The sequence below is a fragment of the Rhamphochromis longiceps genome, linkage group LG19, assembly GCF_057381845.1.
Source record: "Rhamphochromis longiceps isolate RC_006_pf linkage group LG19, R_longiceps_female_GT1.1, whole genome shotgun sequence".
Taxonomy (NCBI): Eukaryota; Metazoa; Chordata; class Actinopteri; order Cichliformes; family Cichlidae; genus Rhamphochromis; species Rhamphochromis longiceps.
This window is the reverse complement of record NC_140575.1, coordinates 18,997,919-19,142,097: the sequence shown is the minus strand read 5'-3', so window position 1 is coordinate 19,142,097 and position 144,179 is coordinate 18,997,919. Positions and strand designations below refer to the sequence as shown.

Below are 144,179 nucleotides of genomic sequence, written 5' to 3'. Positions count from 1 at the left end.
TACTCATGCCAATGGGAGTAACAACTGAGCTGTACTTCTTACCAAACTATTTAGGGGCTTCTGAGTAATGAAAGACTTCTAAAAACATGACTTAACACCAAAGCCGTTCCAGTCTGGATGATTTCATCTCAAGATAAATTTTCTTCCAAGAGATGTCACATACCTTAAAAATGGCTGACTTCTTGATTTTTTTTTCAGAAGGCTAAAAAGAAAAGGCCTAAAATTGTTACCTGTTGTGCTACATAGTACAGTTTGAAGTGATCGAGAAGCCATCTCAGTGTATATGATAGGCAGGATAATGATGACGTAACTGGTTAAAATCTGCAGACTGTACATAAAAGATGGATATAGCCACTGAGATGTAACCGACTGGTTTGAGAAGGCAGGTTTTGAAACATCGAGCTGAGGGTGACAAGTAAGGTGTGAACCTGCCTGGCAAACTAAAAGATATTCATATGGTAGCAAACTGTCAATCTCAAGTTAGCACTGTCATAAATCACATCCTCTTGACGATAATGTGATCTAAAATTAATATCACATCGTATTGCATAAGACTTCAAACTTGCAAGCCTGTAGATTCATTTAGCTAATTTTCTCAGACTTTTGTACAATATGATTTTTGTTTACACCCGTACGTTACCCCCTGGGTGGCCATTAAGAAGAATGCTGATTGACCACATTACGGCACTGGATTCATTTTGCAGACCAAGAATATGCATCACACTTTTTAAAAACTTTAACACTTATTTAATATTGTGTACACAGGCCTCAGGGCTACACATGGAAATTGTACATCTTTTCTCTTACTAGATTAGTGTATAGTGGTGATGAAGAATACAACAAAATGTGCTTCTATTTGTGCCATAATTGCTTAAAGATAAAAACCAAACCCGAGCAAATAAAACACCACTTGCTGCAAATGCAGCTCAGAACACTTTTTACCTGCATGTGTAAATTTCAGCTCCTCCTCCTCTTGTTTATTCTGGGCTGTAACAGAAAGCACGCTGCTTCCACTTCTCTTATAACAGCTACTGCTTTCAGGAAACTTCAGTCGTTTTTGTGGGAGAGATAATGTTCACCCCCCCCCGCTGAACTTTTAGCAGCCTCTCAAGAGCCAACTTTGATGGGCCATAAAATCCAATCTGCAAACTGTGACCACTTCAAGGCTCCTGCAGTTAATAGTAAAACTCCTTGTTAATAAAACAGAACTTTTACAATAGTGTTACAGTCTCTCGTTAAGCTTGCTTACATTTGATTTAATCGTTAACGAGCTGGGCAGAGTTTCCAAAGTGGAAATCTAATAGAATCTGCTTCTTAAAAAAAATCTTGTTATTAAAATGACTGTAATGCTTTTGCAGCAGGTGTTTCAGCAAACAGCAACAGAGAAAACATAATACCACAAGAGGAGAACAACTGTCTGCGCAGCTGGGGGAACATGTCAATGTGACCCCCCACCCACACACACACACCATGTTGCCTAAGACTTCAGAGAGAAAACAGAAGCAGGAGTCATTTCTGCTGCAGCTGAGCAGCTACTAACACCAAATAAACTTCTCACTCTCAGCTGATTTATAGCAGCAGCTGCTGCTGAAAGGGAAACTGCCAAAATCTCTCAGCCATATTATTCTCAACTACATTCATATGCAGATTTGGCCGCTTCAGGGGTTTTGGCTGTTTGAGACTCTTTCAACTGCCCACAAAGAAGCAGAAGGAGGAGAGGGGGGGGAGAATCCCCCCAATACTGGAAGGGGGGGGGGGGGGGTAGAAACAGGTTGAGACATGTTCCAAGTGCAAAATGTGAGAAACAGGACCCAGATACCATCTAAATTTTCACCTCTGGCAGATGGTGAGGCTTCTCTCCTTTCTCTGATGCGTCCCAGAAAACAATGAATGCCTGGCCCAAATATGGGAGTATTCTGTGGCCTTTATTGATGCTCCCAACTCTGAAATAATCTGAGAGATTATATCGGCCACTTGTTGGGTGTGTTGGCACTCAGGATGCGTCAGGCCCTTCCACCCCTTTCCTGCACTGAAACAGAGCTGAAAGTGCCACAAGTAGCCTGAATATGTCCCAAATATGACTGCTATGGATTGTGATAAAGCATGTAATGATGATAAAACATACTTTGAGCATTCATTTTCACACAGCACAAATTCATTCACAGTTTAGCTCATCTAAAGTGTCAAGATGACAAAAGGAGAAGCTTTGGTCTTCAAGATCCTTCTAGAAGAAGTGCGTTTCTGCAGGTGATCCTTTGGAAGGACTTCTAACGCTGGGAGCATTGCATGCCAAGAAAAGGTGTCAGTTGGTGGCTTCAGCTCACCATCAACCCCTGCCCAGCTGCCTTGCTGTTCTCATGAGGAGCACAAGTTCAGTCTTATAACCCATGCTGAGCCAGCATGGGTTATTCCCAGTTTTGGGGGGCCCAAATGCAATTAATGAAAAATCCATTTTAATCGATGAAGTTGGATCTTTGGCTGATTCAAGGAAGCTAGAAAACTGCAAATACGGGCCAAACAGTTTGTTTCAGCACTCTTCTTCTCCAGTGTAGGACTTCCCTCCAAGTTCAGATTCAACAAATGGAAACCAAAAGGTCATAAAGCTCTGACAGTCAAAGTAAATGAACAAACAGCATTGCGTGGGGCAAACAAACAAAAAAATTACATGATTGTTGACATATTGTGGTCATTCCATGCTGACGGGGGAAACCACAGAGGTCAGTGGCCCCGGTTTTTTGGTAAAGAAACTGCCACTGTGGCAAGAAAGTAAATGGAACAACAAGTACTGCAGATTTTAAGATCTGAGGTCACAGATTAGGACATCCACACCCACATAATCACTGCTTTAGATACACTGTCACGTTTACAAGTAATAAAATAATTATCCTAATCATTAGGCATGGACAACAGGACGCCAGCAAAGATAATAAGACGGTTTGATGATAATTATTACATGAGTTCTGGTCCTGTAAATTTTAAGATTGGGGGCATGTAAACAGTTAAAGCTAAGTTATCTCTCCTGCTAAGCTTTTTCCCTGCATCAATTTCTCGTGGAAATTTGTTGCTTTATGATTTATAAAGGACTAAAAATAGGCACCGTTTAGTAGTGAATTTATATATTAGTGAAACTGCGCGAGCCAGTCTGACAGCAGCTGGTTAATCAGGCCAGGAGGTTTGTGTCGTAAAAGCTTACAAACCAGCTGGGGCTCAATAAACACTCAAGTGTCCAGTGCCTTCCAGTAAAACTAAACAGGAAGTTATCTTCATGCAGCTGTGAAACACAGAATGAAACGTTTGAATGAAGATGTCCATACCTCCAATATTCTGTCCAAATCCCCCCCGGACAAGCACGGATATTTCTCCAATATTTTGTCCTTCTGGGCATTGTACTGCTTTACAGCCTGGTTCCAGTTGGGCTCCTCTAGCACCTGAAAAATGGCTGCCCCGATGGACAGGTAAAAAATGATGGCAGAGGTCAACAAGGGACCTTTATCTACCATACTTCTGCACAAAGGCTCGGAGAGCGCGCGGGACGGGGGAAAAAGACAGAGGGAGGGGGGCAGATAAGAGCAGGAACCGAAACTATGCAGAGCTCATACTCTGCAAGTTTACCAAAAGTTTCCCAGAAAGACCAGCTGACAGCATCGGGCTCCGGACAGGGAAAGCTTTAAAAAAGCGCTTCAAAAAGCTCGTTGAGCGTGCGCGCGCGTGGAGCTGCAGGAGTAGTAATGTGTCCACGTGCGCAACCAGTGGTAAACTGAGCGCTGAGAGCAGCAGACTGCAAATGAAGAACAACGGGACCGAGCACCGCCCACGAGTGAACCACTCTGAAATCCGCTTCCTTCTTTCCCTGTTTTCTTTTCCTACAGGTGCACTCCTGAACACCGTTTACACATCCAAACCTCTTTAAATCGCAGAAGCTTCAGTCAAAAAGAATGAAAATTTTTAAGAGATCACCAGAGCAGGGGCGTTTCCACGTTTTTTTTCGTCTTTTTTTGTAACAGGGTGGCCAAGAGCAAGGGAGGAAGGGGCCCCACAGGAAATTAGTGTGGAAAATTGGTGTAGAAAAAGTCTGGCTACGATTTTCAGGGTCGCCTGCAGGCCCAGGTCCTCACACAGATGGTTTTATTCAGTGTCAGGTTATTATGTATTTTATTTTATGTATTTAATGTCAATTTCATTGGCATTTCCTGTTTTCATTGTCCTACTTGTGGCAATGCCAATAGATACCTCATACATTGTATTGTGGTAAGCACCAAAACACCTAGAAGATTCAAACCCAGGGCCTTTCTGTTCCGGTTGCTTTGGACTCTGAATGTGGTACAATTCACAGTCGTGAAGTCAGCTTGTTCCGACAGTTATTATAGTAAACTAAGTAAAAGAAAATTGATTCAATTCAATTCAAAATTATGCTAAAAAATAACAATTAACCATTAATTAAAACCACACCGTGCACTTGCAAAACAAGCTAAATAAAATAGAAATAAACAGTTAATGTCTTAGTTTTAGAATTTCTGAATGGGATCAGATTCTTCAGGTTTTACTACATCCATCTACATATGACAGATGCACGCACTTTGCCTTCAAAATAAAAGTCCTCAATTGGTTTCAGCGTTAACATTGAAAAAGAGCCAGAATTCTAAATAATAATGTGTATAAGTAATAATAAGAAGAAGTAAAAGAAAATAGCTCTTTAAACACAGTTAATGTGGCCTTTGTTATAACATTGTTTGGCTCACTATCTATGCCTACATTCCATCCAGTTAAAGATTACTTATTTAATCCATTTATACAGACAGTTTGGTAGGAATTTACATGGATAGAGTGATGTAATTGTCATGACAAGTTCAAGTTAAATAAGCTTTCTGTCACAATACCATAGACTTAAATATACATCCCAAACCTTTATAAAATACAGAAACTGATGAATGATCTCCCCCACAGGCTATCAATTTTGCAAAAGGGCAGTGTTTGAAATAGCTGATTTGTATTCCAGAACATGAATTTCCCATCCTTATTTTTATGCCATCTCCATGTGCACAAAATTTATTTTCCATTTTTTAAGCATTAAAAAAAGTCCGCATTTGGAGAGTGGTTGGGCTAGTGTTGGAGTGAGTTATTTAGCAACCGCAGACCCAACTTTTACACTTCATTTGAATTTTTTTAATCTGTCATTCATTAAAATATGTGACTCCGTTGCTTCATTTTTCAGCTCTGGAGATGCATGCTTGGCTCTAAAATCGAAGCCACAACCCCTAATGTGGGGTTTCTTCTTTCTAGTGTTGGTTATTCAATGTTATTTCTTTGCACCAGGGGCAAGAAAAGCATGAAATTTGTAGACGTCTTAAATGTGGTGTGCTATGGTTTAAAAGTGAGCTTCTCTCCTGCCTCGCTGTAAAACCAGAAGACTCTGGTTTTGGGAGGTTTTTTTTTTTACTGCTGCTACAAAATTACCTTAAATCTGATGCACATTTTTACACCATGACTATGCCTATGTAGGCCTGTTTTGACACGTTTCAAATGTGCAGTCAGTTCTGGTTGAAATAAACTTTCTCAACTACTGAAAACAAAATGGGTCTGAATGCATCTTTGGCATACTGATGGTCTTTATTTGCAATTTTTCCAGGAGGTAACAGGACAGTCACCTCTAGGAAAAAGCGCCAGCACAGCGTAAAGACATAAAACGAGGACTCTGTCTTGCAACATGGAAAATTACTGTTTTGGAGTGAACCTAAATATTTTAAAGAAGGACGCTCTTGTGTATAATTATTTTAAGTGTGTGTTAATGTAAAATGTCAGTGACATTCTTTGACATGATGAAGGTGTTTTTTTCTGCTACTTATTACTATATTTTATTTCTTCGGTATAGAAATCAAACAGGTTAACACTTGCACTGCCAGCCTGCACAAAGCTGTGTAGCCAGCCAGATATTTCCCACACTTTCAAGTGTTATGCCATGAGAAAATGAGCTATGGATAGGTTTGCCAATCGTTTGGTGCAGCTCTGAGTACAACTGTTATGTTAGGAAACTTAATATGTCTCTAAAAATCTTTTTACTTTTTACTGCAGAAAGCAGAGCTCTAAAAACGTGTGTGTGAGTCAAGCAACCTAAAAATAAACTGAGTTTATACCTAACTTGTACTTGCTCGAGCATAAAACCAAACACACTCAAGGAAAAAAAAGCCTAAGGCTAGCAGTACATGACTGATCCTGATGCAATACCTGAAATTCATTCAAGCTGAACTCATATACTCAGTATAAGTTACAAACTTGTAGTGTTTTTACCACAAGCTCGGTAAGATCTGACCATCCCACAAACAGTGTTGATCTTGATTAAGAATTTCAGAGCTGCAGGTCATCCTAGTACGTTTTGAGCCTTCATTACTTAATCACAGTAAGAAACGAGTGCAGGAACTAACCACGTGAAATGTTCAGGGATCAAGGCGACATTTAGTTAGCCATCTCTTTTCAGTGACTTTGAAAAATGTCTTCAGAACTTGATTGATATGATGCAGTCACGTGAAAAACAAAGGACACCCCATGTTTCAAAAGCTTGTAGAACCACCTTTCATAGGAATAAACTGAAATAATCAATTTCTGTTTGGCTTTATAAGTCGCTCCCATCAGTTGGGGGGAATTTTGGCCTACTCTTCTTCTTGCATCAGTTTAATGTGGGCATTTGTTTTTTCACAGCTCTCTTAAGGTCACAACACTTCAGTTGGGTTCAGATCTGGACTATGGGCCATTTCAACACCTTAATTTATTTCTTTGTCAGCCATTCTGTTGTGGATTTGCTGTTGTGCTTGGTGTCATTGGCCCTCTATATACTTTGATATACAGCAGCGTTCGTGGTTGAATTGGTCGACCGAACATGCTCAGGTCAAACAAGCCCAGATCATCACCCTTCCACCATTGTGCTTGCTGACAGTTGGTATAATTTGTTTGTGCTGATATGCTGTGTTTGGTTTTTACCAGACATCTCCACTTTGGTCTTGTTTGTCCAAAGGAGATTTTTCCAGCAGTGTTGTGGTTTGTTTAGATATAACTTAAGCTATGCTGCCATGTTTTTGTGAAGAAAAGAGGCTTGCTCTTGCAAACCTTCCAAACAACTCATACTTGTTCGGTCTGTTTCTAATTGTACTGTCATAAAGTTTAACATTAACACGCTAACTGAGACCTGCAGTCTGAGATGTATTCTTGGGCTGTTTGCAGTTTCTCTGAGTATTGCATGGCTCGACATTATGAATTTGCACATCCTCTTCTGTGGCATTGTGCTAAGATACACCTGAATACGCCAGACCAGAAATCTGCTGATTACTAATTAAGTATATCTGATTGGCAACACCTGGCTGCTGCTCTCTTAGTTCCCCATGCAAGCAGAAAGGGTTTACTTTTTTTTTCACAACTTTGTGCAGATATATGAAAATGTTCTTTTTTTTACAGGGTTACATGTCATAAAAAATGTGAACACCAATTTTGTTTCTCAGCTTCACAGCTGCAAGCTGCATTTCTGAATGTTATAATGCATAAAATATTCTTTTTGGATCAGAAAACATACAAAACATCCAGGGTACCTTAACACCATTAAACTGATGCAGGCATACTACTGCAGCTCTGACATATTCCATGATATTGAACTTTAATTAGAAAAAGTCATAAAATTTTCATGTGACTATCTCCTGTGTTTCTGAAGTTATAAAGGCTCTATACTGTTAAAAAAATACTACAAACACCCATATTTCAGTGGCCTTAATATAATGAAGGTAAAAGCTACTTTACCACAACACCCCAGCTAATTCTAAGGATCTCTCACAGGAGCTTTATTCATATTTTGTTAATTTTACACGAAATAGCCCAGCAGTGATTTTGAAAAGTCTAATTGGTGTAATTTTTTCATCTTTCAACCTTTAAAACAAACTTCAGACTCACATATAATGATAATAAACCCTCCTATCTCTGTCTGATCGCCTGAAACAGAACAGACATACAGATAAGGGTTCCTTTGTTTGATCTTTGCTCCTCTCAGTATCAACAAAGAAAACAGAGAGCATCACTTGAGCAAACATTTAAGAAGTTCATATCTGGACACTGACACATGTTACCTTTTAGCCTTCCAGTGACTGAGTGCGGTCATTAAGTCATTTTTTTCAGCAGTTTCTTTTTCACCTTCACTTCTTTATTTGCATGTCTGCCACATATTGTCCTGATTAACAGTATCTTTCCAAACACCCTGAGGACATACAGTATACAGGCCACACCTGTCAAACAGGTTCAGGTACTCAGTGGCTCATCTTCAGAGACACTTATACTACATAACTGTTTGTGTCTCTAGTGGATTTTTAAAAAAAAAAAAAATTTTATTTTTGAAGTGGTAAAATCTAAAAACCCAAATAAATGAAATGTCTTTATACCTTTGAAGGACATGATGGGAAACCTGCATGTTCTCTATAGAGAGGCAGAGGCAGCACGTTTTCTCATGTACAGTGGGATGCAAAAGTTTGGGCAACCTTGTTAATAGTCATTATTTTCCTGTATAAATCGTTGGTTGTTACAATAAAAAATGTCAGTTAAATATATCATATAGGAGACACACACAGTGATATTTGAGAAGTGAAATGAAGTTTATTGGATTTACAGAAAGCGTGCAAAAATTGTTTAAACAAAATCAGGCAGGTGCATAAATTTGGGCACTGTTGTCATTTTATTGATTCCAAAAGCTTTACAACTAATTATTGGAACTCAAGTTGGCTTGGTAAGCTCAGCGACCCCTGACCTACATACACAGGTGAATCCAATAATGAGAAAGAGTATTTAGGGGGGTCAATTGTAAGTTTCCCTCCTCTTTTAATTTTCTCTGAAGAGTAGCAACACGGGGGTCTCAAAACAACTCTGAAATGACCTGAAGACAAAGATTGTTCACCATCATGGTTTAGAGGGGGGATACAGAAAATGGACTCAAAGATTTAAGCCGTCTGTTTCCACAGTTAGGAACATACTGAGAAAATTGAAGACCACAGGCTCAGTTCAAGTTAAGGCTCGAAGTGGCAGACCAAGAAAAATCTTGGATAGACAGAAGCGACGAATGGTGAGAACAGTCAGAGTCAACCCACAGACCAGCACCAAAGACCTACAACATCATCTTGCAGCAGATGGAGTCACTGTGCATCGTTCAACCATTCGGCGCATATTACACAAGGAGATGCTGTATGCGAGAGTGATGCAGAGGAAGCCTTTTCTCCGCCCACAGCACAAACAGAGCCGCTTGAGGTTTGCTAAAGCACATTTGGACAAGCCAGCTTCATTCTGGAATAAGGTGCTGTGGACTGATGAAACTAAAATTGAGTTATTTGGGCATAACAAGGGGCGTTATGCATGGAGGAAAAAGAACACAGCATTCCAAGAACAACACCTGCTACCTACAGTAAAATATGGTGGTGGTTCCATCATGCTGTGGGGCTGTGTGGCCAGTGCAGGGACTGGGAATCTTGTCAAAGTTGAGGGACACATGGATTCCACTCAGTATCAGCAGATTCTGGAGACCAATGTCCAGGAATCAGTGACAAAGCTGAAGCTGCGCCGGGGCTGGATCTTTCAACAAGACAACGACCAGAAACACTGCTCAAAATCCACTAAGGCATTCATGCAGAGGAACAAGTACAACGTTCTGGAACGGCCATCTCAGTCCCCAGACCTGAATGTTATTGAAAACCTGTGGTGTGAGTTAAAGAGAGCTGTCCATGCTCAGAAGCCATCAAACCTGAATGAACTAGAGATGTTTTGTAAAGAGGAATTGTCCAAAATACAGGAAGGGTTTAGAGGCTGTAATTTCTGCAAAAGGCGGATCTACTAAATATTGATTTCATTTCTTTTTTTGTGGTGCCCAAATTTATGCACCTGCCTGATTTTGTTTAAACAATTATTGCACACTTTCTGTAAATCCAATAAACTTCATTTCACTTCTCAAATATCACTGTGTGTGTCTCCTATATGATATATTTAACTGACATTTTTTATTGTAACAACCAAAACAGGAAAATAATGACTATTAACAAGGTTGCCCAAACTTTTGCATCCCACTGTATTTATGTTTACCCACTCCAGTTAATATTGCAACCTTATAATGGTAGTAATGTTTGTGTATTCCAGTGATCCCAGAAGCTATGCTGTCAAATTGCTATGCTGGCAATTTTCATTTGGGTAGGGTCTCCCATGGCAAATAAATCCTGGGTGAGGGACCAGACCTGTGATGACCAGAAGACCAAGAGACCAGTTCACCTCTCCTGAGACGGGGTTACTGGAGTCCTACCCTGGCATCAGGCCTGGAGTAGGGACTTATCATTTGATCGCTGGGACTTAGCCCATGGCCCCCAGCTAGGCTTAGCCGGAAGGAGCTACACAGTGTGGGTGCTCCATCTACAGGAACTCTAGTGTCAGCAAATCATCACCTGGTGGTGAGTTGGATCAGGTAGCAGGGGTGCAGGTGATTCTGATTCTGATTCCCTGAGAAAAGCTGGGGACATTGAGTCTGAATGGACCATATTCCACACCTCCCATGCTAAGCCTGCTGCACAAAACTGCGGTTACAAAGTTACTGGTGCTTGTTCTGGTGCTAAACCCAGGAGTTGGAATTGATGCTCTCGTGACACAGCAGGAATAGAGTGCTGCTGCGGCTGCTGAGAATATAGTCTATATAGTAGTCAACATATATAATATAGTCTCACTGAGAGGAGTCTGTTGAGGTGGCTGGGAATCACCAGTAAACCTAAGCCTAGTAATTGCTTGTTTGGAAGCTGGAGTACCTGGAGACAACCCACACAGACACAGGGAGAACATGAAAACTCCATACAGAATGGATAGATGGAGGATTCAAACCCAGGATTTCCGTGCTGTGAGGCAACCGCGCTAAACAACGTGCTACTCTGACTCATTAACTCACCTGTTTAAATTGTTTTAAGGCTTAAATTTTAAATCTTTGATGGAAACAGGCATCGTAGCTGCTAGCTGTTTGCCAGTCACTGGCAGTTAATTGGAAAATTAAACTGGACCTGTGCACTGTAATTTTTTTTTTTTTACTGTTGGTCTCTTATTTTACATTCCTGTGCTTTTCACATGGTTGGATTTTCCAGTTTTCCAGTTACTGAGATAAGCTAGCTAGCTTTCCAAGCTAGAGCCCAGCTGTCACAGGATGAAAGACAAGTTAAACCCTGGACAGGTCGCACGAGGTCACAGGAGAACCTCATTTAACACGCTGAACTGTGTCATGTGATCTGTGCGCCTGACAGAGCATCTGCAGATTCAGCTTTTTTTTTTTTTTTTTTAAACGTAATGCTTTTGCACAACTTTCCTGCATACATGGTTGAAACAGTTTCAGTTCAATTCAGTGCAGTTTTATTTATATAGCACTAAATCGCAAAAACACTCAGCTCAAGGTGCTTCAAAGTAGGGAACCTACAACTGACTGCTGCAAAAAACAAACAAAAATTAGAAAAGAGGTTAATGTTGTTTGCACAAATAAAGAAGGTCCAGTCAGGCCGCATTTAATAATTATATAACAATCGTTTCTTTTATTTTTTAAAAATATACACACTTTTATGTTATTTATGTATATCTGGAATAAATTAAGTCTCATTGTGTGTTTCACTGCCTGACTAGTGTTTTCATCAGCAAGTGGCAAGTTTGAGTCTTCCTTGGGTGATTTAGCTTTTGCAAGTTTCTGTCATTGTCCCAGGTTGTTTGTTGTCTTTTTGATGAGTGCATTGAATTTTTTGTTCTGGCTTTGTAATGAATTAGATTGGACATACAAACAGAAATGAACTTCCTCTTTAGGGTGTCTTGACTCTCCCTTAGAAATGTGTTGAGGAGCTTAATCATTCAGGAGAGGCTCAGCGAAGAGCCACGACTCCTCCACACTGAAAGTAGACAGCTGAGAAAATTTAGGCAACTGACCAGGATATCTCCTGAATGTCTCCTAGATGAGGTGTTACAGGATAAGGCTCACAGGAAGATACTTACATCCTGAAAGAGAGATTGTGTTTTTTGGGCTACTGTGTGTCACGGTTCTGAGTCATTTTGACCCAGCATTTTGAGTTTCTTATGTTTTGGTTTATTTTTGAATGATGGATTGTTTTCTGTTTCTCTGGTGCTTTGTTGAGTATTATAATAAATCTATGTTTTAGTTATTCTGATATATTTCTGTATTATGATTAATGTTCTGGTTGTATTTTGTTATTATTGCAGGTTTAGTTCAGTGTCTAGTCTGTCTCACCCTGTCTAGTCCATGTCTTAGTTAAGTGTGTCTTGTTTCCTGTTTTACTTTGAAGGTTCCTGTTCATGTCTGATGTCAGTGTTTCTAGCTTTGTTCCCCCTGTCTCGTTAGGTCTCATTCCTTCCAGCTGTGTTCCCCTTCTGTCTGTAATTCCTTGATGACTTCCTCAGTGTATTTAGTGTTTCTTTGTGTTAGTGTCACGTTGTACCCTCAGAATTGTGTGTGTGTGTGTGTTCTTGTTTCATGCCAGCAATAAAGCTGAGGTTTTCAGTTACAATTCTGTCTCAGAGTCCTGCATTTGGATCCTCATCTCTGCCTGCCCGCACAAAGAGCCCTGTCACTGTGACCCTTTTGGAAGAACTTTCCAAAGCAGTGATTTTGTAAAAAAACAAAACAAAGCATCAACAACATTTAATCATGATTAGAAACAAAAATATAATCTTATCAGTCTTATCACACAAATTGTGTTTTGGAATTTTGGCCATGTGAATGAAACACATCACATATCCATTTGTTAAGGAGTAAACACTGAGTATTTTCACATGCCGTGAGAAAAATAGGGAGAAACAAAGTCCTCTGATATTGACGTCAATACTTATCTCATAAATTAAATCTGATAAATCTTTTGTAAATGTTGCTCGATTGGTCCCTTTTGGCTGCAGTTGTATGAAAGCCAAACATGAACAGATGCTGAAGGCCATCTTGTTGGTTTGTGGTGAAAAGAGCTTTGGGATATGGGGGACTTCCAGATTTTCCGTCAACCCAGATAAGACAAGCAGAAGCGCCACATCAGATAAAACAACATCCACTGTGGGTGAATTAAAACAATGTTTCATTTGGAGGAGACAATCTTTGTAGAGATCTGTTTTGACATTTAAAAAATAAAAATGGTTTCTGTATTTACTGAGAAATGTTAGTTTTAAAGTGCACAATAACAGCTAAAGTACACCATTCAGCTGTTATTTCTTTTCTCTGATCTCTCAAGCTATCGCACAAATAGTCTGTCAGATTTGCAAATAGAAAGTGAAAGAACCTTCTTTGTGGAAGCAAAAATGAAACTTTGAGTTCAAAGTTGGATTAGCTGGCACTGTGTGTACTTCTTCCTCATTGCAAAAATATCCTTTAGGCACAAAGCTCACCCTCCTGTGTAATCAATTCACAGTCAACGGTTATTTCCTTTAAATAGAAGAAAATGAAATACTTTATTCCTAAAGTTGGGATCTTATAGAAGAAGCGATTCAAAAAAACTCAAGTTACTCAATAAGGATCCTAAAAATCATCGTAGGTAAGATGAGAAAATGTTAGAGAGAATATTTAGCTGCACAGTAACCAGTACAGAGGGTGGTTAGCATCTCTTGATTATCCACAGCAGTTACAGTTATTTGGAAGTGCTTTTTGTCACCTGATGGAGGAATCCAAACAGCGTCGATTCAAACAGCAACAACAGTGAATGACGTGGATGCATACCCAAATTTAGTGGCTCAATATTCAGGACATAGAACCTACCTCTTGACAGAATGTCATCTGGGGTCACATCAGTTTTCCACATTTCTTCCTATTGTCCAGGTTAACATCTCTGTCAATGTTCTAAAGCCAGGTACTGTCAGAGGATTGGGAAGTGTGACTGTGTCACATTGCAACGTTACATCGAGGGCATCAAGCGCCACTCATCCTAATCAGCTCACCGAGTTTATTGATATTATTTTTGAAACATCCGCTATGATGATTACTTGAACAGCTCCAGTGCAATGAAACCCTGTCATTTCCTCTTTAGGTCCTCCAGGATTACAGCCCTCACTCAGGAGGCAAAACCGTGAGCACGATCAGCTGGTGTTGCCAACAATGTAATATGACGAAAAAGCACCGGTACACTTGTAAAAATAAACAAAATCGCAACAAGCAAGAAAAACCAGCCTTTTCCAGCAATAAAGTCAAAATTTTAAACTAAACAAGTAGATAACTACAAAAAGAGCTGCTTTAACAGACTGCCACTCAGCATGACACCAAAAAAATGGACTGTGATATTGTTTTATGCTTTTATAAACAGTAGTGACTGAAGGAATGAAATCACAGATACAAGGGAGGTTATTTGAGGTGGTTCAGGCATCTGACTAGAATGGAGGAGGCCCTGTAGCAGACCCAAGACATGCTGGAGAGATTATATCTCTCAGCTGACCTATGAAGACCTTGGTGTCCCTCGGGATGAGCTGGAGGAGGTATCTGGAGGAGGAAGGTTTTCTGCTTAAACTGCTGCCCCCATGAAACCGGGCCTCCGGATAAGCTCCCAGGGTAACTATAGGTGCATGCGTGGATGGATGGAAAATGTCCAGTCCTCCATTCCTTTGGCGTAGTCGCAGTGAGATTCTAGATTTATAAGCTAGTAGTTTAGTGCCAAAACCCCACAGAATAGTTTCTAGTTGTAATAGTTTACTGTGTAAACCTTTAGTCATTTTACTTAACAAAGTAATTTTTAGTGGATAAACCTAAACAAGATGTTGCTTCATTATATTGGCAGCATTTTTGAGCAGTGTAATATCATCTTTTACAGACTGTAACAAATGTAAGAAGATGCATGAGACATATCTGTCAGTGTTCTTCAGGTGCAATAAATGGCATGTCATTAAAATCTTTACTACAAAAGGATGAGAAAAAAGAAATGATATCATCCAAAAACTACCAGTATGGTGTCGGTACCCGTGACTGGGGACAACCACCAAACACAGGAGGAGAGGACAGGGTCAAAATAAAAGCCTACAGTGAGCACAACTACTAACATGACTCAAAACAATCCAACTACACTGACCATCCTAAAATTAACAGCAGTCATTGCTTTCCCTGTAAACAAACAGAGAATTAGTAAGTAAATATAACGTACAAATACAGAAATAAAACATTACAATAAATAAAACATGAACTTATTAAAGTATCTTTGGGTCCAAACCATATAGCGAACCCAGCACAGTCGAGGAACGTGCACGATCTGATATCCTCGTGTTGGTGTTGTTCCCAGATCATCATACTAAATGTTGTTCCAGGATCAACATTGCAAGTGACCAATCAGAATGTTGTGACGTCATACCTTTGCGACTTTGGGAAAAACCGGCGTAAAACAAAAAACTGTACTTAAGCTGCGAGAAACCGCCTCTGTCCGCCGATCAACGGACCCTAACCCTAACTGTAACCCTTTAATAAACAGTAAGCAGAATTGATATTGTCCTTGTAACATTGGAATTTCATAAATGCACGAATGGCTTGGCGCGCAAAAGAATAACGTCACAACAATGTGATTGGTCACTTGCAATGTTGAACCTGGAACAACATTTTCATGATGGTCTGGGAACAACACCAGCACGAGAATATCAGATCATCCCGAGGGGCACATAGCTGAGAGCGCCTATCACCTATTTAACACTTTGTGCCTCACCTCTGATTGGCTAGTCTCCCACTTAACATCCCTGTGCAACAACACTATAACTCATATTCAACAGGCTAACAAGCATCTGCCCTGTTAAACAGTCATTATGCAAGAAGAGCACACTGCTCTGTATCTGTCAGTGACCTGTGATTTTAGAACAGTGAGCAGGAGCAGTTTCTCAGTACCATTAACTTTACTACACACTCAAAAAAATAATTCATTGGATGAACGTAATTTTATCTTGCCACTTATATTCCATCTAAACAAATCGTGTTATATTAATCCATCTTGATTGTGTTGTGTCAACACGATATATGTGTGTAGGTTTAACATAATATTAACATTAACATTCAATTAATTTGACTTTTGTTCAATCAACATGTTTGCACCACGTTAGTCTAATTAAATCTATTTAAATCCATCTTATATTGTTTAAACACTTTAGCACATCAAAAATCAGTCTTGTTACATGAACTAGTAAAATAGTTGTTTGTTACACCAATGATAATCTTGTTGAATGACTGAAATGTAACTTATGTCTGTAGTACATGTTGTATTCATATTAAGTAATGTTCAACCAAAAAAAATCAATGGATTTACAGCAACTTCCAATCCACCCATCTTCTTAGCTTTATCTGGGCTGCGGAAGTGATAGGGCAAGAGGGACAGGGTACATCCTGGACAGGTCGCCAGTCAATCATACAGAGACAAACAATCATTTGCACTTCAACACCTTTGGGCAATTTAGAATAACCAGTTACCCTTACAACTGCATGACTTTTAACTGTGGAGGAAACCAGAGTACGCAGAGAGAACCCACTGCAAACTTCGCCACATTGTGGATTTGAACCCAGGATCTCCTTGCTCTGAGGCAACAGCACGAACCACCATGGCATTAATCTGTCAATACAGACTTAACAAAAGTAGGAAAGCTATGCTTGATGATGCTTTATGTTGTTGTTCTTGACAAGTTAAACCATAAGAAATAGTAACAGCATACACGTGGTGTGGTTGTCTTCCTCTTGTAACCCCACTGATTTTCCTGTGGTTTGACATCTAATGTGATCTTGTGAATTTCGTGAGTCGACCCCCAAAATGAAATTGGGTGGTTGTTGCATGCATAAGATCCAAACTTGTAATTTGAACTAAATAATTCCATGTTTTTATGGTGACCGTAATTAAATCATGTAGGATCTGCATGAAATTCAGCAACTTAATTTGTTCTTGTTGAGATGACATCATACAATCTAGTAAGAGCGGTTAGTTGCCTGGATCCAGCCACTCTTACTAGTTCAAATTACAAGTTTGGATCTTATGCATGTAACAACCACCCAATTTCATTTTTTTGAGTGCAACAAATAATTAAATTTGCAGCTGAAGTATTTTTGTGAGGACATTAAAACAAAATTTAGTTTCCTCTCAATCACTGAAATGTCTGTTTATGGCAGGTTCTTCCTGTTTGTTAATTAATATTGTACGCCAGCCCTTTGTAAAGTGATATTTTTAGCATGTCCGGGTGTATAGAGTGATTTTACCATGTGTAAAGAGTGAGAAACTGCTTCCTACTTTCCCATTGTTTGATGTTTGTCTTGTGTGTTTTCCAAGCTTCTCGATAGGAAGGAAAGCGGCACAATCAGCAAGCTAATTTACCTGGGGTTTGTATGAGTTTCTGTGAATGCACATCGTTACTGTATGTGTTTCCAAACATGAAATAGAGGACAAATGGACAGAAGCTCCCAGGTTTTTCACATAATACTTCTTTAATTAAGTCTTAAACTTTGGGGCTACTAATTTAGCTTATGCTATCACGCTTTCTATATTCAACTGTAAAACAGATGAGTAAAAACTCGTTTTACCAGCTAAGTAGACAGATTTTTAAAAAAGTAACTACTTTAAGACTATTATAAACTACGGCCTTGACTCAGGGCAAGTTGTTACACTCTGTTTACTCCTGCGGTTTCTCTGACTTGTTGCATAACAAGTTAGTTCATCATGCAATTCTGAAGATTCCTCTTCTCGAAGATTCTGGTCCTTTGTAGCAGGACATAGCAGGAGTAGTGCAGTCTAAGTGTTACTATTGCTCCTGCAGATTTTTCTGCAACGTGTTTGCTTGGAAGAAACTCCAATTTGATTTTATTTAAAAGCTATCATAGTTAAATGCGCTCTGTACAAGTTAGCTTTTCATACTAAACATTTTCCAAGCATATGCACTAAATGCACAGAAGCTAAAAGAACACTTTTTACTGTGTTTGTCTGAGAGATTCAAACATTTTGGGAAAAGACCTGAAGCTATGTCTGCTTGGTTTGATTCTATAGAAAAAATAATACTCACAAATATATTAAATGCCCAAAACACTAAAAGCGTTGTTATAAAACAACAATGTTGCACACTGTGCATGGCATACAGCATTATGAAATAACAGTGCAGAGCAGTCTGTGCATGTCTCATCCCTGTTTGGGCTGATGGTAGTGTGGAGAGGGCATTCACATATGTAAGAGAACGCGAACTGCAGTTCACTGCGGGTGTCATTAATAACAACGGTATGTCGAAGTTACACAAAGCTAATTTAAAAATGTGGCAAGAGTGTTTAAATGTTCTCAATGTGAAGGGATATTCATGGAACAAACAGACTGCTTCAGTCGGACTGAAAAATGTGAAGTCCTGCTCATCTAGTTTAACATGGGGTGTTTGATTCTGGACCACACAGTGGGAACATAAGCAGCTGGTAATGAAGTACGCATAGTTTCATAGAGAGAGTTAATGGGAACTTGAGGCCTACAGACACACATTCATTGTTCCTTATGAACATGTAAAGTGTTGCATAACTGTAATTATCATGGCATATGAGAATGCACCGAGCAACAGGTTGGCACAGGCTACTAAATGTCTATAAATAACACACTGAGAATCTCAGCACTTTAGTGGCCTTCATTGCAAAGTGTCACATACAAAAAGGTTAGTTTATATCGAGATGTTTGGTGTCAGTAGGACGGGCGTTAGCTTCCTGTTTATTACTGGGAGGCTTCAGACTGAGATAAAATTAAAGAACAAGCTGTCTCAGTGACGCAAACAACTTCTGAGAGCACCTAGCTGCTGTTTGTACCAAGCAATATCCTGGATCAAAGTGAATCTTATTCTGCCATTTCCTTACTTTTGGTCGTATATACACTGTCGCAGCAGTGGGTGAGCATCTTGCACAAGGTCAAAGTTTCAGATATTTAGCTCATCACTGGTCTGAGGGCTAAACCCACAGAACATGTAATATTTATGTAAATATTGTGACTTCCAGAGGCACACAGATGTCAGAGTGATTTGAATAATTTTAAAAGGCTGTAATGTAATTTAAAAAGGAAGGCAGTAAACAAAAGTAAATGATTTAAAGAAATATTCTAACACTGCCACTGCACAAATGAAAAGGTTTACTTATTCAGCATTTCGTGTCTTTGAAGTTCAAAGGTTGGATTTTCATATTAGACATAAACAAAAACTAAAATGTGTATATATAATATTCATACAGAGAGAGAGAGTGACACTTTAAGAGGGGCAGCGAATCAGACGATAGTTGTCTTTAAGTGAGCCTGACCTTATAAGGGGAGGAGCTAATAGCTTGTTTTGACAGAGGGGCTAAAGACATTAGAATGAAGTCATTCTGTCTGTTCCTCCATTTACACTTTTGTGGTTGTCTCGTTTTGATAAAGCCCATTGTTTTATTGTTTCATTCTCTATAAGTAGAAGTGATGCAGAGGTGCAAAAGGAGATAGGCTTGACTTCTATTTATTATTATTTGTTTGTCACAGGTCTCTAAATTTATTCCCTTTGTCCTTTAATTTCCTGTCAAATGAAGGACAAGAGTTGTGATTACGTATCAGACCACTGAAGGTCAGTGTAGTAAGTATTTACCAGGCTACACTGCAACGAGAAAAGTATATCAAATCACAAATACACTCCATATGAAAACCAGATATAGATAAGGTTCCTGAGAATGCTTTTCAAACACTAGTACTGGGAAAATGTATTTACTGCCCAAAGTTGTAAGCAATCTCCCAAGAGGCTTTAAAAAAGCCAAGCAGAGGTGCTGACTAAACACCACAGGTTGTTTATGTTGCTGTTCACCTCTCATGCACAGGCTTGTCCACGCTGAAGAGAGGAAATGCTCTGGGATGAGTGAAGGCATGCCATTGGCTTGAAGTATAATCTCTAAATTCACCTTTATGAGATTCCTGAAAAAAGGCATGACAGAGATTATGGTTTCCCGTGTATTAGAAGTGCTTAATTCCTGGAAACCAAAACTCAGCTTCCTTTATCGGAGTTCAAAGTTTACTTATATTATCACACAGCTTCATTATGTGTGTTATTTAATAGCCAGATTACATTAGGGTCACCTCTCACCTGCCCCTCCGTAAATCACAACCTTATCATTGTGGAGGGGTTTGTGTAGTCTAGTGATCCCAGGAGCTGTGTTGTTGAGGGCAGTCTGTCCCTGATAAGGTTTCACAAAGGAAATGGTCGCAAGTGGGGTCAAAAGTTTATCATGCACCTTCTGTGCTCTGTGCCCACCACCTGCAGGAACCACCATAGGGATTTCATGTAATTAAATGGCATCACCTCTCACGGGGAATGAGTCTAAACTAATGCATCGGGTTTAGAGGTGATTAGATATAGTCTGAGCCCAAGAGACGGCCACACTCAATGTTTAAACTCTGTCAAAAACTTTGACCAAATCCATTTTACATCCACTGCACCCAAGTGTCTTTTCTTTTTGAAATAATATCATATCAGAAATGGTTCATTTAAATTATTTTGACCCATAAGGAATCACAGCTACAAGAGTAGGCAGCCATTGAAATGTAGGCAATCCAGAGACCCCTCATGTGGGCTTCATTTTGACTAGTTGCCTGTCAAACATTTTGATATAAGTCTTCAAATTTTTGTGGAAAGCATTTTTAAAAACATATCATCCAATGAGTTACCAGAACAGATGACACATCCAGGAGGTCAATGGCTGCTTTTGTTTCTCTACTCCATAGACGTCAAATTGGTGCAGTTTTGCTATTGCAACTATAAAATACTATGTTAATACAAAAATATCATTATAGAAATTTTTACAAGGCTTCAGTTAATATGCCTAAGACCATTTACGATTTTAGACCCCCTGGACTTTAAATATTAAAACATTATGAAAAAAAAAGAAGAAAAATACAGTTTTAAGAGTTGCTTTTTAAAGGTCACTGGTACAAAGCTTTCATTCAGCTGTAACAGCCAGTAATAAAGACAGCAAGAGTTTTATTACAGGCTCATATGACAGCAGTCACAAAACAGTTAGTCTATGTCAGTAGAGGCGCCTTTATAAATCTCTGCCCTTTACTGTGAACATGTGAGCAGCAGCCGGAGGAACGCACCCTGTAAGGATGCATTAATGTCTTAAAAATATTTTATTCACACAGGTCTTATTGAGAGTTATGTGGCATGAGTTCAGTAAGCGACGAGGAGGAATGTGCAGTGGTTTGAGTTAGTAAGCTCATCGGAAAACTTGTGTAAACTTGTGGATGATTCAGTTTGCTTTACCAGAAGCCTTTGCAATGCAGCTTGCACAAATTGTGACATTTTGTGTTAGAAAGGAAGCGGACTCTGTGTCTGCAGACTGGGTGTTCCTTTGAAAGATGTTGCACTGTTGCATTTTAGCATTGTGTCTGAACAAGTTAAAGTTCCAGCAAAATTCATAGTATGATACCCAGTTTTAGCATGTTTCATCACATGGGCTTCATCAGGGTCTAAGACAGGTTATCCAATGGGTATTCTAGGCACTTGCTCAGGGTCCAATCCAGAAAGAAGGAAAAAAACTAAAACTAAACTAAACACACTTTTATTCTCTTAAACTTTAGTTCTTGTAGCCAGATTATTTATTTATTTATTGTTAAAAACATGTTTGTACTTCACCTGCCCCTCTATCCCCACCCCTACTGAGACTAACACTCTCTCCAAACTCAGCTATCTATTACACAATGTTGACAAAATGAATGACACTAACAGAAGAGTGCTCACATGACAGAAGAAAATATACAAAACAATGGGGATGCATAACCTTTATGAAAATTGCCATTTTTTGTTTAGCCAATTCAGAATGAAAACACAGCAGTTGATGTTATAATTGTTGAAACATTATTCGGCAAAATGACACTCAAACTCAGACAGGGAGGAGACAACAACAGGTGTGTGCATGTTATTGGTCATCTTGTTCATGACCCTGAAGTACATGGGCATAAATCAGTTCACACGAGGCTGGATTTAAAAATGAATGTCCACAAACATGAACAAATAGATTACTCCTTTGTAATTATCTTTTGATAGGAGAGTGGACTGTACACGTCTAAATGTTAGCATTCTTTTTTTTTTAATGTAAAACAACTGTAGGAGACCAGAGGACATTACTATGCTTTCACATTGACCTCATTGAAGATGGCCTGAGACCTCGTGGAAAAAGTTCCTGTGGTCTCACCAATCAGAAAAATCATGGACGCTGCATCCTATGGGCTAAAGAGAAGAGGGATTATCAGCTTGTTATCAGCACACGACTCATAGCCAGCATCTGTGATGGTATGCGGGGCCGTAAAGCACATGACAGGGATAGCTTTCACATATGTAAGGGCCCATTAATAGTGAACAATATATAAAGACTTTGGAGTGACGTATGCTGCCAACCAGAGGATTTCTTTATCAGTGAATAACGTGCATTTAATAAAAACTGTGTCATTGTAATTATTTGATGTTTTATGTTAGAAATGAGAGGCTCTGAAGACAGTAGAAGAGGAAAAAAGAAATTCATCCAGTGGTTGAAGTTTTGTGGTAAAACAGTTGTTTCTTAGGCTGAGAAATGTTGGGGTCTTTAAAAAAACACCCACACACACAGGGGCCTAATAGTATGTTTTTAAAATGACTCTTGAGAGACAAACACACATATTGTCACTTTTGAGAGATTGCTGTGGTTATCTTCTCCGCTATTACTATGGATTGCACATCCGGATTTCTCTGATACGCAATTTCTTCCGCAGTCTGTGGCGAGTCAATTACGCACACATAAACACGTCTCTGCTGACAAACACACAGTCTCAGACAAAAGTCGTGTTTTTGTGCGCACGCCGTGTAGTAAGAATGTTGTGTGGGTTATCAGCGAGTGTGTAAACAGATCACTGTTTCAGCTCAGTTAACCCAGAAAAATGTTGACATTTAGGATTGAAGGTCAACACAAGGTCAGCTTTTAAGGAAGACTTTGGGTGCGTGCCAAAGACATTTTTCTGTTTAGTGGTGATACTGGTGTTTAAGGTGACATAAAATGAGCAGACCCAGAAAATAGAGACGTCTTTCTTTCTGGTGCAAACCCAAGATAACAGACTAAAAAAATGTCACTTTTTTCTTTTCTTTTTTTTTTTCAGACATATTAACTTTATGATCTCATGACTTTTCCTATTTTTGGCATCATCAAATTACAGTTTTAACTGGCAGATTCTATATTGGGCACAGTGACCTTATATAACTGCTATTAGTGTCATTATTTGTTATTTTCTGGCAAGTTACTTCATTTATTCCAAAGTGCTACATAAATACGTTCAGTTCTAAGTCAAATATGTTCTAGTTTTGGAAATAGAAAGGCTGTGTGTAGAGTGCCTTATCTTGTTATATTAAAGAAAGTTATCGTCACCAAGTTTCAAACCAGGTTTATGCTCCAATGTTTGTGAAAAGCATTGTCAGATGGGCAATAAAGCACATTATGGCTTTTAAGCCATCATCATGTTAAGCCTGCCTTGATAATTAAGCTGAGTGAGCTTTGCAAGCATATACAGTGTTGTAAATAATTATTCTATCCCATGCTGTATTTGTAAGTTGGCTCATGTACAAATGAACAGTGTAGTTTCATTTTAATGGAGAGAGAGAAAATGTCATCCATGAATCCAGAAAAAAAAAGATCTCCAAGTAATGCTTCATCCCTTTTTTCACACCTTGGGTCATGTGATGATGCACATGATTAATAGTGGGTCAACAAACACCTTTAGAAGGTGGTATACCTGAGACTCTCCACTCTTTGATAAGAGGTGATCATCTTCAAAAAACAAAAACAAGTCCAATCACCTTCTTTTAAGCTCTTAACAATAAAAGGAAGTTCAAAATAATCTCCTTTAACAAAAGGATTAAATCAATAAGATTTGGACCAGTTTGTAGCTTAGCCAGGCGTTATAAATTATACAAATGTTCACCCTCAGTCTCATTCAGTTGGATGAATTTTGTGGCTTGTTTAACTAAGCTTGCTCTGTTTACATGTTGTCTTTTTGGAGCCCGAAGGGTTTATACTAAGACAAGAGACCAGAGTGCAAAGGAAAAGTTGATATCCCAAGAAAGGTAATTGTGGATGAAGACTCACACAGGAAGAATACAAATGATCCTACAAAGACTCAGAAAAAGAAATACAAAGATGTACAAGCATTATAAAGTGTATATACAAAGAATATAGAGAAGACACAGGTGGAAGTAAAGCATAGATGGAAACAATCGACCAAAACATGACATATAAACTATCAAATTAAAACACGGAATATTTCGGATTTTCACTTGTGCATGTATATGTTGTATGTTTACCTTAGTCAGGATGGCTCATTTTAAAGCAGACTATTGATTTTCAATCCAGTTCTTGTGCAATAGAAGCCTTTGATCTCTGTTCTCTTTCCTTAAGAATGGCTTCTTGACAGCCACCCTCCCACTGAGACCATTTCTGATGAGAACAGTAGATGGATCAACTCAAGAGCCAGATGCATCTCTCAGTTCCTGTGTCAGATCTTTGCTGGATTTTTTCCTATTTCTTAAGGTCATGACCTTCAGATACTACTCATCTGGACACACTGAACACGATACCAAGATATGCCAAGTTGGTGTAAAAGTATAAACTGGAATTGTGTTGCCATTCACTGTAGATTAAACTAAGGAAATGTGAATGAATCTGTGTTTTTGCAACAGGCTGGTATTAACAAAAAGCCTAAGCAAAGAAATTTAAAATGAGTTCTTTGATAAGTTTTCTGTCATGTGTAGACACAGCACTGGTTCTGTCTTGAGTTAGGTACTGTTTTCTTGAGTCAGTGAGTCATGGTTAAGTGGCTTACCAAACAAACAAAACGAAAAAAAACATGCCTCAGAAAATGGCCAGGTACAATGACTGGAGTGGAAACCTGGAGAACAATTGATCAAGACCACAAAACTTCAAGAATGTCTGGCTCCTTGGAAGTAAAACATAAAGAATTAAATAGTAAAGGCTTTTACACAGCACAGTGGTGCCAAAAGGTTCACACACAGTAAACTACAGTACAGTAAACACATTTCCTGCTGAGGTAAACAGTTGGAAGTGGACAGACGTGTAGCTTTGGCTCAGTGTGTATGCAGACAGACATGTTTTGACACATGTGCTGTGAACAGGGGAGAAACGGAATACATGTACCAGCGTTACATATTTAAAATACGTAAGGTGAGGTGAACTCTCATGTTTTGGGCAGGTCAACTTGTCCTGGGAACTTTATCTGTCGACTCTGCTCAGATAGTTTCAGTGTGACCTTGCTCAGAGCTCAGTGTTTGTTGGGCCGTCAAAACGCCCGTTTTAATGCCAAACATCCTGCTTTCACAAGTTCTCTTTTGCACGTTTTGTGTATAGCAGGCGCTCTGATATCAGGGTAAAAGCAAAAACACAGATGTGTAGAGGGCTGGGATACACCCAATACAAAAGCCACACTGCAAAATTCAGCCATCAACATGGAAAAAATTATAAAGATGGGAAATATTTCTTAAAATAAAGGAACTCCTCGAAAAACAGAACAGAAAATCTTTTAAATCAAAACCATTTCTCAAAGAAACCTCAGATTAAAAGTATCATGGGGATACAGAAAACAAGATCAATTGATTGGATATAGAAAATTGTTATAAATTATTAGAATTATTTACAGTTGTCTTAAAAATGAGTTCAAAGGTATATCATTGAATATATTTTTGATAACACCCTTTAACTTTTACAATAGCAAAGCACCAACACAGCAATCCAAGTATCAACCTCTGGAGTCTGCAGTTCCTCTAATGGCCACTTGAGGCTGGCTACAAAAATTATTAAATCCTTATAAACTTTCATGTTAACATTTTAGACGTTTGCAGTCAGATTTGGTAGCTTTTCCCCTTTAGATCTATAGATTTTCCACTTATAACAGTTGTTTTTAATCAATTTTATTAAACCTCAAAAGTCAGCATTACTGGTGTGGTGTTTTCAAGTTATGGATGGATGCAAGCACAAGTGGATATAGCACCTACCTATCTGCTTTGATGCTACTGAAGTAGTCTGAGTCCTTAAACCGGACCAGTTGATACCTCTTGGAGTAAATTGAATGCAGTTATCCGATACAAAAATAAGGTTTACTGTACAGTTAACTATACTATTTTTTTATTTTATTTTTTTTTGTGTGTCCCGTTTGGATCTTTAGCCATCAGAATTGTTGTCTTAAGGCCAAGAAAGATGCCAAGCGGATTTATTTTACCAAGTGGATCATCATGGCCTTGCCATATTGGTCCATTTGATTGACCTTTATTATAATTATGAATTTATTTTATTTTCAGTTGCTACAAACGGGACAGACATGACTGGGAGATAGGACAGGGAGAAAGAATGAAAGAAAGAGAGGGAGAGAAAGAAAACCAAAGGGGAGAAAAGACGGTGAGAAGGGGGGGAAGAAAGAAAAAAAAAAAAAACAAAAAAAAAAAACACCTGGGTCACCTGTATGGAGAAAAAAAACAGAAGAGAAAGCAAACAACAAAGAGCAACATAATAAAAAAAACAGCACCATCACAATAAACTAGCTAGCAGTAGATATCAGTAGATACTAAATAATAAACGATATTGTGCAGCACGCAAGATAGACAGCGCACAATGTGCTTTGAGGCAGCAGCCAAGAAAGCTGTAGTCCGCGTCTGTGAATACCCGTGTGTACACCTGTGTGCATACCTGTGTGGATCAGCATGCTTGCATTCCAAAGGTTTCTCCATGTAACGATCTGCTAGGGAGTGTGGGGGGGCCACAGCCCCGTCCTCCAGGGCATGAAGCAGGTATGGAGGAGATCAAAACTCCAGACATCCAGAGGCCCCCAGAACACAAGAGACCAAAGAAGACCAACAGAGGGGCAGCCGCGCCACTGTCCCAGTAAGAGCTGAGGAGAGTCCCAGATGAGGGCTCACTCAGCAGCCGCGGAGCAGAAGCCAGGGGGAGTTGCAGTGACGCGCCCGTGAGCTCCGCCGGCAGCCAGCTGTGCCTGAGTGACCGAACTCCAGGCCGAGAGGCCGGGGGCACCCCACCTCCGAAGTGGCCCGAGCGAGCCCCAGGCTCCAGGCCCCGATAAGCGGCCGCCAAGGAGTGAGCCGGTGTGTACCCAGACGCCCACCCCCAGACACAAAGAACCACCAACGCACCGACACCTGAGGGAGTCCGCCACTGGCAGGGGAAGTGGTGGTGGGTGGAGATAGGCCTCCAAACCTTGGAGGGCCTGAGGTGTCCCCAGAGAGGTGGCGTCTGATACCCAACCTGACATATAGACACAGACATACAGGCACACACAGATACAAACATCCATTCCCACCCTCATGCTCTCATATGCACTTACTCCACACTCAACCAACGTGGAGACAGACATAAAGAGACGCTGTACACACGATCACACTCCCCAAGCGTACTCTACAAACCGGGTCTAGGTACCCTTGCCCCTGGAGGGGGGAACTGCACCCAGACCCAGGTGGTGTTACCCTTTTCCCTGCGGTGGGGAGAGGCAGACCGCCCCGACGCCGCAGCAGCAGGGAGGCCCCACACTCCAGACCGCAGTCGGACGGCCAACTCCTCCTCCTAGCCCCCCCGCTCCAGCAGGTCGCAGAGAATGGGGGTGAGAGAAGACTCCAAACCTCCCTCCACCCGCTCATTGTAGTGTTGATGCATGTGTGTTGTAAGGTGCATTTAAAACCCAGGAGGGCATGGAGCTACCTGCCAAGGAGCAGCAGGTAAGCGCATGGTCCCTCCTGCTAGCCCTCCATGTCTACGTGTATTCAGTTAACTATACTAACATACCACAAACGAGTCAGTGCTCCAGTTGTGGCAAATTAAATCCTAGCATTTTATTACAATTATAAAAAGACTGAACAAGTATGGCTTGTTTGGAGGGGCTACCAGAAGACAACATCTCCTCGCTAGAAAGAACGTGGCAGCATAGCTTAGGTTTGAAAATTTGCAACTGAACAAACTACAAGACTTGTCGAACAGTGTCCTTTGGACAAACCAGACCAAAGTGGAGATGTTAAGTCATCATGGCACAGCACTACATTTTGGCAAAACTCAAACACAAAACACCACAAAAACACCTCAAACCAATTATCAAACACGGTGGAGGAGGGGTGATGATTTAGGCTTGTTTTGCAGCCACATAGGGGAGTCACTCAATTGACCAAAGTATTCTAGACTTAAATGTCCAATATCTAAAGCTTGGCCTAAACTGGGTCATGGAAAGAGCATTGATCCTAAGCTAACCAGAACCTCTACAACAGAGTGGCTGGAAAAAAAACCCCAAGAGGTTGCAATGGTCCAGCCAAAGTCCAGACCTCAAGCTGATTAAAGATGTTAGAACCTCAATAAAAGGAGACAGAGCTAAATTATTAAAAAAACAAAAACAAAAAAACCCCAACAACTATTCGGTCATATAGTGTAAATTCAGAATTAATTTCTCTGACTTGTTCAGTTTACCAGAGGCTATCCTGGTTTGGCTTTATCTTTGCGCTGCAGTTTTTTAGCAGCAGCGCACACTGTTGTTAGCTCCGTTCACCTGATTACAGTAATTGTTAGGATTTGTGTGAAGTGCAGCTTGAGCCGCGTAAGTAAACAAGTAGGCCGGTCGATCAGACAGGTTCAGAAATGCACACAAACAGAGGTTAGGTATTACGTCATAGGTGAGAGGTTAAAGGAGGGTAAGTGTGTCACAGCAAGGCAGATCTGGCAGAGGAGGAGGGGAAGGTAAGGGAAAATAATGCACTTTAGAGGTCGAATATGCATTTTGTCTTCTCATTGGCTCAAAACAGTAAGCTGAGGTCCAATGAGTAGGATGGAGAGAGGGATACGCCTAAGGCAAACATATCAGTTGACTAATATGAGAGCCAGCTTAGGTAGATAAATACTGATCATTGATCATACCTTCAATAAATATCCTCAAACACTTCTGAGTTTATCTTTTATCTGTCACAGTTTTGGAGTTTTACTGCAGCGTTTGCCCTTTGCAGCAGTAAAAGATTTAGCTTTATTACCCAGAGTTATCTGCATCGAGTTCTTTCTCTTTTATCACCATGATTAGAGCAAATGTTCTGCTGGTCAATGACTCATAACCACAGAAAAGTTTAGGCTGGCTGTGGAAGTAGAGCAGATTGTCTACTAATCAGAAAGTTGGTGGTTTGATCCCTAACTGCTCCAGTGTGTGTGCCAAAGTATTCTTGGGCAAGATACTGAACTGATACATGGAAGTGTAATGGCGAATTACATGAGGTTAGCCTTGTCCAGCTCTTCTCATGTAATTCGCCATTACATGAGGAGAGCTGGATAAGACCATAGAAGGACATCAACCCACCAGCAGGACGAGCATCTTTTCCTGTGTGTTAAGAGGAATGACCCACAGATTACTCACATGTATATTTCAGACCAAACTGTTAGAAACAGACTCTATGGATATAGCATGAGGGTCTAGCAAGCTTTAGTGTAGTCTTTCTTCACAGCCCAGCCATTGTGCAGCCTGATTTGCATGTACCTGAGAACACCAGAACCTGTAGGTCTGCTGTTGATGCCCTGTTCTTTTATCCATATACATTTTTTCTTTGGTTTAGGTTAAGCTACCAAAACTGCTCTGTTAAGTTCAGGAAGAGGCCATGATTAAGGGTTGAATTAGATGTTTTCACAATGATTATTAGCCAACATGGCCAGTCTGCAAGTTAACGTTTCCTTGGGCAAGGTACTGAATACCGAGTTGGCACACTGAGCGTTTGTGAAAGTGCTCAGAAATAGATAAAAGTGTTGCATGAATGTGTGTAGGAGACTGGGTGAAAGAGACTTGTAGTAAGAAAGCACTTTGAGTGCTCAAATGAGTAGCAAGGTGTTGTATGGGTACCAATCCAATTCTGCTGAAAGTTGGATGTGTTAACATGGGAGTCTATGGAAACTGACTCACTTTTGGAGCCAGCCTTAAGTGGATATTAAAACGTCTGCAGGTTTGTGACATTCCTCTGCACGTTTAATAAAGAAGTCAAACCTTAGCAGCAGTGTATCCCATTGAGAAATATTCAGGTTCACATTGCTGTCGGTTATAATAACAGTGTCACCTGGTTTTTGCAGCCTGCAGCCTTGTTTGTGCTGTAGGAAGCAATATAAGCAAATGATTTATAAGCTTTAATCACTTACTGTATTATGTGCTTGAGTGTATTTACATAACAGTAAACCCCAAGTTTGCCGTCACATTTACTGTTTAAACAAAGCAGAGGGTCTGAGTGGGGAAAAATGTCTCATGTCTTATATCTGTTCTTTTTAAAATTGGGTTTGGGGTTTTTCAAAACAACATTTCTCAATGAGGTGCCAGAAAAGGCCAAAGAGTACATCAAGCAGGTCACACACAGGAGCACTGAGAGCAAATCTGCATGATGAATAACCCTGGTCTCATGGAAAATCACAAAATAGTCCCGAAATGTGATCTGTTTGTTCATGCACACAAATTTTCCCTTTCTTTGACCAAACCACAACTAACCTCCAATGACCTACCACCTAAAGAGAAGTACTGGGCAGCAGACAGTACTGTGGAAAAAATACCCGTTCTGTTATGGAAGGCTGAAAGTGTCGAAATCAGAACTAATAAAGAAATGAAAACTATTAACTCCACTGCAAATTATGCTAAAATAATTGTGGGCATTCATTAAGTTTACTGAATGGCCATCTTTGAATGACATTCCTCTTATTTACATAGTTAATTAAGAATCAAATGTAGAAAGAAATAAAGAAATAAACAGGTTAACTGCATGTATATGTATGTATGTATAAATAAATAAATAAATAAATAAATAAGAGAAATAAACTGGGGGAAAGAAGCAAATAAGAAGCATTTAAGTGATTTTGATCAAGATGACCAAATGTCATATTTCAGAAATGATTAAATATCTAAAAAAAAAAAAAAAGTCAATTTATTTTTTATGTACATTTATTTGGCATATTTATTTGTGTCAGGGAAATTTTTATCCGTTATATGATTTTGGCTGTTTTGGTCCTCCATACATATATATTATGACGTCAACTGGAACCTGAAAACTAACATGGCATTAAGCAAGCTGAAGTAGCACTCCTGCATAAAAATAAAAGTAGCACGTAGGGTCTGGGCGACACAGATGGGCTGTTACAAATGAAAAATAAAAGGTGAAATGTCTTTTTTTTCTTCTCCAGGCTTTTATCACTTCATTTAGCCTAATTATAACCATGAATTCCTGTGTTTCTGTTATAAGTGTAACAACATAGACAGCTATGTCACAAAAAGCTGTTTAGTAAAGTTGTCTTTAGCATCTGTTTTTGCTACAGGGAGAAAGAATAACTGATAACATCAGGAGATAGGTCAATAATCCCGTCATCTTTGGTCACATGCAGACATCTGGTCCACACAACACAACAAAGGTAAATGATACTGCAGCCAGCTACTATAACTAACACTAAGTATCAGCTATTAATAATTACCACACTTTTAGTGTTCTACAAAAGATTCAGGGCACAGAATACTTTATCTGTGAATGACTCAACAAAATATGACTACCCATAGTCATATAGACAACAAGCCCTAAAGTGATTCTCATTGCAGTTATATTCACCTTAATTTCTCAGGTTTTCTCCCACTGCTAGCTGGATCGTCTGATAGAAAATCAGGAAGTGCTTCCCATCTGAGCCAATCAGAATAAGCAGATTGTCTTTTTGGAATTTCACTGTATAAACTGTATTTCGTTACCCTATATTCATACATGTGCAATGACAATAAAGTTGAATCCTAATCCTAGTCAATGAGGCCATGGCTATTAGGTAAAATTTGACACTTTTTATTGCCGTATTTCTCCAGCTGCTATGTAGATGTTGCCTGAAATTTTTAGGGCCAAAAACGATATTTAAGCTCTGTTAAAAAATTCCACCAAAAGCGCCACTCGCATAGCTCATTGCAATCTAAATCCAAAATCAAATCTTGTCATTGATATAATGAGATTACAATAATTTCAAAAGCAAAACTGAATCAGCTTAATGTTTATGATGTACAGTAATAAAAACAAGCAGCTTTAAGGGTGCAGGGATTGGCCCACTGACCTTCAGGCTGTTAGAGGTGGATACCTCCTGAGCTACAGCTGCCCATGTATGCATCCACCCCTCAGCCTGCTTTCGTGTCAAGAAATTATTTATTCTATTCAAAAGAAATTTAACATAAAAAATAAAACTAAGACATAAACTAGTAAACAAAACTGAAATTGGATAGTTTCAAACAATAAAAGGTAAATGGAAACTAAATAGAGCCAACTTTAACTTCCACTAGTGGGATTGATTGTTTTTCAGGATCATAGCCTGAGCGTGTGTGAAAGTGCTCAGAAATAGATAAAAGTGTTGCATGAATGTGTGTGGGAGACTGGGTGAAAGAGACTTGTAGTAAGAAAGCACTTTGAGTGCTCAAATGAGTAGCAAGGTGTTGTATGGGTACCAATCCAATTCTGCTGAAAGTTGGATGTGTTAACATGGGAGTCTATGGAAACTGACTCACTTTTGGAGCCAGCCTTAAGTGGATATTAAAACGTCTGCAGGTTTGTGACATTCCTCTGCACGTTTAATAAAGAAGTCAAACCTTAGCAGCAGTGTATCCCATTGAGAAATATTCAGGTTCACATTGCTGTCGGTTATAATAACAGTGTCACCTGGTTTTTGCAGCCTGCAGCCTTGTTTGTGCTGTAGGAAGCAATATAAGCAAATGATTTATAAGAGTTAATCACTTACACTGAAGCACATAATACAGTATTTACATAACAGTAAAATCTCAGTCATATAAAATCTGCACAAACCCGAAGTTTGATGTCACATTTACTGTTTAACCAAAGCAGAGGGTCTGAGTGGGGAAAAATAGGTCTCATATTTTGTTTGTTTGTCTCATATGTTGGCTACACATATAGCCAACATTCTGGCCAGTGTTAGCTGACCCTAGCTGACAGATGAATTGCAAACTACTTGTAAATCAAGTAGTTTGTGGGCATCTGATTTTGTTCTTATTCTGCTAGTAACATCACTGAGATGTGTATAATTCCTAAAAAAAAATAATCCCAAAAACACTGTTTGAAATTTTCACTACAGTGACCAGGTGACACACGAACGTGAACCACACCAAGATAACAGGAAGAAGAGTAGATCGTGTCTTCATCTGTGTAACTAGGCAACACAGAACCCCTGAGACTTTTCTCCATTTTATCTGAGCTCATGCTGGATTTTGTGTTTTTCCTTACATGAATAAATGCAATTACAACATAAACCTGACCATAAAGTGATACCATCTGATAATAACATTACATAACAACTGGTTCTCAGATGCGAACATATGTGGGCTGAATTTCAAAAGGCACCAGGACCAGCAATGGAAAGAAAGAAGTAGGACTGGGGACAAAAACTCACTCTGGAAATGAACTTAAACTAATCTCAACTGTATGACAAACACTAAAAATAAAAACTGATGATCTAACATGAAGCTGTCATAACTCTGGCTCCAAGTTTGGGGCCCAACTATTTTTGATTTTTCCTTGCAGAAAAAAAAAACATCACTGCCTCCTCTCCCTCTGGGGGTTTTCTCACTTTCCCTCAGATATTTATCCTTTTTCCATCACCTCCATCCTTCACCTTTAATGCCAACACTTTTCCACGCATTCAGTTTTCCTCTCCACCATCTGTCTTTCTCATTGTCTCCTCCTCAGTGCTGACTTTGTATGTGAACATTAGGATACTGACCGATACTGTATGCTGTGCTATGGCAGCATAGAAAGCATGAAAGGAAGTGAGGAAACCAATGTGTTTTGGTTTGTTTGCCTTTAATTTGACAGTAATTTCCCTCCGCACTTTGTATTTGTTGCTTTGCTTCTGTTTTTAACAGCCAGTTTGTACACTATTGGTACAGCGGCGCCACCTAGTGGACATAGACATAGATGTGACTTGCACCCATACTCATGTTTCGTCTTTCTAATCACTTTTATTTCCATTTAAAATGAAGTGAAGACAAGATGTGAAGGAGAATTTATGAAGAAGTTCAGAGAATCTGACAGTACTTTCAGAAATTTCCTAAATTATACTGACATATGTCCGCTGTGGTGAAGCTACAATACCCTGAAGATAGACTAAAAAACCTTACCGTGCTGTTTCATGCAGGTCCTACAAACATTTCATAATTAAGGTTGCAAATTTACAGAAAAAGGAATAATTTTTCTGAATAGCTGCTCATGTTGTCCATTCATGTTCCTAATGGAAAGGTTATCCAAAGCAACTCCTGCTTTCACAAAGGACTCCTGTTAGTGAAGTCTAAAGTTACTCATGTCTGTAACTAATGCAAACTAAATCATGGTGACCCTTAATTTTACTCTGATTAGCAATCTTAATTTACAGAATTGAATAAAGTAAATCAGTTTTATTCACCTATGGAATGGATTAATCTGTCCAGCTTTAATTATCCCTACTGATATTTCAGGGTAAATTAAACTCAGTGAGGAAACTTCCTAAGACTGACTATCTGAACCTTGCCCAGATCCCAAGAGGTAGACTGAAATGTGACATATCTAAAACTAAATTCATGCAATGAACCATGCCCGTTGCAGGTTTTGCATTTAACAGTAAGGAAGATTATATTTTATTTAAATGCAACTTTCCCATCTCTCTCCCTCAGTAAATAAACACATTAAGGATCTAAAGAAGCTAAAGCTTTTTGTTACATTGTTCCGTTTGTAGTTTTATATTGCCTTTGACCATCCAGGCAGCTGTTAAAACCGATGGTAACTCTTACTTCCTCTTAATTCCACAGTATAGAAATTGACTGCAGCTGCAAAAAACTAACAAACAAACAAAAAGGATTTTATTGTAATTAACAGCATCGATCACTTGTCTGAATGCATTATGAGGCGGTTGTTGGAGGGACTTCTGTTCTAAGAGTAGAATAACTGTGAACCTCAGCAGTTAGAGCAGTCTGGCAGACAATAAGGAAAAGCAGAGCAGGTCCCTTTTAATAAATATTTTTAATTTGGTTTGGAAGTGTTAAAACAATACTTAAGACAAAAACTTTTTACACCTTGACAAATGAAATAAATTTTCCTTCTCTTGCTCTTCTGTAAGGCCAGTTAATTTACTTCACTGTATTTTATAACCTAGGAAATTCCACCACCTCTTAAAATATGCTGAATAATAATAATCCCCAGGCCTCTGTGGGCCACGGAGTCCCTATACCATACAAAGTAGATCATTTTAAAAGACTGTGGCTTTGACTACAGCCAAGCTGGTGCCACGGAGTCGGTAAATGACTTGTGGTCAGCTAATTAAGTATAGGAAACAGGCTGACTGTCCTGTCTACTAGACCACAGACGGACAGAAGTGCTGAGTCCTTCTCTAAACTTTAATCTAAAGGGTTTTAGATTAACAAGAGGCACTTAAACAGTGCGTGAATGCTGCTGTCACATAAACCTGACTCAACAAAAATGAGCCAATAGTTTAGTGGCAGTTACGGAGAAAATGTCTAAAACTGACAAACAATAACTCAGGCACGTATCAAATCACCACAAACAGATGTAGGTAACTCTATAACTAGGTGGACTCAGTAACTGGAGGCTGGGTGATCTCGTCTTCCTCCTCCATCTGTGTCTCTGGGTTTTTATCAGCTGTACCGTCTGCCTCATCCCCCTGTTGATTATCATTCTTTTTGAACTGCTTTTTAAAGTAGTTGTTGAGCCGCTCCAGGATTTCGATTGAGTGGTTGATAACCAGCGCCAGCCAGGCCATGCCAAAGAAGATCCACGAGGCTATGAGGAAGCTGTACCAATTTGGGTAATATTTGTCTGGATTGCTATCTGGAAAGAAGAAAGGATTTGGGGATTTTACAAGATAAAATTCAGTTTGAGTCGAGTATACAAAACAGATGTGATCAGAATGCGATCATTTCTAAAACGTGGCTTATACTTTTTCAAGGTTTTCTCACTGTGCACCACTGAACCACTTTTCCTAAATCACTTCTTAGAAGTCCTCTTCTAACTTCCTCCTAAACGATGTCCCTGGATTCCAGAGAAGAGAATCAACTTGCATAGATGCAAATTTGATAAGCAGGGTGAAAGGTGAGCAAAGCGTGCTCAAGTTTCTAAACGTAAAATGGGACCCAGAGCTTTCACCTATCAGACTCTTCTCCTGTGTATTAAGTTTGGATCCAGAAACTCTACTCAGCTTTAATATTAAACTTAGATTTTTTTTTCAATAAACCTTACAGTTAGAGCCCTAAACCATCCGTCAACTATTCTTTTATAGGCTCAGACTGATGCATGACTTAATGTGATTCACAGAGTTCTTCTTCTCTCACTTGTTTTCATTTCCAATGTGTTTATACACTACTAGGGCATGCCAGTACATTTCTGTTGTTTCTCTTCCCGTTAAAAGGGAAAATTTAGAGTATTCAAGTTGGCTTTATAGTGATAGTTTTTAAAAGCATTAGCTAACTCCTTAGCAAATGATAGTTGAAGTGGTCAGTTGCAATATTGATCCTGGCCCATAATTATTATGTTGATATAGGAACAACACCAACACTGGGATGTTGATGTGTCTCATATCCCCGTGTTGATGTTGTCCCACATCATCCTAATAGTATTTGGGTTACAGTTCACTATTAATACATATACTATATGTATTATCTGTCATCCACTTTGTATTGGTAATTTCTTAGAGTGACTGATTTAGCCAATGAATGAGTTCGAGACTTCCTGTTCTGGACAGCGAATGCAGATGACATTTTTTTAGAACTGGAAAGTATAAAGATACTTTACTGGTTATCCATTCCATTTTTATCTGTGCACAAACAAAGCCTGCTCAAACAGGCTCAAACAGATTAGTCAGTAAAACACGGACTGCAAACAGGAACCCAGAAGCTCCAAGTACCAAAGATCTGGTTCCTTGCCAACAAGAATTCTGAATATACAAGTACAGAATTAATGAAATGATATCTGTGAATGTTGATAAAAATTATGGAGTAACAGTTTTGTTAAAATTATAGGCGGATGTTAGAGACCCAGTGTTGATCAGCAGTGCTGAATGATTTTAAAGTCAGGCCACTCTGACTCTAAAGTTAATATTTACCCTCTGCACACGTTTGCCTATGATTTTACCATCAATGTCAATGTGTTAAAATAGGACCGGAAGAGGCCAAGAGGTGCATACAAATTTCACACTAAATATGAGACCTTAAATTGCGAAATCAGGTATGACTTTCCATTTTTACAGGCAATTTTATCTTGCAGAAACCGAGCAAATGCTGACAAGTCTTACGTAGGACTGCTATTTAAGCTCCCTTAGTCTGCCTGGAGCTGCTGCTCAAGTGCAAGCTGTTTTAGTACTCATCTACACCACAGCACTTCTTTTTTCATGCTGTTTCTTGACTCGATTGGTGTCACATCTGTTCTAAACAAAAAACACAATTCTGCTTTACCTGCCACAAAATCTCCAAAGCCGATGGTGCTGAGGCTGATGAAGCAGTAGTAGATGGCCTCTGCATTTGTCCAGTCCTCTTGCTGCTTGAACACAATCATGGGCATGATGAAGAAAAGAACCGCTCCGCAGATGTAACATACAAAGTGGATGAAAAAGCGGGTACATGTCTGCAGCAAGACATGGGAAAGAGAAGCAGTGTTAGTCATCCTCTACAGAATAATCGCTCCTTTTCAAAAGGTTTATCTAAAATCAGGACATCCTTACTTTTCGACTAGTCTTTTTCTCGAAGAAGTCTGAGATGTTCCTCTCTATGGCTAGGATGTACTTGCCCACTCTGTTGAGAACCACAATGTTGAGTGGTATACCGAAGAGCGCAAAGAACACGCAGAAGATCTGGCCACCTGTAGTGCTGGGACATATGTTCCCATAACCTGAAAAACTTTAAACTGTTACTGTGGTGGAAGGAGAATGGTACTATGGAGGGGTGTACTGCATTGTTTAAAGCAAACCTTTAAAGTTATAGTGTTCAAAATATCACAATTAGATGTCTGTAGATCGCAGTCATATCGCAAGTGCAGGGGGCTACTGTACCTCATAAAGGCATGTTTCTACTGCTATCTTTGTTAAAAAAAAAAAAACAACAACATTTTTTGTGCACACTATATTTGAACATATTTAAATAACACTTACACAAACTAATACAGTCAAATATTTTAAATATTTTTTTGGTATTTTAGGTTTCATTGGTAGTGAGTGCACTCAGATAACAAAGTGACTCTAGACCAGATCTGCCCGGGAGTTTTCTCTAAGTTGTCGGGCCACTTTTTACCTCAGCTGTCAATGCCGGGTGAGATGCTCAACTAGTTACACGATAAGAGGCTATAAAACTTTGCAAAAGGAGTCCAAAATGAGTCAGTAAAGTTAACGTCTGCCCAATGAAAGCGATACTAAAATGGTAAATAAATGGCCTGTATTTGTATAGCGCTTTACTAGTCCCAAAGGACCCCAAAGCGTTTTACACAACCAGTCATCCACCCATTCACACACACATTCACACACTGGTGATGGCAAGCTACATTGTAGCCACAGCCGCCTTGGGGCGCACTGACAGAGGTGAGGCTGCCGGACACTGGCGCCACCGCGCCCTCTGACCACCACCAGTAGGCAACGGGTGAAGTGTCTTGCCCAAGGACACAACGACCGAGACTGTCTGAGCCGGGGTTCGAACCAGCAACCTTCCGATTACAAGACAAGCTGCCAACTCTCCACGATCGACAACTTTTCTGTTGTTAAGTACAGCTGTTAGCTGCAGTGAAGCCGTCTTTGACATAGATCTTACATTGTTGTACTCTGACACTTCATGAATAAACTCTCATACAATGTGACAATGTAATCGATCTGTTTCTCAGAGAGAAAGTGCCTATAATATTAGCAGGAATAACATTAGCTTGCAACCAGTTGTTGTTATTGTTTAGTGGGCTTCTTGTCAGCTGTCTGGAAATCGGACAGTCACATGCTAAATCTGCTGACAATAAGTAACAGCGAGAATTTCAAGAATGAATGCGCACATGTAAGCAGGCTGTCATGTATTAGAGCCCTGGCTTTAGTTCAGGAGATCAGGCTTGAGGTGAGGAGGTAGAGGATGACATTTTACCAAGATATTGGTAGCACTGTCCCTTTCCTTCACATTTTTGCTTCTTTGGTGAAGAGGACCCCTTCACTTTTCTTTATTTTTACTACTTTCTACACTGTAGATACATACTGAAGACATCAACTATATGAAGCAAGATGGAATTATGTATTATGACAAAAGTGATAAAAACTGATAGAAAGATTATATAAAAACTCATATGGCAGGAACCAATAAGCTAAGTAAAGAGGAACCACCGTCCATTATTACTTTAAGAACTGCAGTTGCAAAAACCATAAGCGCTACGATGAAACTGGCTCACATGAGGTTAGCCCCAGGAAAGGAAGACCAAGAGCCACTTCTGAGGATAAATTCATCTGAGTCACCAGCCTCAGAAATCACAAGTTAACAGCACCTCAGATCAGAGCCCAGATAAATGCCACATAGAGTTCCAGTAGCAGACACATCTCTACATCAACTGTTCAGAGACTGTGCAAAACAGGCCTGTATGGTCAAATAGCTGCAAACAAACCACTATTAAGGAAAAGTAAAGAGCAGAAGAGATTTGTCTGGGCCAAGAAACACAAGGAACGGACATAGACCAGTGGACATCTGTGCTTTGGTCTGATGAGTCCAAATTTGAGATATTTGGTTCCACCCGCTGTGTCTTTGTGCGACACAGAAAAGGTGAAGCATGGAGGAGGAGGGGGTGATGGTGTGGGGGTGGTTTGCTGGTAACACTGTTGGGGATTTATTCAAAATAAAAGGCACACTGAACCAGCATGGCTACCACAGCATCCTGGAGCAACATGCCATCCGATATGGTTTGCGTTTAGTTGGACCATCACTCATATTTAAACAGGACAATGACCCCAAAACATCTCTGGGCTGTTTAAGGGCTATTTGACTAAGAAGGAGAGAGATGGAGTGCTGCACCAGATGGCCTGGCTTCCACAGTCACCTGACCTAAACCCAATTGAGATGGTTTGGGATGACATTAACTGCAGAGTGAAGGCAAAAGGGCCAAGAAGTTCTCAGCATCTCTGGAAACTCTTTCAAGGCTGTTGGAAAAGCATTTAAGGTGACTACCTCATGAAACTCATTGAGAGAATGCCAAGAGTGAGCAAAGCAGTAACCAAAGTAAACGGCAACCATTTTGAAGAATCTAAAATATCAAACATGTTTTGAATCTTTTCATACTTTTTTGTTTACTATATAATTCCATATGTGTTCATTCATAGTTTTTAGCCTTCAGTGAGAATCTACAATGGAGATAGTCATGAAAATAAAGGAAAAACATTTAACATTTAAATGAGAATGGGAAGAAAATATATATATGGTTGTTCCCTTCCCTCATAGCTGACCTATAGTTGTGACCACAGTGGCAGCAAACACAGCTGAGCTGGTGAATTTCCAGAAGCCGTCTGCCGTGTAGTTGCTTTTCAAACTCAGGCCCACCTTTGATGTGTCTTTAACAACCTGAAAAACAAATTAACAATAATAGAAGTAATAACTATAATAAAAATAATAATGCCCACATTTTTATCTTGGTTTTCATTAGTTCTTGACCTGACAGGAACATTTCCCATAAGATCTTATGAGTCACAATTACGTAACTGCTTTGCATACTGGTCCACCTTGTTAAAGAGGTATTGAAACACAATGACCTTGCTATCAGACAGAAAGCAGCAGAAGGTAAATCAATAAGAATATAAGTTAAAATTAAGATAAAGTAAAAAAAAAAAAAGATATGAAATGCAATATATATATGTATATATGGCAAGAATGGAATAAAAACATTAGCAACTAAAAACAATCAACAAACCAACTTTACAAGCTGTCTGCATTTGCTTTGACACAATGCAAATCAAAGCAGCTTACATCAACAGGCAGAAGGTTTCAGCCATTTATTACATTGTGATTACCATTTCTACTCTTACATGCAGTATAATATTCATTTTTGAGGACAACTTTCTACCTTTAAATTAAGTTTATGAGTTTCATGGGGAATTGAGTATAGAATGTAAAGCTTCATAAATGAAGTCTGGTCAAATTCACAGGCAAAGCAAGTGCAGCTGGGAATGTCTGAAGGAGCTGCTATTTGCATGTAAGCTTGTTTTCCTTGTCACATGAAAACATGTTTATAACTCAGGCTCATTTTCACCTGTTTTGACCCATTACTGTTGCCAGTCACTTAAATAATTTACTGAAGGTATAAAAGACTGAGCACATAAACATCCTGCACATCTATTTTGAATGTACTTTTTCGAATTACCCTCTTCAAAATGTAGGTAATTCAACTTTCACCACCAGGGGGCAGCGTTTTACCAATGTGTGCTCAGTTTGATGGTACAAACGTTTTAATAGCTCTAATAATATTTTATCATACCTATACAATTTTCCTTACCCATGACAGCAATTGTAAAACATTGCAATTAACTATAGATAACAATGACTTTTATCCATACAGGAGTAAAATAAAAATCAAACAAACAAGCAAACATGAACAAAATATAATTATTACGTATAGTTACAGTGTATTGATTAGTGTAAAATTACCACAAATTACCGTCAAATTATTGTAACAAAAAACATAAAAATGTGTTGAAGTAAATTAACAAATTTATGGTAGGAAACATTTTCAAAGTTCACAAACAACATATATCAATATATACTAAGCCAGTTTAAGCATATATTTAGATCTAATCACTGAATAGTTCCAAAAAGCAAACTGTAATAAATTAGTTCCTTCTGTCAATGTATTCAATGTTCCACAATGGTGGACTGTCGCCATAAAGGAATATAAAAATGCAAAATCATTATGGTTGTGGTTAAGATGTAAATACAGTGGTAGAGAAAGCTGCAGAAAAGGTCTATCAAAACGCGCAATCATAAATTGCAGATATGTATAGAAAGTTTGTTTCATTTCCACATTTTTGTTTCTCACCTGAGCTACGGCCTCCAGGCCAGCTTGGTTGAGACATGGGTATGTGCTAAGGAGCCTTTCTTTTTTTTCACGCAAGTAGCTGACGTCCTTCATTCCGAGGTCTCCCTCCAACTTCCAGAAAACCACCCCACCGATCAGCACATATGCCACATAAACAAAGCCGAGCACAAGAATGGAGGGGATCTGCATCACACTTAACTTTTCCTTTACTCCCATCTTGGCAAATGTCTCAACCTATGCAGCCGGGGACAGACACTGCTCAGGCTTTTCGTGCTGCATTGCAGGCAAATGAACCTCCACCTGTGCTACTGTTTCAATCACACCAGGCCTGCCATGCAAATCCAGAAGGACAAAATAAGAAAAGGCACATGACAAAATCTTAATCTTAGCATTTCAGACCAAGTATGTAGAATTTGCTGATTCATTCTTTTTACCTTAATATTACAGAGAATGGCACAAATGGTAAATGGCCTGCATTTGTATAGCGCTTTACTCAGTCTCTAAGGACCCCAAAGCGCTTTACACTACATTCAGTCATTCACAAATATGATAGTTCAAGGTTGTGTGCTTGTATGGCTGTATTTCAACATGTATTTAATAAAACTACGGCAATTTTACGATTGGGGGGGGGGATTTCAACACCATGCTTTTATTAGAATACATCAAATTTAGCAAAGATACAATAATGGATTTATTTAAATCTACTTAAGCTCTCACAGTGCATTAAAAATACTTTAAAAATTGGACATTGAATTCTGCTTTCCCCCCTGAAAAGTGAAGACGTCATAAAACTGACAAAACTGCAGTTCCTTTAATGGCCTCTTGAAGCTGTCTTCAATCCCCATAGACTCCCATGCTAAATTCTCAGTTCACTTCAATTCAGTTTTATTTATACAGTGCCGCATCACAACAACAAACACCTCAAGGCACTTCAGATTGTAAGGTAGACCCTACAATACAGAGAAAACCCCAACAATCATTTGGCCCCCTATGAGCAAGCACATTGGCAAATGTGGGGAGGAAAATCTCCCTTTTTAACAGGAAGAAACCTCAGTCAGAACCAGACTCAGGGAGGGGCGGCCATTGGCCGCGACTGGTTGGCGTGAGAGTAGGAAGACTGGATAAAAGACATGCTGTGGAAGAGAGCCAGAGATTAATAACAAGTATAATTCAAGGCAGGCAGGTCTGTTAACACATAGTGAGAAAAGTGGCTAAAGAAGAAATACTCAATGCATCATGGAAACCCCCCAGCAGCCTACGCCTATTGCAGCATAACCAAGGGAGGATTCAGGGTCAGCACCTAACTATATGCTTTAGCAAAAAGGAAAGTTTAAACTTTAAGTAACTTTAACTAAAAGTAGAGATAGTGTCTGTCTCCTGAATCCAAACTGGAAGCTGGTTCCATAGAAGAGGGGCCTGAAAACTGAAGGCTCTGCCTCCCATTCTACTTGTTATTACTCTAGGAACAACAGGTAAGCCTGCAGTACAAGAGCTAAATGCTCTAGTGGGGTGATATACCATAAGGTAATTAAGTTAAGATGGGGCCTCTATGTTTAAGACCTTTATGTGAGGAGCAGGACTTTGGATTCAGTCCTACTTATTTCTTTAATATGTGCATTGAAGGACATATCCTGGTCAAAAATGACTCAAAGGTTCCTCACAGTGATACTGGAGGCCAAGGTAATGCCATCCAGTGTAAGCATCTGGTTAGATACCATATTTCTAAGATTTTCAGGGCCAACTAGTTTAACTAATTGGTGTGTGCTCTCTGGCTTCATGGATAGATAAAGTTGGGTGTCATCTGCAAAGCAGTGAAAACGAGAGTTTGATCCCCGGCACGTGTGGTGCGGAGTGAAAAACCCGGTTAGACACATAGACACCAACAGGTTGGTGGTGTACCAGGGGTTTCTGTTTAAGACTACGCTTCCTCCTTGCCGTCAGTCAGCCATCCTGCTTCCCCGGCTGCTCGGACAGTCTGTCGGGGGTCAGCTAGCGGGGCCTACGCTACCTCCTGCCTTAACGGCTACAGGGGCCTGGCTAGCTACGAGTTTTTCAACGGTGCGAAGCCGAGTCTCCAATTCAGTGAACCTGGCCTCCAGAGCTGCAGATAGGCTACATTTATTACAAGTATCGAGGCCGATGATTAACTAAACATCTGACACAATGAGCAGAAGAACAGACAGGTGAAGAGGCCATGCCGCTAACGAGTCGGCTACGAGCTAAGGTAAGCTAGCGAAACCCTAAAGACCAGTGAGTGAATATTGTCAACATTATTTTGCGAGTGAATACACAGAGTGTGCTGCTAATTAAGCACGTGGAAATTACACCGTGAAATAAGAAGTTATCTGTTATCTGTAAGTTTTTTAATTAAATTGCTACACAAAAATACAACTATGTGCTGAAACAGGAAGTGATACTCTACCGTAGAGAGTGACCAAGTGACAGTGCCACCGTGCGTGGAGGGGTGATCATAGCTTATTTCTACGATCGATTCGATTCAGATTCACAAGGTCCCGGTTCAATTCCATTTGAATCGGGGAAATTTTGCCCCAGACAGTCAGAAATATTATAATTCTGATCATTTATCAGGACATATCCATATTTTTATATCTATAAAAAGAAAGCTGACGCTTGCGAGACTTTATCAAAGGTGAATGCATCACATCAGATGTCTTTGTGTCAAAGTAACTGAGCATAAAACACAGAAAAACATGGAGATTTTCCTGGCCTGGCTTTTTTATAGCAGATAACCACCTTAAAATTTTCTGCAGTAACATTACCTGATGCTGCTGAAGTGAAGCAGAGCAAAGTTACAGAGGTTTAATTAGAGACACAACTAATCATTTTGCAATTTCATGTAATTTTAAAAAGTTTGCATTTCTTCAGTATTAAACAGCAGAAATGAGACTTTTTTTGTCGGAAGTGAGTTAAAAAAAAAAGCGTCCGACAGCGCTGTACATAGACTGGTGGGTAATAAGCAAGCGAATAATGCAGAAAACAGAGATTTGACATGGGAAACTGTTCTTGAAGTACACTGAGAGGGAGAGAGAGAGCTGTGCATGAAGTGTGATTTTTATTTATTTATTTATTTTTATCGTGGTGGAAGCAAAACATCAAAAGTAAGAGGGAATTCACGACGATGTTTACAGTGGGATGCAAAAGTTTGGGCAACCTTGTTAATAGTCATTATTTTTCCTGTATAAATAGTTGGTTGTTACAATAAAAAATGTCAGTTAAATATGTCATATAGGAGACACACACAGTGATATTTGAGAAGTGAAATGAAGTTGACTGGATTTACAGAAAGTGTGCAATAATTGTTTAAACAAAATCAGGCAGGTGCATAAATTTGGAAAATAATGACTATTAACAAGGTTGCCCAAACTTATGCATCCCACTGTATGTGAAGCGAAATGTGAAGAGTAGTTTGGATCTTCTTTTGCTGCTGGTTCAATAAATTTTGGCTGGAGAGAGACAAAACCTACAGCTTCAGAATCTAGCGCAAAAAAAGCCAACCTTCTCAAAAAAAGACGTAAACATACATACATACATACATATATATATATATATATATATATATATATATATATATATATATATATATATATATATATATATATATATATATATATATATATATATATATTTATTTATTTATTTTTTTTTTTTCAGTGTTGAATGGATTTATTTTTTTTCTTTTTTCTAATAACCATGTTTTCAACCTGGTACAAAAACCTGTTTGGACATCTATACATATACAAATATATGGGGGTAGTTTATTCTATTATTAGTTTTTTAAATTACAGACTGTTGAATTACAGGTGGCTGAGGGCTCCAGCTGTGTGCTAGTGTTTACGTCAGCTATCTGAAACCAACCTTGTTTTCATTTTACTTCCTTTTGAAGCTTTTTTTTTTTTTTTTTTTTAATTGAAAGTTTTGTAATTATGACAGTCATCTACATGAAGAAAACAAAAACAGCAAAAACAAACAAACAAACAAAAAAACAAACAACAAAAAAACCCAGAAAAACAACCAAACAAACAAACATAATACGCACTGACAATAACATAATGGCACAGTGAAACTCTCAGATCTGCCCGGTCTGGGGGAGCTCCCCTCCACCTCTTTACAGGTCCCATGTCGTCAGGTTTTTGCTACTGTCCACGCAGCACTTTACAGTCCATCCCTGATGATATTCGGAAGGGTATTTCCAGTCTCTTTTATGAGCTACCTTATAAAAAAACGTGACCACGTCCTTAGCAGACCTTCCTTCTTTCAGTAGTTGCGTGAAAATACTTAGTTAAGCTCTTGTTATATAACCCACCACCCCTCATCCCACATTACCACCTTCAACAAATCTCTCCCACTTCCTCCAGTTTTTATGAAATTGGTCCATTTTGAGGTAAAAAAAAAAGTAAGTTTTTCCATTCTATATATTTCCTCCATTATTCCTATCCAATCTTTCTTTGTTGGGGGCTCTTTCTCCAGCCACCTTCTGGTAAGCGCTTTTTTGCCCGCTCCCAACAGGATGTTTATCAAATATTTGTCCTTTAAGGAGGCTGCTGATGGGATATCGCCCAAATACACAGTACAGAAATCCAAGTTTAATTTGAGACCAGTCACCAAGTAAATTGATTCAACCACTTCACTCCAGTATGGTTGGATTATTGGGCATTTCCAAAATATATGAAAATGATCTGCCATGTTTTCCCCACAGTTTCTCCAGCATTGTCCATCTGTCAGTTGACCTTTTTGTTTGTATTTTATTTTGGGTGTTATAAAAAACCTAATAAAATTTTTCCACGTGAATTCCCTCCAGTAACCCAAACTAGTAGTTTCCATCTGTGTCCTGCATATATTTAACAAACTGTCCTCTGATATGTTGATTTTAGCCTCCGTCTCCCATTTAATTTTGATATAATTGGTTGATTGATCCTTAAGTGATTGTAAGTTCTGATAAAGTTTAGCAATCAATTTATTTTTAATCTGACCTTTATAAGCTTCTTTTATAACGGGGACTAGGCCTTCACTATGTTCTTCTGTAGTTTTTATATTACTATTGAAATAGGACCTGACTTGGAGATATCTGAAAAAATCTTGGTTTTCCAAACCGTAGGTGTCTCTTAATTTTTCAAAACTTTGTAATCCTTCTTTTCATAACAATGAGCAAAATGGTCCGATCCCCCTTGTTAACCAAGTTGTATAACGTCTATCTATTTGTGCAGGGATAAATTCCTTATCATGTGTGACCCATCTGAGTTGTTTGAGACCAGCTCCTGATTTAAGACTTTCACATTCATCAAACCATATCTTTAAAGGAGTTTTAGTCCATTCGTTTAAATTATTTTTCTGTTCCAAATATAATTTTTTATCTCCTAGTATTGTCTGTAGTGGTAATTTTAATTTTGTCACATCTAAATATTTTCATTTTGCTTCGTACGACGGATCACACCAATAAATTAAATATCTTAATTGTGCTGCTTTAAAATAACTTTCTAAGTTTGGGAGGGAAAGTCCACCTCTTTCCTTAGGTAGTTGCAATGTTATATACCTAACTCTGGGTTTACGGCCCTTCCATATAAATCCGAAATCATTCTGTTCCATAACGCAAATTGTTTGGCTGGTATGTGTACTGGTATAGATTGAAAAAGGAAAAGCAGTAGCGGAAGTATATTCATTTTGATCAGGTCAATCCTATTATACAGATCAAGTGGCAGTAGGCTCCACCTTTGAATGTTTTCTTTCAATTCCCTTGTAATTGGTGAGTAGTTTAATTCACAGATTTCTGTCAGTGTTTTGGGAATCTTAATACCTAAATATTTAATTATTTTATTTGTATGAATTTAGACAGATTTTTGATCTTTGTTGTGGGTACATAATTGTATGTGATCACCTGTGTTTATTTGAATGTTTATTTTATATCCGGAAAGTTCTCCAAACATTTCCATCTTTGACCATAACTTAGGTAAGCTTCTTTCTGGGTCTGTGAGGGTCAGCAAAACATCATCTGCAAATAAACCCATTTTATATTCCGTATTCCGTATCCATATCCCTTTAATTTGTTCATCCTCCCTAATAGCTTGCGCCAGCGGTTCAATAAATAAAGCAAACAAGGCTGGGCTAAGCGGACATGCCTGCCGACATCCTCTCTGCAAGTCCACTACTCCAGTTAAGCTCCCATTTATTTTTATTCTTGCTGAAGGTAAATAATATAAATTTTTAATCAGTTGAATAAAAGGGTCTCTGAAACCAAACCGCTCCATAACCAAAAATAAGTAAGTGTTGAATGGATTTAAAACAAACTAAAAAGTGGGACAGGTAAAAGCCATCCTTTTTTTTTTTTTTACAGCTCACTTCACCATTTTGATTAATGTGTTTGTCTAAGATAGCCCTCTGCATTCAATTCACCTGAATTTTCCATCACTACACAAATGCAGACATGCTCTCAGAGAAACGCACACACACAAGAGTTAATAAAAAACACAAACGTGTAGCAGAAAACATGATTTCCGCCTGAGTAAACACATTCTCTACTAGATCATCTAAGAATATGTTGAAATAATGTTTACAAAACAAGAAAGGCTCTAATGCTGAGAGTCAGCTCATTATGGCGGCGCCTTTAATTGTTTTATGACTAACACTGAAAAAGTTGATCTTCTTAACTTGTGTTTCTGAAGAATGGCTACTTTTTATTTTGCAAGTCACATACTTACATTTGTTTTGTTTTTTTTAATGGCAGTCAGTTCTTGGAGAACCATTACCAACCAATCACACTGGTGGTACTCCTGAAGATTTCAGAGCTGAAGCTAAGTAGAGCGCTAATAGGAGGGATGTTAACCTATACTGATACCAACACATGGAATAACATGGGCAAAAATGTGAGCTGACCCAGTAGGGACTTGGGAGCTACCATGAGTGCAGTATGAAATATCATGGCATTGTTACCACATTCACACTGCCTCTAGTGTTTTACAGCATGAATGTTCCCTTCAGGTTGGACCCATCAGTGCAGAGTTCTGGAAGAACATCCCAATTATTGTGAGGGAGGAAATGTGACAAAAACATGAACTGTGTGCAAGAACACCTGCACAATCTTAAGATGCCAACTGACTCACTTGTCAGATTTTCCATTAAGTTTTGATTTTGACAAACTGGAGGAGATCACAAAATAAAGGGGGGAAAGGGAAATGAGAAGACTTCTGCAATGAGATCTAAAATCTGTCCAGAGGTGCATGAGAAAATAGTGCTGAATGGGAGATTGGCCACATTTAAATGAAGTCAGGCTTTTGATTTTTTCCCCCTTCTGTCAACCTGTTCTCATAACTTTCTGAGCACACTTTGTATATAATATGTAAAACATTTTGCTCTCAGTGAGAATAATTAGAATTAATTAGAACAGTGTTATTTGTGTGAACTGTTTGCATTTTATGACAGTTCAACGCAAATATTTAAAGCACCGATTGTGTGGCCTGAATGAGGTAGAAGTCATCCTGCTTTGTCTATTTTAGCACAGTCTCGCTAAATATATTTTACGCACTGTATATGGTGCTATCTGCAGTCCATTTTCAGATCTTTGATGTGGCTTCTATTTCACTGGATGGCATGTTCTCTGCCTCCCTTTGTTTCCTGAGGCTCGGGTAAGTCTGGTCCAGCACATGCTCCATTATACTAGCTGCCATGTTGAAGATGAGAGCGAGCCAAGCGAGGCCAAAGATGATCCAAATGCCTGCAACACTGCGGTACAGATAGATGTAGGTCTTTCCAGGGTTGGTACCTGCAAAGACATTACGTCCAAATGCCTTTTACAGTCCACTGGATAGAATCACAAAGGTTAGGTTGACTTCTGTGCTGTTTGTTTGCTCTCTCTACTCACCCACCACATAATCTCCAAAGCCAATGGTGCTCAGGGTAATGAAGGCGAAGTAGAAGCCCTCGCCATATGTCCAGCCTTCCACGTAACTGAACAGCAGAGGGGGGATGACCAGAAACAGGAAAGTGCCAGCGATAAAGAACAAACTCGCTGCAACAGCCTCAAATGCTTGCTGCAAAGGACAAAAGGTTTGATATTATACACAGAGATAAAGGCTATCAGCATGCTGTGGCCTACACATCCAATCAATGCAACAAATGTTGATGTCTTTTTGGCAGCACTTTAGTATTTGATAAACAAATGAACAGAGTAGTTAGAGTATTTCTGTAATCTTTTGTTTAAGCCAGTATTTGCTTTCAGTATCTGAAGCAGGTCCAGAAATGTGATGCTTGGCTTGTAATATCTGCCAATTCACATGGGAGCTGTGTAAGATTAGGTTTTGTCAAAGCTGTTAAAAAAGGTATAGTTTCAGAAGCTAAAAGAAACATTTTTGGTGTTAGAGGTTTTAGCCAGGAGTTTGTTTGTTTTTTTTTAAAGCTTTTCCACTTCAGTGTTCCAAAAGGCGCAAAATCTATAAAAAGATGTGATTGTTTACCAAACTTTAACCCTGTCCCTAGATTGGCCAGCAGTTACCTGGTGAAGGTTAGGAAAATAAGTGGTATGTGAAAGTGTGAGGGCACTTATCACCTGTATTGCTTGTTTACATGGGCTCCCAGCTAGTTTACCAAAGAAACAAAAATGCTGGAAAGTTGGTGAAGTTTCTTTCTATACATGTCATTTTTATGTCGTGGTGACCACTGATGGTGCTGATAAGGTTCTTCACATCAGAATCTCATCAACACTGGACATTTTAACACCTCATTTTTATTCTTTGGCTTTTTCACTAGACTGTACTAGATAATAGGCCAACCTATGTTAGCTTTAAATGTGCTTATAAACAATTTTGATTTGATGTGATCCCTAAAAAAATTTAACTCCATGCTGTAGCTAATGGACATGAAGCGGTACCTTGTGAGGAACAACTGAGACCAGTCCCTTCTCCAGCCTCCCCAGGTGGATAGTGAAACACTTCCCCAGCTGTTTGAAGAAGGCCAGGTTCAGGGGAATCCCACAGAAAGCATAAAACACACAAAACACCTGGCCAGACACAGTGCTTGGGGAGAGGTTTCCATAGCCTGTGAACCAGATAAGGAGCCGTTATTAAGCGGGGCAGGCATTTCCCACAAATGGGAAAACTGAAATGTGAAAGTGCTCACCGATAGTTGTGATGACTGTGCTTGCAAAGAAGAAGGAGCTGCTGAAGTCCCAGTTACTGGGGTTTGTGGAGTTTCCTGAAGGATTTACTCCATTTTTCTTGGCATATAAAATGACCTGTGTGTGCGCGCGCACACACACACACACACACACACACACACACACACACACACACACACACAAATGCAAGCACAGAGATAGTAAAATCAGGATTAAATGTGCCTGAACATTTAATGACTCATGACACTAAAGGGAGCCAGTAATCTCACTGGCAAATATTTTAGATTAGAACACACTAAATGACTCATTAGGTCAGGTTACAGTCAGCTATTATTACCATGTATTTAACATAATGGTGGGGCCAGCAGCTATAATCCTGTATTCACTGTGTCCTGTATCTGACAACAGCAGAATCTATTTTTACATAATTTAACTGATTAATGTCCGTTGAGATGCATTTAAGGCTGCATCTTCTAAAAGAGTTATTGTCATGATGTTAAAAAAGCTTGTAGTGTAATAATTGATTCTCGTGTAACATCACTAGATATGTAGTTCATTGCATTATTAACATTTATGGTGTTGATAGACATTTATCATGGCACTAGATCTGATGCTGAACACATTTTGGTAGAGTCTGATAATGTAAAGATGCAGCACAAACTTAAAATTGGTAGAAAAACTACTCACATATATTAACTCATTCACTGCCATTGACGTCTATAGCCGTCAATGGCAGTGAATGAGTCAATGGGTTTAACTCATTCACTGCCAATGGCTGGCAGTGAATGAGTTAATTAGCCAGGCAAGGAGGCCTGAATTTTTTAAAAACTGCTGACAATCAGTGATCCACTCTCCAGGATCACTGATTGGAGAGTGGTGAGAAAGCATTTGTTATAACCAAGGTTCACTCTCCTCAAATGACCTCACCAGATCTCAATCCAATAAAACGTCTTTGGGATATAGTGGGCTGGAATCTGCATCAACTGTGTGATGCTATCATGTCAACATGCACCAAAATCTCTCGTGACTGTTTCCAGCAACTTGTTGAGTCTATATCACAAAGAAAAAGGGCAAAAGTGGGTCCAACCAGGTGTATGTAATCTAATCTAAAGTCTCCTGCATGTATGTGTACGGCTCAAGAGCTTGGTCTTATTAGCTACATTGTGGATGTGAGGGGTATGGGTGTAGCAAGAAACTGCGTCCATAATCATACAATTGTTCATTCACTTTCTGTTTTTGGAAGCACTACTGACCTCCCAGTACATTCTTAACCATCCAGACCCATCAGGTTGTCTGTGACAGTCTCCTAGGATAAGTAGCCAGGCAAGTAAATTACAGTTTTCTAATCAAAATGAGCACTCAAAGCTACTTACTGTCAAGCCTTCAACTCACATACACACACTTTATTCTATACTCAAGTGCCTTATCTAATGATTTATTATTGCACTGGAAGGAACTCAGGGTTAAGTATCTTGATGACTTCCTGAGCCACAGCCACATCATTTTTAAAACTATGATTTAAAACTATGGAGAAGAAGCATTCATTTTTGGCTTTTTCTCTTTGCTTTTCATTTCAGATTATTTTATGTTAAATTACATATATTTCAGTCTATTTTCTATCTAGAAGGTCTTACATTTTTGTAATGTTGCTCATTTTACATGAGTACCTTTTATCTTTTAATGTAAAGCACTTTGAATTGCCTTGCTGTTGCCTTGCCATCACTGTGTTGGTAAAGTTGGGACTATCAAACACATGCTGACAGTGTAATAAATGCCAGACCTTAACAAAGTACTCCAAGGCGTCTCCATCCAAGCAGGTGTAATTTGCTAAGAAATTCAACTTCTCCATCAGAAAATGGTTTCGATTGTAGTTTTCGGCCTCTCGCTCCAGTATTCGGAAGATGGTGGCTCCAGCCAGCAGGTAGATGAAATGGGACAGAGCCAAAAGAGCCGTCCAGCTCGCTCTGACCCGCACCACGTGAAAGCTCGCCATTGACCTCCCGCCACCAACAGAAAGGATACGATACCAATCAACAAACTTGTTGGAGGAGTTGGTTGTTTTTTTTCTTAGTTCAGAAAGAATTGAAAGACAAACCCTCGTTCAGCGTGAGATTCTTTTTGAAAACAGGCAACGAAAGCGGTTTGCTTAAGGAGAAAGCATTTCTACATCACAGCAGGATGAGGGCAGGCTAATGTTTGGTGAAGCTCTGAGTCGATAGGTTATCAGGTCTCATTCTGCTTGGTCAGAGTCCTGTAAATTTATGGGTTATCTGGGTAATGGCCAAACTTACTTCACCTCCATTAGTGACATCTGGGCACACACATACACTTCCAACTGTTTCCACTAATAAGGGAGCAACATCTTGTCAGCATAACAGAAGTTAATGTTTGACCAGCGGCAGCACAGGCCATCTGATCCCAGCCTGTACACAAGCCCAGACTCACCTACCTCTATAACTTTGGGTTTCCCCACATGCCTATTCCAAGTTTCGGCTCTGACTGTGCTCATTATGATTATTAAGGAGAAACTTAAACAGGATTTAGTTTTTCAGTCACGTAGGTTACAATAATTAAAAAAAATGTCAACACATCAAGAAAACAGCATCAACCATTAGGCATATATGGCTTACACACCCAAAGGTTACCAATTATTTAGAGGCATCTGGAAAAAATTAATCAAACAGATGTCAAATATTTGCTCTGTTTTGGTTTCTGTCATATAAAAAACGGACTGGATGTTACCCAGTGTTTTGTGATTTCCTGTTTTAAAGCCAAGAGTTCAACATTTTTGTCGTCTTGAATTTTGAACTGATATTACATGGTTATGAAGGAGCACCACCCTTTTATCCTCTTTATACTTTACATAACAGTACCATCATTTACAAACTGAACATCATGTTGTATTTCATTGGAATAACACTAGTGACTAAGACCATAATCTCACTAGGAAAGTATACTGATCTTACTCCAAAAATCAAAGCAGGAAAAAATGATGCTTCAGACCATTTTTCTGAGATTTCACTCCAGCAAGTTAAAGGGACTCAGTGGTTTGTACAGTCCTCATGTTCTTATATGCATGCTTGACAACATCAGGGCATGCTCATAATTAAATAGTATTCTGGGGGATCTCCTCCAAGATCTGGACCAGGGCATCTTTGAGCTCCTGGACAGTCTGTGGAGCAACTGGGCTCCACAGTGCAGGGAGCACAGGGCCCTTTAAAGGATATTGTGTCAACAGGCCACCTCATGAAGTCTGTTTTTGATTGTCTGGCCTGCTGGAGTTTATTTTGTAGGGTTCTGGCCTGTTCTTCCTTGCACAAAGGAGCAGATACCAGTCCCGCTGATAGGTTCAGGACCTTCCATACCCCCATCCAGCTCTCCAAGACTAACCTCCCGTCTACTGGAATCTCCTCCTTGTTTTGTGGGTTGTCTCATACAGTGCACCTGTTCTTAATTTAGTTAAAACCAGACACTGAACAGATCAGTATCCCAAAGTTTTAACTGACTTGATGCTATACTAAAATTTAAAAGTTGTCCTTTTTTATGAGCAGTGTACGCAAAGTAAAACAGCTTCTAAGGAACTAGTGCATTCTGGGAAGTGCAGCAATCCTAGCACATCCCTTAAAGTGTTCGGTGGGGGGTGTAAAAGAAGAAGAAAAAATGCATGTCATTGTTGGTCAGAAGATTTTTTTTCCATGACCAACTTTAGATCAATCTTTAGATTATTGTATTCTCTGCAGATTTACACAGTTTTCACATTTTATTTTTATTAAAAAAAAAAAAAAAAACATGCTTCAGCTCTAATTAGGCAGTTTTTCTTCCTGGGAACACCCTCTCTATTACAATTACCAGTGAACCCAGTGATCGGAAGTGATGTTCCCGAGGGAAATAACAGGTGTAATGACGTGACCGAAAAAGGACCTTGCTCCAAAGCCACTCAGCCTCGATGCAAAGCGTGCATGTGTCAAACAAATTGATGCAAAGCCATGTAAACCTGTTGACAGGTCGTCTCTGTTTGGACAAATGGCTTTGAGGTAGCTAGGTAGGCAGACACAGCTTATTAGCTGATGCTGATGGAGATTTTTTTTTTTTTTTTCAAACCTGACAATCTCCCTGAGATAGCAGTAAACAAGCCTCAAGTTAAAACTTATATTATCGTTGCTTACTGTGGAAATAGGTGCAGTGATTTACTAACGTGTAGAAACATGCATGTAATGACAGTATATAAGACAAAAACTGTCTAATGAGTCGGTATTTAGTAAGAAAACCTTAATTATTGAACACAGCCTGAACTCTCTATTTTAAACTTCCTTGTCAATTTTTTATGGAGTCTTCAGAAATAGTTCTACGGGTTACTTGAAAGACATCCAATGCTCTTTTTTTGGATGGTGGTTGCTTTTTTTGTTCTCTGGCAGATGTAGATGATCCCACACTGTTTCAACAATGATGAGGTCTGGGTCACAGCAGGCTAATACATGACTGACTGTGTTTCACTCTATATTTTTACATGCATACTTTCACATTAGCATTTGAAATTTGGGATCAGTGTCATGTTGAAAGAGGAAGCTGCTACCAATCAGCTCTGGATTTTTCTTTTCAAAGGACACGACTTTCAGATAGTGTTCACCTGCTATAGGTTTTAGGCCTGGCACTACTTCTTTTGTCCTTCGCTTGTCTAGTTTCCTCAAAATCTTTAAGGACACACTGCACACCATGCAAAGACATGGCAAACTTTTACCTAACTAGGAATTACTGGAGTGAAAAAATAGCCAATGGCCACAAAAAAACTTCAGAAAGAACTTCAGAAAGACTGGACAACAATTTCTCAATTCCTCCTTGAAAGTATAATATAAAGAAATGAAGGGTGTGTCAAGAGCTTTCGCTGTTCTGTGTCTAATAATAACTATTTAGTTCAGAATCCAACAAGAAGAGTTTGTAACACAATCTGAATAGAGCTTTTTACCGACTGGACACTTCTCCATGGGTGTTTCTTTACCTTTGGCACAGTGCATGCTGGCATCATTTCCCTGAACAGCAGCTCAGATCAGCTGCAGTTCCTGTAGCGTCCACTTGGTGCTGGCTCCAAAAGTAACTCCTATGTTAATGTCAAACTTCATAGCAGAAATAGATATGTTTACAGCCTGTTAACATGTTAAGGCCTAAAGTTTACATTAATTAGAGGTGTGGCTTCCTTAGTGACAGGTGAATACAGACACAGGTGGCTTTAGGTGCAAAGGGAAGGAGGGGCTCAGGAGTCAACCCATGTAGACAGCAGCCCAGTCCTGCTGCCAGTCTTCCAGTGCTGGACAGATCTGCCTGCCTAATTTGGATGGGAGTAAAGGTTCGGAGGCATTTGGAGGGGGGAGGGGGGTGAGTGTGTGTCTGTGTACATGAGAGATTTGAGTGTGTGTGTGTGTGTGTGTGTGTGTGTGTGTGTGTAACCAGTGTTCAACTTGAAAGAGTGTCCTTTCACCCGGTTAAGCAAAAGTCAACAGTCCTCCAGGTGATGCAGGTGACCTTGAAGTATAGGAGCAGATAGTCAAAACACAGTCCTGTTATCAGGGAAATTTGTTGTTTTGGGCAGTCTTGGCCTTGACAGTCTTGAGTAGCTGCATGAAGGAGATGGTTATTTGGGTTCAAATTAACAACTGCATTCCAATTTCGCATTTGGTCTAAATGTCCATCACTGGTCATCAGGTCTCTCAATTCCCGATGCAGAGCCGTGAGCTTCTCCAAGATCTTATCAATATTGCGTTCAGTAAACACAGTCTGAGTACTCACGGCTTGACCATGGTCAATCGTGTTGGCCAACCTTGTGGGGTTTTGAACAGCTGTAACCGCTTTTTTTGTTCTTCGATAAGCCAGGTCCGCTCCAGCTCCAATCAGCCAGAATACTGTTATCATGGTCCAGAACAGGTAGATCTCGTTCAATGCTGTCCAACGAGAGTGTCGCCAGGAAATGACGCAACAGCAGCAAACATCTCTGCAGGAGAATCGGGCTCTCATAAGTCTTTAAGTTTTAGAGAACAAGACTGAGAGACTATCTGAGGGTCCGAGTGAATGCCTGATGTAATTTTAAATCTGCTGCACAAAAACTGTTTTTGCTTATATGATCTCATACAGATCATCTTCAAATTTCAGGGAGACCTAAGAGATACTCTAATTTTTTCAGTACAGCTGTTAGAACTATAGTTGACAGTGGTTTTCCACTTTTCCAGTTAAATTCCAAAGTGAAAAAAAGCCACTGTTACACCTATTACATATTATCAAAGAGAAATAAGGAAGCACTCATGAAAAAAGATTTATTACTAATATAAATGGCAAAAGAAAATGAGCTTTGTGCATCAACAGCTATGATCTGTGGATTTTAAATCACAAGGCAGGCAGAGTGGAGAGTTTAAAACTAATACACAAAACAAGAAACTCAGAAGTAAGAACAGCAGTAGTGTGTGTCATAGCATCGCACAATTCTGCTTCATTTTTTTTGTACATTTTAAATAGGAAATGTCCTGATATTATACACTTTTACACCCCTTTTGAATAAAGTAAAATTAGATGGAAATATGAAAGTTATTTGTTTCTGCATCATTTACATAGTTATGATTCATTACTTCCACAAACTGGAGGAGCCGGCTTCCGACTGGCCGCTCCTTCTTCTGATATCTTGAGACAAAATTTGTCAAACAGTCGGAGCAGGCTGTGATTTCCACTCAAGACCATTATATCACGTCATTACCAGGAAGAAGCCAGTAACTGAGTGTGCACATTTGACAGCAGGCATAATGTGTGCGCGTGTGTGTGTTGTATTTCTTGGAGAAGCCTAGTACCCATGTACCGGGTCATGAGTAATTATTTCAACTGGTAGACGTGGTGTCACGGTTCTGGGTCAGTTTCCACCCAGTATTTTGAGTTTATTATATTTTGGTTTAATTTTGCATCAGGGATTGTTTTCTTGTTCTCTTGTTGTGTTAATGATGATGATTATGATGTTTATTATTAGAGTTTCATGTTTCTGTTTGTGTTTAGGATTTGTTCTTCGGTTGTGTCTGCTTAGTATATGTCTAGTTCCATGTGTCATTTTCTGTCTGTCTCTCAATGTCGAGTCTGCGTCTTAGTGTGATGGTTTCTTGTTCCTGTTTTATTGTGAAGGTCTGCGTCTCATGTGAGTGTGTTCAGTTTTACCTCTCGTCTCGTTAATGACTCCGAGCTGTGTCTCCCACCTGTGTGTAATCTCCCTGTGATTCTTTGAGTGTATTTAAGTCGTGTCTTCTGTGTTTGTAGTTGCTGGTTCGTCTGTGTATCCACCCTGCTTCAGCTGTGTGTTTCCCTGCTGTCAATCGGTTTCTGCTCGCTCTCGTTCATGTTCAGGTTCGTGTTCTGTACTCAGTTTGTTCCCAGTATAGTTTAGTCTTTGTTCGGTTCGCCTTTTGTCCATTTTTATTTTGTGTTTAATAAACCACCATCACACCTTTACCAAGTGCCTGCGTTTGGATCCTCCTTTATTTTCCACACGGCTCATCTCACTCGCCGTGACACGTGGAGGTCAAACTTGAAACACATCACTGCTGATGTTTGCCTGAAATTCAGAAAACAAAGAAAAAGTTAGAATAAGCTATTGTGTGGCGATGTTCAAATGCCTTTGCTAGTGTTACTACACTTCCCAGAACGCACTAGTGTCTTGGAAGGTGTTTTGGGAAGACGTATACATAAATATAGAAAGAGTAAAAATTGACACTGGTAGTGCCCAAATAAAGTTGAGGAAAGAACTTAGTAAACATTTAGTGGCGAAAGCTATAATGATGGAAGAAAAGACGAAGAAAAACAGTTTAATAAACTAATAAAGCAAGAAAACAAGCAAGAAGAAAGTCAGCAGTTATTTTCCTGATAACTCCTGAGATTAAAAATCTTTTTGCAACAGTGTCGTGACCAAGAGAGATAGCATTCAAGTAACACACATGAATCCATACAGCAAAAATACTGTATTCAATATTAATGTTCAAGCAATTATTGAATTAATTCAACCTCAAATTCGCTCAGTAAGACTAGCTCCCTAAGTTGTAGTGAATGTAAGCTGGTAAGTAAGGTTTGTAATAAACCTCAGGGCTTTGTGAAAGGAGTGTCCACCATATATGTATGCTGTCTGTGACCATAATGCAACACTGTGACAGAGAAGTGGAAGCAACAAGTCTCTTTATTCCCTCAGTGGACAGAAAACGAGGATAAAGAAAGCTACGAAAAGTCCTGAAAGAAGCTAAACTTTATTGTCAGGCCAGCAGAGGGCGGTGTTGAATGCATAATGCATACTGTGCTTAAGGTGCGTTTTTTGCACGTGTGTATCTGTGTGTGTCACCTGCCCTGCTGACGAGATTCTGCCTAGCCCTGATAAAAGCCAGGATGTCAGCATCAGTTTGCTGGTCTCCAGTCAGCGGAATAGAGGATGAGACTGTGGCAGAGGTGAGGGTCCTGAAATGTATGAATAGTTACTGTGACAGGCAGCCATCATCATTCATTGCTTTAACAACCCAGCAGTCCTGTTATTCTTGACTATTCGTAATCCAGAGGTTTATAAGAAACAGGTAACAATGCAGTCTCTGCTGGTGGAACAAAAGCACGAGTGTTTAACTGTGATCGTAAAAAGGTAGCTCAGGCAGCAGTGAGGCCTGTTTGATTTGTTAGCACAGTTTGTAGACATTACTTCACAAAGATATAAAAAATCATAGCCGTGCTCATGACTGAAAAAAAACAAAAACACTGCAAATCTATAAAATCTACACGTCTATATACAGATTTAAGTGCTTCAAAATGTCGACAATAAATCCAAAGAACTTTCAGTTTGTTTTAAAAATGTAAAAAATAAACAATAGACAATACAAGGACTGTGATGTCTCTTATTTCTAAAGAGATATGAGTGAAGTCAATAGTTCCTCTGAACATGTTAAATGGCAGAACTCTGAGAATATACTGGAAATAAAGCTCTGTCACTTTATTCTTTACAAGTGAAACAATAAAATACATGCACCCCCATAATTATGTTCATTAATCTGTATTAAATCTCACAGGATCTCCTGTGAGATTTAAGAAATGTAAGCATTTTATTTGTAAGTATTAGTTCAACGATGTCATCAAAACTAAAAACATAATAAAGATTGAAGTTAATAATAAAGATTCAAAGTTAAAGGGCACACGATAATAATCATAAAAACCCCCACGTAGCTACATGTGACAAAAGAAAAAATATTTTTTAGTAACATGTATACAAAGTTATACTTAACAAGACTGTGTCACTGACACTGTAGGGCCTAAATATGTTGTTCCAAAGGATTATTTTGGCCAGAAATAGTTTAAAACTCCTCTTTTGATTGTAATATTTGTCAACCTTTGTTCCAGGCCACTGATTCACATACTTCCACTCAGAAGAAGGGGTGAAGTCTGTCACCTTCCTGTTCACAGGGTTATTCTGCCACGCTGGCACAGCTGGTCCTGGAGGTTTGCTTTCAAGGGTAAAACTTCTGAAATTCAAAGAATCAGTGTATGTGTATATATATAGTGTTACATATCGTATGGCTACATGCAGTATAACCCATCAGTACCCAGAGCAAATAAATGAGAGGATCAGTGAAGCGTAGCTGACCTGAGCTCCTGAGCAGAGATAGAAGGATCTGGATTCAGGTGTCGGCCTGCTGGCGAGTCTCTCACAGTACTGCTGAGAGCAGGAGCCCTAATTAAAATTAGAAGAGTATTTCATGAAGACTGACAACAAAATACCACAGAACATTATATCATCTGTAGGAAATGTATGCATGTACATGAGCCAACCACCAGAGGGCGCTACAACACAAAAATAGTTTGTAGCAACATTTTGTTAATGGAGTTTCTGCAAAGTTCACTGAGTTAAAACTAAAGCTGCCATATTCTCAGCTCCATTTTTCTAGTTCTTGTACTATATTCCTTATAAAAAATGGTGGTTAATAATTTCTTTAATCATTTTCAACATTTGTGATGAAGTTTAGGTCTTTTAGTATTGTTTGTATCTTTCACATAAAAACATTGTTTTATTGATTTAACATTGTTCCAGCAATTGTTTGCTATTTATTAAAGTAAAAAAAGGTTTTATAGAAACAAGCTGCAGGTTGCTGGCTAAAAATCAAGTGTTCAGGCACGGAAATGAAAAGGAAACTATAATATTATTAATAAATCAGTAAAAAGAGAGTGGTTCTCATTATAACTTCGCTAGTTTTTATACGTGTATGAGCTGAATAGAAGCTAAAAATGTCTATTTAATACACAGTTAATATTAAGAGTGCATACCAGCCAACTGGTCAGACCTTTATTACATCTTTTGCAAGGCTGGGCAAAAAGCAATCTCACCCAAATCCCGGAGCTCGAGGTGTAGATGGCTGTATGGTCCTGTTCAGTGTCCCAGTGTGACTTTGGGCTGCAGCCTCTGACTCCTGGTTACAAATAATGAAAAGTTAATTTACTGAAATATTTCTGTACCACTTCTCTACAAACAACATCATGCCAGCCTGGTAACAGTTAAATGCAATGTGGCCATAGTTCTCTTTAAAAGGACCAGACAACCTTAGGTATTTTGTGTCTTCTGGCTTTGTCATAACACAAAGTTTAAGCGATCACATGTGTGCAGAACAATAAACGTGTGAACAAAGCTGATGAATATATACAGGCACGAAAAAGGACGTCCTGCTTTGTGGACTCAAACTGCATGTGTAAGGCCCGTCTGTTGGATTTCCTCTGCTTCCCATTCGTCACTCAGTGACACATTTCCAAACTTTTCTCAGATGTGAATGAGCTATTCTTCTCCATTCATAAGATCAAAACCAAAGAGCGGCAGCCAGCGACGTCTGCTCATCACATGTTGGTGCCTAACATCTTCTATGCAGTTGGTTTCCGAAACCAACCACATGACAGCCATCAAGGCTGAGGAAAGCGTGCAAGTGGAGAGACAAGTCTAACTTGGTTTTAGACATGAAATTTTATCAGCTTTTCTCTCTTTAAACTTTTGCACAAGACTTATCTCTTATTACCCACAGAGATCACAGACAGATATAGCCATGTAGATACTGGTAAAGTACTTACACATCATACGGTAAAAGCTCAAAAGTTGGTTAAAGGTACAACTGAATGAACTATATTTGAATTTTTTCTAGTATCTATACTGTGAACTTTTTCACTGTGACTTTGACTGGACCATCGCAACACCGCGATGCTTTTTCTTTTTCAGCCGTTCTGTTGCAGATTTGCTGCTGTGCTTGGGATCGTTGTCCTGTTCTGTGACCCAGTTTGAACCAAGCTTTAGCTGTGAGACAGATGGTCTCACATTTGACTGAGATGTAGCTCTTGGGTGTTTTTACAGTTTTGCTGAGCGCTGAGTGCTCCGGACCTGGGGTGAATTTCCTGGGATGTCCACTTCTGCGAACACTGTGGCATTGTCCCGACACACATCTGAATGCTCCAGACGGCAAAATGCCAAGGCTCCTGCTTTTATAAACCTGCTCACACATCCTGATAATTAATTAGTGAATTGGATTATCAGCTATTTAGCCTCTGAATTCCTATGGAAGCAGTACATAGCTGTATGGAAACTTTATTCTTCACATGTCTGTTAAAGACTGTTAGCCAACAATTTCAATAGCTAAATCTTTAGCTACTAAGATTTATGCAATATTTATAGCGTTATGGCAACTGTTCTCCACTATGTTTAGCTGGCTGCCTCCACTGTGTGACATTTTGTTCCTGTTAATGCTATCTGCTGGGACTGTCCATCATCTGTTGCTGTTCCTCTAAGCTGCTTTCCAGGCTCTTGTTTGGGTCACAAAGAGTTCCATGAAAATGTCTTTGTGTGTATTTGCCTCCTACATATCTTCCCCCCAGGACCGACTGAGCATGATGTTGAACAGAGGCTGCAAGGGTCACACTGGTGCCATAAAGGCCCCACAAGTCAAAGACAGATGCATATCAACTTACACGACCACAGAGCCCTGCATTCAGAAAACAAACGAAAGAAGACATCCATAAACAGAAAGACAAAAAGCCAGAGACAAGGCTAATGTCAAACACGTCTTTAACACTCTTCCCTGGACTTTACATCAGGCTCCCAGATGCTTTATGTGGTGTTGTCACATGGATAGGTAGAGGAAGGTAAGCTCAGCCACCTGCAGACTGGAAGCTTCCTGGCTCCACCACTTATGGAAGTCCTTCTGGAGCTTGACCTTTGACCTCTCCAACAACAGCTGCAGATGCTCAATCTCGGTCCTCAGCGCTTTTAGACGGCCAACGATGCTCTTGTAACTGACAGGAGAAATTAACGGTACTGAATTCAACTTTTATCCACGTTACGAAGGATCTGCTGTATCCAGTCAATGCAAGCAGGGTCTGCCATAGTAATTCATTAAAAAGCACTACAAATTCACCCTTTTTTTTCTTCCTCAATGTGCTTGCAGAGGTTTTCTTCAGCTGGGTCAAACTCCTCCTCAGACCCTGTGTGACTTTCCATGACACCTGTGGTGTAGAATTGATAGGTTGCAGAGAGGACAAAGGAGTTAAAAACAAAAAGGAAACATGGTCATGTTTTATATAAAATGACAAGTGCAAGATTAGAAGCTGAGAATTTGTGTGTGTCATGAGTCCATTGGCTTCAAAGAAAGCATTTAAACTTTTGGCCTCGGATAATGGAAACCAGGCTGCTGTGAAGAGCTCTCTGATGCGGATCTCCAAATAACAAGAAAAGCCTTTGGGTGGGAGGTGTTTGCATGCTTTAGAACCAGGTTTCCCCATCAAAGGTTTTATCTCACTGATCAAAACAGTCAGAATGGAGCAAATGAAGGCGTCTTAGAGCCTGAGCCGCCCAGTCTTTGGCCAGTAAGCTTTCATTCACTGAGGCTTGCTGCAAAAGCTTTGAAGTGGCCACCAGTAACAGTTGAAAAGGGGCCACAATGTGCTCAGCGTTTATCATCCTGTTTTGAGAAGAGTTCAATATCAAAAAGATGATAATAAAAAGACCTGATACTTCCTCAAGCTGCAATCCCAATGCAAAGGCAAGAAATGTGCAGAAATGTGGTGAATTTTAATTGCTTCACATGTTTGTTGTTTAGATGTTGGTGTGGGCAGAAGTTATAAATAATTTTTACCATAAGCGGCTCTCTGTCTCCTCCGCACATCCAGCTGCTTCTTCAGTTCAGCTGAGAGAAGGAGAACGACAACAAAACTTTTTAATTTCCATCAAGAGACTCAAAGCACATCAATCTCCAAGGCCACTGGGCTTCATAACTTAAAAAAAGTCGCCTGGTTCCACATGATTTCATAAAAGTCAAGCAAGTAAATGCATGACATTGTTTATGAAGAAACATTTTGGATTGTCATTCACCTACTTAAAACCCCTGCAATGCAAAACGGTTAAAACCCATGTGCTGCCTAATACAGGGAGTCCTCATTATAACCCAGAAGAAAAAACATTATTTCAAACATTACTCTTGATGATCGGCATGTTTGATTTGGTAAGACATTCCGAAAGCTCTCTCCCAATTTACCTAGGATTGAGAGTGGCACCAGCTAAACTTCTATCCATAACAGTTCTTTCAAATCTCACACTTCGTTTTTGTAATTCAACTGTAATCAACAATCTCACGCAAATCCTAAAGCTCCCTCTGGAGTTGGCCTGTCAAACTCTATTCTTCTTAGACATTTGAACCTATGATTTATTTCCAGATGATTAACCTTTTCTGCACATTTCTAACTTCTTATTTTTACTCTTGAACTCTACTAGACTGGCTTTGCATGACTTACAATTCAGAATAATTCATATTTACCTTATTTATCTTATAAAGTGCGTGAGTACAGCCCCTCAGTTCATCCTCTGCCTAATATCTATATGATCATCATCATCATCATCATCATCATATCGAGCCAAGAATAGAAAAAAAAACTGTGAAACAGTGTTTGGAGGAGTATGAGGCCTCACAGGGATTACTTCTATATACAATGACCTCATAAGTTGAAAAATTTCCCAAGTTTATTATGATTATCTACTATACAGTACTGCAGGAAATAAATCAAAACAGAACAATAGTCAAGATGGTGCTGATTTATAAACTTCCATAGTCCTCTAAATGAAGTCTTCAGTAAGCAAAGAAGCAACAAGAAGGAGGCATTCGGGTGAATGTTGATTCTCGTGGCTATAGTGCAGTCTTTACATATGGGCAAGTCATTTACTGTTGCTGAACTGAAGTGTTTAATTACATTGTTGGAGAAATTGCTAATAAACCGCTTCGGTAGTAGAAGACAGTTGTAAGTAAAGGAACAAAAAATGTCCAGGGATGCTTTTGCCATAAGACGAACACAGGATACAATTTCATGTTTATTTCATGTTTAGATCAGAGCCAGGCTACGAGATAAAAGCAGTGTTGAATGGCAGTATCTTCTGTGGTGTTTCCATTAAAGTCCCACAGGTGTCATTCACTTATAGACGCTGCTGTGCTGCAGCTCTTTGTATAATACAACCCTATCTCAAGTGGAAATCAGAAAATGGGAAATCCAGATGAAGTATGTGGGGGGGAGGAGGGGGGTGGGTTTCTGTAACACCTCACATGACGCCACAAAATGGTTGGATTAGAGCTCTTGCTCGGCTTTCTCCTGTGGAATACTTTAAATCTGTTTGCAAAGTGCCCGTGTAACCAGCTCGTCTTCCAGGACCACTTTTCTGAGGGTTTCAGTAGACAGCAGAGACATGAATGGATGATGTGAAACATTACAAATGAGCAGCCCTGACACAGTGTGCCCATGATGACAGTGTTTTTCCAAATGCCTATGGAGTATGAAGCTGGGTTGTGTGTGGATAGCTGAAAATGTAGTTGTACTGAGACGCCCTGTGGCTTCGCGTTGTGGTGAGGTGGGCAGCCTGAAACTTCACTAACAGACACAGCTCTCTCAAACATGACCCACAACCCCTTTCATAATAACATAAAAGGATTAAAAAATATTTATGCCATGACCACGCTATGATGACAGGGTACAAAAAAGGGGCAGGGAGCACGTGAAGGCAACATAAAAAGCACTTTTTTTTTTTTTGGTTGGCTTTTGTGTTCACTCTGATCCGTACATGGTCATGGCCAAAGTATTCTTTAACAGATCTGTTATATTCGCCCGAAGCCCCTGCATGGCCCCACCCTTTTATTTAGCCATAAATTTTCCAAATATCTTCTGTGTAAACTCGTCACACATCTCTCTTAAAGGCTCATGGACTGCACCCAAGCAACGATCTCTTTAAAATGGGTTTGAAAAATAAACTACAAAAACTGCAGTACTTCTAATGTCCACTTGAGGTGGGCTACAAAAGTGAGTACTGTATTGACTCCTATGGTACAAATCAAACTTTAAAGCTGAACTAACCATCTTTGCAGCCTAGAACAAAAACTTTTTTAAAAAAAAACTTACTTGTTTAAATTCTTTTAAGGAATAAAGTTTGTATTATTAGGGACGTAGATTCTAACGCAGCCAGTGTTTTTGACACCTTTCTGAATACTTTTAATGCAGCTGTCGGACAAAAATATGGCTCATTTACAGACAATCCAAGAAATATGTTAAGTATGCTCCAGTTTTAGTTGGTAAAGTTACTGTCTATAGATCCATGTCTTTGTCTCCTGCCTTCCTCCGCTCACCCGGTCACGGCAGATGGCCGTCCCTCCCTGAGCCTGGTTCTGCCGGAGGCGTCTTCCATTAAAAGGGAGTTTTTCCTTCCCTTTGTCGCCAAAGCTCTTGCTCATTGGGTGTCATATGATTATTTGGGTTTTGACTGTTTTCTCTGTATTATTATAGGGTCTTACCTTACTACATAAAACACCTTGAGGTGACTGTTGTTGTGATCTGGCGCTATATAAATAGAATTGAATGGAATTGAATTAAACTGAACTGCATGTAGCCATCCAAGCTAACCAGTGTCCCATTCAAACATGGTCACTTCTGGCTCAAACACAAAAAACAAAAACAATCAAAAAACAAGAAAGCAACAGGTAAAAAGCTCCAAAACAACACAATAGGTGACAGCACCACTGCTACATCTAACTTTTATGTACAGTCTGTGCCTGAATCAGACAATCTGATTCAATGATTTTGACCAGGATTAGACAAATAACCTAAACAACTACCGGTAAATACCATACCACACATGCAGCCAAAGTTTGAGATAGAAAATGTTCAATAGTGACTGTGTGAACTGTGTTTACAGTAAAAGACTGAATACTGGCCAAGGGACAAATATCTCTTATTTCCTTCAGGATCTGCAGGGTATCAGTGGGAGGGAGGAGACACCATATACCCAATATGACTCTGGTTTCAAAAGGTTTAATGTACAACAGATTTACTTTTTTACCTGTCCCAGCAATGATCAGAGAAATAAAAAAGAATCAAAACTTTTTGGTCACAAAAGCCAGTTCAAGTCCCAAAACAGACCAAAAAAACAACAACAAAAATCCAGGATATTTGTCAAGTAAAGGTGGGGTGCAGACTTCAGTGCTTCTATTCTCCATCCAGGACAAGATTGTGAGCTCAACACCAAAAACTCTTCCAAACCACACAGGGTTTCCCCCCCACACCACCGTCAGTAGACGTGCTGTCGACTTTAAAGGCTGGTTTCAAGCTACAAGCCTCAATAAATATTTGGTGATTTTTGTGGCCGGGAGGTTGAATGTGATATGCCACATAAATACCAAAGTGAGGTGAGATTTGAGCACCATACTTGCAGCCCAGCTTTCCAGCATCTGACCTATGTGTAGATGAAGAATAATATCCACAAGTAATCTGGTAAATGTTTAAAATTCACAAGACAAATAAAGAACCGCAAGAACACAGGAAGCAAGATTTGTTTCTATTAAACAGAGAGCTGCACTAAACATTCTCCATTTTTGTAGGACAGCTGGGTTCATGCTGCTGTTGACTGAGGCTTTGACCTAAACTATGGACTTTTTATAAACCACTTTAATATACGGCTAATAGCACAGGAATTAATCACAGAAACAGTCAGCGCAGTAAAATGCAGCTCATGTTAACAAAGACTACAATATTTCTCTTCTGGTATTTGTTCTAAAAAGTGTGGCACATCTCCGGCTCCATACTCATTTTTCCTGCATCTGTGGGTCACTTCAGCGAAGGTGAAATCAAAGTGATACCAAAGACGGTGTCACATGCTTGGCCCAAATTCCTCAACAAAGTAAGAAACAACAGAACTGCCCCACCAAAACTGGTGTAAAAACAGGTGTGTGTTTCTAGGAACATTATATAAGAAATCTGGAATTTAGAAATTTTTCTCAGGAATAAATATATAACCAAACCACTTGAATATTCAGAAAGCGCTATTGATTTTGATTTAGGACAACCTCCTGCCTCCACAAACATGCATTTGGAACTGTAGCTGCCTTGTAAAAATACGGCAAAGTATTACTGTGCTGCAGAAAACAGAAACACAAAACTGAGACATAAAACAAAACACAGGAAAACTGAAAGGCATCACCAGAATAACTATGAAGTAAAACAAAGAATGAAAAGACTCAAAGATGTCACAGAAAAGCTTGCAATCTGGTAGAATAAAAGAAATCAATACAGTAATCCAAGAAAAATCCAACAAAAACCAAAACCAACACTCCCGGACTATGACAGCTGGGGTTCTTCTACAGTAAATTCAAATAAATAAGAATGTTCAGAATCTACGTTCTTATACAGTGGTTTTACTGATCTAGGTCAAATCTGCACATACAGTATCTATAGCAGCGTAGCATTGGGAACAGACTAAACAGGATATTCCAGACGTCCATCTCCCTAACAAAATGTTCTGGTTCCTCCAAGAATTTCCCAATCCAGATAACATATATAATTTCTCCCTTTCCAAATTGGGAATGCTCAGAAAACCTCCAAAGAAACAGAAGAGCAATAGCTTTATTCTGAGCTCCATCCTGATGTCCAAACTGTTCACCCCATGTGTAAACCTGCATTCATGAGCTCACTTTCCTGACTACTGCTCAGATCTCAAGTACCGATGATGACTGAAACATAGATTGACAGGTGTATCAAAAGCTTAGCCTTCTGGAGCCATGAAACCACGGTCTCAGACTTTGAGGTACTGATTCTCATTCTCGCCACTTCACACAAATTGCTTTAGTGGGAGCTCAGAATCACATCAGTCTCATACTCCTGCTACAGAAGATGTGCATCTGTGACTTTCTAAATAGAAATCTCTTCTTTCGACCTATGGTTTCAGAATGCGTCTCTGCAGTAGGACTGATCTCTAGAGTCATAGTGAGGCCAAGAAATACAGCATAAACTAGAGACTGATGCTTCCTCTAACCCTCAAGTTGGGTCCTTTAGAAAAAAGCACCTCATATTATCCTAAAAGTTTCCATGTTCTCCTTTAACCATGAGACACAGGTGGTGTAAAGTTTCCGAGCAAACCCTCCAAGATGGCATTAAAACACAGCGAGCCACTCTCCAGCCACTAAAAACACCATCTCTCATCCAGGAAGAATGCAGCTCTGTGCACCTAAAAATGTAATAAGCTTTGACAGCATTGAGATGTTTGACTAAGATGAGGAATGTGGATAAATTAGTAAAAATCCAGTTTTTCCTCGCTTCAGCCTCACTGTGTGGTCTGCAGAACACATTTAAAGAGTTAATAATCTGCATGCTGTCAGGGTTGATTTCTGCATGACATGTGACAGATTCGTCTGTGTCAGCACCTCATGCAGTGAAGGCTAAAGACAAAAAAAATGAATTCAGAGGGTGATAAGTGTACACTGGCATGTGTGGTGCTAACGGGCAAATGCTACTAAACCACTGAGCGTGCTCGGAGGCAGCGCTGATGCCAGGCGTTGGTGTAAACCTATCCATTTCAACGGCATGTGAAATGAGCCACAGACAGAGCAGGGAAATTTATAAATGTAGCTTGCAGTAGTAAACGCAAACCAGATAAAAACACATTTTAACTGCTCTGAGTTTACTGGAAAGTTCAACCAAACATTAATATAATTTAAACTCACTGCCAGCGGCGACAGGACTTGGCTTTTAGTGTTTCTGTAAACAGCAGCAGGTTATGACACAATACTGAGCTTCTAACAAGGCATCTTTTATGATTTCTATATTAAAGTGCACCTTCTCTGCTTTTCCTTTTTTTTCTGTATGGAACAGCTCTAGGAGTTTTTAAAATGAAGGGTTTTTTTTTACCTGCACAAAACTGAAATGGAAAAAAAAAAGCAAAAAATAAAGAAACGCAAAAGTAACAAAAGAAAAAAACAAGAGAGATCAGTAATAACTAATAGTTAAATGCAGAGAGGTGTATAAACACATAGTGAGTGAAGAAGAAGAAGACGAAGACGAAGAAGACGAAGAAGAAGACTCAGTGCATCTAGCCAACATCAAGAAAGTTATCACTGGAATGTTTTCAGATGTCTGTTGCTATTTAACGTAATTCTTTTAGCTCAGTTCCTCAAAAGGCTCTGCATTCTCAGAGCGTTGTTCTTAATGGAAGCCTCATCTTGTGTCATAGAATGTCGTGTTACGTGGAAGTATGACAGACTCCTAGTTCAGCTTGTTTCAGGCAGAGAATGAACTCATAAACCAAGTTTACAATACATAAGAATTATTTTGAATTATGACTCAATTAGAATCCAGAAATAAAAATATTTACTTGGAAATAAGAAACAAAGTGCAAATGAGACAGTCTCTGTCTAATCTTCACTTTGGGTCACTTGTGGGCCTTTAGAAGACACACATTGTGTAGTGAATATAGTCCCAGACTAACAACATAAGGCTTAGAACCACTAAGCTTTGGCCTAAGCCAATGCCAAGTTTACCCGTTATGGATATCACACAGAACAGCACAAGAGTGACAGCCAAGTAAAAAGCACAGGTTGGAATCTTCAGTAACCGGAAATCCAAATGTGGAAATCTTCAGGCTGTTTCAAATGTATTAATATGGAACTTGTTAAAATAACTGGCCAAAATAACTAAATTGGGAAATATTCAAAAGTAAAGACACAAGACAACAAATCCAAGAAAAATAAAACTGCATTATTGTCGCCTATTGTCAGAAAGAAACAGGTGAAGTAAAATATGAAACTAGTTAAATATTAAATATCAATCAAGCTGAGGACGTTATGTTGCCATAGTAACAACAGAAGCTTCCCAACATCAAATCAACGCCCTTTCAGCTTCTTCCTATACAGTGGTATAAAAAGTCTTTGTCCCCTTCCTTATTTCCTATTTTTTTTTTATATTTGTCACACTTAAATGTTTCAGATCATGAAACTAATTTTACTATTAGACAAAGATAACTTGAGTAAACACAAAATGCAGTTTCTAAATAAAGGTGTTTCTTATTAAGGGGGAAAAATCCAAACCTACATGTGAGGAGCAGGGGCAAGCACTGTTTTTACACCACTGTATCTCCGAACACACAGAAAAAGAAAAACCTTTTGAAACATAGCGAAAGGCTGTTGCTATCGCAGCATGAACCTCCAAACTGCTCGCTCTTTGGTCTTAGCTTGCTTCATGCTATGTTAGCTCTTCTGCTGCTGATGTGTGGTAAAGTAAACACAGAAGAACACACCACAGAACTCAATGGAGCGTCTTATCAACTGTATCTCAGTTTCCATTAGGATGATCAAGTCCTTTTGCACTGCTTCCCAGCAATTTGCTCTCCGATGTGTGCCTTTCTCTTGTTTTGTATATATCCCTCTCTTCTGTTTGCTATTAATTCCTGATGATGTCTTTACTATTTATATCTTTCTTTTGAATAGAGGGCTCTATTCTATTCTATGACAGAAGACTGCGCACCTGAACATTACGCAGCTCTTGAGTGCAATGTGTTTTTCAAAAAGAATGAGAAAACTTACTGATTCTGTTTCTGGCTTCATTCAGTTCCTCTCCAAGTTTCCGGGCCTCTGCTGATCTGTTCAAAAGAATCAAAGAATTAAAAGCAAAGTTCACCCCCAAAATCACATTTACATATGCTTCCTCTGGCCTGTTGTGCTGTTTATACATCTGGATTGTGGAAATGTCTGGCATCTCTTAAGGATAGAAAATCCACTGAAAAACAATACAACAATAATGTGTCTTTACTAGAGATGGACCGATCCGATATTACGTATCGGTCCGATACTGACGTAAATTACTGGATCGGATATCGGAGAGAAATAAAAAATGTAACCCGATCCATTAAATATCAATAAAGCACCTCACAAAACTTGCGACACAGCGTAACTCGGCCCATAACCATAGCACGGAGCAGTGTGCTCATGTGATAGAGCGGTTGTGTGTATTTGGAGCCTCCTACCAAACCGGCATTTCATCTCCGAGGAAGTGATCCCAGAGAGAAGTAAAGCAAGTGTGTAAGTTAATATCTGAATGTTTGTAAAGCATTCCCACGTTAAGCTTAACAACCAATATATGGAGCGACTGCCTCTTCTCTCTCCCTCCCTCTCCTGTTGCTACTTCAGTCATGAAACTGATTAACGATCAGCTGATCGGCTTTTCTGTCCAAGTCCGTCTCTCTTCTTTGTTTTTGGCCCACTTTGCGCCAGAAAGAGGAAACCAGTGGCTGAACATCAGCAGAATGTTTAACCTTGATAAGCTGTTGTTAGAATTTATTTAATATTACTTTCTGGACCAGGATCTTTTTCTACGCAGCTGACGGCTGGTAACTGTGCAGGGGCGGATCTAGCAAAGTTTAGCCAGGGGGGCCGATAGGGCAGGGAAATGGGGGGCACAAAGACATACTTTTCTTTCTTATTCTCATTTAAAATGTCTAGCTTTTAATAAATAATTATCTGAATCTTACACCCAAAGTTTTAATCTGATGTAAAATGTATAGAAGTCCATTACTGTATATACAGGGAGTGCAGAATTATTAGGCAAATGAGTATTTTGTCCACATCATCCTCTTCATGCATGTTGTCTTACTCCAAGCTGTATAGGCTCGAAAGCCTACTACCAATTAAGCATATTAGGTGATGTGCATCTCTGTAATGAGAAGGGGTGTGGTCTAATGACATCAACACCCTATATCAGGTGTGCATAATTATTAGGCAACGTCCTTTCCTTTGGCAAAATGGGTCAAAAGAAGGACTTGACAGGCTCAGAAAAGTCAAAAATAGTGAGATATCTTGCAGAGGGATGCAGCAGTCTCAAAATTGCAAAGCTTCTGAAAGCGTGATCATCGAACAATCAAGCGTTTCATTCAAAATAGTCAACAGGGTCTCAAGAAGCGTGTGGAAAAACCAAGGCGCAAAATAACTGCCCATGAACTGAGAAAAGTCAAGCGTGCAGCTGCCAAGATGCCACTTGCCACCAGTTTGGCCATATTTCAGAGCTGCAACATCACTGGAGTGGCCAAAAGCACAAGGTGTGCAATACTCAGAGACATGGCCAAGGTAAGAAAGGCTGAAAGACGACCACCACTGAACAAGACACACAAGCTGAAACGTCAAGACTGGGCCAAGAAATATCTCAAGACTGATTTTTCTAAGGTTTTATGGACTGATGAAATGAGAGTGAGTCTTGATGGGCCAGATGGATGGGCCCGTGGCTGGATTGGTAAAGGGCAGAGAGCTCCAGTCCGACTCAGACGCCAGCAAGATGGAGGTGGAGTACTGGTTTGGGCTGGTATCATCAAAGATGAGCTTGTGGGGCCTTTTCGGGTTGAGGATGGAGTCAAGCTCAACTCCCAGTCCTACTGCCAGTTTCTGGAAGACACCTTCTTCAAGCAGTGGTACAGGAAGAAGTCTGCATCCTTCAAGAAAAACATGATTTTCATGCAGGACAATGCTCCATCACACGCGTCCAAGTACTCCACAGCGTGGCTGGCAAGAAAGGGTATAAAAGAAGAAAAACTAATGACATGGCCACCTTGTTCACCTGATCTGAACCCCATTGAGAACCTGTGGTCCATCATCAAATGTCAGATTTACAAGGAGGGAAAACAGTACACCTCTCTGAACAGTGTCTGGGAGGCTGTGGTTGCTGCTGCACGCAATGTTGATGGTAAACAGATCAAAACACTGACAGAATCCATGGATGGCAGGCTTTTGAGTGTCCTTGCAAAGAAAGGTGGCTATATTGGTCGCTGATTTGTTTTTGTTTTGTTTTTGAATGTCAGAAATGTATATTTGTGAATGTGGAGATGTAATATTGGTTTCACTGGTAAAAATAAATAATTGAAATGGGTATATATTTGTTTTTTGGTAAGTTGCCTAATAATTCTGCACAGTAATAGTCACCTGCACACACAGATATCCCCCTAAAATAGCTAAAACTAAAAACAAACTAAAAACTACTTCCAAAAACATTCAGCTTTGATATTAAGTTTTTTGGGTTCATTGAGAACATGGTTGTTGTTCAATAATAAAATTATTCCTCAAAAATACAACTTGCCTAATAATTCTGCACTCCCTGTTAGGGATGGGTATCGTTTAGGTTTTATCTGATACCGGTGCCAAATCGGTACTTTTGAAACGGTGCCGGTGCTCAAACCGGTGCTTAAAGAATGGAGAACACAAAATTGGTCCAAAAACCTCTCATATTCAGCTGGTTTTTTGTAAAAAGATAACAATGTTAGCCTTTTCTGCAGCTATGGGGCATATATGGTATCACTCTTGGCTGGAAGCAGTGCTTAAACAATGTAAAAAACACAAACGTTGTCCAAAAACCTCTCATGTTTAGCTGTTTCCCTCTTTTTCTTTGGTCATTTTAGCCTTTTTGGCCAGGGTGAAGGGAGTATCTGCCATCAAACAAGAAGACAGCCGCATGTAGCTATGATGATGTTTGCTAGTTCACCTTACATGCATTAATGTAATAACGTGGTTAGCCTACTCAACGTAAATTACACACGAACAACATGAAGCTACTCACGCAGAGAAGAACGGCTGCTGCTGCCATCAAATACGGCGCATTTCTCGGCTTTTAAAAAAAAAACCCGCTATGCGTCGCCAGGTGTTTCATCGGATTCGAGGTGTTACTTCCTTTGACAGTATCACAGTATCAGCTTAAAGCACTTGTTGCTGCTGAGTTTGCATATTTTGCTGTGAAGTACAGCCAGACTTTTGACCGCTTCGCCTTTGGGCATTTTTAATCTGTAGCTCTGCATAAAAGAACGTACGTACCTGGCCCCGCCTACTATCCTCGGAAACGTAAAATGATTGGCTAGAAGTGTATCACAGCTCAGGGGAAAAAAGCACCGAAATGTGCGCTGCTTTTCGGTCTGGTTACTACCGTTTATGTCAGAACCGGTGCCGTGACACCGGTACCCATCCCTACTCCCTGTATATGTAATTTGAATTTTACTCAAAACTATTGCTCCGTGTTTATGAGGGCAAAGAATCATTTTCCTGAGTGAACGTGACTTTGTTAACCACATTCATGTGACCACTCAGACTGATTCCTGGTGTTAGAGAAAGAGGTGCCCGAGAAGAAAACGATATCCTTGAAATGCTGAACTTTGTGGTACTGCTTATATGTTGAAGTAGTCTGCCTTAATTTGGGCATTATCAGGATAATATTTTGTTCTACTAGTCATTAACCTCTGTTTCAGCAGACTCTTGTTGTCTTCAATGGTTAGGTGGTCTTCATGGTCTCTTATGAAGATCTCAAAGGCCTCTTGTTTTCCCATTGACAGCTTGGGGCCTGAAAGAGAGAGAATAAAAATCAGCACTGAGATGCACAGTGTGCTTTATTTTATGAATCAGAAACACTGTGTATATCAGCAGCTCCACGGTAAAAAACATCATCTAACTTGAGCACTCATGCCAGGTCCTGCTGTGCAAATAATAATGGATAATAATGGATTGTATTTATATAGCGCTTTTGAAGGCACCCAAAGCGCTTTACAATACCACTATTCATTCACTCTCTCATTCACACAAATGTGAACATGTTCCCACATTCACCGGTACTCTACTCCAGTCTGGGAGCCAGATGTGCGCTACAGAGCTCTACTGATATGGCTGATTATCGCGGCATTTGATGATTAGCGAGAACATAAACACAAATATAAACAGCAGTTCTGAACATGTCAAGATTACATAGCGGATATACCCCACCCCTCGCTGCTCAACCTCAGCAGTGCATCGCACATCAGGAAACATGATGTTGAACTTCCTGCTCACTGCTCAAGTTTTTATTAAAGCTGTACACATCTGCTTTAAATACTGCACTTCCACCAAGGGGATAAAACACAACACAGCAGAGAGCGTTGATTTGGTCTCCTTCTGAAAATGCGATTGAATTAGAAAGGCTGGATTGTAAATTTTATTCTCAGGAAGGTTCCTAAAGGAGTGAAATGACCCAGAAGCATCTGTGTGGTAACCATTATGCACCATCTCTGTGTCCAAATGCACCTGGAGTCTAACTACAAAGCTATGGTTAGACTAATATAAACACATTAGCAAAGTAAGGATGTTTATTTGTAGGTTAAATAGTTCTGAATAAAAGTTCTTGTTGAGATTCCTGATGGGCAGAGGCAATTGTCATCATATGGCAGAAAGAAGACACCAAAATCGGACCAAACTCGACCTAAGAAAATCCTTGAGAAGAGCCCATCCACAAGATAACGTTAATATGTCACTGCATGGTTTGGATTACTTGGGGAAAGGGGAAAGGATCAGTTGACAAAGAGCGAGCGAGTGAATTCGACAAAGTCGAAAGCTGACGGCAGCTCGCGGCCCTTGCTGTCGAGGTAGGGCTTCATGTGTGACAGACAGTAGTCTGCCTGCTCTTTAGTCAGGTTCTGGTAGAGCTCCTCTTTAGTGACGTTCACATCCTGACCTTAAATACTGACACTGCAATCTTAGTCAGTCAACTGTGATTTTTTTCTGTTGCCTCCTTAAATAACACAATGAGATCATGCTATGCTGTGGTGTGCTGGGGGAGCAGCACAGCAAAGAAGACTCATCCAGGCTGGAGAAACTGATCAGGAGGGCTAGCTCTGTGGTTGGCATGAAGCTGGACACTCTGGTGACAGTGGCAGAGAAAAGGACATTAAAGAAACTGATGGACATTATGAACAATGCTGGGCATCCTCTGCACACGGCCATAAACAATCAGAAGAGTCTGTTCAGTGACAGGTTGCTTCTCCCCAAGACAAGAACTAACAGACTTAAAAACTCCTTTGTCCCACACGCCATCAAACTGTTTAACTCCTCTCTGGAGGGGAGAGGGAGGGGAAACAGGAGGACAAAGGAGGGGGGAACAACTAAGCTGTAGTGCCTCTTCACCTCACTGTACAATACCTTGTGCAATACTTTTTGTAAATAGTCAACAGTGCAATAGACTCAATACTTGAAATGTGCAATTCACTTGTATTTTTTATTTTTTATTCCTATTTATTCTATTTATCCCCTTTGTATATTTTATTTATATTTGTCTCTGTATTTATATATATGTGTGTGTGTGTGTGTGTGTGTGTGTGTGTGTGTGTGTGTGTGTGTGTGTGTGTGTGTATATATATATATATATAACAATTCTGTAACTGTAACTTCGGTCGTTGCTGTGCTTTTTGGAAGTCGAATTTCCCAGAGGAACCCACCCGAGGGATTAATAAAGTTCTATCTTATCTTATCTTATCAGTACAGATTATATTGGTATTAGAGAAAAATCTTACAATTAGCGCACTGTTATTTTTCATGCTATTACATGATAATAAATCTGTTGTAAAAACTTTATTTCTCTTAGTTTAACACAAAAAGCTAAACTTGTATGTAGACATTAAATGACTGGGAGCTATTTATTATTTATAAGTGCTGCATGTATCATGGTGACTGGAATTCACTCTATTTTTTTTCTGTTTTATTAAGAAGGCGAAAAACAAGTTGTTGTTTTCCTCTCTGTTACCAACTGTTTTCCAACTGTTCCTTGGAAAATCCAAAATGCCACCATGATTTCCAATAATCCCTGCACCCCCCGTTAAATCTGTGGACTTATCCGTTCTAACCAAAGACATTCGTACACAGGACACTAACTCATGTGAGATTAATCGTGGGACAGTTAGGAATGCTGTTTCTTTATTTTTGGAAAGTCCTGATTAAAACCAACTTAGACGTGCGCTACAAGAGCCAAACTCTACAAATCAGCATGAGGGGATCTTGAGGGGAAATGCACTCCGGTCGACTCTTGTAAAAAAGCAGCATTCCAGGAATATCTAAGGGTGATATAACATCATATTATGTTGTGCTCACAGAATTTGTGGGGTAATGAGATCACACGGTCCTCAGGCCAACTTACCTCATTTTTCTTTTCCGTGCTCCAAGTGCAGACAAACCACAGAGGTTTGAATGTGTTGTGACTGTTGTTGCTGCTTCAACAAATTTTAGAGGTGAAATGCCAGCAAAGAGAAGAAGCTAGGAGCTTTCACAATTATTTTTGGGTGAATTTTATGTTCCTACTGCACTTTCTCACTCACTGAGGTGTCTCCATTTGGTCCAGATCACAGAAACGTGTGGACGGCCTGCTAGAATCATCAGCGTCTCATTACAAGCTAGCCGGATTTACGTTAAGATCTAACTCTCACTTAAGACTCGTCTCATTTCTGGTTAATTCAATTCTTTAACAGTCTGAGCCACAACAGGAACACCTTGTCTTTCTATCAGCGCTCTATGAAAAGAACAGGAAGGAGACACTGTACATCTGTACCTTCATAAGACTCTAAACACTCCTATTAGTCCTGTTTTCATTGTACAGCAAACGCAGCAGAAATCCAGCTCTATGACGTAATGTGCGCAGAGTGCTTCTACAGAGACAGTGGTAATCAGAAAACCCTTCCTAATGTCCAGGTTCTATTATGTGTTGGCTGAGCTAGGAGGCCAAGAACAGAAGGAAAAAACAGAGTCTGACAGTATGGCTTTCAATCATCACAAATGGTTTCCATGGAAAGTTCATCATCATTATATTTACAGTGCATCTTCAGGGGACAGTGATTTTTATCCAGCGACTGCAGCAGCAGGACCCAAAGATTAGACCTAATTGAAATGTACATAAACAGTCAGCGACCCTCTGAGCATGCGGACATGATAAGTGTAGCGCATTTGTTTTAAATTAAGACAGAATAAAGAACAATGATCTAATGTGCATATAGTTTGAGTCTCCAAGTGGGTCATGGAAACCAGCCGCTGCAGATGAGAAACATATGATATCTGCTCTATTGTTAAAGAACTGCGTCAACTGTGTGTCCCTCTGGTATTCTGCTCATTCTGTGTATTTCATAAAAAATGTATTTAGAGCACACATAAGAAGACGCACAAGGACAGCTGTATTTTTCTTATCCTTTTTTCTCAATGCGTTACTTTTAAATCTATGGGTCTAAAAATTCAATAGTTAGGTACTGATTTACTACTGTGGCATATTAAATAAAGGTAACAACAGAAATAGTAAGGTTATTGGAAAGAGTGCTAAAGTGCTTTGCAAAGAATAAGAACATATATAATAAATAAATACAAAGGAAAAAAACAGATACTATAAATAAATAAAGCTATACAAAAAGTTAACTGTCAGCTAATAATAAAATTCAAAAATCCTAAAATATTCTAAAGATGGAAAATAAATAAATAAATAAACAAACTGGGAAAAGGAGGTTTCTAAAAGATATATATTTAAAGGCACAGGCAAAAGTAGGAATAAATCCGACATTTTCTGATATGAAAATTGTAACTATTAGGAAGAAAACCTGTGAAATGAATAATAATAATAATGATAATAAAAAATACACAGATGAAGGGAGGCAACATTCTGAAAAACAAAAGGATGAGATATGTAAGATTAGACTTCAATTTACATGAAAAAATTGGACATTTAGAAAAATGAAAGCCAAAATAAATAAAGATAAAAAGCTGAAATTCTAATCCACCAGCCTCTGTAAAACTGCTGTTTTACTGCATGAAACTGCAGAAACAACAGATGTTGCACAAAGCTCGTCTAATTCAGTGTGTAATTATGTTCTGAATCCACCCATTTTATGACAGTGTCTCTTTAAAGCTTGAAATTAGAGTTAGAGCTACAGTTATCAGGATTCCCTTAGTGAATTTGACTGCAAAGTGTAATCTTTTTTTGTATATTTTTTTCTAGATAATCTACAAAATATTGTGCATTTTCCCTCAAAAATCTAATCTCAGAGTTTGAGAGTTTTTCTCAGAAATGGTCTCTTTTTAAACAGAGAATAAAGAATGGACCTCATAAATCTTTGTAGAAATGCAGCATGAACACCAAAGTCTAAAAAAACCAAATAAATAAATATTGACCCCACCTGTGCTCCACATAAAAAGCATTACAACTGTAGGAAATGTCTTCTCTGATTCTCCTGTAAGTACTCAGTGTGGTCTTGTGCTTCCCAAAGTTACAGAGTCTCCCTGGACAGCATCAGGCTGAAAGAGTCAGGAATTTCTCATGAAGTGTGAGAAAATTGGTTGAACATTCCTGAGTGGACGTGTAACTACTGCAGGATCTGGAGATTTCTGGGGGTGTGCAACTTTCCCCACAACAGAGTGGACAGTACTAATACTGTTGGCAAAATTAAAAAATGTAGTCATTATATAGTCTGGTTTAAGAATGAAGTCATCTACAAACACCATCTCAGTCTGTGACTCCACAGCAATGCTAAATCAGTCTTGGTCAGCATGCCGTCCACCATTGTTATAATCCTCCAGCCTGGAAAAGGGCACACATTTTATTTTCTTGAGGCAAGAATGCTGCAGCCTCCTTATTTCTGATGTAAACCAGAAGTGCCTCTTTCTTCTACAAAGAGTACAAAATGCTACAAAGTTGCTTAGGTCGTCACCGATGATGACTCAGACGTATGTAGCACCATACCTCTGAGTCTTTATGTAGCACCAAATCACAACAACAGTTGCCTCAAGGCACTTTATATAGTAACGTAAAGACCCGACAATAATACAAAGAAAACAGAGAAAACCCCAACAATCACATGCCCCCCTATGAGCAGGCGCTTTGATGACAGTGGGAAGGAAAAACCTTCCTTTAAACAGGAAGAAACCTCCTGCAAAACCAAGCTCAGGCAGGGGCGGCCATGGGCTGCGACCGATTGGGGATGAGTGGATGAAGACAAGACAAAGACATGCTGTGGCAAAGAGCCAGAAATTATTAAAAACTGCAACAACATAACTGCAAAAGGAACAAAAGAAAAAACAAGAGAGATTAATAATAACTAATAATTAAATGAAGAGTGGTGTATAAACACATAGTGACTGAAAAAGGTGACTGTAGAAAAAATACTCCAAGGGGTCAACCACAGTGGTTAAATTTTCATATTTAACTTGCCACAGATTTTTACACCAGATGCCCTTACTGGCACAAGCATCCCTCCATCGTTGCTTTGTGGAGAAAAGAAGATACTTCGAGAAGGAAAGCCATTTCTGCAGCACTCCACCAATCAGGCTTGGATGGTAGAGTGGCCAGATGGAAGCCACCCCCCACTAAAACTTTGTCAAACTGTGACAACCGACATGTAGTTTGCCAAAAGGCACCCTAAAGACTCTCAGACCATAAGAAACCACATTGTCTGACCTTATGAAACAAAGACTGAACTCTTGGGGCTGAATACAAAGCGTCATATCTGGAGAAAACCAGGCACCACTCATCACCTGGCCAATACTATCCCTACACTGAACATGGTGGTGGCACCATCAAGCTGTGGGGATGTTTTGTTTTTGTTTTTTTTTTCGAGGGAAAGATGAATACAGCAATGTACAGACATCCCTAGCACACAGTCAAGATAACAAAGGAGTGACTTTGGGACCCGTCTGTGAATGTTCTTGAGTGGCTCAGCCAGAGACCAGACTGAACAGCTCTGGAGAGATCAGAAAATATCTGAGCACCGATGGAGCCTGAGAGTTCCCAAAAACAGGTGTGCCAAGCTTGAGGACTTGAGGTTGTAATTGTTGCCAAAACTGCTTGAACAAAGTGTTGAGCAAAGGCTGTGAATACTTGTGCACAATAAGTATGCGAACCTCAAGAAAACACTTTGTCACTGTGGGTATTGTTTGCAGAATTCTGATGTGAAAATTTGAATAGAACTGATTTTGGAGGCTTTAACATGACAGCTGTGGATCAGCTGTAGTTGCAATGATCTATGTTCATTAAATTTATTTTCACAGCTGTTAATATACCTGGATGGACTGCCCAAGTAAAACTAAGAGGAACCAGAATCCATGGAAGTTCATGTCTCACAAGAGAGAAAGAAAGAAATAAAATGGCCTTTTGAGGCCAAATGAAAACAAATCTTCTGCTGTGACAGCCCATATAATAATGTTAACTGCATATCAGATAATCTAATACATATGGAACATCATTTATCAGTGATTTTAAAAACCCCTGTTCATGGTCTTTGTTACTTCTATAGTCCTTTATGGACAGACTTGAAGTGTGTATTTTGTTTTCAAACAGGCTCTTCTGGTCTTATTACTGCACTGGGCACCATGACACAAAAATGTCAGAGAGGATGAGAGAGCTGTGGTTAGCAGAGACAAGAGCGCAGGCTTGGTTTGATGAGTTTCTGGCTCATACCGAGCCTGATGGCTATGACCAAGCTTGTTACAAAGGCTCAAGTTCATCATCACTCGAGGCTCCACTTAACCAAAATTAAGCAGGAAAAGCCAAATAAATGCCGCCTTTGGCTGGAGAGCTCATCCAAAAGCTTAACTTGCTTAACCTCAGCATTCCCCTTACATTTAAACCAAGTTTATGTCTAAAGAAGTTCAGCTGCAGCTGAAGTTTCTACTTCTAAAGCTGCCACCTTTGGGTCATTGTTATCATGTATCTTTAAACTTTTAGTTCATAAAGGCTGTCAACCACGCTTAGGCTGCCAGTTAAGTAAAACAGTATGGTTCTTTATTATGTACACATTTGCCAAAACGAAAGAGTAAATATCCTCTGGCATATTTACTTATGTATTTATGCATACATTTTTGGATTTGAATTGAGAACTACAAACAAATTACGTATTTGGCATTCATAGACAGGATCTCAGGGCACACTCAGAGTAAGGAGGGTGTTGGTTTTAAGAATCTAATGCAGTCCTTTTGCCTTTCTGAATATGACTGTTAGAACGCACAGTTACAGTGGGGCAAAAAAGTATTTAGTCAGCCACCGATTGTGCAAGTTCCCCCACTTAAAATGATGACAGAGGTCAGTAATTTGCACCAGAGGTACACTTCAACTGTGAGAGACAGAATGTGAAAAAAAAATCCATGAATTCACATGGTAGGATTTGTAAAGAATTTATTCGTAAATCAGGGTGGAAAATAAGTATTTGGTCACCTCAAACATGGAAAATCTCTGGCTCTCACAGACCTGTAACGTCTTCTGTAAGACGCTTTTCTGTCCCCCACTCGTTACCTGTATGAATGGCACCTGTTTGAACTCATCATCTGTATAAAAGACACCTGTCCACAGCCTCAAACAGTCAGACTCCAAACTCCGCCATGGCCAAGACCAAAGAGCTTTCGAAGGACACCAGGAAAAGTATTGTAGACCTGCACCAGACTGGGAAGAGTGAATCTACAATAGGCAAGCAGCTTGGTGTGAAAAAATCAACTGTGGGAGCAATCATCAGAAAATGGAAGACATACAAGACCACTGATAATCTCCCACGATCTGGGGCTCCACACAAGATCTCATCCCGTGGGGTCAAAATGATCATGAGAACGGTGAGCAAAGATCCCAGAACCACACGGGGGGACCTGGTGAATGACCTGCAGAGAGCTGGGACCAAAGTAACAAAGGTCATCATCAGTAACACACTACAACGGCAGGGAATCAAATCCCGCAGTGCCAGACGTGTTCCGCTGCTGAAGCCAGTGCATGTCCAGGCCCGTCTGAAGTTTGCCAGAGAGCACATGGATGATACAGCAGAGGATTGGGAGAATGTCATGTGGTCAGATGAAACCAAAGTAGAACTTTTTGGTATAAACTCAACTCGTCGTGTTTGGAGGAAGAAGAATACTGAGTTGCATCCCAAGAACACCATACCTACTGTGAAGCATGGGGGTGGAAACATCATGCTATGGGGCTGTTTTTCTGCCAAGGGGACAGGACGACTGACCCGTGTTAAGGACAGAATGAATGGGGCCATGTATCGTGAGATTTTGAGCCAAAACCTCCTTCCATCAGTGAGAACTTTGAAGATGAAACGAGGCTGGGTCTTCCAACATGACAATGATCCAAAACACACCGCCCGGGCAACAAAGGAGTGGCTCCGTAAGAAGCATTTGAAAGTCCTGGAGTGGCCTAGCCAGTCTCCAGACCTCAACCCCATAGAAAATCTGTGGCGGGAGTTGAAAGTCCGTGTTGCTCGGCGACAGCCCCAAAACATCACTGCTCTCGAGAAGATCTGCATGGAGGAATGGGCCAAAATACCAGCTACTGTGTGTGCAAACCTGGTAAAGACCTATAGTAAACGTTTGACCTCTGTTATTGCCAACAAAGGTTATGTTACAAAGTATTGAGTTGTATTTTTGTTATTGACCAAATACTTATTTTCCACCCTGATTTACGAATAAATTCTTTACAAATCCTACCATGTGGATTCATGGATTTTTTTTTCACATTCTGTCTCTCACAGTTGAAGTGTACCTCTGGTGCAAATTACTGACCTCTGTCATCATTTTAGGTGGGGGAACTTGCACAATCGGTGGCTGACTAAATACTTTTTTGCCCCACTGTAAAGCTGACAATGAGGTGACAGAACATAGTTAGCACCATCAATGGGAGACCATGATTCTCATCCAAAAACAGGAATGGACAGCTGCCTCTGCACTAGAGGAGAGTTGTTGCCAAAGAACTTGAGTATCGTGAGATAATTACTGATACATACACGTTCATCTTATCAGGATATCTCCTAGTCGTCTAACTTTGGATGGTCAGTTGGGAGGAGACCCAGACTAAAGAGATTATACAAGATGTGATCAAAAAATTCTTGGATAGATCTATTTTAAAAAAAATCTAGATTTCAAGATCATCTCTTTGTTCAATTCTGGACAGTATGGCTGCTCACTCTGCAAATGTTCACTCATACTTGTGCCTGTGCAGTGTGTGCTGGATCTCTTCTGGATCTACACAGAAGTATAGAAAGTTGTAGGGAGGCAAATTTGGCAAGTGGTTCAGGGGTGCCTGTGAAGATTGTGTTAGTGTAGTTAAAAAAAAGCCTTTCTCAATGTGTTTTGTACAAGCATTTGATGGCAAGCACCACTCTTCGATGTCGGTTGACAACCTCACCCTGAAAGACAGTTTTATAGTGCACAACACGCATGCTTCTTTTCTCGCTGCTCAGCTGAGTCACTGGTTTCAGAATTGGAAACGGCTTGTTTGTAGCAAGAGCTCCTATCACCGTCATCCGTGGGTGTTGTTTGTTAATGTGCGTACCATGCTTGACTTTGAGAACCGTGGGCGCAGAATACAAATATTCAAATCGGGACTTCCTGGATGAGATCTGGGCAAGCAAGAGACAGCGATCTTGAAAAGGAGATTAAACATATTTTAATCAGGTAATCATGAAGCTCATCTGGCTTGGCAGCTTCTCGTGATACTGAGGATGAACTGGATGTAGAAAACTGCGAGCAGGACTTCTGGAATAACCCTTTTTGACCTGCTTCACAGGCACAGACATTCTGTCTCTAAATTAAGTGGATGCTTTCTCAAAAGTTGTCAGTCTAGGTTTAGTGTCCTGGTCACATCTGCATAGCGTCTCTTGTATTTACATTGCAGAAGTCTTGGCTCACGGCCTCGGCTTCACGTTCCAGTCAGTATTACAGGTTTTAAACCCATTAGCTTTTCACCAGCAACAAATTACAGGTTTAAAATACCATACTGTCCTTTTAATACATATAATCCTACTCATGGCATTGTGTAGAAATAAAGAAAAGGGTTCTGGTATGTCAGACCCTTACCATGCAGTAAAATCCACAAATCAGGAATTTGTTATGGCCCAGAGACACACAAAAGGCACAGTGAAAATCTAAGACCACAAAAAACAGCCTACATTCCAACCGAGAGAGATCACCTGTCTGTAGGCTTAGCACCTAATTTTTCAAAGCTTAAAAAGAGCGAGTGTGACGCTTAATGGAGTCAACATCTGTGAAAATTTGATTTAATTCATACAGTGCTTTATTAGTCCATGTGGGACAGGACCTGTTCTGATTATTTTGGTAAGCGTGAACAGCATTAGTACTAGGTCAGCTCTATTTCTGAGGAATATTACCCAGCCAGTTTTCATTTCTTACTTTTAGTCTTGAGCACTGATAGCTCACATATATCAAATACCACACCAAATGCAAAAATGACATTGGTTTCACTCTCAACATGTGGACAAGTGGACACTTGTCTTTAGAAACACTGAAATGCTTTGGAAATGCATAATACTTTAACACACACACATGATTACGGTAAACTCTTTTCATGTATTAAATGCTTTTTAAAGATATTGTAACATAATGTAAAACAATGAAACTGTCTCTAACAGGCCTCTAACAGCCTGGACTAAAAACATTCCATTCTACAAACAGTTACATTACTAGTTAGTTGATGGATGTTTTTCCTTTTAATTTGGGTTTTTTTAAATAGTAGAAATACTATTTAAAAAAAGACATTTTCTATTGAAAGTAGAAAAATCTAGAGAACAAGAAAGGAATTACATCAGAGAATGTTTGCCTATGTTATTTTTTCCTTGAAAGTACAGACAGCTTTTATTGAGATAAGTCCCTCTTAAATACCACTAGTTGTACTACCTGTTCTTTTTTTTCCTTTTTTTTGATAATTTGGCTCAATGAACTCCTTTTGAGTTGGTTGAACCAAGTTATATGGCCTCATTTTAAGGCCAGAAATTGCTATGTTTAGGAAAAAACATCTGAAAGAAGCTGGACCTGATTCACACTTTGACTCTATATCACAACATATCAGCAGTCTTTCAAACACGATTTTGCATATGTAACAAGTAACATGCCAAATCTTTCAATATTGCCTTTTAAGAAAAGGGGAACACCTTGAGGTTGACGTACCTCTTTTCATGTACTGTATAGCTCGTCCTCTGTGGTCTGCTGAGATGGTCTCCATACTTCCTTCTTGTGACAGCTCCACCGTGGACACACTCGATGTACTCTGACTCTGGCTGTTGGTGATGTTTGCAAGCTGAGCAGCAGCATCCTGGGCTCTTTTTTTCTCCTTCTTCAACATCTTAACTAGGATGCCTGTCGCAAGGAATTAAAGAATGCACTTGTCTTTGTTTTGGAGGTAAGATACTGCAAGAAAATCTCCCTCAATTCAATTGGACAGATCACAAATCAAAGAACTTATGTCAAGCATATATGAGGACAGTTAGGTAGCTGCTCTAGAGTTAATTTTTGACAAAATTGTTATAAAAGTATTCCCAAATGTTTCAATATTTGATAAAGGCTGTGCTATTTGATAAAGGCTGTGCTTCTGTAGAGATTTCCTAAATGACATCCGACCTTAGAGAAACGGGAAGGTGCAATGTCTGGCATGAGTCAGTGGAGAGGAGCCAAAAGCCTGCAGAGATGACACTGCCAAGAATTTCTTGGGAGTCTTTTCCCACTGATGTGGTTGTCTGCTCAAGAGTATAACTGAGAATAACTGAGTGACTGTACTGACTCTTCTTAGATCTTGTCCCAGGGCTGGTTCGAGCTGACTACTCTTAGGTCCAAAAGTATTTGGACAAGGCCTCTGGCCTATAATTTAGGAATTATAGCAGTTTTTATAATGCGTCCCTTTTAATGGGCTCAAAACTAACTGGACACATTAGTTTCATGGCCTGCTTTATTTTTGGCAATGCAAAGGTTAACAAAAAGAAAAGCTTATGTTAAACTAGGAATTAACTCTGAGGGGGGAAACAGCACAACACAGAGCTAAGAAACACACTACCATGTGAGGTGAGGACATGACAAGGGACAAGGGAAGGCTGAGACAATAAATACACAGCAAGTAATTAGGAAGACTGAAAACACCAGGGAAGACAGCTGCAGCATATCAGGGGAAGTAAAATTCAATATGAAGCACACAAGATATAAGACTATCAGATTAAAACAGTAATTAGACGCACGCACACACACACGCACATACAGACTGAGACCCACACTAAGACGTGAATCTGACAAAAGATAAAAACAGAGATAAGATGGGAACACAATGAGAATACACAAGGGGAAACGGGAATGGAAAGACCTGAGAAGAGGAAGGCCAGTTTAGAGTTTAGCAGAAAACAAAGAAAAGAGTCTGCACAGTTTTACAAAAAAGGACAAATGAAACCAAGATTTACTTGTATAATGGGAAGAAAACAAGTATGGAGAAAGACAGAAAGAGCTCGCGATCTTAGGCATACTACATTATCAATCAAACATGGTGGAAGCAACATTACAGTATGGGCATGTATGACTGCCAGTGGAAATGGGCCACTGTTTATTGACGATGTGACTGCTGATTCAAGCAGCAACACGGACTCTTAAGCGCACAGGCCTATAGCCTTTGCTCAGATTCAACCAAATGCTGCCAAAACTGATTAGACAACGCTTTACAGTGCAAATAAATAATGACCCAAAGCATACTGCAAAAGCAACCAAAGAGTTTTCAATGCAAAGAAATTAGATATTATACACTGGCCAAGTCAGTCATCTGATTTCAACCATAAAGAGCATTTTTAAAAAAAAGTTATTTACTTTAATACTCAAAGACTCACAAGAAGGAAACAATCAAAGGTTGCTACAGTGAAGGCCTGGCAGAACATTTCAAGGGGGAAAACAGCATTAGTTGATGTGCATGGGTTCTAGACTTCCTGCAGTCACTGACTACAAAAGAAAAGTGTAGAAAGTTATCCTTATAGTTAAAATTGTTTTAAAGGGATTTTATTTTATATTAGTAATATTTTCATTTCAACGTGTAACCATATTTTGATTTATTTATCCTGTGAATGGCCCTTCCCCTAATTTATTAGTCAGCATGAAATAAGAGTTGCCTACCCCTAATTTTGAGTCACACAACTAACAATGAGATCTGCAGACATCTCACTATAGTCAGACTATAACCGCGGGGGGATTTTTAAAGACAAAATCAGCATAACTTAACTTTTATTCCCTTCAGCCATGACAAAAGGGGATGTCAGTGGAAACAATAATATGAAGAAGTAGTCTCTAATTACAATTTCCATTGAAATAAAACATACAGTGTTCTCAAAACTGCCAAAATCTAAACCTAACACACTTCCAAATGACCTACTGTAGCCAACATTTACAGAAAAAGAGCCTGTTTCTGTGGGTCCTGTGTCATTGATTCAAACAAGTCATTACTTCAAACCGCTGTTCATCAGGTTTTTCCATTATTGGCATCTGATATCTTCATTTATGCACAAAACTACCACAGAAGTCTAGTGGAGATAAAAACTTCTATAGGAGCAAGAACGTGAGATCTGTGGGCTGTTTCGCATGCCATGTGGTGAAAATGCTGCGGTTAGATTCAGCTCATGATGTTCTTCTCCTCCTCGGCTTTTTAGTCATTCTCTAATATAATTTCCAACAAGCCAGACATTACAGGAAATACACAAAATGCCTTTAAAATTGCCACACATGGCAGATGTTTGATTTCATTCTCAATGGTGCCACAAACTACTCCAGTTTCAATGTACCACACAATGTATGCAATAAAAATTATAAGGAACAATTTGTTTCCCTACTCTTTACGTTTACGAATACAATGACAGTATTCAAGGAAAGGAAATTAGTGCAAGCAAGTGGAACTCGTATCTTTTGGCCAGCTTTGCCCCCAAACGGGTCAAATATTTCTGTTTCTTGCTAAAATGAAGTGTTAGTTTCTTTAAAGCTCGGTCATGACCATTCTGTAAAATATTTGGAGCCATGATATTTTCCTGACCAAGCAACCGAGTCCTCTCTGGGCTCAAAACCAACCAAGCTTTAATGGCCCTAGCCCAAAGATATTTTTCACATTTTCACCTAAGTAAAAGGAGACCCAAACAGCTCCAATTACAACATCTTGGATGAATTGAACAGCGTAAAACTAATCCAAGTACAATAAATGATCAAAAGCTGATGTTCTCCACCGAATGTGTAATAAGTGACACCCTATGGTACTGCTTTAACAAAGACAGGGCATCAGCACAGGCCTGTCAATTTTAAGTTGTTATCACAGATACAAAGTGAGAGACTATAGTTACTATCAGGAATGAAATTAATGCACAATACTAACATGAGAGGGTTTTTTTTGGTTGTTTCCACGTAGTAATACATGATGCTTTGAGGGCTTAGTATTTACACCAGTGAAGCCATGTTGCTTCTGGGTAGATAAGTCATGAGATCTCAACACGATACACCACCCAGGTCTAACTAATCTATGTTCAGTGGTAGCTGAGTATAGCTTTACACAAGTTTTGAACACCTTTGATATATATCATCACCCACCACAGTATTTGAGTCACAAATGAGACTGTCAGTGATGTTGTCGCTCATACAGCTCACAATTCATCACAGTTCACAGGTTATTTTTTACACTGCAGCCATGAAGTGCACAAAATTACAGGTGGGTCTAAGTATTTTTGAGCTGGATGCTGCAATTTGGGAGGTCAAGGACACAAAATTTCTTATTACCAAAGAAAAGGTGAGAGTTAATTGGCTAAAGCCACCCAATTGTCACTTTGATTATTGTAGAACATGTATTGGATAGGTCATGTGGCTTAAATCCAGACTTTCTGATGTCAGTTTAGATGACCGACCACCGAGAAGCTGCTGTAGAGATGGAAAAACTGGCACAATGCATGACAGAGAAGTGTGTCAGCATGCATTGATATAAACTACAATATATACACTTTGAGTTTAACTAGCATAAACTTTGCTTAAAAAAAAGTGTATAAATAAATAAATTAATAACACTTTCCTGTTAGGAAAACTCGGGATATTCAAGCCCCACAGAAATCAGGTCAATATTTTCTCTATAGGATCATTAGCATGAAGTTTGAATTCTATTGTTTTATATCTCATAAATTCAGATTTCTCTGAAATTTGCCGATCCTTTTTAGTCATCGTTTTTGAGGTGCAATGTGACCACATGAGCTGTCCTCAGAAAACCTTGTCATTTTGACATCGGCTTGTTTTATTTGTCACCCTAACCACTGTGCTTTCTTCGTTTGTTTAAAATCTGCTATGTTTGTTGCTTCTCTGTCATCATGTTACTGGTGGATATCTATTCACTCTTGCAGAGTCAACTAAGCAAAACCAGGTGCCCTAACTCTTGCAGATAGGATGCCCCCCCTTTGTTTTACTGGGAACTTTCCCATAATAAACCCTGTGAGGACTCCTCAGTGTCGCTGTAGAGCCAAGGGCGTAGGACATTCATACAGACATGGGCAGCACAGTAATTAGCTAGCGGATACAGGTTTGAAATCTAGATAGTTATTAGTGATCTGTTTGGAAATAATGTCACTCTTACAGACTATAATGTTACAAAGTGCAGACAGACCACCCTGACTGAAGGATTGACAGTTTAGGCTACTGCAACCTTATATACAAACTTCACAATGAAAGAAGGCAACATGGTCAGGAGAGCATGTACATTAGTGACTGTAATATGCGCCTTTAGACACGTACAGGGGCACTTTTGGCAATTACACGTGCATCATGTGAAAACCAGTATGTGACAATTTGAGGGGGAAAAAATCAAAGAAGAAAGGAATTTACATTCCAAAAAACAGGTCCAAGAAATACTACGGTAAAATATCTGTATGATAATATTCGATTTGTTTAGGAGACCTGCGAATTTTCTGGCTAAATAATCAAGCAGACGTCTCAATTTTCCAGCTAATGTGCAGTGATCTAACGGCAAGCCACAGCAAAAGGGGCTGAGGGTGGAATAATCCCATAAAGCCATTAGAAATATCGTATTCACACACCAATACCATTATTATGATTAATAGTAATTATGATTAACAGCAGTCATTAGAATCTGTGTTTTTGTGGTGTGCTAGTGATGAATGTTAACCTACTTATATTTCACAGAAGTGCAGTAACCCAACCGTGCAATAACACAGACACATTTCCTATAAAGACCTTTTTCCTAATGAAGGCTTTACTATCAGCAGTAAGTGTGATTAAATGCTGAGGTGGGATGCAGAAAGACTAATTTAAATTGAAATCCACTCTGCTCAATTTATTTTCCACCCATTATCACCCAATTTAAAAAAGCCATTTCCTTAAACACTGTAACTCTTGTTTCAGCTAAGCGTGAACAGTGGAAGCTGTATATTAGAGGAATGAGATGCTGTACATCTGGATCTGAATCTCTGTGGTTTGAAATTGCACCAAATGTGCACGCAGTCCTATCAGGTCAATACAGCTCACCAGTCAAGGTGATTTTTGCCTCATTTCCCTACTGATGCATTAAATAAATATCATTACATGTAGCATCTTGACATATAACTGTCACTTCCAAAACAGATGAGTCTGGGCATGTGTGGGTGTGCTAACATGAGTTATCTCCTGAATGAGTTAGTAAAACTGTAAGGCAGGGGTGCCCAATCCCGGTCCTCGAGAGCTACCGTCCTGCAGCTTTTAGATGCATCCTTGTTCCCACACACCTGAATCAAATGGTTTGATCTCTTCAGCATGCCATCATGTTTGGCAAAGGCCTGATAACAAGCCATTCATTTGATTCAGGTGTGTGGGAACAAGGATGCATCTGAAAGCTGCAGGACAGTAGCTCTCGAGGACCGGGATTGGGCACCCCTGCTGTAAGGTAAAGAAGTAAGAAGCCAGCAAATGTTATGACTTAATATTGTTTTAGATGTTCAGCATCTTCTACCAGTTAGAAGGTTGACAGTTTGCTCCCTGGCTCCTCAAGTTTGCATGCCAAAGTATCCTTGGGCAAAATACTGAACCCACAGTTAATGCCAATGCATCCATCGGAGTGAGTGTGTGTCTGACTGTTAGACAAAGTATAGCAAAAAAGAGCTTGTATGAATCTGTGTTTGATTGGATGAATGAGGCTTATGGTGTTCGAGTATAAAAGTGCTATATACAGTGGGGCAAAAAAGTATTTAGTCAGCCACCGATTGTGCAAGTTCCCCCACCTAAAATGATGACAGAGGTCAGTAATTTGCACCAGAGGTACACTTCAACTGTGAGAGACAGAATGTGAAAAAAAAAATCCATGAATCCACATGGTAGGATTTGTAAAGAATTTATTCGTAAATCAGGGTGGAAAATAAGTATTTGGTCAATAACAAAAATACAACTCAATACTTTGTAACATAACCTTTGTTGGCAATAACAGAGGTCAAACGTTTACTATAGGTCTTTACCAGGTTTGCACACACAGTAGCTGGTATTTTGGCCCATTCCTCCATGCAGATCTTCTCGAGAGCAGTGATGTTTTGGGGCTGTCGCCGAGCAACACGGACTTTCAACTCCCGCCACAGATTTTCTATGGGGTTGAGGTCTGGAGACTGGCTAGGCCACTCCACTCCTTTGTTGCCCGGGCGGTGTGTTTTGGATCATTGTCATGTTGGAAGACCCAGCCTCGTTTCATCTTCAAAGTTCTCACTGATGGAAGGAGGTTTTGGCTCAAAATCTCACGATACATGGCCCCATTCATTCTGTCCTTAACACGGATCAGTCGTCCTGTCCCCTTGGCAGAAAAACAGCCCCATAGCATGATGTTTCCACACCCATGCTTCACAGTAGGTATGGTGTTCTTGGGATGCAACTCAGTATTCTTCGTCCTCCAAACACGACGAGTTGAGTTTATACCAAAAAGTTCTACTTTGGTTTCATCTGACCACATGACATTCTCCCAATCCTCTGCTGTATCATCCATGTGCTCTCTGGCAAACTTCAGACGGGCCTGGACATGCACTGGCTTCAGCAGCGGAACACGTCTGGCACTGCGGGATTTGATTCCCTGCCGTTGTAGTGTGTTACTGATGGTGACCTTTGTTACTTTGGTCCCAGCTCTCTGCAGGTCATTCACCAGGTCCCCCCGTGTGGTTCTGGGATCTTTGCTCACCGTTCTCATGATCATTTTGACCCCACGGGATGAGATCTTGCGTGGAGCCCCAGATCGTGGGAGATTATCAGTGGTCTTGTATGTCTTCCATTTTCTGATGATTGCTCCCACAGTTGATTTTTTCACACCAAGCTGCTTGCCTATTGTAGATTCACTCTTCCCAGTCTGGTGCAGGTCTACAATACTTTTCCTGGTGTCCTTCGAAAGCTCTTTGGTCTTGGCCATGGCGGAGTTTGGAGTCTGACTGTTTGAGGCTGTGGACAGGTGTCTTTTATACAGATGATGAGTTCAAACAGGTGCCATTCATACAGGTAACGAGTGGGGGACAGAAAAGCTTCTTACAGAAGACGTTACAGGTCTGTGAGAGCCAGAGATTTTCCATGTTTGAGGTGACCAAATACTTATTTTCCACCCTGATTTACGAATAAATTCTTTACAAATCCTACCATGTGGATTCATGGATTTTTTTTTCACATTCTGTCTCTCACAGTTGAAGTGTACCTCTGGTGCAAATTACTGACCTCTGTCATCATTTTAGGTGGGGGAACTTGCACAATCGGTGGCTGACTAAATACTTTTTTGCCCCACTGTAGGTACCAGTGCATTTACTGTATTTAATGAAGCCATGCAAACTTTTACCTTTCTAAGTTACAGGTCTTCAAAGTAATTAAAAATGGGTCAAAGTTTCAGTTTTTAAGTTGTTTTAATGGTACTTTTTCCAGCATTTTTGATTCTCATAATAGATGAAAGAGTTCAATTAAAAACTGAAACCAAATCAATTTTAGACATGCTCCAAGTCTCACAGCCTAAAGCCAAAATCTTGATTTTATTCAGCTTGATTTCTCCTATAACAACTTGGAACTTCAGTATCATGGGATACATCATAGCTTCAACATCAAAACTGCACCAATTTAATGTCCAAGACGCAGAGTAGCAGAAACAAGCAATGGTACCCTGGATGATTGTTCTCTTTCCTGATAATTCACAGGAGAGATCTTTGAAAAGTACATTTTGGGTAAAAACAGTCATTTCACCATATGGGATAGGTAGTTAGCAGTGTTGGGTAAGTTACTTTAAAATAGTAACTTAGTTACATTACTAGTTACTTCTCTCAAAAGTAACTCAGTTACTTCAAGTTACTCGTTACTTTCAAAGTAACTAGTTACTAGGGAAAGTAACTTTGGTTTTACTCAGAATTTTCTTGTTAATGTGTTGCTTCCATAACTTTGCCAGTCTTCTAGCTTGCTTACTTGCCACAAGTGCACTGTGCCACCGACAAATAGAAAGGAAAAGATAATGTGCATATTTCCACGAGAGAAATCCCACGCCTGGACCGTCATTGACTGCTGCCATGATTCTAGCCTACGTCACAGCGTCATGTGCGCCTTTTACATCCAACACAAAAACTGCAGTCGTGGTGCTTTGATTGTACTCAGAACTCGGAAATTCTGCCTTCTGAATAGGAAGATGTAGGTAACACCAGACTGCAGATGAGCTGCATACAGGGCTGGACTGGGGGGAAAAAATCGTCCTGGGCATTTTGACTAGAGACCAGCCCACCATTATAGGAAAAATCATAAAGCCTTTGAATGAAAACAAACGCTGTTGTGACAGTGATGTACACTGTTCTGATGGTATATATGCATCAATCTATCAATCGTTTGTTGTAAGATTCAGATAATTATTTTTTAAAAGCTAGACATTTTAAATGAGAATAAGAAAGAAAAGTATTTCTTTGTGCCCCCCTTTCCCTGTTAATGCCCTACCTGGCCCCCCTGGCAACACTTTGCTAGATCCACCCCTGCACAGTTACCAGCTGTCAGCTACCTAAAAAAGGATCCTGGGGTTATTTGTCTCTCAGAAACAGTTCATAACTTCCCTTCAACTCATTCATGTCACCTAAAAGGTAAACCTGTTTCTCCATCACCTGTTCAGCTCTGATGATCCAGTAAGGACATCTCCTGGTTTCATCTTCATGTTTCCCTCTCACCAGATAACCAAACCATATCATGACCAGCAGCTTTTTTGCAGCTGTGGCTCCAGCAAACATCAGCTGATACTAGAAATTAATATTAAATAAATTCTAACGATAGCTGATCAAGCTTAAACGTGCTGCTGTTGTTTAGCGCAACATCCGCTGGTTTCCTCTTTCGGCGCAAAGTGAGCGATAAACAAACAAGAGAGAAAAGCCGATCAGCTGATCACTGATCAGTTTCATGATTGAAGTAGAAACGGGAGAGGGAGGGGGAGAGAATGAGAGGCAGCTGTGCAGCGTAAACACAGAATAACTCCAGCTTTGTGCCTTTTTCATTGTAGCTGAAGTCCGGGACAAACTGTTCCTTTTCACCCCAATAAGAAACGCGTAATATTTTCTCTGAATACCAGACGGGACAGTTGGCAACTCTAATAACTTATGAACAAAATAAAGTTCAACATCATTAACTTCATAGCACCACCCAGCTGTATAGAAACTCCGTCATGCTAGCTAGCACGCAGTACGGAAAAAGTCAGAATAACGAAAATAAACTCCACCTAAACTTGGTTTATATCTGACCCAGAGAGACTGCAGGTCATAACTTCTTACCTGAAGTTCAGTTCACACTTGGACCGGCGGCCGCCTCGGGTCTCTTTTCCTTCTGCGTCCCTTTTCCTTCATCCACCTGCTGGCCTCCACCACTTGCTAATGTTATTGAATCTGTGGAAGCTCCGCGATAGCCACCACACGAAGTAACGAGTAACGAGCCTATCTAAATCCCAGTAACGAGTAACGCGTTCCTAGTTTTGGCATAATAACTAGTTACCGTGCTCGTTACCACAATAATAACGTAGTTACTGTAACGCGTTACTTAATAACGCGTTAGTCCCAACACTGGTAGTTAGTCAAAATAAGTTAAAACACATAAGAGGTTTGATGTTTCATACCAAGGTCCCTAATTATTTTTCCTTTGTTTGTAAAACAATTTTTTAGTACAATCAGATTTTTATTGCTTCTTATTGACGCTCAGTCCAGGAACCTGGCAACTATTCTAATGACTAAGCTTGTGGATGCAAAAGCCAATTTTGCCAAGTTTTCTTGTGCAGCCAGAATATCAAAATAACGGAGAACAGAAATGTAGGCCAAGACGTTGTGTTCTGTGTGCCTCGCTGATTGTTAAAAAAAAAAAAAGTCAGACGGTAGCTGATGGTTTTGAAATTGCACTTCAGAACATTCAATCCCTTATTGCCTCTCCACACAGGCTTTGATCTATGTGCAACCAATGCCCAAACATGATGGATCAATAAAACACAGACTAGAAACAGAAAGAAAAAAGTCTTCCGGTATGAAATATCAGATATTTCTTTATAGAGATTAACTGGAGCTGAAGTAAGCTAGCTGCAGCAAGCCAAAGGATACTAATCTCGTTATCACGTTGCCCGAGCATCTCTTTTAATTTGGCCACCTCTCCTGCACTTTGGTGGCTGTGTTGAATTTCTTCTTCCCTCCCTGTTGCTGCTGGTGTTGCTTTGTCATCACTGGATCTGTTTTTTCCTCCCTTTTTGTCCCAAATAATTACCTGTACACACACACACACACACACACACAAAGACAGTTACAATAAAGATTTCGTGATTTATTTATTTTTTACCACAGGTGCTCAGACAGGGTCTTTAAATCTGAAACATATTAGGGGAAATGTAATTTTTGCAAATGCAGAAGGCACAAAAGAGGAGTGAAGCTTGACCCTGAACATTTTGCGCTAGGATGATGCTCCCCAGGCTTGTAAAATAACTTTTCAGTTTCATGTCATCACTGTGGCACAGAAACACAAAAGATAAACTGTTGAACAAAAGCCTGAAATGGTGACAATCAGCGCTGGGAACAAATGAAATGAAATGAAATTCAAACCGGACGAACTCTTACAGGTTCACTGGAGTGCGACTCGGGTGATGCTCAGAGGAATGTAAACTGAACGGGAGATAGAGTTTGCGGATCATAACAAACTGAAGGAGAGATAAACAGACATTCAAGTGGGGTCTGGAACAGCTTCTGGTGGCTGCTCAAACTTCAACCAAACCAAAGCCCAGGGACGACGTGAGTACTGCAGCATTTTCCCATTGCTCAGCAGCAGCAGCAGCAGCAGCACGTCATTGCCTAAGACTTTCTCCATAAATGAGAACTTTTCTACAAACATTTTATGCACAACATGCAAGGGCAAACTGAGTAGATAGCCAAAGCAAAAAGAACTGTAAAAACACAAATTTTCTAACAACAACTCACCCAAGTGTTTAGTTCAGTCTGAGCACCAGCTGCCAGATATTAAATACAACAATACTTCTCTGCACAAGTCCAAACCATCTCCGCCTTGCCTCTCTAACTTTGTCTCCAAGTAACTCAACCTGTGCTGTCCCTTTGATATACTTATTTCAACAAACGTCTCAGGAACCCCTCCCTTTAAAGATACTTTCTGGGATTGAAGGATCAATCTAAAATCTTCACCACCTGGCAGCACCAACCACCTTCACTATTGTGTATGTTTTTGGTATTTCTTTTTAGCTACCGGCATTTCAGCAAAAGGCTTTTTTTGCCTGTTTTCACTGAAAATCAATGTTTCTAACGGTTGAATAAATGTTGTATTAACACAGTGTAGCATCTTGTAATACAAATTGGTATTGCACTTAAGTACAACCCAACCCTATTTAAACTTCAGTTGATATCGCTTCAACACCATATATAAATGTTTTGGACATAAGGTCATGACAGGTGTTCCTTCAAAAGTTTTAAATCATTTTTAAACACATGAATTTATACTTTTTAGAACATTTAAGTCACCTTTTTTAAAAGGTTTGAAAAGCAATCGGAGTTCACAGCCAGAGATATGTGACTCTGTAGGGTACAACATAACCAGTGCCAGGCTGATAGCCACCTTACTGACACAGCAGGAAGTCAACACTGATTGTAGATGAATGCCGACTATCAAGTATATTTAGCACATGTATGATTAAAAAGGCTTAAAGGAAGCAGCCCAGTGAGCATCTACAGGGAAAACCACCAGCAGTTAAAAGTACATTGTCATAGTTGGAGCTGCAGGTTCTCCTCTATGAAATACCACAAGCATCAAACAGGTGGCGGTGCTACAGCAACGGCGAAAGAGATTATTTTTTCTAGAGTTGACAGCAACAGTGTCATTACTATAATCACAATCAAAACCTCCACAGGTAAAGAGCCCTTTATCAGATCACTTCAACTAACATGGCACTCTTCAAGCTTCATGTTCAACAAGCTTGAACATGAATAGATGCAATCTTTTCAGCTACTCCCACTATTTTAAAATAATGACAGACAATCTGAATTAAGAACAAGTTAAAACCAGAAGCTTTCTCTATGGAAACTACTTGTTTATTTGACACAATCTCTGACCAACAAGATTGCCTCTCTCTCTTTCTATCTGAGATACCTGTAGCATGCAGGATGTCCAGTATTTACTACATTTATTTTAAAGCTTACGTTAACAATTATTTTGCAGATTAAGACTGTAAATATAAAGGGCTACCGAAAACTCATTGTTACAGGTTAGTTCTTCTTTAATTAACCCCTTGTTTCACACCAAATGTTTGTAGGTAAGCGTAAATGCATGTGGGAACACATCCTCGACTGTATGCTTAAATGTACTGTATAGTTGTTATGTACGCTTCTCAAATGTATGGTTTTAATCCAAACTATAAAGCACTCTGTAACTGTGTGTTTTAAACAGTTTTGTTTAAAGTTATAATTATTATCCTTATCCTCATAAATTTCTATTGCAAATCTACTGCTAATATAAATTGAATACATTTTGCAGTATTATTATTGATTAACTTCCATAAAAAACAATGAAGATGACCTTTTTTACAGGACAGTAAATATACAAAAGTAGCCAGGATGTAATCTGCTCTTAATGTTATGTTGGTCACTGCTGTACGGTGGCCCTGAGAGGCCAAACGGACTGCAACTTAAGAAAACACCAGCAATAAGAAAAACGCTGTAAAAGAACACAAAACATAACAGAAATAGGAAAAACAAAAACAAAAATAGAACAAACAAAAACGGAAATAGGAAAAAACAGATTTTTCAAAAGCACAAGGGAAGTATTTCTGGAGAGAAAAACAGCGTTTTTCTTATTGCTGGTGCTTTCTTAAGTTGCAGTCCGTTTGGCCTCTCAGGGCCACCGTACTGCTGTGATATTTCCACTCTGTGACACAATACGTAGCCAAGAATTTAAAAAAACAAAACAAAACAAAAAAATAACGGTGTAAAACTGAGCATTTAGAGCAGTTACTATGTGAAACTTTGACCATGTTGGAAAAGAGCATCTACTATTGGAACAGGATTATCAAGGGAAATAAAGAAAAAGCCGAAGAGATCAACTTTAATATTTCATGTAAATATGTTTGATCTCAGTTAACTGTTTCCTTAACTGCTTATCTAATTCACTGTTGAAAGTAATCAAGACCTCCTGAAAAGTCTCCCAGGTTGTCACAGGGCCATCACTTTCATGTAGCTAGAAAATTTCATTAAACTGTGAAAAATACACAACACATCTTCAAATGGCAGTGCCGCTGCCTTCTAGTGACTCGGGTTAGGTGAGTGGGAAAGAAAATGGCATGGATGAGTTTTCAGATGGGTTGATTGCTACGATCAGGTGGAAATTCTTGGAAAGTTTTAACTTAAAGACGTGCATTAAGGGCGGCGTGTCAACATTACACCTAGGATCTAATTAAATGGCAAATAACTGCAAAACTCTGTCTTCAGACTTTAGCCAGGCTATGGGAAAATCAGCCTTCAGCCATCAAAATCAACAACTCTGAGTAAAATCTGACATCACTAAGAAGTAAAACATTTTCAGAGTGAGATTTAGCAGCCACACACAATACCAAAAAGATATTTCCCGTGACTGCGTACAATACAATACATACAATACATTCCTAGTTAATGATTTTAATGTTGGCTATTTCAGTGAAATTACAGTGATAAAATTCTGATTAGTAACCTTCCACAGAGCCTTTAATTGCTTGAAAGCAGGAAATTCATTTAAATAAGTTTCAACCATAACTCAGGGGGTGACAGCTGGGCGAGCAGTTCAGAAGATGTGGGTCACCTGGTCAAAGCTGAGGTGATGAATGGTGGGAAATAAAAATTTTGGTGGTTTCATTAATTCAGTAACTGAAATGTGTGATCAAATTAGTAAAATAATTGCATATTTTAACAAACATGACAAAAAATAAATGATTAAATTTATGATGAATTCACTGAAAATCTGTTGCTCAAATCAAAAGAACCTAATTTTAAAAAAGACATTAACACCAGATTATAGGGCTGGTCGATATAACGATATATATTGGATGACGATATAAAAACGTCTATTGTTTCATTTTACGCTATCATTTGTTTCGCGGTGTCGCAAAATAAACTGTTTACGGCAATATTTTTTTCATCGTTTTGATGGTCACTGTAGTGGTTATATTCATTTCTTAAAGTTCTCTCTTTCTTTTATATTTAATATAACCACACTACAGACAGACAAGCGCCTGTTTTTATGTGTTGTCGTTAGCAACAACAACGGTAAAACCATTGCATGTCCCCTTGTTCATATTCCACATAAACCTTTCACAATAAAGCTCAAGATCCTGTTGAGACTTTTCAAAATAAACTGAATCGCGTGACAGAGTATGCAGAGTATTTATGGATGAGAAGCAAAATAAACCTTAGACTCAGACGTTAGAACAGGCTTTTCCCTGCAGCACGCTGTGTAATAAATACTCACAAAGAAAACGGCGGCCGTTACAACTTGTCTAAAAATGTATAGTTTCATGCATCGGTTAAAACACTCGACTCCAGCTACACGACGCACAGGTGGAAACACACAAATCGAGCTGCCCGAGATTCACAGAATTTACAGAAAATGTAAAATTTTTGTGATTTATATCGTTATCGGGACAATAGATGTCTTAAATCGAGATATGAGATTTCGGTCATATCGCACAGCCCTACCCAATTAATGAAAATTGAAAAAAACTGTGTCTAACTGTCCCGTTCACCAGCTGAGGCGACTTAGCAGGACTGTGCAGATTCTCAGTCCTCCAAGTAATGGTAGTCTCACAGTGATTTTACCGAATAATACGGGTAATGACCGATGCCTTGTTTCACACCTTGGGTCATGTGACAAGGCACATGATCAATAATGGGTCAACAACACTCTTAAGGGACAATCCCCACTAGAGTTTAAAACTCTCCACCATTTGGTTTTAAAACTGAAGAAGCCTCTTGGATGAGAGGTGAGTGTCTTCACAAAACTTAAGTCAGTCACTTTCTTTCCAAGCTCCTTAGACTGTACACATAGGTTACTGTGAATACATTACCTTTAGCAGGGAGAAGCAGTGCTGGATCTTTCTCATGTCTGGTCCCAGTGACAGTGTCACATCTGGATCGGGATCATCCAGATAAGCCTTAACGAGCTCCTCCAATCTAAACACGTGCACATAAACACACAGAGACCATCTAAGCAGTGCCACACTCCCTCTTATATTCTTCCTCACTCAGCACTTAAACAGTTAAGATATACATTTGAGTAGTTTAAAATGTGGGTCTGGTCAAAGAAAACTATTTACTTAAACTTGTGTTTCAGCTCCACTGGGCCGGACTGTTGATAAACTATCATTAAACGATAGTCCAAACATTAGTTCTTCAAGATCTGGAAGCGGCCACAGGAAAAGAGCAGGAGGCAAGTGCCCAAACCCATCCAATGTAGACACGACAGTGTGTGGTTTTTATTTTTTGTTCAACACAAGAACATGCAAGGTTTACATGATGAAGGACTTAAAACAAACGCAGCGGTCCTGTTTCAGGGTCCTGCAAGACATCAGTGGTTTCATGAACCTTAAGAATGCCCTTGGATGCAATGTTCAATACTTTGCAAGAGGAAAGAAATACACACTGGAATCGGAAACTTTCCAAGAAGTGGCTCAACTGTGTGTGATGTGAGCCGTTATCAAGCAAGTGTAGCAAACTAACACTGCTTGTTAAAACATTTACTTTGACTTTAGCTTGTATAGAAGTGGACTGACACAGAAGTGTCTTTTGGAAACACAAAAGCCCAGCAGTCCCGAGGATGTGTGTGCGTTTGGAACTGTGACAGTAAATAACCCAGGATATGTGCAATCGATCAGCGCAGGAAATGAGTGGGGACATCAAATAGAGAGGAAACGACAACAAAAAAACTCCAGCAAATGTGGTCATAATAGATACTATTAAAGATTCCCAGTGTGAGTTTGGCACAAACAGAGGCAAATCAAGGATAATCACCTGGGTAGAGAGGAAATAATAAAACGGGTGAACTGTGGGGGCGAAGGCATGGGAAATGCATCAGCATTTGAGGAGCAATCTGCCAAATCCTCCATGAAACCTCTGGTCTGAACCCTGGCCCTGCCCGACTGCCTGGGTCAGTCTGCCACTTGAGTACAGCAGCAGAAATAAAGCAGCGCTGGGAAACGCCATGAGATCTGGTTAAGCCGCACTGAGCAAGACTTCAATTCAGCACCAATGTGAAGCCAGCACCATAAGTTATATACGCACATTAGGCAGTCCCCAAATACTTATAAATCACCAGACATTTTTCCTTAAGAATCTGTGGGTTTGAGCTTTGCAAATACAAATTACAGTTCATAAAGTATACTCTGCACTTTTCTGTGTGTCTGAGGATCAACACAGCACTCTCTAGGCCTGAAAATGAAGGAAACGCTTCAGTGAAATGCAAAACGACTATCCCAACAGACCTCAATGTTAAATATTCAGCTTTACATCAGAAATAGACATGTTCACAGTTAACTACAGAAAATAGTTTGGTCTCCACTCCAATGATCAAATTAATAATTATAATAATAATTTGATTATAATATTAGGGGCTGATGAAACAATGAAATTGTTTGTTACTTAGCATTAATTAGCAGGTACCTGTACTTCTGTGTAGCACCTATACATACATGCCAACCCACCTGATTTTTCCGTGAGAATCCCGAATTTCAGTGCCCCTCCCGAAAATCTCCCAGCACCACGATTCTCCCAAATTTCTCCCGATTTTCTCCCGATTTTCCACTCGGACAACAAAATTGAAAAACTATATCCCAGATTGGCCCAGCCAATTCCAGTTTCCAACAATGGCTACTACTACTGCAGCTACTTAGCTCAATATTACTCTTTACTCTTTTACTTTTAGCGTATTTTCAGGCGAGAATGTAGCTGTGCAAACTTCAAATATCTGAGCCGACGAGAACAGCAAACTCCCAGCACATTGTTTTCAAATTCGGTCTTTCGCTACTCAGGTTAAACATGATATATAAGTCACTTAAATAACTTAAACATGTTATTGTTTGGCCTTTTTCAGTGTTTTATTTGTTCATGAGTAAATCGATTTGGCTGAGATTAAAGTTATTAGATTAGATTAGATAAAATAAAACTTTATTAATCCCTCAGGTGGGTTCCGCCGGGGTTTTCACACAGCTGAATAAACGTCAAACAGAAAACTGATTAAACAGAAGTGTGAGATGGTCGAAAATCTACGCCAGCGTCTGGTTATATTTTAGATAGTAAGGAGCAGACGGCAGAGTTTCACTTCACCGAAAGATCTCGTGATGTAATTCTGAAGGCTAGACCATCCAATTTCACCGTCACTCATTTCCAGTCTACCCAGCTTTCGGAGGACCTGGCCCACTTAGAGCGCGAAGGCCGGGTCCGGTCAGGTGGACGCAGCCTCTGAATTTGGACACCCCCGCTGTTTCCGGCCGGACAATGATAATGGTGTCATTTAACTTATTTTATCCGATAAATAAACATTGTAAAATTCAAGTGTTTTGTATATATATGTATATGTATACCACCCCCCCAACAGCCCTTTTGAATGTCTCCCTAATTCTGAGGTCTCAAGGTTGGTAAGAATGCAGCTATACAGTTTGTTGATGCAGCTTGCAAACAAAACCGCTTAGTGTTTGCGCTTAACCTTCCACCCTCTAATCCAAATATGGTCATATCTGACTCAGTGAAACTAAATGGCACGAAGATTTTAACTAAGCACTAATTAGCAATATCTGTGTCTGTGTGATCTTCATCTGATCATCTTCTGGCACAGAAAACAACATGATGATGGTGATAACACTAATGCAGAACCCACATATCATTATGTGACGTCACACCGGCTACTTCCATCTTTTACATACAGTCTGTGGAGCTTGGATACACGTTTGAGCTGCTCTACATTCTTAGTTAACTCGAGAACAACATCTGACGATGCAACGATTAAAAGTACGAGGACTTTAAAAAGTAGAGGTGACGTACTTCTGGATCTCCTCTGGAGTTAGTCGGTCGTCTCTCTGCTCTCCAGTCACCATGGCCAGCTCCTCCTTAAGAGACAGGATCTCTCTTTTCAAACTTGCTATCAGCTGAAATACACACCATATACACAGAAAGTGGGGATTAATGCACACATTTGCAAGTACAGTACTCCACACAGACAGACGCTCATACACAAGCACGTGCAGACAGAAACTATCCAGCTGCTGCCAACTGATGAGACAATCCTGCTGAAAATAATCTTGCGGCTTATGTTGCTGATGCTTTCTGAGGTCAAACTTAAGTGATTCCAGACAAGTGGATACTCGAAGAAGAAAAATGCAGAAAGCAAAACACAAAATAGCATTAAACCTCAACGGTGGCTGTCTCTCCACACGTGTTTGGTAAGGACTCAGCAAGCCAACAGGCTGCTGGCTGTCCGGGTCTGGTTACTCTATATATACGTATAAAAAGAAAAGTATGACACCAAGCCCAGACACGGATTCTTAAATAAGTACTTAGATAGCCAGGTTTGGGAAAAAAATAGTTACAAGAAGAATTTATATTAATGTTTAAAAAATCATAAGCCTGAGAAACACTACTGATCAAAAAAGGTGTTTTTATTTAGAGCAAGAAGCCTCGTTCGAGTGATTTACACTGACAGCAGTATGCTTGTTTATCACTGAGAACCAAGGCTCCTAGAGAGATTTTTTTGATTAAAGAGGCTCAATAACAAAAGATAAAAGTGAATTCACCACCACAACCTTTACTCTCTGGAGATAAGTCTGCCTCTTTTGAAAGGCTCTATGCCTAAAGAGGTCAGTCTAAGCAGCCTCGTGTCAGTCTAGCAGAGGATTAACTGCCATCTGGCTACCTAACACGTAAAGGATTAGTCAGTCAGTGATCACAGATTTGGACACTGCTCATCTCATGGGACAGTGTCAGTTCAGCTTGGTTTCATGAATGTGTTAATGCTCTATTAACTCTGATTAATTCACTAAAACGCGAGATACCAGTGACTCTGGTGATACTGGGGATAATGGTATGATGAGACATGATTTGGTTAATCGTTTAAGGTCCTCTGAACTAATACTGCCAATCACCCACAAAAACATTTTAAACAGGAAATGTGCTTCTTATCCTTAAAGTGTCAGACTGATCAGGGAATTGGCTCCACACGAGGAAAAGATTTGTGTGCAGAAAGAGAACAAATTGTTACAACTTACAAAAGATTTTACTGCATGCTTGCATCATCTTAACACCAAAAGATAGATAAACATTTGACTCTGTGATACTTTGATCAGCAGCAAATTCATTTTTTATCCATTATGACCGTGTTTCTCTATAAAAGTAAAAAAAGAACCTCTACTTTGCAGATGTGTAATAATGCAATGACATGGGACCAATTCACCACAACAGTTACATTGTGCATAGGCAGTACAATATTAAACAGAGAGAAGAACACTAATCAGGTGATTTCCTATGAGCAGCACTTGGGGACAGTGGGAAGGAAAAACTCCTTTTAACAGGAAGAGCTCTCCAAAATAACCAGGTTGAAGGATGATGAGCAAGAGGTCAGAGGTGAGTCCAATTCTCATGTGCCACGACCTAACGTAAAGTGCTATGGTAAACTGAAAATGTAGATCCGGACAGCAAAAACATTGTGAATGACTGGCTCAATAACTTGGTATTTACACACTGGAAATCTGTTCAAAAAGAGGAAACAGTCCCAAAAGAGAAAAACAGAGACATGCAATTACATGTTAATGGTGGGGAAAATAGTCAAAGTCAATGGATCATGAAATTACTGAAATGAAGCCAAACCCACTGTAATAAAAATTTTACATAAATCCCCAAATGAAACAACACACTAAACCCTCTAAAAACACAAGTGGCCATTGTTCTTTTTGCTAAAACCCCCTTACTTAAGGGTAAATCCTACTTAAATATCTCAACAGCAAAGAGCAAAGGGAATAGAAATTAGCGACTGTGTGCAAGTGTTAGTCAGTGCCACTCCTGACACAGAACTGCTAAAGAGTTAAAGGTCAGTGAGAATTAAATCAAGGACAAAGGTCAGACTGAGTGTCAACCTCAAACTGAAAAGCCAAAGCAGCCAGACACTCGAACACAACTTGAGACGCTTCTGAAAAGAAACAGATCTGTTGTGTGTTTTTGGAAAGGCGTGACTTTGCTGTTTCAACCTCGATCACCCCACATCATCCCATCCCTGTATTTATTGTATGCTTTAACACCAAACACCACATCTGACCACTCTTCACCAGAGCCGCTCCCTGTATCTCCTTTTTGGAGCTCGTGGTCTGATGTAATTCTTCCAGCTGCATCCCCAAAAGCTGCCCACCAGTTGTTGGTCAGCAGAATTGCGCAGTCTATTTCAGAGCGCCAAGCCCACACTGGCACCACAGTTTCAGGGCAGGCTCTGAATAAAAACGGACTCAAACCATGTGACTGATGATGTCAGCAAACCCTATGGAAACCCAACAACACAAATCTGATGATAGAAGAAACATCTAGATGTTCATTTTCCCTCTTTCTCTCTACCTTTATGTCTGTCACAGTCTATGTACTGACAAACACAATTAACTTTGAAACATTAAACAGGCCTAACTTTAAATTATACCTCCTCTTCTTGAAAACATACCCTCTATCCTGTGCACATAACCACCCACACTAAAGTGTAAGCACTGCAGTATAACCCGCAATATAACCACAGGTTACACCTTAAAAATGTATATGTGCAGCGTTACGCAGTATGCCACTCACAAACATGCTGCTATTATGGGGCCTCTTTTATAAAGGAGGATTAGGCAAAATTTCCCATTACAACTAACTGTGTGCTAGGTTTTCATCCTCCACAACAAAATGCGAACACATGGGCTGAATTTCTTGTGTCATATGGCACTACTTTGGTATTACAGACTAAAACAAGAAGCACTGCACTGAACCAGTGATTCCCAAGCAGGAGTACGAGTAACCCAAGGGGTATACTACTAAAGCACCAACTTGGGGTACAGCTAATCAGAGCTGTCTTTTAAAGCTGGATGTTGTTTGCGTTTTTGTGAATACTGGCTTTAAGTTTAAGAGGGCCCCTAAGTTAACCTCTGCACAAATGCATAACCTCAAGCCAACATTTTTAACCCTTTTAAGAATTAAAGAAATATAAATAATGGGAGCATTAACACATAAATGCATCAGTGCGATGTGACTGTTACAATAGCTGCTGACAATCTCCACTGATGAATGCAGATTGGGATCAGCCGGGTCTAAATGAAGGATTAACGCCAACATCAGTGCTCTTAGAGGAACTAACCGATGCAGCCTTATATGGTGCGGCCACTGTGGCTGACTTAATCATCATCACAGGTCACTTTCAACACCTCATTCTTTGCCTGTCAGTGAGAGACGTGTTCAGTGTTTTGTCTGGTCTGGCTGGTTTCCTGCTCCTCAGGATTTGAAGCCTGCAGGCTACAGTATAGGACCAGGACCAGACAAATCATTGTGAAAAGCAAACTTCAGGTTTTAAATCACCAAAGCCAGCGACTCCAAGACACAGTGCGCCTTCAGACGGGGCAGGCCAAAAATTGGAGTCAGTGTGTCCCCCCCAAACCACAATAAATGACATCACTCTATTCTGCATGCTGCGCTGCTGCTTGCTTTGCATTTTCCTCAGTAAACTGGGCCGAGAGATAGATGAGACAGAAGTAATGAACATAAAATGAGAAATACACTAAAAATCCATAAACAGAGACAAGAGGTTTGCCCATGGAGGTTGGGTTTGCCTGGAGCTGTAACTGTGTCGGACCCGACTGGGAGCAGCCAGACACTGTCACAATTACTGAGCCGGCCGCAGACTCTCTTAAAAATACCTCTGTGGGGTTTGCAAGTGGCCAGCCAACTCTTAGCAGCAGCAGTAATACAGTAGCTGTCGATAGGTTGGGAGCAGAGGAAGTATATACAGGAGTGATGACTCGCTACCATATATCTGCCCATTAGGCCTTTTTAACAACTACCAGGTTTGCAAACTGCAACAGTGGAAGGTGTGACAGGTATTCCAAAGTATCTAGTATAACTAGAATTACTATTTTGTTACTGTTTTTGAGAATTTAAATAAATTATTTCTGTGAGGCAAAGAGTAGCTTTGTTAAGAACAGTGTTATATAGTTTACCACAAATAGTGAAGGAGGGGCATCGTGCCAGAGGTTAACCTGGCTGTGATTATGTGATTTCCTATTATTAGTGAATGAAATAACAACAAAAAAGCCCCCAAGAGCTCAAAGCAGTCTCTAGGCTGCATTACCTTTTAAGCTAATAGTTGTTATGATCCTGGGTCGGTGATCCAGCATTTTGGTTTTTTGTGTTATCATTGAGCTTTGTTTTCTTCTAGGTTTTGACTGATAGGTTGATGGTTTGTTTTGTATTTCTAGTTCTCAGGTCCCTGTTTTCTGTCCCCTCTGTGTAGTTTCAAGTCTGTGCCCTTGAGCCAGGTGTATTTCTTGTTTTATTGTGAAGGTCCGTGTCTTATGTCAGTGTGTTGACTTTGCGTTTCCTCGTGTCTCCTTAGGTCTAATTTCTTCCAGCTGTGTTCCCACCTGTTCCTCGTACCCTCATGTTCTTGCCTGTGTATTTATAGCAGGTGTCCCCAATCCCAGTCCACGAGGGCCGGTGTCCCTGCAGGTTTTACATTTCACCCTGGGTCAACACACCTGAATCATATGATTAGTTCATTACCAGGCCTCTGGAGAATTACAAGACATGTTGAGAAGGTAATTTATCCATTTAAATCAGCTGTGATGGATCAAGGACACATCTAAAACCTGCAGGGACACCGGCCCTCGTGGACTGGGATTGGGGACCCCTGATTTATAGTGTCCACTGTAAGGCACTCCTCTCCTCCTGATGAGCCCTGTTTTTTTGTTAGTTTTTGTCCTGTGTTGCTACTTATTTGTGTAGAGTTTATATCCCCTGTAGGCTTTGTTATTATAAGTAAATTAAATGAACTGTTATCAGGTATGTGATTAATGAGTGTATTTTAGGGATGAGGTTAGGGTTAGGGCTGAAATACATAGCTGGATTGTGTATTACCGCGGGACTGTCATTCTACTAGATTTCATCCATAACCCGGCATGTAGCATAAGAACGCGGACGGTCACCTTTCACGTTCCTCAGGAACGCCGCGGGACTTGACAAATCGTCAGTATATAATGCCTCGGGAGTGAGAACGGGCTGCCACTCTACACCCCTACAAGTTTTAATCAGAATTTATTCAAAACTTCCTGAGGTATTGCTTATTCCTTGCTAAATTAATAATTACCAGTACCACCCCTGAAAAAGTATTATTAGTTAATCCCAAATATATAGATACCAAATAAAAATAATGATGTTCAGCCGACTACCCACTCTTGGTTTAAAAAAAAAAGTCTCCTCATAACTACATCTGGGGAAACACTACTCAGTGAGGAGTGCAATGTGTAATTTCTGCTTCCTTGCATGACTGTGTGAAGGACATATGTATACACCAGCTGAATATTTTCTCAAGAGGCTGGGAATTATTGGGAGAGAATATGCCATAACAGAATTGGAGGCATGTAAACAAGACAGAGAGAGATTGCAAACAGGACGTGTGAGCAGTCTAAATATCACAAGATGGACGGGCGTCCACATGTTGAGGGTGGAAAACGGCTTCTTTCAGACTGACTGTGTCACAATGGAAAAACTAACTTGGTGCTGGAAACCCAAAGAGGACACTTAAGCACATGGTGGGTTACACTTAGTTTAGAAACTGGATTCTCACTGCTGTTCATTTGCCGATCAATTTAAGGTCTGGAAGCTTAAGGGAGGGTCTGGCCAAAATAAAACGGCACATTAAGTCATGGATCTGTGGTGTGATTGTGCAGCTCAGCGTCAGAATTCCGAGGGCCTGGCGAAGCAGCGAGAGCGTCTGATTGTCTCACCAGCGCAGGATCCAGTTCTTCGTTCAGTATCGCCTCGTTCTTGATGACAGCCACACGTTGTGCGAAGCGACACGTCGAGATGGACTCCTGAGGAAAATAGTTTGAAAAATCTGTCAGTGATCTGATCTGTCAATAGGAGGGGGAAAAATGAATACCCCTGATTACACCATAATTTAGTAATCATGTGATACTGTACATTTCCTCAAAGGAATGCATGCAGAGACTCAACAAAGGTAACAACAGTTTCTCTACGAAGCCCACCGACAAAAGTAGTGTCCTAAAACTACAATAAAGTATTGTTTTTTGAGGGAATCTAAGAGACTTGTGTCTGAACATGTCCTCATTGTAACCATGCTTACCTCGAGGTTCCTTCTCTCAACTGCCATAGTGGCAATCATGGTGGTCATGCAGTTGCCCCCAAGACTGTCCCTCAGAACAGACGTTAACATGGAGTTTCTGTAGGGAATATGGGAACGATTCTTCTCTGACAGTGCTATGATGACCTGAGGAAGAGAAAAGTGCTGACATGACTGAGAAATACCACGCAAACCAGGGAAAAGTTGGCACACGGCTCATGATTCAAAAGGCTGCCATTATTTTTGCATTATTTCTACAGTGTTAATCACATCTTCACTACATGAGACCTTTCTATCTGTACGCTGCTTACAGAATTCTACTGGCCAATCAGATATACATCTGTATGAAGAGCCGACGAGGGACGAACTGCAAAACAAAAAGCTTGAAAACAAAAATCGGGCATTCTCAGCCAACAGTTTAGCTTTTTAATATGTAGACTGGAAATGTCCACGCCCAAATCCTACAAATATGGGCCAGAGACTAAAAGACTACATACACAGAAAAAGGGTAAGAGTCATGTGTTGAGTAGCATTGTTGGGTTTATTACCAATGGGCTTAAAAAGCTTAAAAATTAAGCCACTGATGAAGTGGCAAAAATTGCAGTTTTTCTAATGGCCACTTGAAGCTGGCTCCAAAATCCCTTTAGACTTTCATGTTAAGATTTCCAACTTTACAGCATTAAAGAGCCTATTTAAAGCCTGGCCTCTTTTTTGACCTCTATGGATACGTTTTAACATTTGCAAGTGAATATTATTTATAACTGCTTAACATGGATAACTGAGATAGGTGTGCTGACACAGTCTGCCACCCTTCATCCATTAGTTTGGCCATTAAACTACATCTTTACACAGTGTTTGTGTGTGTGTGTGTGTGTGTGTGTGTGTGTGTTTGTGTGTGTGTGCGTGTGTGTGCAGTTGATGCCGTTTGGAGCATTTTCAATGGCTTATCTGTGGTATATAGCAGCGGTCTCCAACCTTTTTTGCGCCACGGAACGGTTTATGCCCGACAATATTTTCATGGACCGGCCTTTAAGGTGTTGCGGATAAATACAACAAAATAAAACTAGTACCGGTACCGAAAAAAAGAAAATTTATTCATAACACACGTGAAAAGACCAAGGAAAACCAAGTAAACAATAAAAACAATAACAAAATAACGCTGAAAACCGATAAAAACCCTGAAAACTATACATTTCACACCTGAGCCTCAACTCTCGCTGCCCGGTACCAAACGACTCACGGACCGGTACCGGTCCGAGGCCCGGGGGTTGGGGACCGCTGGTATAGCGCATCCAAGCAGTCTATGCTTCAGTTTAGTGAGTAAAATTCAACCATTTTATTAGTCCTTTATTTGTTACCTGTTACTCAATATGTGTGTCTGCGCATTGCATCTGTTCAGTTTATGAATGCAGTTTGCTAACCAAACTGCCTCCATTCTCAACAATGTAATGAATTGTACATCAATTGTTACTCTTTAAAAAAAAGCAATATTCTACACTACTTATTTACTCGATGTAGAAAGTAATTTATTTCTCTACTAGTTTTGCAGTACTCTGCAAAATCTCCAGGGATAAACTGTCAACCTGGCGGAGTGTGCACGATATCATAGGAAACACACTGCAGCCACTCTCAGTATATGAGTGCACAGTGTCTTTGAGTCAGCCCAGGGCTTCAAAACGGGCCTTCACAAATCAGTGGGAGATTTCACAGTGGCTATTTCCATCTTTTTTTATCCAGTCAATGTTATTAACTCACAGGGAGTAGTACAAATGAAGCAACTGAAGTCCTTGGGGAAAGAGCTAAATTTCTGTTTGGTATCAGTAACAAGAAAACAAACATTAAACCAACTGATAGATTATATCTTTACACTAAACATGTTTTTTTTTTTTATTCTAATCTGTATTAATATATAACAAAGAAAAAAAAGAGCCTACCTGTTCCAGGTAATGGAGAGAGAGGTTGATATACTTTGCATCGGTGAGCAGCTGCCCATTTAAACCAGTCTTGCTAACTCGGTCCGATCCTGCCAGATCCACCAGGTGGAGCTTGGATCGCCGCAGGGTGGCTGAACCAGGTTCACGCCTGCATAGGTGCACAGTGAATATACAGTGGGAACGAGTGGACGCCTGGTTCATGGGAGTCTGAGGATGACAAAAGTGGTCAAGTGACAAGAACAGATTTTAAAATAATGTTGCAGTTGCAGGTTTGTGAGAGAGTAATAATCCTGAATCCTGATAAACTGGCACACGTGGTGAAACCAGAAAAACAAAGGGGGGAATTAATTCTTCATTTCTGGTATTTTCCAATTCAAACAACAACAAAAAAACACGTTCCCTTTGATTCTTTTTTTTTTCTTGTTCCCACTCATTTATAGATCAAAGTCACAGCATGTGCAACCAATGCGCGGTGAACACATGGTAGCGGCTTGACAAAAGCTGAGGCTGATTTTCAGAAGGCCACTGGAACAGCAGAAAGCAGGTTGAGACCAGAAGGAAACAGAAATAGAGCATGAGTCACTCTGCACAAACAAGTTTTATTAACTAGAGGAGGATGAGGGCATTGCTGACAGAATAAACGGAGGAAATGGACATTCACTGACATAGCGCTGAGCATGCATTTCTTGCAGTTTGAACACATGATGCAGGTTTTATTAAGCAGCTTTTAATTAGAAAGGAGGTGTCATCTCATCTTGTAACTCTCAGTCATCTAAGATATTGACATGAGCCACTTTTTCTCACTGCTAAAAAAGATCACCATAGACAGTCTAAAAAAGCTGCTCTGACTCTGACTTACTCTCGGCATAAAAGTGCCAACACCTGACTGTTAGGGTCATGACTAGAGATGGACCGATCCGATATTACGTATCGGTATCGGTCCGATACTGACCTAAATTACTGGATCGGATATCGGAGAAAAATAAAAAATGTAATCCGATCCATTAAATATCACGAAAGCACCTCACAAAACTTGCAACACGCCGTAACTCACCTCAGAACGTTAGCACGTCGGAGCAGTATGCATCACGTGATAGAGCGGCTGTGGCATGCAGGACCTGTCGGTGGTCTGGATAGCATGTGGAGCTTCGCTAGCAACCCGGCATTTCATCTCCGACAAAGTTATCCCCGAGAGAAGTACAGCAAGTGTGTAAGTCCATCTCTGAATGTTTGTAAAGCATTCCTGCGTTAAGCTTAACAAACGATATATGGAGCGACTGCCTCTTCTTGCTGCTACTTCAATCATGAAACTGCTTAACGATCAGCTGATCGGCTTTTCTGTCGCCAGTCGTGTCTCTAGTTTGCTTTTGGCCCACTTTGCACCAGAAAGAGGAAACCAGCGGCTGAACAACAGCAGCACGTTTAAGCTTGATCAGCTGTTGTTAGAATGTATTTAATATTACTTTCTACTCGAGGATCTTTTTCTACGTAGCTGACGCTGGTAACTGTGCAGGGGCGGATCTAGCAAAGTTTAGCCAGGGGGGCCGATAGGGCATTAACAGGGAAAAGGGGGCACAAAGACATACTTTTCTTTCTTATTCTCATTTAAAATGTCTAGCTTTTAATAAATAATTATCTGACACCCAAAGTTTTAATTTGATGTAAAATGAATAGAAGTCAATTACTGTATATAGTAACTATTAAGTCTAATATACCCTAGTAAGCTATAGTACTTTTTCCTTTGGGAAGGTACCATCTGTGCAGTCTGCAATTTTGTTGAAGAAAGATGTTGAATCTATTTAATATTTCTTGAAAAATAATTGATTTCTGTGCATTTTTTTTCACACTGCATCAAATTAAGGTTGATTACGTCGATTAAGCATCATGAGGTGGCGCGTGAGGGGTGGTTCCCTATTTTTTATTTATTTATTTTTGTTGTTGCTGGGAGTTGGAGCCCTATTAGTTAGGTTGCTTAATATTTATGCTAAGTACTCTTTAAAATACCAGAATAGGGAGGATGGTGTAGGTTTAAGTTTATTAGATTGATCAGTATTGCTGAACTATGAAATATTTTTTTTTTGCATACAGGTATAACAGAATAGCTTTAGTGTAGTTGTTGTTTTAAACTTGAGTATGAACTTATACAAAATGCAGCAAGATATTTAAAAAACAGTTTTGTTGATTAAAAAACACTATCGGATTCATATCGGTATCGGCAGATATTCAAATTTATGATATCGGTATCGGTATCGGACATAAAAAAGTGGTATCGTGCCATCTCTAGTCATGACAGCTAGTGACAGATCTTTCACTATCTTAACCCTCTGCTGTCATCCCTTTCCTCAGTGCAAATTCCCTTCACTCTACACATGTCTATCTTTTCTCCATATTGTATCCCCAAAGTAACGTGAGGCAGCTCTTATATGTTGAGCTGGGATCGCATTTCTAATAGTTTTGCATAATGGGTCAAGGTTGGGGATAGTGTGTCCATGCTAAATTAGAGAATTTACTTCAGGAACCCTTTTCCATCTGTAGTCTTGTGGATATGGATATATGTTGTGGGACCTACCATGTAGACAGATGGAAAACTTGAGGTGGAAAACAGAGCAGTGATGTAAATGATAAGTAAGGATGATTATTAAATCAGAAAAAGCAAGACAGGGAGAAGCTGGCACAAGGGAGGCTTGCAGAAGCACAGCAAGCTAAAGATGTTTAAATATAGAAAGCATAAATGCTCAGGTTATATCCTGTCTTTTGCCCTGTGGCATTTGGAATGGGCTTCAGCCCCCCTTCCCGACAGGAGGGAAATGGATTGATGATAGGATGGATGAATGAACAGATGGATCATAGTTCCAGAAGTCATAGAGTAACTTAGCATATAAGCATGCAGGCACACTGGGGACACAATGGATATTAATAGTTATAAACAATGTGTCCACAGGGGAAAGTATCCCTATTCAAAACATATAAACTATGGAGTAACATCAGTAAAGTACAAGTTGTCCTCAATGGAGTCATGTCCTTTATTCTCACACATGCAGACCTTATGATAACCTCACACTAACCACACACAGTGTCGCAGGGGATCAACAGAAAGTGGTGCTACAAACTGCTAAATATATAGAGTTTGCTGATCCAAAATACTGAGAGGGAAGCTGAAATCTGGCTATTTGTGTACAAACATGTAAATAATTTTGATTCTGATTGGATTCTATTCTGGTTCTATGCACCCAGCTCACCCCCATAAGTTGGAGGGGAAATCTGAGAGAAGAGGAGAGGTCTAAGTCCGACATCGATGTGAAGCCGAAACAGAAAAGAGCAAATGAGAGGAAACCTTTCCTTGTGAAGCTAAGGTGTGTTTTTTTTTTTAAGTCCTGTTCAATAAAGTTGTGGAGGGGATTGTAAAGTCTCAAACCGAGTGAGCTCACTGCCTGCGGAGTGCGATGTGATCCGATGTGTCATCTATTAGCCACATGGCTGGGAGTAACAGAAGAAAGAAAGCATTGCTTTATTGGAGGGTCTGCATGGAGCAAGGACTTGATTCTGGCAGAGACCATTTGACCATGTGGAGGGTTCTTTGTTTGCTTCAGGCTCAAGAGAAACCTTCCTGTGATGAAGTCCCAAAGAGGACGAGTCAACAAAAGTCTGAATGTGGGTGGACAGCGGTGGGGTCTCCCCTGCTGCACATCGCAACCCTTTAAAAGTTTTATAATGAGACTTCTGAGAATGTGTTTGCACTGAAATATCCCTGAAGGTTTCACAGCAATTGACATAGGAAGCGTGTCAACCAAACAGATGCAAAACAAATGTAATATTGTTCAGGGTCCGGGCTCTGACACTGAGGGGGTCGCGGAAAGATCACATACAGAGTTATTTTCCACTCTTTGTGATTGTCCCACCGCCATTAATATAACCTCTGCTGAATTAGTCTCACCTGTGATCAAGTATTCTGTCCATCTCATTACTAGACTCTTATGTTTAACCTCGTCTGTTGCCAAACAGACTTGTTCTTGTCATAGTCGAGCAGGTGCTGTATTGAATTGTATTTTTATTGTTTCTAGTTTTTTTTTCTTCCCTTGTATTTTTAATTCCGCTGAATCCTTAATGTCCTTATTGCAGAACCTTTTGCTTGTTTCGTGGTTTTTAAATGCCTTTGGTGCTGCTCTCTCTGTCTCACATGTTTGTGTTACAATTCCTGTCTAGATGAGGCTCAGTGGAATAACTGCATTATTTGATGTTCATATTTTCCCTCATTTTGTGATACTCGTATGAAACACTACCTACTAAACATATTAAAAAGTTCCAGAAACTCAATCTTAGATCCTGAAACATCTACTATATTTTTTTTACTTTGGTTTTGTTTCATGATAGCATCACAGCCGCACACTTCAACATTCTCATTAAGACTAAAGAGCCTGTTTGAAACCTGATTATCCTGTTCACTTTTACTGTCTGCTATTTACTTACAAACTACCGAAACGAGCAAACGAGGTGAGATCAGCCTTTTGCTCCAAAGCTCAGGTTGCAAAGCAAAAGCTGACCCACCGCATGTCTCATCAGCGTGGGGAGTCTGGGCGTCTGAGTGTGGAAAAAAACAACACCACAACATAAACATAAATTATAGAGAGAATGCTTGGTTTTACTGGGGAAAAAAACGGTAAAAAGGACCACATGGGACCAAAATAATATTTTAGATGGGTCTTAAGGTACCTTTTAGAACGCATATTGCATTTGTGGACAAAAAATGCCTTTTATGCTGCTTACCCCGGTAGTGGTTAGCGATATTTTTGTATGCTGCCTACAATCCTAATTCTTAACACTGCTTTCATAGCATGTAAATTAAAAAGCAGAAGCCTTTATTTCCCTTTTTGCTCTTACTTCAGCGATCATACGATTGGTGTCACCAAGGAAGAGTAGATTTAGAGCCTCCTCCTCATTCACTGACTGCTGCAGGGACAGGTTCCTCAGATGGATGTTTTGGTCTTGATCCTCCATAATCATTACTTTTCTGAAAAAACAGAAAAAGAATCTTTAATGGGGAGAATTATCAAAGACAAATGACCAGAAATCAGACAAAACCCCCAATCATTCCAAGCAAAGCAATTACAAAAAAAGAATTATCTGAGTTATGTCATCCATTTCCCTCTCTTCACCAGGCGTCGCTCAGCTCTGAATCCAAACAAACCACACATGCATGTCAGTGTGGGCTGCGACCCACTTTGTGCTTTATCTATCTGGGAGTTCATGATTTGATAACAGACAGGGCTTGCTTTTAAAAACAAACAGGTGATTGGTTCTTGCCCACATCAGGCACCCTTTGAAATACGGTGCACTTAAGGAACCCCTGTGATCTCACCACATTATTTCCATCCCGCCACAGGGGCTGTGACACGATGGCTACTAGACTGACATGTCAAAGAGGGTGGAATGATACGCGAACACATGCAGACAATTATACTAACATGTGTAGGCAATTGAGGTGGTTTGATAAAACAGAATTAATCTTAATGTGATTAAAAGCTGTGGCCTGGCAGGGTTGTTTTCCTAAACAGCCACGCCAACCCGAAATATAAATGTTTATTGTATTTTTACAAAAACCGAGAATGGATTAAGGTAATTTGCAGACTTCTGGCATCGAGAGGGCGGAAAACTGAGTATGCGATGGAAATAATAAATAAAGAAGAGAATGGGGTACTGTAGGCAGTGAAAGAGAGACATCAGTCAGTGCCACAGCTTCTCCTTGAATCAGCAAGTGTGGCCAGAGCACAGTTAACGACGGGCACTGTCTATTTCCAGAAGACTGTGATTTGTGGGTATCTAAACCTTGAGCTGGATTCTCTGTGAATGGAGAGGAGAAACCTAAATCGAGCAAGTACATGAAAATACTGGATAACACTCTCAGAAACAGAGGTGACAGTAAAAGTCTATTTTTGCCTCTACATGGGTATAACCTAATTACTTAACTTTTCTGAGAAAAAAGGAACATGCAGGAACACATTTGCCTTGATTCTTCTAGATTTTAAGTTGCAAAAGCACAAGACCGACTGTTTTCAGTCTAAGGTAGCAAAAAATAATAGTTTTGCCGTAAGTTGCATGAAATGTAATTTAAAGTAAAATGTAAGTTACATACATAAACCCTGTGAAATCAGCTGCTCTGCTGAACCATTACTGCAGCCATCCTCAGTTACCTGTTGTATGTGGATCTTTCTGCATTCGGTTTTTAAACTGAAAAGCATGCTCTACTGGGTTAACATCAGGTGATTGTCTTGGCCTTTGAGTAGCATCACATTTCTTTGCCTTGAGAAACTCTTGGGTAGCTTCTCTACTTTGCTTTGGACCATTATCTATTTGCACTGTCCAATCAGATTGCAGCATTTGGCTGAATCTGAGAAGAGCATAGACCTGTACACTTCAGAATCCATCCTGCTACTTCTATCAGCAGTCACATCATCAATAAACACTCCGCTGCATTGGCATGCCAGTGCCATAATATTGCCTCCACCATGTGTGATAGATGATATGGAATGCTTTGGATCACGAGTTGTTTCTTTCCGTCTCCGTACTTTTATTGTACCGTCATTCCCATTTAAATTCCTATTTAAATTCTTCAGTAAAAACATAGAAAGCACCCAAGGTACCAATGCCCGCTTTTGTAACTGTCATGGACACTTAATTGGTACAATTTTCTACTGAATCTAGGATATATCCCATCATACCAAATGTCATAGAAAGACTGTTATAAACAGCTATGACAACGAGAACATGAAACTGAATAGGAACATGTGAAACATGGACGTGAAGTAAACTAAACCTGACATGAACATGAAAAGTAGAAAGCAAGACTCTGTAAACTGACAAGAATTGACATGAAGTAAACAGATGACCCAACAATGAACAGAGGAAGACAGAGGACTTAGATACACAGAAGGATAATGAGGGAAGTGGACACACCTGGGGAGACAACTCTGACACAAATGAACAAGATGCCACAGGGGAAGCAAAACTAAACACACTGAACATGGAAACAGAAGACTTTCAAAATAAAAGAGGAAACATGGAGAGACATGAACTGGGACGTGCAAGCTTGACACAAGAGACAGAGAGAGGGAGCGAGAGAGGGACACAGAGGAGAGAAAATACAAACAATAGAGAGAATACTGGGTCGCAGACCTAGTCCCCTGACTATGTGCTTCAATTTACATGGAATGAGCCAGGTACAATATTGTCACAACTACTGATAAGTCCTATCATGGGTTCAATGGCAATACCTCAGAAGGTCCCACTAAAGGTAAAATAAAGTGAATGAATATAAATATTGTGTGTGACACAAACACAATAGGCAAAAAATTAAATGCACAGACCAGCGTCTAGACAGATGGAAATTAGGATTGCAAAGAAAGATGGAGGCAAAGTAAAAAAGAGGATCACGACGGAAAGGAACAAACAAACAAGAAAAAGGTTCCGAGTAAAGCAACAAAAGAGCCCATGAAATCCTGCAAACAAATGGCAGATGGACAAAAAAAGACCGGCTGCAATGACCAGCTTTGAAAAACTATTTATCCACATGACTCTTTTGCTCTCCTGCAGTCTGCCACCAGGTTGACCACATCCATTGCGGTCCCACAGCCTCATTATGTCAGCTGGCAGTTCATAGTGGGCTGCTAAACACTAGAGTCTCCATATTTCACCACACAATAACTGTGAGCCAGGCTGAGGTGGCTAAATTAAAGTTAAAATATACACCATATGACCCTAGTTGTTGACATGTGCAACCGCTTAAAAATAAGAAAATGGGCACTGACGGTAGGTCTTCCAGTCGAGATGCTTCATGTCGGGAATCCAGAAGGTCGTATCCCATCTCATTGTAGATCTCCAGATAAGAGATATGTGTGGTATAAACCATGCTGCTGTCCTGTGGAGCACCAATAAATCACATAAAAGACTTACATATTTTTGACATTTTTCTGAAGCTAATAATAATAATAATAATGGGTAAAAAGACGATTGTTATGTTCTGCACATAATCAACTGAAAAACAGGCAAATGAACAACAGTTTGCTGACCTGGCTGAACCGTTCATATAGGTAGGAAAGGGTGCGAGGAATAATCCCACGATCGCTGTACCGCTCAGCCCCTCCTGTGATGGTAAAGGTCTTCCCGCTTCCTGTCTGGCCGTATGCAAATATGGTGCCATTATAGCCAGCCAACACACTGCAAAGACACCCACATTATTAGCAAAGTTTTCGCGAATAATTCAAGCTAAAGTCAAAAAATAAAAGTACTACCATGTAAATGAGCCATTAAATATCTATCACTAATGCCATGTTTATACTTTTCAAGTTGTGCTTGACTCCTTTCTCTAAAAGTTGAAGGCACACAAAAACATAAACACAGGTGACAAATTAAAGTAAAAGAAAGCTCCTTGGCATTAAATATATTCTTTCAAAACACATGATAGTGGTGGACAGTGCACTAATATCTCCCAATAGTTTCTTCATCTGATCAATATGAAGGCCATCATTCACATAAAGCTAAAACAGCTTTATCGAGTGAACTGAAGGGCCAAGTATAAGTTAAATGACAGCTGTCTCTTGAACTGTAAATCATGCAGAGTTGCTCTAGTAGAGTCTAGCCATAAAAATATATTTCTGAATGACCAGAATAGGTCCACTTTGAAGTCTGGAAACAAGTGGCACAAACCTGTGAACAATACTTTTTCATTTTTAAAGAAAACTGTAACTTAGCCCACCCTGTCCTGTCCCACTGACGTACTCTCACTTTTCCTTTATAAAGACCTCTGGAAGGAACAAGATCACACTTGGGGCTTGGTACCCAGTGCAGAACAGCAAAGTGAACTGGACTCAAATTTCTTGTCTTGGCCAAATGTGGATGTTTCTAATTCTGATGGCCTTAAATTTTTCAAATTTTAGTAAACTGAGGTTATTGTGTTCACTTCCAGATGTGGTTGTGTCGCGCCTCTCTTGGACCTGGGCCCTTTGCAGCTGTATATAATATCAGCAGTAACGAACCTCAGTAATGCTCACAGTTATGCTCATCTTTTAACGGGTACACACAAACATGAGCACATTTACTCCATCGTGGCTTCCTGCCACTGGTTTCCCATTAATTTTAGGGCCCATTTTAAGTTTTATTATTTGTTTTTATAACTTTTAATAGATCAGCACCAACTTACATATGTAAGCTGCTGACTGCAAGAGTCCCATTGAGGTCGGTGAGGTCAGTGGACCAGCTGCTCCTTGCAGTCCCTGAAGCTTGACTCAAAACAAAAGGTAACTGAGTTTTTTCAGCCACAGAAGATCCCCTCATTTTTTGCTCCTTGCCTTTTAACTCAGAATGAGAGTGGTGTCTTCTTGCCTTTTGTTTCTTGTCATTTTCATTGCTTTGCTTTGCTGTTTTGGTCCTATAAATAAAACTGGATTTGGTTGGACTTCCCTAAATGTCACCAGTTCTTGCTCATACGCCTCCAATGACATCAGCATTTTAAATCTGAAAAAGACCATTGACTGTACTCTTCAGCAGACACCAGAGGCCTTTGTTAATTGAATGTGACACTTCAAATCCACAGGAACGGATGGCGACGGCGAGCAGAGAACTGCAATGGCGACAGATATCTGCCGGTGAAGGAGGAATGTGTTGGAGTGACAGAAAGAGCCCAAAACCACTCAGCTGTAGCAGGTCCGGTAAATTTTGGTTTGGCACAGAAATGTCCTTCTGCACGTGCTCAGGGCCATGGAAACCAATGGTATTCAGATCTGTCTGAATGAAATGAACATCTAAAAATGATAGAGCTCACATGAGACAAAATTTATAGGCAAAACAAATTTTGTGTCTTCTTGGAAATAAACCAGCTAGTAATGGTAAAATGACAGAGGGGCCTCTGACACGCGAGCTTGGATCAAAGGTGTGGGTATCCTGTGTGCTCCTGACTCTGCCAATAGCAAGGAAAAAGGATATCTTTACACTATATTTTTCGAGATGAATTATAAACGAACTTAAGCCTCGCACTTATTCTAATGGTGTAGGCGAGCCAAGGTTTGAGCAACGTGTGGGTTTCCTTCCCTGTGTTCCACACCCTGTATGAAAAGGGCGAGGGAAAAAACTGCATCTCAGTTAAAATAGAACACTGGGTCCACTTATGAGAACGGCGGTTGGTTGGTCAGCCAACGGGCGTCCATTTAATCTACTGTGAGTCATGGAAGTGATTGGCAGGCGTGGGGAAAAGACACTGGCTCAGTGTTTAGCTTAATGTCAGTACTAATGATGCGGCCTGGGCCCTGCCACTGAGGCTTGGGTGTTTCCCAATGCTTGTTCCTGTTTACACCTCAACTTTCCTGGAGATTGGAGAGTGATCGCTCAAAAGATCCTTGTTCTTTCTGTTGTTTAAATGCGAAGCTGTGTGTCCAACCTCTTCAGGTGCAAAGATAAAACTGAACAGACCCTAACTGAACTTCAGCAGCAGGTTTCACAGCCTTGTGAAATAGATTACTGTCCTGATAGAGGGTTTGACGTGTCAGCCCGACATCATTTCACTGGCTCGTCCCCTTGTGGAGCTATTAATGCTGGTTTGTTTTTAAGCTACTGTGCTGGAGTTGAAATAACTGGTTCCAGTTACACCACAGCACAGACACAGACTTTAGTGCAAGTAAACGAGTTAGAGCTTTTGGCTAAACTTGAAGTGTGCCAAGTATGACAGAGCACCAACCAAAACAGCAACCTGACAGTTACTGCTAGCCGAGATGATAGGCAGCCGAGTTTTAGTGCAACAACAGCGAAACTGCTGCAAATTCCTGAATGAAACAGAATAACAACGATCACCGTTTCTTAAATACCATTCATCGTTTTAACCATGACTGTCAGCTTAATACCTTCATGTAGGTTAACTTCCTTTTCACTAGCATTTCGCCTGTTTATCTCTTATATTTAGCTAAATATTTTGTTTGTGTCAAGGTCTGTGCTCTGTCAAGACCATGTGAAGGTTGAAGTGTGGACCCAAAAGCAGACACGCGAAAACAAAACTTGATTTCCACAAAGAGTGAGCTGTTTATTAGAAACTGGGAAGCAAAAAACAAACAAAAACAAAAAACGAAAGGCAGGAGAAAACAAACACAAAACTAACATGGGGGGACTTGAGCTTGACACATGACAAACAGACGACCAAACAAAGGGAAACTAACACAATATATACACAGAAGGTAATGAGGGAATGTGCAACAGGAGGGAAACACAGCTGGAACTAATCTGACGTAAGGAGACAGGGAGGAAGCAAAACTAAATACCCTAAACGCAGAACATGGGACTATCAAAATAAAACATCAACCACAACAAATATGGAGACGAGGACTTAACACTTAGGCCGGGGGAGAAACAGCCATGGGGACACAACTGACTGGGGACACAGAGAGGGAACAGTTACTACTACAGTCACTAGAGCAGGGCGATATGACCAAAAATATTTATCACGATATACATTTGAAAATTTGCGATAACGATATAACTGACGATATAATTGACACTAGACAAACTAGTTTACAACTCCACAACTTTATTAGTGCAAAAAAAAAATCAATGCATTTTCACTTAAACAAGCAGCTGTTTTTATGTGCATTAAAGTTATATAAAAATGTAACACTGCAAATGCAAATTCATATTGGGCGTACGTATCCTCAGCATAACCATGTATAATATCCACAAAACTTAAAGAGGTTATACACACACAATACTGTAATATTATGTTGAAGCACAGTACGTGTCACTCCGCGAGGCTCCTGCCTACGATAGCCGTAATGCTCCGACAATCCATCAAGCGGTGCGAGTTCGTAGCTTAGCAAAGTCGTACTAAAACATTTGACAGATTTTCGAGCGCCGTGTACGACATAAAATCGTTTCGAGGTCAGTAAACACAACCAGAATTCATACATAAGGCACACAGGATTATAAGGGGCACTCTTGATTTTCAGAAAAATCAAAGGATTGATTTTAAGTGTATTTTCCAAAAAACACGGTAATAACGATCGCCCGCTAGCACGCTCTACCAAAAATAGTGCTTTGTTGTGTATCTGATGGATGAAAGCCAAACCAGTTCCACACCACTGAAGTTGCAGCATTTTTACAACCAATTCTGGTTCATCTATTTCATTCAACGATCTGCTTTCACCCTTCTAATTCTCCGCCATGCTTTTTCCGCCATGTGCGTACGAAAACAAAGGCACTGCGCATGCGCTTTTTACCCATACTCTATCGCGATATTTCATTTTCTTATTGTTGCCCAACATTATACCGGTATTACTGTGAATGGTATGATATGGCCCAGTCCTAACAGTCACAGTAAAAAAAAAAAAGTACCCTTTTCAATTCTAAGATATTTTCAGGTCTGTTCAGATGGAACTTTGCGAACCTAAACCTGCCATGTTCTTTTTAGAGAAAAGATGCTTTCTCCCTTCCAAACAACACATGCTTGTTCAGTGTTGTTCAGTGTGCTTCCATGAACTTTAACATTCAACTAACTGATACCTGTACAGTCTGAGTCAGCTTTGTGCGGTTTGTCTAAGCAAAACAAGAAGCTGAGCCTGGGGTTGTCCAGTGTCTTGAATGTTTTCCACTTGTGAATAATCTTTCTCACTGTAGAATGATAGACTTTAGAAATGGCATTATAACCTTTCCGAGACTGATGTGCAGCAGCATTTTTCTGAAGCCTGCATTACTCATTATGTTTACTGGACACCTGTTTTTACTCACATGCAATGTGTTTGTAATGTGCTTGTGCACTAGATGCTCACATGCTGCTCAGACATACTTTTATGTACGTCTGAGTTGATGTTAGATGATTCATATTAGCAACCATTGCTCGGCCTTCATGCATTCATTATGCTGCTGTTTATGTTGTGTTTTCAAGAAGTTGAAGTTAGTTGTGTTCCTTTGGAAATCAGACAGAACTTTACAGCACTCAGCCTATGTTGTGTTCTTGATTTCCAATTAACAGACCTTGATGTGTTTTCAGGGACAACCTCATCGCCTGCTGGCTTGCTAGACATTTGACTTTTCTTTTGATGGTCTGATATCTGTTGTATTAAGCATAGTGTTACTCTTCCAGATCCAGAAAATGTCAAGCTTCACAAGAGCTGTGACTGAGATAGACAGGCACGTTGTCAGGCGGTAATTGGGGGAGCACTTAATTTGTTTTTGGTTTGAATTTTATTGGTGAGACACACATTTTGAGTATTTTTTAATAATTTAATTGTGGTAGATTAAAATTGTAATTGAGTTTTAATAATTGTGCAAACTTATTTTGCACTGTTGTCTGGACTGATTAATGACATTGACTTTACTTTCTCTGGTCGTTGGTTTCCACATCATTGCTAGCTTCCTGGGTAGATGGCCTTTGTCTATTAACATTACCATTTAGCTCAGTGGGTGAGCAGACGACCACATGCTGAATGGCTAAAAAGCAGCCGCCTGGGTTCAAGTCTGACAGCTAAGCAATAACTAGTTGGAATAAAGCCATGTCTTCACATTAAGTTACTAATGTAAAGATACTGCATTTCCCTGATAGTTTTTAAACAAAGCCCTTACTGTCTTGCTTTTTTAATAAACATCTGTATGTTTACATATATGGAAAGAATACTGACTGATAGACTGAGATGAGTCTTTGTGTTTTTTTGCATACTTGTAAAAGCCAGCAAGTCACATTAGCTGGGAAAAAAGTTTTTAAATCTCTTTTTGATGTTATTGATACAATTGTATGTCTCAGCAATCACTTAAATTGCCAACTGGTTCTCCACCTGGAGGGTCAACTTAACCCAAAATAACTGCCGAGGGGTGTTGCCAACATGAAGACACTTACAAATGGACTTCCTTGATATCAGATTAAAGACTAAACAACTAAAAGATGCTAACTTGAAACTGATACAGCAACACAAAGCCGGGCTGTGACTGCAACTTTTTAACTAGATTTTTACCATATGCAAGAACACAGAGGAAACTGTCGAAAGGTTGCGTGGGGAGAGCAACCTAATAACCTGCGTGAGTCAGGTCAAATGCATCCATATCCTTAGTCAACCAATCCAGACATCTGACTGTGCTGTTTATATGTCTGCTAATGGCAAAGATAATTCAAAGCACTTGTGGGAGTCCATAAATAGCTTCTATTGTGATTAAGACCAGTGATGGTAGGAACAAAACTGAGACAGGACAGGGTTCGACAAGGAGAGGAAGAATCTTGTTCACATAACAATAACAACAGCATGACTTGCATTTGATGACAGGAAATTCCAAGTAAATTCCATCTTGTGTGCTGTTTTTCTGTGTTGAATGTCAGAGCGGGCAGGGGGTAAAGCTCTGTAAGACACAGTGTGTATTTAGAGGAGTCTTAAAGAAGCAAGAAACTGCAGTTTATCACTGAGGTACCATTCTGCACTGTGGGAGATGACAAAATGGTCTATAAAGTCAACAAATAGGGTTATTTCATGAATGCATGATCATTTTTTAAATTAAAGCCCGATATGAGATAATCCTATTTTTTCCAGTTATTTCATTTTCATTGACTTCTATTCTATTTAGCTGTTTTTCTTCTTTTTTTATCGTAGTTACTTTATCTAAGCCTTAATACTTACTACTACTATCCATTAAAAAATGGTATCAAAGTACGTTTTTAAATACATGTTTTATTTTTTTTACAAAAATACTCAATAACATTCATGTAGTAAGTGTCTCTTACTGTACACGTACATTGTCTGTGTACTACATAGTTTCACTATGTAGTACACAAATAACAACACATAAAAAATATTCAAATCAGACATGGGTTTATGTGTGTGTCTGAAAAAGGAATTCAGCTGATACTGTGTATCAGTCTTAAAAATCCTACACTGGCTGGGCTCTACTCTGTTCTGCTACTTCAGCTTTATTTTTAAGAAGTTATTGGAATGTATATTAGCTTACTGGATTAGCATTTGACCTCCACTTAAGGTAACCTTACTCTAGGTTGTTACAGGCTACACGATTTGAGTTTCCTTGGCTTCTAAAGTACCTGAGCCGGAAAAGGTAATTGCTAATTAATCCAAGGGAACTGAATAGTGCAGGTAAAATAATTAGCTCTGCTGATAAATGCCTTGTTCTATGAATGCTGTCTTCAATATTGGAGTCAAAATAAAAATGAATCAGCTACAGTTTACAGTGAAGCTCTGTACTGTGGCTTGAAAATGCTCTCACATTCATGATGGCACAGTGTGCCATCTTGCCTGCCAGTTCCATCCACTTAGTGGTTTAAGTATGCAAAGCATGCCAAAAATCACAGACACCCTTCATTTACATCTTAAGCCCTACTCACTTCCTGTCAACAAGGCCCTCTGAAGCATGTGTGGTCTCAGTGTGCAGAGAGGAACACTGCACAGGACAGGTGGACAGCGATGGCTGCGGTTTCGAAGTTAGCTGTATGCTATATACTGCATACTTGTACATCAGCGCAATGGTAAAACGACAACAAAGTTTACTTGGACACGATGAAGTTATGAATACCAGATAGATGCCAAGTTACAACTATCTAACTGCCCCCTTGTTGACCGCCATTGCAATATAAATGCTATATAGCTTTGCTTTGTACCATTAAGTGATTAACACCTAGTTCATACTCGCTACTGTCACTTTCACAAACAGCAGCATGCACCAAATGTGACATCAAACGAAGAATAAGGGTCAGTGTGAAAGAGAATGTGTTGGCTGATACTCTGTCTAGAGCACTTTCTCCTTGAATTAAACATTTTGGGGGTAATGTTAATTCTTGGGAAAGGGGGTGTTATGACTGTGATCGTAATCATATGTAAATTTGAGTGTGCAGGTGCTCCTCCGTGATTGGTGCATCCAGGGTGGATGGCTCGCACCGATTGGCTGAGGACCGGGAGGCAGCGGATAAGAAGAGACTGCCAGGGACTGCCAGGTCATTCATCCTTGGCCCAACCCAACCGGCAGACCGTTCACTGTGTCACTATGTTGGTTAATGTAAGAGCATGTAGGGGTGGACCGCCTTTTTGTTCGATCAGTTTTCTCCTGTTTTTGTTAGGCAGGGAGGAAAGTGATTGTCGTTTGGTTTAGTTCTTTTGAGTAGGTAAGTTGTGTTTATTCCTGAGATAGGCTACCTTTTGTTTGTTGTTTTGGCATTGGGTTCACCCTGAAGTTATGATATGCTGCCTTCCTTTGTTTAACTGCACTCATTGTAAATAAATCACTGTCACAAAATATTAAGTGTGTGACGTGCTGCTTGGGGTTGGACGGGGATGGATCACCCTTTATGTTGTGGTCTGGCCGTGCCTAAACGGGCCATAAAAGTCAGTTTTTTACCAGCGTTACAATGATTTCTCAGCACAGAGACACAGAAATTCTTGAGTAGAGTGACAGTGGCGCTACAACAGCTTGAAAAGATGACAATTAAAAAACTGATCCTTGCTGGCAATCAGCATTTTCATATGATTTTATAGCAATAGATAAGCAAGTTGTTGTAACGTAGCGACACTACATTAACCTGATGGTTTAGTTATTTCACAATATTAGCAGATAAAATCATTTGAAAATGGTCAATTCAGCCAACTTTATCCATTCAAGGAAGTGTTTTGCTTTGTGAGATAACTTGAAATTTGTGTGTGTTAGCAGGCGATCTACTGTTGGTTAAGATTTGGTAAAAGAAAAACAGTGTGGGATTGGATTTGTTCCAAAAAAACAAACAATCCCTCCATGAAGTGAATATCCTGCTGATGTCTTCTCACTTACAGTGCCATTTTTTATTTTACAATCTGTAAATAACATAGCAAAATTATACATTAAAATAATTACCTAATGGACACTTAACAACTTTCTTTAGAGTGCCACGTCCACTTAAAGTTTACCTGTCTGCAACTGGTTTGGCGATGTTTTCAAATATCTCTTCTTGTTTGGCGACCTGATCGAACACTTTCTGGAACCTGGAAAAAGGTGAGAGGTAAAAAAGGTGGTACGGCCATGATAAACTTGGCATAACAGGTATTTAACCCCGGGGTATTTAACCCCAGGTGTTTAACCCCGAGTCTAATATAGGCAGAGTTGTGAAAAAACTATTTGTCTTCCTGAGTTCTAAGTAAGGGGTAGACAATTATCCAAACTTTTGTTAGATCATAAATTAACTCTGATTAATCACAGTTTTTGGGAAAGTTGAATTCAATTTCATTAACCACTCACAGGCCTGATTACTGCCCGACTTGTTGAATTAAGAAATCACTTTAATAGAAGTTGTCTGACAGTGAAGTAGGCTATCTATAAGTTGGAAGAAAACTTAAAACAGAGATGAACCTTCCCAGGATTGGCCCTCCTACCAAAATTACTCAAAATCGATGACTCACCCAGGTGGTCACAAAAGAACCCAGATCATTAATATAAGAACTGCAGGCCTCACTTGTCTGAGTTAAGGTCATGATTCAACAATAAGAAAGAGACTGTGCAAAAATGGCCTCCATGAAAAACTACTGCTGACCACAAAGGACACAAAGACTCGTCTCACATTTGCCAAAGCACATCCTGATGATCCCCGAGACTTTTGGAAAAACATTTTGTGGACTGACGAGACAAATGCCAAACCTTTTGTGCTGTTACTTCTGATGTAAAACGAACACACAATTTTATAAAAAGAACTGCTGCTTTGTTGCTTCTCGACGACTTGCCATAATTGGTGAAACCTTGAATTCCGTGCCCTGAAGCAAACAGGCACAGGTACATTCGGAGAGCTTTTTCTCTCTTAATAAATGAAACCAGCATTTTGTATATATACTGTTGACTAATATATATATATATAAAAAAATCTAAAATATGTAAATGTGACAACAGGAAAACAAACACAAGAAAGCAGGAACTTGTGCTGTATATGTTGCTGGTATATCTGGGGTCATGTACCCACAGCAGAACTGAATAAGCACAAAAAGCAGCAAGAATTTAGTTTCCTGAGTGGAAGAGGAGGAGTTTGGTCATTCTGTTTTCTAAAGTAGTCACAGCCCGTCATGTTTTATCCCACAGTAAGATGAGAGAGATGAAGCGAGGAATCCGCCCAGGAAGGTTGTTAAATGTGGAAATTTTATTTCTATAAGGGCACAAGGGAACCTCCACAGGCTATTATAAGACTGTGTGGTTTTCAAGGCTTCTGAGTGTCCAGTGCTGTCTGACTCCCCAACTGTGAATTTAGGGCTTGGAAGCGTGGCATGAGCCCTGCCCAGAGGGTATATAAGGCTGCAGCTTTCACTACCAGCATTAAACAGATGTTCTGGCTCTTCACTGACAGGACTGGGGGATGAATTATTCACGGGAAAGTTCTTGTGCAACATTAAGAGCTTGAATTCTGTGTGTTGTCTTTATTCACACGATCTATTTCAATTTTTTTTTTTCTTGGACATTTTTAATGTCATGCCCTTATTTCAGACTGTAGCTAATTTGACTTTTATTACAGACACAACCAAGCAGTAACGTCCACGTTTAAAAATGAAGCCACTGTGGAAATGACAAACTCTCCAGGTCTTCTAATATCCCCTTGAGGCTGAACCCCATAGACTCCAGTGTTAAATTGCCAGCGTTATAGCAGCAATAAACTCTCTTTGTCATAGCTTTAATGTTTTTTTTTTTAGAAGTAGATATGTACTTTTGCCCCTACTGTTATTTTCCATTGGGCTGCCTCTACCGATGGATCTGCATATTTGATTTGGTACAGATTTTATGGTATTGAAAACGGGGGTCTTTACGGTAATGGGTTAACCACTGTAACATGCAACCACTAGTTCTTTTAAAAAAAAATTATATAACTCTTAAAGCCCAAATTTGCAGTATTAGGAGCTAAAAGGTCAATATGACCATAGACTGCATATGAAAGAGTCATGTATGACTGACAAGTCGCTATTCTATGAGCACAAAGTGCGCCTATTTTTGCAAAGGGTGAGCAGATTCGCCCCTCCTTTGTCACATCCAGTTTCAAAGCACAAAGATAGGTGATGTCAGGGTGGCTACATTCATTTTTTTTTTTTAGCTCGCTAAGCTTCAGTGAACTGACCTCTCAATTTGTGCTATTTGTGCTGGTTGTACCTTTTAATCCAATTACATGACAAATAACATGGGTTGCATTTGTTACTCAGGGCACACTTGGATTTTACTTATCACTAAGTAGCAGGATTCTGTGTCTATAAATGCAGCTTGCTAAACAAGCTATCTAGCTTTTGTTTGATAACTTAGCACTTCACCGATTCTTGTTCAAAGAAAGACCCTACAACAATACCATTTGATCTCTGGCTGTCACATACCTGAAGTTGTAGCACTCTCTCTTGTTGTTAACAAAGCCATCAGCCAGGTCCTTGGGCACAAAAAACTCCAGAGAGGAACCTGTCTGGTTCTCATTGTCCACAGAGTACACCTGAGGGAGCCAAAGACAACAGCAGAGTCAGTTTTATATAGCAGAGGAAGGCCTAAAGACTTCTATATCATACCACAGGACTATGCAGACGGATTATAAGCACAGGCAGTTATGTTCCAGCTCAGTAGCCACACAGGAATTCGTAGTCTTCTATATGTTTCAGTGTGCATGCTGTTACGGTATGTGGAGCCATACATGCGGCCCAAGTTAAACACAAAGACAATATATCATGTTAGGTCTAAAATATACGTTTAGACGTTTTGTGGCTTGGGTACTGCGAGCCCTGAAAATAAAAGGGTGGAGTTTATGGCGCTCATATCCTGTGGAAACAAATAGAACTGAACAAGCAATCACGATCAGCGTATAGTGTTGGCAAGCCCTGCAAAATCACCTCTACTAACCGAAGCTGAAGCCAAAGCGAGGAGGCGAGGAAAAACGGCATAACATTAAACCAATATAGAGTATTGAAAGTGAGGTCAGTCAGGTCAGCCTAAACACTCCTACCATTCGCTTTTCAGCTTCAAGCTTCAACATATGTTCTGGCATATGTTTCCAATGGACACTGATGCAATTACAAGTCCCTGAGGTTGCAGGAATAAAAGATAAGACCTAAATAACTGGATTGTTTTTCACTGTCACTCCGCCTGCAGTACTGCCTCTTCCATGTGCCAAACCTCAAAAAGCCCCCAGGAGGTAGCTGTTCTCATTTCACTGTGGGTGCCACAGAAAACCTTAAAGAAATAGGCTTATTTGTTTCCACCAGCTGCTGTGCTCACACAATAAAACAAGGAGAAGAAAATGATTTTCCCAGGAGTGCAATGACTATCATTTCCTATTTTTTTAATTAGTTAAACATTTTCTGTTAATTTTTCTCTCTCTCGCGCGCGCGCGCTCTCTATCTATCTATCTATCTATCTATCTATCTATCTATCTATATGTGTGGCATTCATCTCACAGCAGGTGTGTACTTTATTGCAAAATAATTCCAAGTGAGTTGGCTGATTATACCTTTTGGCTCATAATTTCATGTTTCATCATGCTGAGTCTGAAGCTCTCTGCAAAAAGATTATAAAGATATTACATCATTACTTAGAATGATTGTAATAATTAGTTTTTATACCCATACCAACTAGTGTGTTTTGTGGACTTGGAGAGGGCTTTCGAGGGTATCGTGCAGAGGGTATCAGTCTCTGTAATCTCAGGATCAACGACCTCCAGTTTGCACTGGGGCAGTTTGTTGTTTCAGTTATTTCTGTGCATTATGTTCACATCCATATTGTTATATAGCGCTGAACTAATCTAAACCACAAACTTTAGACATACTGTTTCATTAGTTCCAAATATTAAACATACAATATTTGGATATTCTGTTTCACAGCTAGAACTCCAATCACTGAATCCTCTTCTATTTGTTGTTTTTATTTAGTTGTTTATGCTGCAAGTCTAGTGTACGTGTTGTAGACTTTTATTGTGAAAGGCAAGACCAGGAAGAAGCCCTCTTGCACATGTATAGAACAAATAGGATTTCCGGTAGGAATAGGGCTGCAACAGGCCCACAAGCTTCAGGTGTTTCTGCAACCTTTGCTATGAGGCCTCATATGCTCAGGGACTTCCATCAGGGCACCACCTGGTACTGTTCACCACCTGATAAAGGGTTGCTGAGGCCCTAGAGAGGCTGGTGTGGATGGCACAGCACAGCAGTGAGCGCACGCTGCCTGACCTGCACCCAGCTGTGCCTCAGGAAGTCACTGAGAGGCACAAAGGACTCAACTCATCCAAACAGCAGCCTGTTGTCCTCCCAGTGCCCTCCGGCAGGGGATTCAAGATCCATAAATCACGTGGGAACAGAGTGATGATCGGTTTTATCCCCACCCCACAAGACTAGTCAATAAAAGACAAACACAAACATACACACAGACAAGTGCAACCTAACTTCTGGGTACTAATTCCTTTTATAAAACATAATCATTATTATATATTCATCTATTTTGTGAGAAAATCAAAAAAAAACTTGTGTTTTCTTTATTAAATTTGACTAGTGAGTCCATGCAATTCAAGGTTATTATGGTGAACTAAAACTAAAAAGAAGTGTAAAAAACTTTCTGGTTCACTGCACCAGGAATACAAAAGTATTATCTTGAATAATTCATGATTTCACTGCTACTTTTACACTTCCAGAGCCATCCAGAGAGCCGAACTGGACCCTTTGGGCCTATTGCGGTGCCAGCTAGAAAGTTAAAACCAGCTCTAGTATTAAACAAGTTGTTTGAAACATAAAGATGTAAAAATCGTATTACTGTTGAAGTTTAGTGTCTTTCCTGCTGCGTTATCTGAATTGTAATGTGCATCTATTGTCAGCAGACTTAATGAATTCAAGAAACTGAAATATACTCTTGAAATTTAATCCACTGTTTTAAAAAGGGTTTTTGTGTGACTACACGTGGAAGCTTGATCAGTCTCTATACAGTAACAAAATCTTGTTTATGTTTTTTTAAACATTTTTAAAAAATAATAAATAAGGCCTTTTCCAGATTTCATTATACATAACAAATCAACCACATACATGTGGTTGATTTGTCCACGGTGCACAGTCTCATGTCTATAACAGTTTTTCTACTATCTTGCATCCAAAATTTTGAATTTCTTAACACTCAGCAGCTTCATAGATCTATTTGCCTTACATAGAGAAGATTAGACCTAAAGATAAAATACTATCTATTTTTACACCTGACAGAGGTGAACTGTTACACAGAGCATTTGAGTCATATCACTGGATTAAGGATTAAACTACTTCCCAAATATGTTACTAAACTTACCCAGCGAGTTTTTTCTTCTTTCTTTGTATCTATCCACCTTAGTGGCGTCTCTGATTTCCTTTAGTTTGCCTGCTGTGTGCAGTAACAACACTGTCGCTCAGTTGTTCTCCAGGTCTCTCAGACTGTTTTGTTTCTTTTCTGGTTCATTTATTGGACTCTACTCCACTAATATAAAAGTAATATATAGATTTAGGTTAGTGCAAAACAAGTGTAGTAGATAAGACTTGATGATCTAATGTAAGGCCTTGTTTAAGCAAAAGAATCTAGCACAGTAGTGTTGGACTAAATGTTACTGTGAGGCACTTACCGCCACATTTTTCTTGGTGGGTTTAATGCGAGCGAATATCTGAATCGTCTCTTTCACCATTTTCCCCCCGGTAAAATGAAACTAAACCGGTTTGTTTTCCTCACAGCCAGATAGCTATCTGGCTAACGTTAGCATCACGGTCCTGCTGGCAGGAGTTTGTTGTATCTGGTTGCTAGGCAACTGTGTTCCGCCAACAAAGATCATTTGTTGATGTCAAGATGCCCCCTTGAAGTAAATTTCGCAGACTGGCAGTTTTAATTAATTTCACTTTGAAACAGTTTACATTTTTGAATCAGTAACACAATATGTAATTCTTGGTCTTTTCAGATAGTTATACAGGAAGTGTAACCACAAAACAAAGAGTCAGGCGGCTAAGAATAGGTGTTATTGTAGCGCACAGTGTGGTGGATGAATATATTAGGTGGCACAGTCACAGGTAAAAACAAACAGGGATTCACAGCTGTGCCATTTTGCTCTGATGCTTCTTATTCTCCTCTAAGAATGCATTTTGAAGACAAAAGGTCGGCGCGGGTTCAATGACTCATTCAATGGGCATACTGACAGAATTGTATTCAGCACTGTTGGCACTCCCCACACATAAGGCCGACGGCTCTTAGTCACAATGCAAATAGGTGTGACCACAGTTGCCCAGTCTGGCAGTTATAGATTTATAAAGAGGAAATAGGAAGTAATCATAAAGCTGCATTGCAGTTTTTTACTTTACACATAAACAAAACATGACCAGAAGTAGCAGCAAATCATAGCATTTTACTAACTTTTCTTTGATCCACCACAGACCAGATTCTTTCGGAAATGAAAGATCAGAGAAACCAGAGTGTGTTAAAATGAGAAATGTGAACAACCACACTGCTGCAGTTTTCCCACTGTGTGTTTTCAGCTACAAAGAAGTCAAATGCAGTTGCTATACCTGGTGTGTATAGCAGTCTATTCAGGCACAGATATTATACTACATCTCTTTATGTAAGCTTTGCAGGTTAACTTTTATTGCTGTGGTTGGAATTTTTTGCTTGATGTATTGTTAGTGACTGTGAATAAGTACGAGATCTTCTCTCTAATGGAAACACAGATTTGCTTATCAGCTGGTTTTCACTATGCTGCGGGTCTCTCTGAGAAAATGGGTTTGAGATGGGTTGATGGTCGCTGAGCAGCTGTCTCGGGTTCCAGTCTATATGTGTCCTTCTGTTTGTGGTATTTCACCCAAAAGCTGCACACCAGGCGGGCTATCAGAGACTTGTGGTAAAGCAGGATTAAATGAGATCATTTCAGATTTAACCAATGGTTTTTAGTGTTAAAAAAGTGGTCTTTTATTTATCAGGTTAGAGATCAACAAAATCACCGCCTACAGATCAGTCAGATCTCTGGAAATAGTGAAACCCCTGTACATGAATCATATGAGGGTCTAAAGTATTTGTCTTTTATCTTGGTAGTAACTTTATCCCTGTTTTTTTCCTGCTGACTGCAAACCAAAAAACTGTGTTGCTCTATAAGCATTAATATATAATCCTAATCAATGATACTGATTTATACTTGCACACCTTATATCCAGTTTGCACAGAGTATATATTTAGGCTTGAATTTTTATTATTCTTTTTACTGTCTTTTAGAAAACAAAAAAGAAAACAAATAAAACAACAACAACAAAGCTGGAGCTGAAAGAATAAAAACATGCCTATTTATCTCTAAATATTGATTTAAGCAATTTGTCAGATTCTCTGATGACAGGGCTGTTCACTTGTAAAGTACAGCTGGTATTTTCCACCTCACTTCAAATAGGCTAAACTTTATTAATATGGTAGGGCTTACTGATATAGTAGAACCTTTCCAGCTTTACTGGAAATGCACACACATACTGTATTCATGAAGGGCTTTTAATGCCTTTCCCTTCACACACTCGCACTCTGCTGCTTTGTCTCCAGCGTTTGAATTCCTTTCAGACTGTATTGTGTGTTTAACCTGTTCATACTTTTCTGAGATCTTCCTTTGTAAAAACTGCTGCTCTGCCAGTAGACCTGTCCGTGCTTATGATTGGTTACATACTTCTGACTCTGCCTCTTTCACGTAGGAAACTATGGATTGACTTGTTGAGTTGATAGACACCTTCACGTGACCTCTTAGCCTGATTTCTTATTTGTGAAGCCAAATATGGAAAAAAGAAAAAAAAATTGCTGAACTTGTTTCATAGTACAAAGTCCGGGTAATTCAGTGAGATCTGATGGATATCCTAGTGAGGGTATACACTATACTCCCAAAAGTATTCACTCACCCATCCAAATCATTGAATTCAGGTGTTCCAATTCTTGGTTGTAGGTGTGTAAAATCATGCACCTAGGCATACAGACTGCTTCTACAAATATTTGTGAAAGAATTCTAGTGTGGTAATGACCACGTCTCAGCTGTGAAGTGATTGAGCATATAAAATCACAGAGTGGGGTCAGCGGATGCGCATGTTGTGCAGAGGTTGACAACTTTCTGCAGAGTCAATCGCTATAGACCTCCAAACTTCATATGGCCTTGAAATAAGCTCAAGAACAGTGCGCAGAGAGCTTCATGGATTGGTTTCCATGGCCAAACATTTGCATCCAAGCTTTACAGCACCAAGCACAACAGAAAGTGTCAGATGCAGTGGGGTAAAGCATGCCAGGACTGCACTCCAGAGCAGTGGATATGTGTCCTCTGCACTGATGAATCGCGCTTCTTTCTCTGGAAATCTGATGGACGAGTCTGGGTTTGGTGGTTTCCAGGTAGACGGTACTTATTAGTCCGAATTCTGGTATGTTGTGGGGTTGTTTTTCAGGAGTTGGACTTGGCCCCTTTGTTTCAGTGAAAGAAACTCTCAATGCTTTAGCATACCAAAACAATTTGAACAACTTCATGCCCCCAACTTTGTGGGAAATGTTTGTGGATGTCCCCTTCCTTTTCCAACATGACTGCGCATCAGTACACAAAGCAAAGTCCATAGAGACACGAATGAGCAAGTTTGATGTGGAAGAATTTGACTGGCCAGCACAGAGTCCTGACCTCGACCTGACAGAACACTTTTAGGATAAATTAGAGTTGAGAATGCGAGCCAGGACTTCTTGTCCAACATCAATATCTGACCTCACAAATGCACTTCTGGAAAAATAGTCAAAAATTCAAACACACTCCTGAAGCTGGTGGAAAGCCCTACATATATTAAACTCTATGAATTAAGCCTAGGATGTAATTTAAGTTCATATGTGTGTGAAGGCAGACAAGCAAATACTTTTGGAAGTATACCTTTAAATGAGCTTTGCTCAGAGAATGTAGTGGCATTTCTGGGTCTCATTTCCTTCTCATCTTATTTTTGTGGTAGAATTTGAACTTGTGGATGCAGCAACGAACTGTGTTCACTAATGATGGTTTTTAGATGTGTTCCTAAGCCAGGTACTTTCATCTGCTCCATTATTTCCTGAGGGGTTGCCTCAACAGATGGATCCACATGTTTAATTTGGCACAGATTTTATGCTGGATGCCTTTTTTGATGTTACCCTACCATTTACACTTAATTTAGGACCGGCACCAGGAATACACAAGCTTGTGTCCTCCTGAGGGTGGATTTAGCATGTAAGGCAAATCTTTCAACCAGTGATTTCCACAACAGTCACATCTTCTTCTTTTTTTTTTAATTCAGCAGCTTGTCCCAATTGTGTGCAGAGATTTCTCCAGATTCTCTGAAACTTTTCACAAGATTATGAACCCTAAATGTTGGAATCTCTATTACATAACCTGATAATATCATTCCTGAATATTCAAATAACTTCATAGTTACTTCTGAAAGACTCAGCCTACATGAGGTGCTGCATTATTCAAAGCCTAATCCACAACTCTTTTAGTACTATGTAGCATTTCCAGTCTTTTATTTACACCTCTCCTGACTTTTTCCTTTTCAAAAGCAATAATATTTTTCATTTCAACGTGTTTTTAAATGTAAATCATTGCATTTATGTCATGGTCCGGAGTCTGTGACTCCGTGTTTATGTTTAGTTTATTGGTATTCTGTGGTTTTGGGTACCTTGGGTGTTTATACTCTTCTGTTTCATGGTTCATGAAACAGAAGCTTCAAAACAAGGACCCGGGCGCAGCCCTCATTGTAGCAGGAGACTTTAACAAAGCGAACCTCAGACAAGTCATGGCAAACTTTTACCAGCATGTCTCGTGTCCAACGAGAGGGGATCGGATTTTGGATCACTACTACACGCCATACAAGCAGGGCTACAAAGCTGTCTCACACCCGGCTTTTGGGAAGTCTGACCACAACGCCATCTTCCTCATTCCCCAGTATAAACAAAGCATACGGAGGGAAGACGTGACCACGAAGGAAGTAAAACGGTGGACTGCCCAATCAGAAGCTACGCTACAGGACGCACTCAACGACGTAGACTGGGACATGTTCAGAGCATGCGCAGTCGACATCAACGAGTTTACGGAAGTAGCAGTATGCTTCGTCAATATGCTAGCGGAGGAGATTATCCCCACTGCGAGAGTCACCACATTCCCAAACCAGAAACCGTGGATGGACAGATCGATCCGCACTGCAGTAAATGCCAGGACCGCCTCCTACAACGCGGGTCTCGCCACTGGCGATATGAGCGCCTACAAAGCGGCCTCATACGGCGTGCGGCGCGCGGTGAGAGATGCCAAACGCAGGTACCGGGAACGTGTGGAGTCCCGCTTCCACCAGGGCGACACACGGAGTATGTGGCACGGACTACGCACCATTACGGACTACAAAGCCAGGGACACTGCGCCGATCAATGCCGACTCTGCATTCACCAACGAGCTGAATCGGTTCTACGCCCGTTTCGAGGTTAGCCAGGCGGCTAATGCTATCTACCGCCTGACTACCGAGGACAGTGACGTCATCAGCGAGAGACCGGTGACCAGCATCGCGGAGCATGACGTCCGAGCGGCACTGAGGAGAGTGAACACAAGGAAAGCGGCGGGGCCAGACAGCATCACCGGCCGTCTGCTGCGCTGCTGTGCTGACCAGCTAGCAGGTGTGTTCACTTACATCTTCAACGAGTCCCTGGCGAAGTCTGTGGTCCCCACATGCTTCAAAAGATCCACCATCATCCCTGTGCCCAAGAACAGCAAACCCTCATCCCTGAACGATTACCGGCCAGTTGCACTGACCTCGGTAGTAATGAAGGTGTTTGAGAGGCTGCTGAAGAACATCATCTCCTCCGCCATCCCAGACACCACAGATCCGCTGCAGTTCGCCTACAGATCCAACAGATCCACAGAGGATGCCATCGCCCACGTCCTACACACCACTCTCAGCCACGTGGACAAGAAACAGGGTAACTATGTGCGAATGCTGTTTGTTGATTACAGTTCAGCGTTTAACATAATAGTGCCCTGCAGACTGTTCACAAAGCTGAGGGATCTGGGACTTAACAGCCGTCTGTGTGCATGGGTGTTGGACTTCCTCACTGGCAGAACTCAGGTGGTGAGGGTGGGCAGGTGCTTCTCCAACAGCATCACCATCAACACAGGAGCACCTCAGGGATGTGTCCTCTCGCCACTGCTCTACTCCCTCTACACTTCAGACTGTGTGGCCACCCATGGCTCCAACACCATTGTGAAGTTTGCTGACGACACAGTGGTGTTGGGTGCCATCTCCAACAACAATGAGGCGGCCTACATGGATGAAGTGAAGAATCTGGCATCGTGGTGCCAGGACAACCACCTCCAGCTGAACGTCAGCAAGACCAAGGAGCTGGTGGTGGACTTCAGAAGGGGTCAGCACAGAGACTACAAGCCCATCATCATCAATGGAGCTCCAGTGGAGAGGGTGCAGTCCTTCAAGTATCTTGGTGTCCACATCTCCTCAGACCTGACATGGGCTGCCCACATTCAGGTCCAGACCAAAAAGGCTAGGCAGCGCCTGTATCACCTACGACAACTGAGGAAGTTCAGGGTCTCTCCAAAGATCCTCAGGATTTTCTATACAGGCGCTGTGGAGAGCATCCTCACACAGAACATGACATCGTGGTTCGGGAACAGCTGTGTGAAGGACCAAAAAGCTCTCCAGAGAGTGATCCGTACAGCAGAACGCTGCTGCAGGATTGCTCTCCCCCCGCTTCAGGACACCTACACCAGGAGATGCCGGACTAGAGCAGCGCAGATACTGAAGGACCCGTCCCATCCTGGCAACAAACAGTTCCAACTTCTGCAATCTGGTAGAAGGTTCCACATCTTCCGGGCAAGGACAGAGAGACTCAAGAGGAGCTTCTATCCCCAAGCCATCCGTGCCCTAAACACACACACCCGCCCTCTCACATCATCTATAATTGACTGAGACAGGACTCTTCCAGACACTAAACCAAGGCTCAATGTACATTTCAATTCCTTTAATTTTAAATATGTTTATATTGTCTATCCTGTAAAATAGTCAGATATCTATTCATATTAACGTACAGAATTCACCTGCTTGCTGCTACTACTGCACATTCACCCAGTGTATATACTATATGTGTGTGTGTATATATATATATATAATGTTCTTCCTCTACACCCCCCCCAATTTTTGCACATGTCGAGGAGTGTGTCAGGCTACATTTCACTGTGTGTTATACTTGTATAACTATGCATGTGACAAATAATAAAGAACCTTGAACCTTGAATACTCCAGGCTATTTTACTTCTAAGATCATACTGAAATTAAATATTCAGGTAGGATAAAGTGATATTCAAAAGGTCAAAGGTGAACTTCATGGTGTCATAAATTTTAGCAAAAGCATATATTTTTTTTTACCATTTTAGTCGCAGTATTTCAGGAACAGAAAGAGAGACTCTGGCCATATTTCAGCTTTGGTATGTTCCTGAAGTCAGATCTATAATACCCCCCTATTAAATTCCTTTAAAGTCTTCACTGCACATAGTATGAGTCGGCATGATGGGAAGGAGACAGGCAATTCTAGTTTCTCACACAGCTCCTGAAATCTGATTGTGGCCCTTGTTTCACCACTGAGGTGTTTTTATCACGGTGTGTGACACATTACAAATGACAACTCCTTACTGAAATCCTGTTGTCCCACTTGCTAATCTCTTGTGCTTTCAATGCGGTAAAAAAAAAGATAAGGAAGTTGGATTCTTTCATGTGAAAGCAGTGACAATTCAGACCAGCTGAACTCTTTCACAAATATGTCAACAGTATCTTATGATTCCAGGACTGATTCTTTGCATGCAAAATGCAACCTTTTTTCATTTCCAAGAAGGAAGCAGCCACGTCCACTTTCTGCACAGCAGTCATACAGTGTAGTTAAATGTTCTTCCTGGACAGAAAAGTGCATGCCGTAAACACCAACCAAAGGCTGGACTGGGCTTGTTTGGGAGCTGTGAACTCTTTTTTTTTTTTTTTAATATCCTGCTTTGGTCCGTGTGTTGTCTTTAGCTTCAGCTGACATAGCTGTGGTTTCTCCCCAATGGAGCAGCCACTGCACGAGACTGACGCACGGAAGCAGACTTCAGGTCCGGATCAAGCACATTTTTGCTCTCAAGAAATGATGGACACTCTTTAAACAGTTTTCAGTTTTACATACATGCAAAATGAATTTTTCTAATGAATGATTTCCAGTAACTCAGCTTCAGTGTTTTTCACTTTTATATTTTTAATTTCCTGTACAGAGTTCACAGGCAGATCAAGTGACAATAAAAATGTACACAGGTTTCACAGTGGATTCAGTGATGATTACACAAGTTGACATGTGCAAGCATGCGTGCGCACGCACACA

At 39.9% G+C, this 144,179-nt stretch overlaps 4 protein-coding genes across 9 annotated transcripts in view; all 4 read right to left on the bottom strand.

Moving 5' to 3' along the window:
• Positions 1 to 3,798, bottom strand: part of LOC146646542 (potassium channel subfamily K member 5-like) — a 16,345-nt gene extending 12,547 nt beyond the window's left edge. The window contains exon 1 of the mRNA XM_085390966.1: positions 3,315 to 3,798. Coding sequence (XP_085247092.1) covers positions 3,315 to 3,500 — 186 coding nt within the window. The 5' untranslated portion in view covers positions 3,501 to 3,798. The remainder of the gene's footprint in view (positions 1 to 3,314) is intronic.
• A 31,253-nt stretch (positions 3,799 to 35,051) lies between these two features.
• On the bottom strand, positions 35,052 to 44,399 carry LOC146646541 (potassium channel subfamily K member 17-like). Its single transcript, XM_085390967.1, has 5 exons — positions 42,061 to 44,399; positions 40,478 to 40,592; positions 37,748 to 37,914; positions 37,482 to 37,650; positions 35,052 to 35,862 (listed from the first exon to the last, which is right to left on the bottom strand). The coding sequence occupies exons 1-5, from the start codon at positions 42,274 to 42,276 to the stop codon at positions 35,600 to 35,602; spliced, it is 930 nt and encodes a 309-aa protein (XP_085247093.1). The 5' UTR covers positions 42,277 to 44,399; the 3' UTR covers positions 35,052 to 35,599.
• Positions 44,400 to 45,804: 1,405 nt separating this feature from the next.
• LOC146646540 (potassium channel, subfamily K, member 16-like) lies at positions 45,805 to 53,884 on the bottom strand. The gene is made up of 5 exons (XM_085390968.1): positions 52,965 to 53,884; positions 51,187 to 51,301; positions 50,939 to 51,105; positions 49,934 to 50,102; positions 45,805 to 49,834 (listed from the first exon to the last, which is right to left on the bottom strand). Exons 1-5 carry the CDS (start codon positions 53,175 to 53,177, stop codon positions 49,626 to 49,628), a joined length of 873 nt encoding a protein of 290 aa, XP_085247094.1. The 5' UTR covers positions 53,178 to 53,884; the 3' UTR covers positions 45,805 to 49,625.
• Positions 53,885 to 54,967: 1,083 nt separating this feature from the next.
• kif6 (kinesin family member 6) lies at positions 54,968 to 136,557 on the bottom strand. Of its 6 annotated transcripts, XM_085391528.1 has the most exons (23): positions 136,402 to 136,557; positions 133,169 to 133,278; positions 130,745 to 130,819; positions 121,913 to 122,060; positions 121,652 to 121,761; positions 118,728 to 118,857; positions 113,850 to 114,056; positions 111,919 to 112,062; positions 111,560 to 111,646; positions 105,597 to 105,700; positions 102,629 to 102,734; positions 97,647 to 97,806; positions 87,235 to 87,423; positions 75,760 to 75,862; positions 72,079 to 72,134; positions 64,333 to 64,383; positions 63,616 to 63,703; positions 63,358 to 63,493; positions 61,553 to 61,635; positions 60,816 to 60,902; positions 60,589 to 60,693; positions 59,535 to 59,647; positions 54,968 to 58,760 (listed from the first exon to the last, which is right to left on the bottom strand). In XM_085391528.1, the coding sequence occupies exons 1-23, from the start codon at positions 136,459 to 136,461 to the stop codon at positions 58,744 to 58,746; spliced, it is 2,469 nt and encodes an 822-aa protein (XP_085247654.1). In that variant the 5' UTR covers positions 136,462 to 136,557; the 3' UTR covers positions 54,968 to 58,743. The 6 variants fall into 6 exon arrangements, with proteins under 6 accessions (XP_085247654.1, XP_085247653.1, XP_085247657.1 ...); XM_085391527.1 differs by lacking the exon at positions 54,968 to 58,760 and having other exon boundaries at positions 58,772 to 59,647; XM_085391531.1 differs by lacking the exons at positions 54,968 to 58,760; positions 59,535 to 59,647; positions 136,402 to 136,557 and adding an exon at positions 136,095 to 136,114 and having other exon boundaries at positions 59,660 to 60,693.
• Between the last annotated feature and the right edge of the window lie 7,622 nt (positions 136,558 to 144,179).

Bases quoted from the DNA above. Each gene is read 5' to 3' on its own strand.
- LOC146646541 (XM_085390967.1), bottom strand. From the start codon at position 42,276: ATGGGAGTAAAGGAAAAGTTAAGTGTGATGCAGATCCCCTCCATTCTT. The intron at 40,593-42,060 runs GTGAGAAACAAA...TTTGTTTTTCAG, and splicing joins GCCTGGAGGCCGTAGCTCAG to GTTGTTAAAGACACATCAAA. The intron at 37,915-40,477 runs GTCAGCTATGAG...AAAGTTTTTCAG, and splicing joins CACTGTGGTCACAACTATAG to GTTATGGGAACATATGTCCC.
- LOC146646540 (XM_085390968.1), bottom strand. From the start codon at position 53,177: ATGGCGAGCTTTCACGTGGTGCGGGTCAGAGCGAGCTGGACGGCTCTT. The intron at 51,302-52,964 runs GTCTGGCATTTA...GCGCACACACAG, and splicing joins CCTTGGAGTACTTTGTTAAG to GTCATTTTATATGCCAAGAA. The intron at 51,106-51,186 runs GTGAGCACTTTC...TCTGGTTCACAG, and splicing joins CACAGTCATCACAACTATCG to GCTATGGAAACCTCTCCCCA.
- kif6 (XM_085391526.1), bottom strand. From the start codon at position 136,461: ATGGTGAAAGAGACGATTCAGATATTCGCTCGCATTAAACCCACCAAG. The intron at 75,863-87,234 runs GTACGTCAACCT...TCTCTCTTTCAG, and splicing joins TATACAGTACATGAAAAGAG to GCCCCAAGCTGTCAATGGGA. The intron at 63,494-63,615 runs GTGAATTTGTAG...TTCTCCTGTCAG, and splicing joins ATTGAGGAAGAAAAAAAAGG to TTACAAGAGCATCGTTGGCC.